Source organism: Emys orbicularis, chromosome 6 (genome assembly GCF_028017835.1).
Source record: "Emys orbicularis isolate rEmyOrb1 chromosome 6, rEmyOrb1.hap1, whole genome shotgun sequence".
Taxonomy (NCBI): domain Eukaryota; kingdom Metazoa; phylum Chordata; order Testudines; family Emydidae; genus Emys; species Emys orbicularis.
Window position 1 is genome coordinate 119,449,445 of NC_088688.1, and position 125,970 is coordinate 119,575,414.

At 44.1% G+C, this 125,970-nt stretch overlaps 1 protein-coding gene across 1 annotated transcript; it reads right to left on the reverse strand.

The window, feature by feature from the left end:
* Window positions 1-243: 243 nt before the first annotated feature.
* MUSK (muscle associated receptor tyrosine kinase) lies at window positions 244-80,708 on the reverse strand. Its single transcript, XM_065406635.1, has 17 exons — window positions 80,630-80,708; window positions 75,311-75,437; window positions 67,016-67,167; window positions 64,473-64,600; window positions 63,724-63,865; window positions 42,596-42,720; window positions 33,936-34,095; window positions 32,048-32,054; window positions 28,524-28,790; window positions 23,982-24,157; window positions 22,954-22,977; window positions 14,400-14,488; window positions 13,398-13,557; window positions 11,978-12,161; window positions 9,914-10,105; window positions 3,470-3,618; window positions 244-926 (listed from the first exon to the last, which is right to left on the reverse strand). The coding sequence occupies exons 1-17, from the start codon at window positions 80,706-80,708 to the stop codon at window positions 244-246; spliced, it is 2,844 nt and encodes a 947-aa protein (XP_065262707.1).
* Window positions 80,709-125,970: the final 45,262 nt, after the last annotated feature.

The window sequence follows — 125,970 nt, forward strand, 5'->3', positions numbered from 1 at the left end:
TGAACAAGATGCTTCTGTTCTCAGCAAAACTGCCCTCCTCTAATGTGGCCACCACTCCCAGAGTCCCATCTGGCACGTACAGTTTCTCCCCTTTACCTTTTCGGCTTAGCAGATTAAACATACTGGTCTCGACCCTGCAGCCCTCACTCAGAAAACTCCCCTTGGGTTCAGCTGGGGAGTTGTGACTGAGGAGTGGGCCAGCGGCATGGGATGAGGATGAAATGTCATGCTGCAGTACGCACCTCAGACATGGATAGCAGCCACTGCCCTCTCGTATATACGCTCCAGGATGCGATGGATGCTGGCGAAACTGGGCCTGTCAGAAGGCAGCTTGCTCCAGCAAAGGCGCATCAGGTTGTAGAGCTCCAAAGGGCAGTCGTCGGGGCAAGAGAGGACGTTGCCATCTCTCACGTAATAAATCACCTCCTCGTGAGCCATCCCATAATAGGGTTGCATGCCATAGGAGAAAATCTCCCACAGGACCACGCCGTAGGCCCACACGTCGGACTCGGTGGTGTAGCGGTTGTAGAATATGGATTCGGGGGGCATCCAGCGTATGGGAATGGCATCGTTTTCATTGGCTTTGTAATAGTCTGCTGAATAGATATTCCTGGAGAGGCCAAAGTCAGCGATTTTTACCACCCTATTCTCGCCCACCAAACAATTCCTGGTGGCCAAATCCCGATGCACAAACTTGCGCTCTGAGAGGTACGCCATGCCCGCAGCCACCTGCTTGGCAATGCCGAGCTGATTGGTGCAGCACAGAGCGAGGGGGTTGGGATTGGAGAGCCTGATCCTGGCGTCAAGGTTACTGTGGCTCAGGCTGCAGAGGTTGTGCGGTGAGCGAGTGCGCAGGTACTCATTGAGATCCCCGTAAGCCATGTATTCAAACAGCAGACACATGGGTTTCCCAACAGCACACACCCCTGAAAGCAAAAAAATACACCAAGTCAGTCTTGTCTCTTTTTTGGTATGACAAAACAGAAATAAAACTGAAGAGGAAAATTTTTAAAAAGCACAGATACAAATTAGGCCCTCAAATCCCCCTGGCTTTCATTGACTTTTTGTGCCTTTGTTAATCTTCTAACGTTGAACTCCAAGGGGAGGGAAAAAATGTAGTGTGCTTGGCTGATTTACTCTGATACCCCAAAATAAAAAAAATTGGATGCCTTCATTTGATTAAGAACCAAATCTTGGTCAAAGTCATGTTAATAGGAGTTTCGCCATGGACCCCATTGTGCTATAGGCCCTGTACAAAGGCAAAAATAAACAGACAGTCCCTCCCCCTAAGAGCTTACAATCTAATATAGTGGAAGTTTCCTAAACCAAGCTTCTGTGCTCCTTCCAAAAATTCTAAGTTTTCCTTGACATTTCTTTATAAAAGACTATATTTTTGCCCAACTCAGGTACACACAACCAATGTCTGCTGTTTCACCAAATATCTTATGATGTGTATCCTGGAATAAAAGCAAGTTTCCCGTGTTAAGACAAATATCTGTGAAACATTTAATATCTTAATTTTGTGTTTTCCTTTGGGAGTTATAACTATTCTTTCAAACAAATTCATAACCAGCTGAGTGAAATAGAGACAAGTATACTATCAAAATGTACTGGGTATCTTTTGTGTCTTAAAGAGAAAAGCATTGTAATTATGAGAAGAGCTAGGTGTCAGATGCAAGAAATGATCAGCAAATATTCCTTTGAATTTGAAAGGGAATTATTATTTATGGAGGGCAAGGTTTTGCTATTATTACAATAAACAGCTATTATTCTCAATGGTCACTACCGGATGCTGGGCATTTTTGAAGATCTGTCTCTAGATTCTTTATTCTGTGTTTTTGTTTTTTCAACATTAAATGAATGAACCAATTATTCAATTAATAGATTTCCAAATTATTCACACAGTTTTACTCAATAAATAACAATATTAAACCAATTTTAAAGCTGGCCAAAAAGACACGAGCATTACCAGTATTCTGCTGCTTGCCAGCCACTGAAAACCAGTGCAACCAGCCAGTGTTCAAATCGTACACAAATTGCTTTCTTATGACTGCCATTCAGAACAGTCAATGATATGGCTTATTGTGAAATATGAAATTCTTGCCAATGACAGAGAAAGAACAGACATTTCCCAACGTGATAACATCTGGTTCTGGCGAGAAAAGCAATGTGAAAGGTTTATAGGTCAAATAGTGTTCATTTCCTCACACCCTTGCAATATAAAACCGGTTAATTCCTGTATCTTTGGCCTTTCCAAATTTATCCAATGTGTTAACAATAAACAAAAAGTTGATTCTAATTTAGGGCACTTCCTGTTCCTCTTTTCTGTTGCTCAAGTACATATTGTCAGGTCAGCTTTCATGAAACCAGATTGCCTAACAGAATTCCTGCACTATGGATAACTTTCCCTGAAAATGTTCCTATTGATATGAATGGAGATTTGATTACTACATGACAAAGGCCAAATCTACCTTCAGGGAGTTTACAGAAGAACCATCTGATGGCATTGGTTAATGACCTCTACCACAGCTGAAAGATGACGTTTGCAAGGATAAAATTCTTGTGGTCAGATTTCTTCATGAAAGAATGACACGGGACCCCCCCATTAGTCCACCATGGAGGTGGTTCCCTCTAAGAAACTCAATAAATTTATCAAGCTATTTTCAGACAGTCTGCCAAGGGGGAGGAGGAGAGAGACACTATTCTTGTTGTTTCTATTTTTAAAGACTCAATGAGGTATTCAGGCAACACAATCATGGGAGCCATATGAGTAACAGACAATCTGTGCACTCAAAATTAGCACCCACCGTTTTGCGCCCGCAAAATGAATAGCAATTCTGAGTAAATGCATCTCTAGCCAGTTCATTTGTACATACAGCCAAGGTGTAAGCAATCAGATTGTCACCCACATCTTTCAACTGCAGGCAGAAAAATGTGTATGTACTGGCCTGTAGTCTCCCTGTGCCCAACAGTGAGTTTCACCCTGAGTGAATTGACTCAGTGGTTTGAGTCCAGTTCTTAGCATCATATCCATATTGCAAAAATCACCATAATTTGGAACTAACTGGTGTCTGTGTTAAGAGTCTTAACAAAGAGATACAGAGACTAACGTAAGTGATGATGCTTGAATCCCACTGCAGGATTTGGTTCTTATTTAGATGGCCATATATGAAAATTAGTCTGCCTCAGTGTAACAAAAATGGCATTAGAGCTAAATATTCAAACGTGTGCCAATAGAGAATGCAAAAAACATGCAATGGCATGTACCAAAAAACAAACAAAAAAACCTAGGGCCTTGCCAAAAGCAAATTTCAGTTGCCCATTGCTTAATTTGCAATTTCCATATAACTGCAAATCCTGTGCGTGCAACTTTAGGTGCATGACGTTTTTGAAAATTTAGACCCAAAATGACGACAAATGGATTCCTGGAAAAATCATACCCCAAGAGCGTAGCATTTTGTTTTTGTACCTAACAGTTTGACGATATTTGGGTGATCAAATTCTGCCATGAGAGCCGCCTCCCTCTGGAAATCAGCCTGCATGTCTGCTGAAGCTTCTTCCTTTAGCATTTTCACTGCCACCATTGTGAATGGCTCAGAAGAAAGCAATCCAGGAGCCCTAGGAGAAAGAGAACATTTCTAAATAGGACGAGCGGTATTGCACTTGCGCAAACGTGCGCGCACACGCACGCGCACGTGCGCGCGCACACACACACACACACAATGTTAGCCCCATTTCCCATTAGAAATCCCAGACAAAAAAAAGCCGGGATTGGGGAAGGGGTCTCAAAACAGTGACCCACAAGTGGAATTATTTTGCAGCCTTGTTGGGCAATCTCAGGAGAGGGCAAGGACTGAAGGAGCATGAAAATCAAACCCACCTCACCTTTAGAGGTGACTCCTCCTTCGCAGGAGTGTAAGACACATGGTCAGTGTGTGGGAAAGGTGGTGCTATTGCTGCCTTTGTTGTGTCTGTTCTGTGGGTATCTGAGGACTTTAAACCCCCTTTAGTCAGTCCTGCACATTTTGCCAGCTCTACCTTTTGAGAGGACAGTAGCATTTGCTGAGCTTTGCTTGCTTACAAGCCTGCCCAGGAACAGCTGTTGTAACATGCTATAAATGGAAGATTTCTACAGCTTGGGAGGCTGCATGGCTTAGGAGAAAGATCATGAGGCTGGGAGTCAGGAGAGTTGGGCTCCATTTCCAGTTCTGTCACTGACCTGCTTTGGCACTTAGGGAAAATCACTGTCTTGTCACTTAGTGCAGCATCAGTAACAATATTGTTACATAGCCCTTTTCATCTTCAGATCTCAAAGCACTTTACAAAGGAGGCCGGTATCCCCATTTCACAGATAGAGGAAACTGAGGCACATGGTGGTGCTGTAACTTGCCTGGCAGACTAATAGCAGAACCTGGGATTCCTAAGTCCCAGTCCAGTGCCCAATCCACTAGGCTACAGGGCCTCTCGTTGAGGCCTTTTTCTGAGTCGGAGCCTCTAGCCACCACTGTGATATAAATATTTTTCTTATCCATGGGGCACTCTTCCCTTAACACTTTTAATTACAGATGCTGGGTCCTGAGCTTGCCAAAGACTTAGGGATGTCAAACCTATGGGAACGGTGTACATTTTGTTACTCTAGGTAATTCCTACCCATGGAGATATGGAAGCCATGCCTTCAGCATTATAACACAGTTCCTGGATGTAGCCATCTAATGCCTATAAAAGGTAGCATCCATTTGTGAATTCTGTTACTACGCCTGACCTGCTGATCCTCCACTGCTTAAGTGTCAGGTTATTTTACCGTTCAGTAGCCATGAGAGGTTCTAGTTTCCAAAGCAAACTTCCAGTTTCCTTGTCACCTACTGCAGACTGATGGCATTGCAACAGATGCACTTGGCTACTGTAAATGTCACATCATTGTCAAATGTCACAGAAGGGCAAAATGCCCATCTAAAAAGAAATCTCCCAAGGCAAGCCAGTATTACAGCTGAAAAGTTTGTCTGTTGAGATCCAGAACCTAGGAGCAATAAAACTGATTCTTCATTTTCTCTACAATTGCCGCCTTTAAAGCAAAATGCCATTTGTGCCTTCTGGTGGGTATCGGAACTTCTACTGTGCTATTAGGGACAATACTCTTTTCATGTACCAGTCAGTGGCACATGTTTCGGTGCTTGAGAAAGTGATCTGTAGTTATTGATAGATAATGTGAGTGTAAGAAAGATCAGGGGGCTCACCTCTTCTGATTAGTATCCAGGGTTCATTACACCTGATCAAAAGCCTAGAAGGGTTTATAGGGAACAGAAATAAGAGGCAACACAGGTTTCACATGGTGTTCTTTTGAGTGAGAAATTCACCCCGGTGCAGAGGCTGGCAATAAGCCTAGGTACCTCTTAAATCCTGAAAGTGTAAATTAAGTGGGACCTAAGCAGTGCATGAGCTTTGTAGGAGGGTTAGGAGGAAGGATAGCTCAGTGGTTTGAGCATTGGCCTACTAAACCCAAGATTATGAGTTCAATCCTTGAGGGGGGCCATTTGGGGATTGGTCCTGCTTTGAGCAGTGGGTTAGACTAGATGACCTCCTGAGGTCCCTTCCAACCCTGATATTCTATGAATTTCATGCTGAGCAAGTTCTTAGCAGACAAGTATCTATATTGCAAAAATCACCATGATTTGGAACTAATTGGTGTCTTTGTTAACAGTTTTAGCAGAGAGGTATAGCAACCGAGCCCTTTAATCCACAGAGTGCTCTTTCCAGGGCAGTATTCGGAAATGACTTGTTTTAATATTAAACAAAGGAGTTCAGTTTCCAGGGCTGAAAATTGCAGGCCTCCTAACCAATAGATTATTTCCTCCTGGGACCAGGTTGCATCATCTGATGTTTTTGCTAGTACATGTCTCTCCAGTGCTTGGATTAAATGTTATGCTGCCAGTGCACGACAGTGTATGGGGTGGAGGAAGCTGTCTATGCCTTCTGCCCACTATGCATCTGAGCAGCACAGGATAGGATGTGGTTCATAGCTGAAGAATTTAGCTCATAGTTGACAACCAGCACAAAGAACTGACCAGTAATGGAAACAGAGTTACCCACACAGACGGACTCAGGAGCTACGTCTGCCCTTATGGTAGCAAGGTCTATTGTGCCTGAGGAGTGCAGTTGTTGACCATGGTCTTAATCCCAGAGTTTTAGATGATCTGTTAAATATGCTGGGCCATGGCCGCTGAGCTCAAACTGAAGGAGGCAGCTGCATGCTGATCTATGTAGAATCATGTGGTTTGAGAGCTATAAGAGGAGTGTCAACGATGCATAAAATAATGCTCAAAACTACTTTTATTAGGAGGTCTTGAGCTGGCCCCAGCTTTGCTTATGTGAGCCTGGCTACTGATCTTGATCTTAAGACAGATGTGACGGTAACTTGTTACATCCTCAATTCCCACTGCAGGAGACAGGCTGCCATTTGTATTAAGAACGTTCAGAGGGAGCCAGTAAATAACAGCCAGTCACTTCCTGTCCTGACATGCTGCTTCACCCAAGAATAAGTAAACAGTGAATCAGAATTTTAAGGAAGCCAACTGGCAAAGAGGTTATTGGCACGGTGTGTAGAATTATGTTTACAGGGATGAAATATTATACAAGGAGAAATAAGAGGCTTACTAAATTTACTCTGAGGCATCCATTAACATACATAGGCCAGTGAATCTAATTTTCTTTCTGAGAACGGAAAGATTATTTCTCATGTGGTAGCTTGAGTGCTCCATCCTGGCAGTATTGGAAGCTAACAGAACCATCTTTTTTTTTTTTTATTCACCAACCCTGTGCAGCAATGCCAACTGCGAACCTTTGCCCAGGAAATGCTCGGCTTCTGAGGCTTTCTTGATGAAGCTGCGAGGTGAGCGGATAACACCAACAATATGGAGGAAACCCATTCAGAAATCAGGATGGCTGGAGCTTCTCCATCAAGCCAAGGCCAACAGTAGTTCCCAAAGCACAGTACCTTTCTATTTTGTGTTCATACACATCACGCTCTTTTCTGGTTCTCTTTAAGCATCGCTTAAAAACTTTCTATTTAAAGGAATTGCAAAATGCAGTGAAAATTACAGGTGGGAATCTGGTGGGATGAGGATTATTCTGAGGAAATTCACCATGGATAGAATTCACCCAAGTCAATAGGGCCTACGTAAAGATCTATATACCATTTAAGGCTCACTTAACACACAGCTTAAGTAGGGTTTGAATTGCCTTGTATAGGTGCCTTTCTGTTTGGGTCAACTTCACCCCTGTGCAGAGGGATAGCCTATACCAGGGATCGGCAACCTGGCAGGCCGGGCCGGTTTGTTTACCTGCCGCGTCCGCAGATTCAGCTGATCGCGGCTCCCACTGGCCGCGGTTCGCTGTCCCAGGCCAATGGGGGTTGTGGGAAGCGGCGTAGGCCGAGGGATGTGCTGGCTGCCGCTTCCTGCCACCCCCATTGGCGTGGAGCAGCGAACCGCGGCCAGTGGGAGCCGCGATCAGCCAAACCTGCCGATGTGACAGGTAAACAAACCAGCCCGGCCTGCCAGGGGGCTTACCCTGGCGGGCCATGGGCCAAAGGTTGCCGATCCCTGGCCTATACCCTCAAAATAGAGCTCAAGTGGTCTTAAGTGGGGCATAGTCCTTGTGCTGCCTGTCTGCATAGATGTGAATTTTACCCAGTATGAAATAAAATGATGGGCTATATTCACCAGTGTGTTCGGTTTAGCTAGCCAGATACACTGCATGTAGGGCTGCTTTGCCTCATCAGAGTGGCACTTGGCATCCGGCGTACAGTTTTTAATCTGGTCCCATGTGCTTTGTTGTTGCTTCAAACTCAACTCATCTAGTTTAGCCATCAAAGCTAACAGTCAATCATAAGCTAAGCATCTGTGATTTTGCTGCTGTGTGCCCTTTAAACTGTTATTTTTAACACTGTCTGTATAAATAAATGTGCACTTCCTTCATATCCCTTCGGGGGGGACAAAAAATGTCTCGCATCCAGTAGAAGTATTTCCTTACTCTAACAAATTTAACCTACTACATAATTCATTTCCTAATAAAGTTGTCAGTGGTATAACTGACTATGTCAGTGCAAAGTATTATCATACTATTACCTTTAAAATGTCTGCTCTTGCAAGAGGACTCCTTTGACTTACCAATCAATGAGACTAGTCCCATAAGTAAGGTTTGTGGGCGCATGTCCATGCTGAGGAGCAGGTACATTGTTTATGTTCATTTTGTTTCTCTCTCTCTCATACAATTCCACATATAACCTCATTAGCCAGTCATGTTCCATCCTGCAGAGGCGTCCCAAGTAACAAGCACATCACTGAAATTAACCGTGAAAAGAGGAAAGGGAGCCAAAACACACTGCAGCCTTTCCACTTCCTTTCGGCAATTCTGGGGTGGGATTTTCAAAACTGCTCATCACTGGCCTAATCTTACTCCACTGATGGCAAAGCAGGTGTACCACAAGCTCCGCTGCAGCCAATGGAGGTTTAATTGAGCAAATTTGGAATTCTTTTGAAAATCCTGACTGTAAATTGTTGAAAACATTTAGAGAAACTAATACTGGAAAACATTTCAGAGTAATTCATATCCATGAGAACTAGCACTGGGATACGATTTCTATCCTTTTATCTTCCCTGCTTCACTCATAACGTACGTGAGCCTTTTCCTCACTGCTCATGATTTATGGTCTTTCACCTGCAAAGTAGTGACTGCCCTCTGCTCCCACGGCAGTCAATAGGAACAGGATTGGTTCTTAATTCCTTGAATTCAGAATAGTGCCAGGAGTAAGGCCCCGCAACTGTGCCTGCTCAGTGTTCCTGACACCCTGACGAGCCAGCTAGAATGCCTGACGGACAGCCCAGCCTGCCTGGCTGAGGAAGCCAGCAGGCCAGTTCTTAAGCCCAGCAGCAGCAGTAGCTTGCTGGCTGCTCAATGCACATGCTCAGGGACTCTCTGCCTCCCTCTGCTTGTGTCTCACCAAGCCCTGCTCTTGCTCTACTCTTCCACGGCTCCAGTCCAGATCCTACGCACCCAGCCTTGTTTTCATCCTGTCCCAGCCTTACTCCTGCCTCAGAACCAGCCCTGCTCCTGCTTTCCCTGATTCCTGGTAACCCATTTCTGAGCCTCGGCTCTGATTCCTGACTCCAGTTCTGTCTTGATCCTTGGCCCTGGCATTCAGACTCTGATTCTGGTTCTGACCCTCAGCTCTGATTCCTGACTCTGACTCTGACTCTCTTGGGCATGTGGACTCTGATCACTAGGCCTGACTCCTGCTCTGACCACTAGGACTGCCTATGACCCGGTCTCCTGGCAAATAGGAAAAACTGTTGTCAATTTCAGGAATAAGGACCCGCTAAGCAAGTAAGGGTATTTTTGCAGGATCAGGGCCTAACTGCAGGATCACAGATAGCAGTAGGGGGGTAACTACTAGCAAATGTTGATTTTTTTTTTAAATGCTGGCTACCATGTACCAACATCTTAAACAAACATGAAATCCTGGGAAAATTTGAAAAATTCACAATGGACTAGTCGCAGTAAAAACAAGCAAAATTCTTATTTTCCTGAATGCATCATAAACTTAGCTGCCACATTCAGCTGGATTAACAGGAATAAGCAAGACACTCTGTCTAATATACAGAAGACGACTATGAACGTTTGTGACAATGTTTTACCAAATAACAATCGAAAGTGGGAAACAGGAGTAAATTAGCCTAGTTTTTATAATTAGTTTTGTCACGCTTTCACACATATATTTCATTCTGGTTAGAACAATTAATTTCTCCATGTCAGTTGGATTAAACGAACAAACATTTTCCTGCTACCAGAACTCTAGCCAGATGTTAATGTCTTCCGGGTATCAGTATTAAGGAGCACTTGCTAGCAGGACACTTACCTTGCTTGAAAGACCCTTCCAAACGCTCCTTCTCCAATATCTCTCACGTATTCAATATTGTTTCTTGGGTATTCCAGGCTGAGTAATTTAGGATTCAGGAGAAGGGGTATGCGCTGATACATGGGGTTAGGATGAAGTCTGTCCAGTAGGAGCTCTGATGGAAGAGTGGTTAGCGCTGGTGCCTGTGACTCCCTGAAATGATGGATAAGGAAATGATCAGTGGGTTAGAGCATAGTAGGGTACTATGTCAGGAGTGAACATTTTGTTCATCTCATTTGTGGCTTGACTCTGCAAGGCTGGAAAAGGGAGGTGCAGAAAGACTGTCCACAGGGCCTCTTCATACCATACAGAGTGGCTTGCCAGCCTTGCCCAGACAGCCCACCTGCCCTGCTGCTGGAGTAGTGATTATCTATGAAAATAGCTGCCAGGCCATAGCATGCCCTGAATACATGTTCTGCCTCTTTGCTCCCACCATGCCAACATCCTCATTTTCAGCCCCGTATGCCCTTGTGGAACTACGTGTGGGAAGTGTCCCAGATGGGTGAGCGTGGTGCCCCTTAACACGGGGATATGTGCCTGTCAAGTGTACAATGTGCCAGCCTGGGCATTTTGCGACCTGCCCCCTTCTTACCAGTTGTGCACTACTGTGTGTCTCATGACATTGTATTGTTGTTTCTGGGACATTTCCAGTTTGCCTGTTATTTCCAGGGATCTAGGCTAAGTAGGTTGGTCTGCCAGGTCGGGGGCCATTGGGTACAAGAGTAGTGCTTCCATGAGCAGTTGCAACGGAACTACCCATGTGAACCAGGATTACTCATGTGATTAAGAGTTTGCAGGGCCTCAGTCAGTAATCTGGGGCAACAATATAGAGAAAGGAGATCTAACACATGAGGACCTATAGCAAAAAGTAGTGATACCCTGCAAACATTATTCTCACCCCTCAGCAGAGCACTCTGCAAAGTTACACTTTTCAAAAAACAGCGTCCTTTCAGTTTTTGACAATTGAAGGAATCTAGTGGCTGGAAAAATTCTTTTCTGGCCTGTTCCACACACAGTGCAGGCTGTTAACCACAAACAGTAGGGTTGGGGCTAAGGAATTTGCTTTAAGGGCATGAGGGTTTTGAGGAGGGAGAAAACCCTCAAATATTATTTTCAACCATATTCTTGTCCAGATAACTTTTTATATTTTGACTAAAGTCTCGCCATTAAGAGTTTGTAGCATAATGCTTGGGAACAGAAGAAATTTCATTAAGAGTCTCCTTTTGTTTTGTTTTTGTTTTATTGGAAGGGGATAGGGCTGGAGTTGCTCCTTTTTAATTCCCTTTGACCATTCAGTTCTTAACAATGTCTAAATATCTACTGAATACTTCACATCTAATCTCCCCAAGGAGGAAAGTTTCCTACATCTAGATTGTCTAGGAATGGCCTAGGATAGTATGTCCTTACATTCTAAGCTAAACTTGAACTCATTCTCGAATCTGTTAATTGCCTGAGAAACCAGAACAATTGTTTGCTATTCAGAATGTTAATCGCACACACATGTTTCCAGATGTCTTTGTCAAGTGATCCCTCAGGTTACATGAGGTCCTATGTAGTTATGAACTTTGCTACTGTTCATGTGATTTTCTTAGTCGTACGGGATATAAGTCACCAGTTTCTTGGTTTAGTGTGATGAGAATTCAAAATGAAACATTGCTATCCTCAACGGGAAAAGTGATGGAAAGCTGAAGCACTAGACATGCACCAACCTTTTGTCCTGATTTCGAGGTCTCATGGAAGAACATGAGAATTTTTGGCCTGCATTATTTGTTGTTATTAATGTATTAATAGTGCCCAGAGGGTCCAGTTAGGATTGGAGCCCCAGGGTGCTAAATAATGAACAGACGTATAAAGACACATCCCTGTCCCAAAGAGTTTCCAATCTAATATTTCCCTTTGCCCTATCGACCTTAAGAGTTGAAACAGACATTTGAATTTAGCGAGTACTGGAATGTCCATTCCAAGCCCCATATCAAAGCTGTATTTGCTGGAACAAATCTTTATTTATAGATCTCTAGGGCTTACCTCTTTTTGTTTTTCCATTGTTTTCGCCTTCGGCAGCAAACAAGAGCAATGATAATGAGAATCACTATCAATGCAAAGCTGGAGATGATGGCAATGATGACAGTCATGGAGTAGGTAGGGGAGAAAGAAGAAGGGAGATTGGGAGTTTCTACACTTGGTTTTTTTGTTCCTGATGGTATGGACACTGCAATGAAAACAAAAACAATGATTCCATCCCTCTTAAATTCTACGGAACTTATAAGAACGGCCGCCCTGGGTCAGACCAAAGGTCCATCTAGCTCAGTATCCTGTCTACCGACAGTGGCCAATGCCAGGTGCCCCAGAGGGAGTGAACCTAACAGGTAATGATCAAGTGATCTCTCTCCTGCCATCCATCTCCACCCTCTGACAAACAGAGGCTAGGGACACCATTCCTTACCCGTCCTGGCTAATAGCCATTAATGGACTTAACCTCCATGAATTTATCCAGTTCTCTTTTAAACCCTGTTATAGTCCTAGCCTTCACAACCTCCTCAGGCAAGGAGTTCCACAAGTTGACTGTTTTTGTTAAAGGATACTTCTGACGTCCAGTAGTCATGGTAATTATTGTGATGTCTACAAATTCAGCAGTATGACTTCACAGCTGGATCATACAGGAGAAGGCCGTTTGGAAGGAAGAAGCCCCCTTTTTATGCCAATAACTTTGGTAAGAATCAAAGTAATAAAAGTGGTGGGGAAAAAATCTGATAGGTACAAATGTATTTAAACTTCTTTTTAGTTTAAGTATATCTTTCAAAAAGCATCATGAATATAAATATAAGCATTGGTTTAGCTCTTTCAGGGCTATGCTAGCAATCTGTTGGTTTTACGTGTAATGGCCAAGACTAAAAGTAAAGCTAAGTCAGGCTGTTCCCTTCATTCCTTTTCAAGTGCAGCTATAGTGACATAGCTTTGGTTCACTAGAGCCTTACAATGCATCTGATCTCTGCTTAGTGAAAATGGAAGTAGTGAAAATGGCCTTTGCTGAGGTATATTTTGATCAATACACTTATTTTTGTGATGGTCATTTAAAATCCGGACAGCTGTGAATAAGAGAAATGTGTGCCTGGGCACCAAACTGGGAGGCAGGAACTCCTAAATTTTAATCCTGCTTCTGACCTGGATTTCCCATGGCCCTGGGCAAGAAGTCACTTTGCTTCTTTTCTATCTTCATCTCCCCTTCTCTACCAATCAGGCTGTTATGAGAATGTGCTAGTTTGTAAAGCACTCTGAACATTAAGGCCAAATCCTGTTCCCACTGAAGTCCAAAGAAACCGGCATGACTGTCAGAACTATCATGGTAACTATTGGGATATGACGGTCCTGAACAGTTTTGTGGATCAATGTTTAATGTTCTAAAACTAACAGCTACTATGAGAAGTTGTCAGCTGCTGTCCCTTACCCTCGCCACAAAGAGGCACACTGCAGTATTCCCAGTTTACAGAATGGTCCTTTGTGTAACACCAGGGACGTTCGTTTTCCCCTCCTGGATTACGGCAAGAGTTCTCTGCATTTGACAGCTCTGGGAAAACCTGAGGGGTCCTTCTGTGCAAATGGGGTACCTGGTGGGAAGGAGTAAGTTAGCTTTAGTATTTTTAGAGTGCACTTCTTCCTGATGTCTTTAGAAACAGCTGATGGCTGCAAGTCTGCAACAGCTTGCCAAGAAACATGTGACATCTGCATCTTGCGAGGGGGCGGCCATGAGGGTGAAATGCTAACACACTTGACCTTTTAACCACACTTTCCCTGGCTTTCTGTCTCTGAGGCCCCGATCCTCCAAGATATTTAGGCACTTAGCTCCTCTTGATTTCCATGAGAATTAAGCGTCTAAACAGGGCCTAAGTAATTTGCTGGCCATCTCGGTATTGTTTTCAATAGGTGGGATTTTATTCCAATTACTAGCACATATTACAGGAAAATAAAATTGCTTAAATAGATGGGCTCCTGTATCGTGTGTCTATTGTGCTTCTGGGGGATTCCTCCACTAAGCCTGAGGGGCCAGCCAGGGAATGATTGCCCCAGTGAAGGCAGATTCTTCAGCAGCACGCAGCTAGCTTGTGGCTTCTGTGCCACCATCCTCCCTTTCTTGATGCTGGTCGAGGGACCGAGGAAGAGCTGCCCAGTTGATCTGCAACTGCCATAATACCCCTTTGGGTAAGCCAGTTCAGGTTGCTCTAATGCAGGGGAGATGCCTAGCACATGGCTGGCTCCTCAGATGCCATCTTTGCCCCCACTCCCCTGTGGACTTGTAGACCCAAGGTAGTATACTTAGGCTGGGATTTTCAGAGGATTTTCTAGAGCAGCGGCCCAACTTCCACTGAGTTGCTGTTAGACTCCTTTGGATATCCCAGCATTAGACTATAAATCCAACCCCGACTGTAGCTCTGAATAAAGTGATGCTCACCTGTTCACTCCACTTCTGGCAAGGAATGCCCGAGGTGGTGACATTGACAGAACCCTGGTAGAACCTGCCATTGCCTTTGTAGCAAGTTGCTGTGGGAAAAGGCCATTTAAACAAGTGAAGTGAGACAATGGACTGCGGCACAGTGAATCAAAAATGGAAAAACTATTTCATAAAATAGGAGTAAATGACCACACCAGCAGATTAGAAGCAAAAAAACACCCTTGAGAACATTAAGGTGTCCAGACAGCTAGTCTGCAATCAAGAGACTATCTAGACTTCTGTTCACACCATTGAATAGATTTTGAACTCAGCTCCACAAAGGTAAATCTGGTGGAAAGGAGCTAGTGGAGCTGAGTTCAAAATCTATTCAATGGTGTGAACAGAAGTCTAGATAGCTCCAAAGGAGCTAGTGGAGTTATTCCAGGTTTACACCATTGTGACGTGAGTTCAGATTCCAGTCTAGCCATCCTGTCCATCATCTATCCAATTCACTCCTCCTGTTACAGAAAATGCAGCACAGAACCCCTCTAAACAGCCTAAGAGTATCTTTCTAGTTGTTTCATATGCAGATCTAGTAACCAAAGCTGCACGGAAGATAAAATTAGTTATTCCTTGTTTCCTGTAAAATTGAGAATAAAAAGAGGGACAGCTTTTAGAACTGTACAATTAAATACTGTCCTGTACATCAAAAGGTTTGCTGATCTGATTAGAATGAGTTGGTTCTAAGGAACGAAGGGGAAAATTTTCAAAAATACGTAAGGGATTAAGGTGCACAAGCCCCCCTAATAGTCACTGGGGCCTGGTCTACACTACGAGTTTAGGTCGACTTTAGCCGCGTTAAATCGAATTAAGCCTGGACACGTTCACACGACGAAGCCCTTTCTTTCGACTTAAAGGGCCCTTTAAACCGGTTTCTTTACTCCACCTCCGACGAGGGGATTAGCGATAAAATCGGCCTTAGTGGGTCGGAATTGGGTTAGTGTGGACGGAATTCGACGTTATTGGCCTCCGGGAGCTATCCCACAGTGCTTCATTGTGACTGCTCTGGACAGCACTCTCAACTCAGATGCTCTGGCCAGGTAGACAGGAAAAGCCCAGCGAACTTTTGAATTTCATTTCCTGTTTGCCCAGCATGGAGAGCACAGGTGACCACGCAGAGCTCATCAGCACAGGTAACCGTGATGGAGTCCCAGGATCGCAAAAGAGCTCCAGCATGGACAGAACGGGAGGTACGAGATCTGCTCGCCATATGGGGAGATGAATCAGTGCTGGCCGAACTCCGAAGCAGTAAACGAAATGGCAAAATATTAGAAAAGGTCTCCAAGGCCATGAAGGACAGAGGCCATAACAGGGACGCACAGCAGTGCCGCGTGAAAATTAAGGAGCTAAGGCAAGCCTACCACAAAGCCAGAGAAGCAAACGGAACGTCCGGGGCTGAGCCGCAAACATGCCGCTTCTACGCGGAGCTGCATGCCATGCTAGGGGGTGCAGCCACCAGTAGCCCAACCGTGTGCTATGAGTCCCTCACTGGAGAAACACACAGGGAAGCGGGTTCGGGTACGAGGAAGATGAGGATGAAGACAATGTAGATAGTTCACAGCAGCAAGGAAGCGGAGAAACCGGTTTCCCCAACAGCCAGGATATGTTTATCACCCTGGACCTGGAACCAGTAACCCCCGAACTCACCCAAGACCCTGGGGGCACACAGGGGACCTCTGGTGAGTGTACCTTTGTAAATATTACACATGGTTTAAAAGCAAGCGTGTTTAATGATTAATGATTAATGTGCCCTGGCAATCGCGGCCAGTACAGCTACTGGAAAAGTCTGTTAACGTGTATGGGGATGGAGCGGAAATCCTCCAGGGACATCTCCAGAAAGCTCTCCTTCATGTACTCCCAAAGCCTTTGCAAAAGGTTTCTGGGGAGGGCTGCCTTATCCCGTCCGCCATGGTAAGACACTTTACCACGCCAGGCCAGTAGCACGTAGTCTGGAATCATTGCATAACAAAGCATGGCAGCGTATGGTCCCGGTGTTTGCTGGCATGCAGACAACATCCATTCCTTATCGCTCTTTGTTATCCTCAGGAGAGTGATATCATTCACGGTCACCTGGTTGAAATGGGGCAATTTTATTAAGGGGACATTCAGAGGTGCCCCTTCCTGCTCTGCTGAATAGAAATATTCCCTGCTGTTAGTCACGCGGTGGGGGGGGGGGAGGGGTGAAGTGATCATCCCAGAGAATTGGGTGTGTGGGGGAGGGGAATTAGTTGGGTTTGTGCTGCATGTTAACCCTGAAACCGCAGCCCCTCCTTTTACATTGCAAACCCATTTTAAATGGCCAACCCAACGGGTGCTTGGTATGGTTAATGAGAGCAGTACTGTTTGAAACCATCCCCACATGTTAAGAAGGTTAAAAAAGCCAAAAGACTGTGTCTTACCATGGCTGCCTGCAAGCTGAAATCTGTGGCCTGGCAGTGCGTGAGTTATCTCTCACACCAAACCGGCAGGCCCTCAATATAAGAGGAAAAATGCGACCTTGTAACGAAAGCACATGTGCTGTGTAATGTGAACAGCAAAATTTAACGTGAAAGAGTGTACCCATTGTTCTCTAAAATGTGTCTTTTTTAACCACCTCTCCCTTCTCCTCCACCAGCTGCAAATCTTTCTCCTTCTCAGAGGCCAGTGAATATTCGAAAGCGAAAGCGAAGGACGCGTGATGAAATGTTTACAGAACTACAGACTGCCTCCCACGCTGACAGAGCACAGCAGAATGCGTGGAGGCAGTCAATGACTGATTATAGAAAAGCCCAATATGAGCGAGAGGAGAGGTGGCGTGCTGAATCGCGGGCTGAAGATGAGAGGTGGCGTCAGCTTGCACACAGAAAGCAAGAGTCGATGCTCCGGCTGCTGGAGCATCAAACTGATATGCTCCAGCGTATGGTTGAGCTGCAGGAAAGGCAGCAGGAGCAGAGACCGCCGCTACAGCCCCTGTGTAACCAACAGCCCTCCTCCCCAAGTCCCATTGCCTCCTCACCCAGATGCCCAAGAACACGGTGGGGGGGCCTCCGGCCACCCAGTCACTCCACCCCAGATGATTTCCCGAGCAATAAGTGTTAAAGTTTTAAAGTTTTAAACTGCAGTGTGTCCTTTTCCTTCCCTCCTCCCCCACCCATTCCGGGCTACCTTTGCAATTATCCCCCTAGTTGTGTGATGAATTAATAAAGAATGCATGAATGTGAAGTAACAATGACTTTATTGCCTCTGCAAGTGGTGCTTGAAGGGGGGAGGGTGGGGTGGTTGGTTTACAGGGAAGTAGAGTTAACCGGGTGGGGGGGGGCGGAGATTTCATCGAGGAGAAACAAACAGAAGTTTCACACCGTAGCCTGGCCAGTCACAAAACTCGTTTTCAAAGCTTCTCTGATGCGCACCGCGCCATGCTGTGCTCCTCTAACCGCCCTGGTGTCTGGTTGCGCGTAATCAGCGGCCAGGCGATTTGCCTCAACCTCCCACCCCGCCATAAATGTCTCCCCCTTACTCTCACAGATATTGTGGAGCGCACAGCAAGCAGCAATAACAATGGGGATATTCTTTTCGCTAAGGTCTGAGCGAGTCAGTAAGCTGCGCCAGCGCGCTTTTAAACGTCCAAATGCACATTCTACCACCATTCGGCACTTGCTCAGCCTGTAGTTGAACAGGTCCTGACTCCTGTCCAGGCTGCCTGTGTACGGCTTCATGAGCCATGGCATTAAGGAGTAGGCTGGGTCCCCAAGGATCACGATAGGCATTTCAACATCCCCAACGGTTATTTTCTGGTCCGGGAAGAAAGTCCCTTCCTCCAGCTTTCGAAACAGAGCAGAGTGCCTGAAGACGCGAGCATCATGTACCCTTCCTGGCCAGCCCATGTTGATGTTGGTGAAACGTCCCTTGTGATCCACCAGGGCTTGCAGCAGCATTGAAAAGTACCCCTTGCGGTTTATGTACTCGGTGGCTTGGTGCTCCGGTGCCAAGATAGGGATATGGGTTCTGTCTATCGCCCCACCACAGTTTGGGAATCCCATTGCAGCAAAGCCATCCACTATGGCCTGCACGTTTCCCAGAGTCACTACCCTTGATATCACCAGGTCTCTCATTGCCCTGGCAACTTGGATCACAGCAGCCCCCACAGTAGATTTGCCCACTCCAAATTGATTCCCGACTGACCGGTAGCTGTCTGGCGTTGCAAGCTTCCACAGGGCTATCGCCACTCGCTTCTCAACTGTGAGGGCTGCTCTCATCCTGGTATTCTGGCGCTTCAGGGCAGGGGAAAGCAAGTCACAAAGTTCCATGAAAGTGCCCTTACGCATGCGAAAGTTTTGCAGCCACTGGGAATCGTCCCACACCTGCAGCACGATGCGGTCCCACCAGTCTGTGCTTGTTTCCCGGGCCCAGAATCGGCGTTCCACGGCATCAACCTGCCCCAGGAACACCATGATTTCCACATTGCTGGGGCCTGTGCCTTGTGAGAGGTCTAGGTCCATGTCCATTTCCTCATCACTCTCGTCGCCGCGCTGCAATCGCCTCCTCCTCTGCTGGTCCTGGTTTTGCTTTGGCATGTCCTGGCTCTGCATATACTCCAGGACAATGCGCGTGGTGTTCATAGTGCTCATAATTGCCGCGGTGATCTGAGCGGGCTCCATGATCCCAGTGCTAGCTATGGCGTGTGGTCTGAAAAAAGGCACGAAACTAGTATCTGACGGACCAGGGGAAGGAGGGAGGGAGGGAGGGGCGAGTGACGACATGGCATACAGGTACAGGGAATTAAAATCAAGAAAGGTGGCTGTGCATCAGGGAGAAACACAAACAACTGTCACACAGAATGGCCCCCCCCCAGAGATTTAACTCAAAAGCCTGGGTTTAGCAGGCCGTTGATTTGACGGAGGGAGGGAGGAAGGAAATGAATACAGAACAAATCTATTTTTTACATCTTAAGACGACGGTGCAGCATGACTGATAGCCCTCGGCATTTTCTGGGTGCTTGGCAGCAAATACTGGGCGCTTGGCAGTTAGCCTTCAGGCCTATTGCACGATCTGCTGCTCAGGGAAGACTCTGCTAACGTGCAATGAGCCAACAGGGCGCTTGGCAGAAAATGGCATACTACGACTGATAACCATCATCATCAAGACAGTTCCATAGGACTGAGCATGACTGTCCAGGTGCCCACGATCGACAGCCACTGCTGTACAACGAGGACGGTTACCAGTCGTAATAAACCATCTACTGCCAAAAGGCAAAAGGCAAGGGGCTGGTGCAATGCAGCCCCACAGCTGCCAGCCCCACGGCTGCCGGCACCCAGATTGCCAACGAAGGCTACCAGTCATGCTGCACCATCTACCGCCAAAAGGCAGTTAGCTGCTGCTGCTGTGTAGCAATGCAGTCCCACGTCTGCCGGCACCCAGATGACATATGGTGACGGTGAGCTGAGCTGAGCGGGCTCCATGCTTGCCGTGGTATGTTGTCTGCACAGGTAACCCAGGTAAAAAGGCGCGAATCTATTGTCTGCCGTTGCTCTGACGGAGGGGGAGGGGCCTGACGACATGTATCCAGAACCCCCCGCGACACTGTTTTGCACCATTCGGGCATTGGGATCTCAACCCAGAATTCCAATGGGCGGCGGAGACTGCGGGAACTGTGGGATAGCTACCCATAGTGCAATGCTCCGGAAGTCGACGCTAGCCTCGGTACTGTGGACGCGGTCCGCCGACTAGAGCACTTAGAGCATTTTATGTGGGGACACACAAAATCGGCTGTATACAACCAATTTCTATAAAACCGGCTTCTATTAATTCGATCTAATTTCGTAGTGTAGACATATCCTGGGACTATTCTAAATTCCAGGGCCAGATCATGCCAATCGGAGACCAAAACACAGGACCCCTGTGGATCAGCCTCACACCCCCTTAGACAGGCAGTGACCTAGGGCAGTCTTCTCCCCTCGGGACTAGCAACAGAGGTCCCCACAAGCTCCTGGAGAGGCAGGGTGGCAGCAGAGTGTCCACTGGCTTCAGAGGGGAGAATCGGGCTCTGTGACTGTGTCCCTCTTCTCCAACCTACATGTGGTGCTTGTCTTATGAGAGTGTAAGCTCTTCAGGGTATAGTGTGTGTGCACAGTGCCTAGACACTGTAGGTGGTACCTGCACACAATGATACTAAGAATAAAGAATGAATACAGTTCAGATAGATATGCAAAGCTTATTCACGCTGGAGAAAAACTGAGCAGGAAATCTTGTGAGAATAGGCTTAAGTGCAAGGTTTCCTAATCTAGCTGCTTCTGGGACGGCTGGAAGTGCCACAAGGATTACCTCTCACACTATTTCAGCACCATTTCTTCCATTGCTGGCCAGACACCAGAAGTGCCAAGAAGGGACAACATTAGGAAACAGGGTGACAAGTTACATTAACAGTTTTGAACTTCAGGAAAGATTTGTTTGGAGTTCGGGGCAAAAGGTTTGGCCTCTTATTTTGTCTGAACAGATTTTACCCATTCCTCGTCTGTAGGGTACAGACCTAGGTTGCAGGTGTAAATATTTAGGGTGGACATTTACAGTACAAGTTCAAAAGAACCAATGGAAGTAGTGCTACTAGAGTAAATCAAACACATCGTAGATGATCACGTATTCCTTAATCTCTTGCATTCCACGCCTCAATTACTATAATAATTTCTTTTCTATAGTCCCTGAACACTTCATACAGGGATCCCTGCATTACACACTTGGCAGAGGAAAGAAAAGGAAAGACCCTACAACGACAATGTCCTGGCAGCACAGAATGAATATTTTAGGAGTTTCCCTTTCAAAGGCAAGGTGAATAATATCTGAAACTTGTTTAATGACTGATCTGGCACCCAGATGCCACTAAAGCATTAGCCTGTTTCTTGACAAAAATAAAAGCCGTGCACAGTGACCCATGCTCTCTGATTTGGTACTCACACCACATGTCTGAAATAAACATCCATATAATGGCTGTGAGACACTTTCTAGTGACCTTTTGGAGTTGGAAACAATTACCAAAAAAGTAGCCCCTGCTTTCTGTCTAAGGGTGATGAGAAACTGGGAAACAAAGATGCCACTCACATGGCAGGCCTTCCATAGGAAGGAGCAAGGAGTAACAGAGATTCTGTATTTGGGATTTAGTTAATAGTAGCTCTGTTGATTATGCGTGAGTTGGAATACAATCCAGCTCACTCTCCCATAGCTGTATGGATTGGCAATGATATTGTAATAAAAAAGCACTAAAATCTTACTTTTGTCCCGAAAGCCAGCAGATATGACTGAATGGACATGGGGGGGGGGGGGCGGAGGGAGGGCGGGATAGCAGCTGAATAAGGTGTCCTTTGGTAAAATGCCATTGATACTAGACAGAAAGGTAGCATTTTTACACAGTCTCTCTTCTGACCTGCCACAGCATTTAAAACCTCTGACCCAAAAATGATCAGGAAAGGGTTAATGCTCTCTCTCTCTCACACACACACACACACCCTTCCTCTCTGAGCAGGGCAAGGACTACAGCTCTATGCCTTAAATGCAAGGATTTGTGTCAAAGCAGCACAAGTGGAGCAGCTGTAATGAATTAAGCTATTTCTCACAGCACACTATGATAGGGAAGTGCTCTGGGGATTTGGATGGCTGCTTCTGGAAGCCAAACCTTGAGAGAAGCTGTGGGGAGAGAGAGAATGTTATCTGGAAAAGCCTATTTTTGCCTCCCAAATTTTTCTTCTATTTGCATTAGGTGCCCAGCACTATAGTATCTGAGCACCTCCCAAGGGTGGAAGCAAAAGTACAAGAGATTAGGCCTCTGGGTTTGGTTTTGTTTTCTTTTATTTTCTCTCTCTCTCCCCACCCTTCTACAGCTCCTCTCTTCTCCCTTCCTCTCCTTTGCCCTTCCACATTCATTCTTCCTCCTGGCTCTGTTTAGTTTGTCTGTGGGAATGCTAAACAGTCAAAGCAGTGAGGTTAACTCGCAGTCTTTATGAAGAGCTTTTGGCATCACACTGAGGAGTCGCATACACACATTTCAACCTATGCAAACGCCAGACCATCACAATTTATCAAATCAAAAGCTCCACAGAAGGGATGAACAGTCAAAGAGTCATCATGCTGCAAAAATCTTGCCTCATCATAAAGAAAAAAGTATATTGCAAATATTTTAAACGTGAAACATCTTTGGATTTACCAACCCCCCCCCCCAAGTGTTCAAAAACCATGAGTCAAAGCCCCCCAAAATCATGAGATTGGCTTTTAAAAAATCACAAGATTTAAAAATGAATTATTTGTTGGTTCTTTTTATTTGCCTCCTGAAGTTGAAAAGTTTGGGGATCACATTTTCTCCCCAAGCCTGAGAGCTATTTTTTTTAAATGAAAACTGAGATTTTCAGGTAATAACCTGATTCCAGTAGGTAGTTGGGGCTGAAAGAACCCCCCTCTGCTCCCAAATACCATGAGAGTTGGCAACATGGCATCTTAAACAACTAGACCAAGTCAAGGACTCTAGTTCTAAACTCCAAGGGAATCTACTTACTGGTTGTATTTTCTGTCTCAAAATCTGGAGGAAAAAAAGACAAACAACAAGTAAGCAACAGATGTTCTAACTGAAATCTTTGTTCAATGGTGCAGCTACTATCAGTTCTCTCACATGTTGTGGGAAAACATTCTTTCCCAGAAGCGCTCTGGGGAGTTTCTCTGTGAATACACCAGTTCTTCAAAGTGGCAACACTATCATTAACGAAACTGGTTTTAGCAACTGGATTGGTTTTGAGACTAGTGGTTCTAAAATAAAGTGGTTGTTTTTTGGGTGGGTTGTACATTGGAATCAGACCAAATAAACAAACTGTTGTTCCTTTCGTTCTTTAATGCACCGAATTTGGCATTTCAAACACAGGGTAAAGTAGAACTAAAGATGTTACAAGGCTACAATTTACTTCAAGAGCCTCTTCCAACTACATAGACTGATACCTAGGAAGCTGATTTCCTACCAGTTCTTATTTTATTTGTAAATTTTATATTTTACAATTGTCTTCTTCCTTGTCAGAGGGCATTTGACATGCCACAGTCTAATAAATACTTAAAGGTACCATGGGCCAAATCCAGTGTACCCGATGTGTCTCCAGTGATGAGTGGGATTCTTTTAGCCGGCCCCTCTCCCTTGGAGTCACACTGCCAAGGACTCCCCAGCCTCCTCCTGCCCCTGGTATCCCTCTTTAAAGGGGCTCCCCTGCAGAGAGGGTTTTCTTAGGAAAGCTATTACAGCCCCTGGGTGTATTTGGGTTTACTGCTGGGTGCAAGGGAGATGCACTCTCCCTCATCCATCCAATCCACAGATCCCCAAAACTCTGGAGAATCCACCATGGAGCCCAAGGAAAGGGGGCAGGATTGACATGTCTGATAATCCCCCTTTCCCTGGTGAAGAAGAGAGCTACATTCTTAGGGCATAATCTGGCCCACACTTTGGTCCTGGTCACTCACTGGCCTCAGGCCTTCCCCTCTTCCCCAAACGCTTGCTAAGCCTTGACTCCATTTAGCACAGCAGCAAGCAGAATTCTCAGTTACCGAAATATGAAATCCTGGTGCAGGCCTTGGGGTCCTGGTGCAGGCTGGGAAGTCTGTTGCATTCAGGTAGAGCGAGCAGCATTAATCCTGGTTTGTAAATCCCTTTCTGGGAGTTCTCCTCCATTGAGAGCCATTCCTTAAAGCAGTAGAGATCCTTTACCGCAAGGCAATGCTCTCTACATTATTTTACAAAGAACAGTGAAATACACAGTCAATGGCTTGCTGACAAACACTGCATTAACAATGGTGTGCAAAAGTTATGCAGACAGATCCTTAGCTGGAAATCGGCGTGGCTCCACTGATTTCCATGGGGCCATGCTGATTTATACGAGCTGTGAATCCAGCTCATAAACTGTAACGGAAACATTGCATGAAATATAATAATTTGCTCTAGAGAAATCCTTGAAGCTGCACTCTGTTCAAAGCATGTCATTCTGTATCATGGGTTCACACCTGTGGGTCACCTTAACCTCCTCCTGTCCTGCCTCAAAACTCACCTCTCTGCCGTAATGCAGACAGAAAGCTGCAATCTGACACCAGGTGTTCAGCTGCCATTACTACTCCTGATTGGCTGAGAATTGTGCACATCCTTTTTTTTTTTTTTTTTTTTTAATCTTATCTCCCCGCTCTGGTCTCCTTGATTGTCTCCTCCACCTACTATGTCTTGTCTTTTTCACTGTAATCTCTTTGGGACAGAGACCTTTTTATAGCACCTAGTCCAATGAAATGCCAACATGGATGAGATCTCTAGGTGCTAAGTCAATAGAAATGTTAAATAATAGATTAAAAGGGGACTGTCTGATGTTTTTCATCCCAGGTGACTCTTTGAAAGTGATTGATAAATTATTGAAATTCATTGACATTTTAAATAATGCTTATGGTTTTTCAGTTGTTTCAGGAATAGCGTGCCGTCAGTTTGGGTTTTCTTATAAAGCAGACAGTTTTTCCTGTCATACCCAGAATATTGGGAAAGATTTGGGGGGTGGTAATTAGTTAATTATCAGCCATTCATTTTTTTTTTTTTTGGAAACCTGGGCTGGAATACTAGCTTTGCGGTTACAAGTGGAGATGATTTTGGCAGACTCAGCCAAGTCTGTGGCACAGGCTTGCCTACTATTCAAAACCAGCACCGGCGTTGGCATCATTAGGAGTTGAGCAGTTGGCACATGATGATAGTAACTGAATCAGTCACCCCTAGAAATGTGTAACCTAAAGCACCACATTGCAATTTTATCCATTTTGTTGCCACCAGTTTCCCTACTACCCAGTGAGGATTAATGTTAATAATAGCTGGGGACATTGCGAATCTTTATAAAACGTTCTGCCCCTGTGGAGTCGCAACTGTTCAGTGATAGCACAGCTGAGGTGGAGTATATTTTACCAAGGGATGGGGCAGCTGCTCTTCTGCAGCTGCAATGAGTGCGCTATCAAGGCTCTATTTAGGGGCAGAGCTGTGTAAGAAGAATGCACAGAGCCTGCCTGCATCGTGCTTGCCTTTAGCCAGTGCTGTCTCCTTGCTAACTCCCATAAGCACCAAGTTCAGCCAGACATATCCATTTTAATTGAACAGCACATTCCACAGGAGTGAGATACGCACCCTGAACTGGGGAAGATTGATGATCTTGGGGAACTGGGCAGGGATTTGGGAGACGCAGGTTCAAGATCTGCCGCTACCACAAACCTCTCGCGTGTCCCTGAGCAAGTTGATTAAGCTCTTTGTGCCTGTGAAATGGGGATGAACATCCCTGTTGAGGGGTATTGTGAGGCTAAAATCGTTCATGTTTCTGAAGTTCTCTGATGCTATGGTGACGGGGCCATGTAAGCAGTCCTTTGTACATAACCTAATTCTGAGGAGCATGAGCTTGATGAGATCATATATAAAGATAGATGACTTCAGACCATTGTTAGAATCCTTATGTAATGTAAATGGGAGATACACAAAATCAGCAGAAGGACAGGTGGGCCAGTAACCTCTTACTGACCATTTGGACTAGGGAAAACAGAACCTTATTTAAGAGAAGAAGCAGAGATGCCACCTGGTCATTCCAGATTATTTTTTAACATACAAATGTTACTTGCTGCCTGATCCACCAAGTACTAAGAGCAGCAGTATCTCAAAAGGAATTAACTCATTCTTCTCCTGCCTGAGCTATTGTCATACCCAGCCAGCAATACAGGGAGAAGGATGGAGCCAATCAATAACTACATAAGATGAGAAGTTACTTTTCCTCAAAATATGGCAATTCACCATTTCTCCCAGTGCTTCTTATCCAGGGACTCTGGAGTCAATTGGAAAGAATGTGAGATTCCCTGTGATTCATGGTGTTCACTGGCTTTTTTTGCAATAAGTCATCCCTTTTGTAAACTACAAGATAAGTACCTGTACCTGGTAAACAGACGTTAAACCAAGACTACCTACTTGTTCTGAACGGGTATCAGTGATGATCATATAGTCCCAAGGGAACCTAATCCTATGAAAATATACTGTATAATGGATTTGGGGTTTATGGTTTTAGAATGACCTATGAGTCAGCACAGAAGCATGACAACTGCCAACATTCATGACAAAGAGGATGACCAGAACAGTAAGGGTGAGATTTTCCAAGCAGTCTAAACGAGTCAGCTAATGCTCACCAAAAAGAGTAAAGGGAATAAGAAAGGTATTTTTAAAAAAAATTGGTAAAAAAATACTAGAGAGAAAGTGGTCTCTTAATAAAAGAGTAGGCTGGTGAAATCTGTTTGAAAATGTCTGAGCTACTGAATTTCTTATTTAAAACTGGAATTTAACAAGATTTGAAAAGTGGTGAGGTCTGGCCAATTGCTATAGAAAGATAAAAAGCTGCTGATAAAGAGCAGATAATATAACTGGAAAAATTAATATATACAAATCAACAAGACCATCTGAAATGCATCCAAGGGCTCGGAACCATTGACAATTACATTTCAGAAATCAAAGACTGCAGAAGTAGTATTGGTATTGCAGTTCTGGAGAAAATCATTGTGGTACTGCTCTTTGATCTTTAAAACAGGAAGAGGGAGTAGTCTCAGGAATTGTCATTGTCTGACTTCAATCCATATTAAAATAATGGAACATATATATAAATTGTGCGTGTATCTACAGAGTGATAATGAAACCATTGGCAATAAACAGCTGGGGGGTTTAAATAGATCATTCCAGACAAATCTATTAATCTCGAATTCTCTTGCAAACCCTTAGGCCCACTGGGCCAGAGCCTCAGTTGGTGCAGGAACTAGGTTGGTTTACACAGCTTAGGCTGTGGCCCATAATTTTTCAAGCCCTCTAGGCATAGAACTTCCATTGAGTCACTAGGAGTTCTGTCCATGGAGGGCCACTTGTGAACGGTGGGGGAAGGGAACGCCGTAGGTGTAATATTTAATACAGCACCTTGGAAAGCCTTGCTTGACAAATACATTGTGACTGGCTTGGATATAAATACTGTCACATAAACTGAAAATAGGCTGAGAGACTACTGTGTGGATTGGCAAATCTAGTATACAGTATATTCACCAAATTTAATGCACACTACATCATCATAATTCATACAGGGACTTCCCCTAAATGACTTGTTTTTAGAGATGCTGAGGGAGTTGCCCTGAAAGAGGTGAATGATTTTGGTAAGATGTCTCATTGACTGGGATAGTGCCCCCTATATAACAATAGCGGTAATAGTGATTAGAGAGACCACTTGACTCTGTTTGGTTTGAGTTCAGTGGATCCAGTCCTGACCTCTCTACTTGCCATTTCTGCCAATCAGAGATTTGGTTGAGGCAAGACTTCAGGATTGGCACACAGCTCTGATAAAGGTTCATTTGAACCACCTGGGAGTCATTATCACCTTTCCCCAAACAACCTATATGAACAAACAGGTACATCTGCATTAGCACGGATGCACCAATGGGCACTTATGCATGGTTATCCATCAGAGCATGCAAATACTTATGTTGGCATTTGTGTCGTCATACCTGTTCTGTGTTTTGACCTTTTTCTTTTACATGGTTAAAATAATTATTTATTGTGTTTATTTTACTGGGTTGGCCAAATCCTGCAGCCCATACTCTGTCCTTACTTTGAATAATGACTTTATGATGTGACCCAATACTAATAAAATACTTAGCATTTACATAATATAGCACGATTCTTCTTCAGATCACTTTACAGACGTTAACTCATTCATTCATTAAACCTCTTGTGCACTTCAGATGGAAAACCAATGGGATATTTTTGAAAGTGCTTTTGCTCTTTAATGCTGCCTTCCCTTCATGTTACAAAGAGGTCTGGGCCTGATCCTACCCTCACTGCAGTCTAAGTAAGCTTTGTGATTGTGTTCAGTGGGGTGGGTTCGGAACCTCCATGAGCAGATGAACAAAGCTGAAACTGGGGCAAAGAAAAATGCCATACACGTATACCGTTTTAAACATTAAAAGGTAATTTTCTTGTTCTTCCTTACCATCCCCACTTCTTGTCTGGACAAACTCCCCCCGCCCTCACTGAAATCCACCCAGCTGGTCAGTGTTTTTTACCTGCACACGGGCTTTGGAGCCGGTCCAACTCCTGAGGGATTGCACTCCTGGAAGATGTAGTTACACAGCAGAGACTCAGCAGCCGGGTGGCAGAATGAACTCACCGTTTTCAGTTCAGTCCAGGCAGTGTGAACAAGCAGCTCTTGGGTCTCCTCTGGGTCAGCATAGGAGGAGTTGAAGAAAACAAGAGCATCCTTCACCAAGATAGCACTACACACCTCACCTCTGTACGTGCTGCAGTAGCCTGTATCACCCTTGTACAGTTTGCTGGTGGGGGGAATGTACACAGGAGTAAGTGTACAGCGGTAATCTGTGCTGAAGTGCATAGTTTCATCAGTAAGACGGTATTTATAAGGCTAATTAGACAGTGAAGAAGCAGCAGCACAAATATAACCATTAAAACAATCAGGTGCTATCCAAACATGGAACCAGGTGCAACTTACACAAGATTTCCGCTCTGTCTGGAGCATGAGTGCAATGTACTGCAGGAGACAGCTGTGCATGTGTAACCCATATGCCTAATTGGGAGATATCTCTTTAAGAGACCCACTGGTGGGGGAGGTAGGAGTGAGTTGTGTCTGGGTCATTGTTGCTAGGGCACCTCCAATTCCAGAAGCTTCTGGATGTGGAGTGCTTAATCTGCCTAGCAACAATGACCCAGACACAACTCACTCCTACCTTCCCCCCCAATGGGTCTCAAAGAGATATCTCCCTATTAGGCACATGGGTTACACATGGAAGCCCTAGTACAGAAGTTCCAATTAGGCATGAGCAAAGTGATTTGGGTATGGTAAGAACCAATCTCAACCATAGCCCAACATTCAAACCGAACCCTGGTCCAATATTTTCTCAGGTCAGGAAAAAAATGTTTAGAGGGAACTAATTGAGCAGCTGCCGGCTAGGCTGGGATTGCTGTCCGGGACTGCAAACATGTGGAGTTTTGTTTTTACGTGAAGACATCCACACCCCCATGAGTCATCCAGTGAAGAGTGGTTACACCGCAGGAGGAGTGTATGAGCACACACCTGGGAGCGTCTGCCTTGACTTTAACCAGAGAGTGTTCAAAATGCAGAGGGATGGGGCCTGGCTGCAGCTGTCCTGGTTGCTCATTCAGTCAGTTTAACAGAGGTCAATGCGGTTCAATTTGCAACATGCAAACCATTTGGAAAAGCCAGTGGAGCTATTTGTATATTTTCCTTTTATTTCTTTCCCCTCCACAAATTACCCATTGTCAGAACAGCTTCAATTTCCTCAAGGGAAAAAAAAAAAGCATGCTGACAAGGGAATAAACAAGACAAATGCATAAGCCTTTCCCAACCCTAATTTGCTATGAAAATATCATCTGAAAATCATTGAATCTAATGACATATTCTGGCTGTGTTACATTTCTAATTGCCCAGCTTTGGGGTCAATATCAAGCTTTTAAAAACAAAAAAATATTTGCTTAAAAAAAAAGTAAGGAAGGAATGATGGCAGCACTGAACGTTGCCACCACAGCATTCCTATGCACGCTCCATGGGCTGACCAGGAGACTTCTGCTTGTGTCAGTCAGCCTCAGCCCATGAATACGCCGCCTGCTGGTAAGTTGTTGCCCATCCAAGAAAGATGTTATGGAGGATAGGTTTCCTAACCAGCGCTGTGATGTTAGCAGCTATACTGAAGCAATGTTTGTCATAATGAGAAACATGGCAGGGTCAGCTCCTTCTTGGAGTACTTGTATTAATTTTTATAAAAAGTTATTATTTTACTGTTCAGTGGGTGAGGGATGTCCTCCACACCCTTAGCCAGAGAAAGTTGGAAGCAATAAGTGCATGCATAGGATTGCACTGGTCAGCTGTGAAACCAGCTACTACTATGGCAGGCGGCCCACAGGAATAGCTTGATAGCAACAATCAGTGCTACCCTCATGCTTTCCTTGTGTTCAGAGACCTCAGAAGAATGTGTATGTGCAATCATCTTAAAACTAAAGTGAATTCTGAACAGCAAATGCTGAAAGGAACAGTTGCTGCAAAGAATTTTTGTGGAGACACGGACTAAAAGATGCACACCTAAAATCTGCGTCAAATGGCACTGAATGACAAATGCTAAAAACTAAACTCTGCTCATAGATTACTAGTGAAGAGAATACGAGGGCTGAATTCACAGAGTAAATGATCAGCTATGAATAACTTGCCCAATTCTGTGGTCAGTGACAGAGGAACCTAAATAGGTTTCAGTCAAATGTGATGAAGGAATTTAAAAAGGCTCAACCAAATATATTCAAAAAAATCTTCATTCTGGAAATCAGAGGGGAAATCTCAAATGAGGTTCTCCTATTACTTTCTATACTCCTTGGTTTCAACTGGGATGAGTATACCACAGCAATTTCAGTCACTTTATATTAAGGTTCCATTTATGAATAGCTTATAAAGGTTTACTGAATGGTTTAATAGATGGTTTAATAACTAGATATTTTAATAAATGGTAAATTAATTGTGATAGTCCAAGAGGTCAATAGTTTGCACATAACTATAGCTTGTCATCCCCATTTTACAGATGGGGCGACTGAGACAGCACAGACATGTTAAGCGTCTTGCTCAAGATCACTAAGGCTACGCCTACACTTCACACCACTGGTGGCGGCAACATGTAGGATGCATGTAGCTGCACGTCGCCGTGTAAAGCAAGCTGCATCCACACTGCAGTGAAAGACTGTGGCAGGCAGGCAAGCAGCGGGGAAAGGCTCCGGCAGTGCGAGAGCTGCCAGAGCCTTTTCCCAAGGCCTCCCCCGGTCAAGGTCTTTCCCCGCTGCTCGAGTCTTTCTTTAGAAGCTACTGGAGCCTTCCCCACTGTTCTTCCCTGCTGGAGCCTTTCCCTGTGTCAGGGAAAGACTCCATCAGCGGGACACTAAAATAGCAGTGTAGACAGAGGAGGACGTCTAGAGAGTCATCAGGTGTGGCTTTACTCTATTCACTTATGCATGCCTCACCATCCACACTACTATTTATACCCATGCTAGAGGGGGCATGAAATGTATGTACTCTACATGCTGCCATAAGGAGTGTGCAGTGTAAACGTACCCTAAGTAAGTAGGGTGACCAGATGTCCTGATTTTATAGGGACAGTCCCGATTTTGGGGTCTTTTTCTTATATAGGTTCCTATTACCGCTCCATCCCCTGTCCCGATTTTTCAGACTTGCTGTCTGGTCACCCTATAAGTAAGACAGTGGCAAGCCAGGACCAGCATCCAAATTTCATGAGCCACAGTGTGTAACTAAGAACAGAATTTGGTTCAGAGTATATTTGCTCTATTAGAAACAGTTTAATTTGTTTAGAAGCCAATTCCCAGTAACTACCTGTATAGTAAGAACAGTGTTACACATACGAGAACCTCTTTAAGATGCTGTTCTTACTTCTTGCTGTCAATACACTTCATCCATTAGTTTTGGTAATATATAACAAAACTCTCTTTGTTCATAATTCATCTCCTCTCCCAGCCACCTTGGCCCAAACAAACACCTCAACAGACAAGAAAACATACTTACCTCCATTCTATTGGGAAGGCACATGAGCCAGCCGCAACAGGAGCCAGGTTTGGGAGAGAAAGGGAAAAGTTTGTCAGTGACCTTTTACCCGTTCTTCTTGAACGCAAAACTTAAAGGTTCATACAGGAAATGTTCTGCCATTCTCTTTTGTCATTGATTTGTATTTTCTAAGGGAGAGGGAGGCCAAGACTTTGCTTCCTGGATGTGTTTTGGGAAGAAAGGAAGGAGAATGAATTAGGAACAGGAAGGCATTTTCTGTGAAATTCTTGCTGAAATGGATGGTGGTGATCCAAGTGCCAACGGCACTGGTTCTAGCAGGCCAGCAGATCAGCAGTTGGTGGCCACATAATGTAGGACCTTGAACAGAGGCACCGACTTTCTAATTTCCTGGGGGATGCTTGACCGCTGCTCTGTCCCGGGTCCCACCCCCACTCCACCCCTTCCCCCAAGGCCCTGCCCCACCTCTTCCCACTCCCCTTCCTGCTCCCCGCTCCATCCTCGCCCCACATCTTCCCACCCCATTCCTCCCCAAAGTGCACCATACCCTCACTCCACCCCCTCCCCCCAGCTCCTCCTGCACACCGCTGAACAGCATCTGTGGCGGTTGCTGGGAGGGAGGGGGAGCACCCACTATTTTTTTCCCATGGGTGCTGCAGCCCTGGAGCACCCACAGAGTCAGCACCTATGGCCTTGAAGATTAAATTGTGGCTCACCCTACATGCCTGTGCAGGATACCAGCACAGCACGTGGGGAAGAGCATCCACAGCTGGGCAGAGAGTTAACAGGCGGGGGTCAGGAATGACTGGAGCACTATCTTTACCCCCCACAATATGCCAGCAAGCGCAGCTGAGCTGGCAGAGAAAGAAGTAATTTGCTCCCGATAAGGGACTGACACAGATTACTTCCCTCCTGGAACCAGGGGGAACCGTGGAGTGAATTGGAACTGGCTTTTATCTTGGGCAGTACAGCTACAAACTGCCCTTTACTCAGGACTTATGGTAATTCTGCCATCAAGCCTGAAGTGTTCTCTTGTAAGAAGCTCTAGGTCTTTTGTGGGTGATGGGAAAACAAACCAACTCCTTAGTTTGCCCCTCCCCTATTATCTTCTTTTGGTCACTAACTGCTAGTGCAGGAATGAATTGGGCCCTCAGTTTATCCTGCAATAATCAACAGTCCCTCCCTGCTTTATCATACCAGTTCACAGCACAGGAGGACCCCCACCAAAGCACAGTTCAGTTAACAAACAGAGAAGTCACCTAAGGACCAGTAGCTGCACGGCCCTGCAATCTCGCTCTGTGAGGAGGGGAACCCGTTCTGCCACCAAGCTCCATGGTTTCTTTGATATAACAAGATGCTAGTAGCTCATTGAGGTTATTTTCACTTTGCCGTTAGGTGATATTAATACTGTGACTTCCTCCACAAGGATGAGCTTACACAGCACTTCTGGGACCGAGCATGCAAGACAACAGCAAGTAAGCAGGAAATGACAGCTGTGCCAATCTCTGAAGCATAATGATATACACCGCTACCTCGATATAACGCGACCCGATATAACACAAATTCGGATATAACGCGGTAAAGCAGTGCTCCGGGGGGGCGGGGCTGCGCACTCCGGTGGATCAAAGCAAGTTCAATATAACGCGGTTTCACCTATAACGCGGTAAGATTTTTTGGCTCCCGAGGACAGCGTTTTATCGAGGTAGAGGTGTATAAGGAAATAGCCCAGCAGGGGGTTGCACTTGTGGTCAAATTTAACCCACTGTAAATTATTATTAAGTAGAGCCCCTCACATCCTCCAAAGCTTCTTCCCCTACTCCTTCCTCCTGACAGGAGAAAGTTAATGCTGGGTGGCAAGATGCTTAGTAAAAGCCTTTTCTTTTCAGCATACCTGACACAGTGATAGTCGCTGCAGCTTTTGCAGTGCCAAAGGTTTTGCTGTGTTTGTTGGTGGCAATGCATGTGAACAAGCCCGGCCTGGTGACGTATGCTTGCAGTCGGGAGTCGATCACTCTGTCTTTCACACTTTCGACTATAGATCCTGCAGAAACCTAAAAGATCAAAGAACAGAACAATGGGTTGGGGGTTGGTTGAGGTTTTTTTTTAAAGACAATTTTAAAAATAAATAAACAAACAAAGCTGAACCAGGTGGATTAAAGTGGCAGTGAGTTAAAGCACGGCACGGTCAGAAAAGGGACTGCATAAAAATGGCACCTTTGTAACAGCTGACTTTACGGACAAAAGCAAGTTTTAATAGTCTGGATTTTCAAATCACTGGTGATTTTGGGTGCTCCAATTTTGGGATGCCCAATGTGAGACATCTTTAATGAGTCTCTTTTTCAGAAGATGGGTGTTCCACACTTCCTAAAAACAGAGCCTAGCATGTTTTATCCCTGTTAGCAGTGCAAAGCCAACACAGTGGGGCGTCTGATTCCTTTCTGTTTCATGCTACATCAATAACTATTAACTAAACTGCAACTTCACAGGGTAATACAGAGTTTTGTAATTGAGTTGAGGATCTGGTCCAGGATCTGTCTTTATTGGTGATGATACACGAGCCACAAAGAACATTGCATGGCTTTGAGATTGCAGGGCTCCCTGGTAGGGAAAAAAATCTTGTTACTTGTAAACTGAGCAAATTTCCCTTTGAATTCACTGCATTTCATTAAATATGGCAGCCAAGGATTAGGGATGGATGGAAAATGGTTCAAATTTTAGAGATTTTGAAAATTGTCCTGTCCCAAATTAGGACAAAAAGTCAAGATCTCAAATTTTCACAAATCATTTTTACACTTTTCAGGGTAGACCCAGGCTTTAAGGCAGTGTTTGAACAGAACAAGTGCTCTGGCTCCAATGTTATGAAAGGCCTGATAGACTTTTTGACTTTGCACCGCCCAGTAACATGTGAAAGAGTTCAGATTTGGTGCTTCTCTTTGCCCATTTCAGAAATCCATGAGTGAGCTGGGAGCTATGTGATTTTAGGCGGGGATAATTTTATGCTCTGTCTTTTCTTGTTGGTACAGCACTGACACTCACTGCAATTATAGATGACGGTCCATAATAGCTCCTGCAGAGTCACATCACAAAGTTAATGCTGAGCAGTTAGCCTACTCCACCACTGAGAGCCAGAGACAGTGTCAAACCATCACGAATAATTCAAGTGAGTCTCATTTCTGGATCCTAGTCGTGCTACCTGACAATGGGAATTAGGGCTAGTGATCTGGAACATCTTTTCGTGGGCCCCAATTCAGCAAGGTACTTAAGCACACGTCTAACATGAAAGACGGGAGTAGTCCTACTGAAGACAATGGGAAAATGCCCATGCTTAGAATAACAAGTACCACACAGTGGAATATATGCTAATAATTCCTGACTCTCAAGAGTTTGTGTATTCTAGTGTAAATGTTTATTCAAAGCTAAGTTATACTGTCTGAACACTTCTGTCTGCAAAATTATGATCCATTACCCTCAACTCCCATTGAACTTTACTCTTCAACTGGATATCCCATGAGAAGAGACTTACTTGGGAGATTCCCAATACCTCCCAATTGCAGTCAGGATGGAAACCTTGTGGGTCCCATTGAAACTATTGGGAAATTTGCCATCAACATCAATGACACCGGGATTTCTCCCATCCTTGTGCTTTGTGAGCCCTTGCACGTCTAGAGTTGGCCTGACGAATTAAATGACTCTTTAAAGGTTGAGGTGTTTGGGTTAGGATTTTGAGTTGGCGCTTCTTTTATCAGAATCTGCCCACCCTCCCTAATCTGTGCTGGTTTCTGAGGTCTGTAGATCAGCACTGGATCATCAGGAAAATCCCTTCTTTACAGTTAGCATTTTGAAGCAGATTCATGATCAGGCTCCGGATACTTTGTGATACTCCAGTGCCAAAAAGCAGCCGTAAACTCACTTTAGCTGGGTGGTTAAGACAGGCTTATGGCTTCTTTTTATTGCTTGTGGATCTAGTCTGTCAGATTTTGTACCATATTATTTTTAAATCAAGTGGAAAAATAACAATAAACTTCAAACCGAGTTTGGATCCATTTTGATTCAGGGTGTGCAGCATCCATGTTTTTAGGATTCATTGGCTAATGGCTAGTGGCTCTCAGTTTCTGGTGTATACCCATATATGCACAGGTACTGAAAGCCACTATGGGGAGGGAGTCAGGAAGCAGGAAGGAGCAAGTGAGGAGGTCTCTGGAGCCAGAATCAAACTGGAGAGAGGCAACGGGGCCAGGGAAGGAGTTGGGCCATATTTAGAATGGCTACTGCCACACGGCAGGAATAATTTTTAGTATCAGTTATCCAGTGTGATGTTAGGAGTGAGATTTCTATTAACAGGAATCAGTTCTGGTTCAAGAATTCCTGTCATCCCAGTCGGAGGTCTTACCTGTAGAAAATATCTGGCAACAGTTTTAACTAAATGTGTGTCTTCCAAATAGCACAATACTATCGAAACTCAGTTGGGTCACACATATTCAGTTTGGTTGCGCATTGTACCAGCGTTTGAAATCGGCAGAGTAGAGGACTGTGGCAGGATTTACTCACCCCCAGAGTGCAGGATTTAGCTGCTATCTTTGGCTCTAGCGCCTCCTGCTGGTCACCTGCCTCTGGCCCCAGTCTTGTGTGTCTCAGCCCTTCGTCCAAGTCACCTAAGTTCCGACCCCTTCTGGGGTGTTATAAACAAGCCCAAACGAAACTGAATAGTTCTTCTGCCCTCTTGGGCTACTCAAGTCTTCTCTACTTACAGACACCATCTCAGGGCTTCCCTTGCTACCTGTGCTACCTCTGTACTGTGCTGTCCCTGTTGTCTCTGTCTGTGCACCCTAGCCGATGGCTTCTCTCAGTCCGAGAGACCTGTCTCATCTGCCATCTCTTCCTCCTCCCCCAACCAAACTCCTTCAGTTTATTTATTAGGGCTTATCTCGGCCCCCTTTGGCCATGAGCCAATTAGCTGCTCACCTCCCCAGGAGCAAAGATGACTAATAAGGTGCATTGCTAGCCTTGCAGATGATGGGTGTTAAGCCCTATCACACAGATGCATAGTATTATCATTATCATCTATGTTTACTGCGGTAATGGCTAGGGGCCCAAATTCTGGACCAGGACCCCATTGTGCTAGGAGATGAACAAACACAGAACCAAAAGACATCCCCGCCCCTTACATCCATGAAGTCAACTTCGGAGGAAAGGAATGCATTCTTTCTTAAACATTTACCTTTGTTCATGATTAGATAATTGAGCAAGGAGAGTTTTTGTCCTGCCCCCACTTCTTTGGATACAAAACTGCAATCCATTCTTGCTGGTATGGAAAAGGAATTTCTTCAGGATTTCAACCAGGTGTAATAATAGTCGAGCTAGTATGCCAGGCTGACTGGGCTTTAATAAGTTTCTTCCTTGAAATGCTTCTCTTACATCCTTAGACCGTTCTGTTAGCTTCTCTGCAAGCATGGAGCCTGTCAGTCATTTTATTTTTCACCGAAACTCCTGATCCATGGATCACTGTCTCATATGTCTCGATATAAGCCTCCCTCCCTTCCTCTGCACTCTTCTTCCTGTGTATCCAATGAGTGCCAAAACATTAAAGGGTCTGAGTCAAGTCTGGGATCTTCTGTGGAGTTTTACTCAGCGGAATGGGCCTCAGAAAGGAAATCTGAGAACAGTGAGTCAGGACTGTTCCTTCTCAGCCTGGATCACACAATGCAAACTGCTTTGCTTGCCAGGTCAGTTGATAGAACTTTCAGGAACAGGGGGAAATAATCCAATGGCCAATTTCAGCTCAAGGCCTCTTTGTGTGAAAACGATCCCTTTTTGACTTTGCTTGCAAACAGCAAGAGCATAACGAACTGTCATTTGCATTATGTAAAACAGCCTGAGAAAGCCTGGGGTAGCTTTTGCTGTGTTGTTGTAGCCATGTTGGTCCCAGGATAGTAGAGAGACCAGGTGGGTGAGGTAATATCTTTTATTGGACCAAAGTCTGTGGCCCAGATCTGAAGAAGCGCTCTGTGTAAGCTTGAACGCTTGACTCTCTTGCCAACAAAAGTTGGTCCAAAAAAAGATATTACCTCGCCCACCTTGGCTTTCTGATGTAGCTCTTGAAAATTTCAGGTAATTGTATTTTTAGACCTTACAAATTGGCTGTTAATTTTTCTACTTGGAACCTGAGATTGTCTTCATTAAATGTATTGATTCCCTTTACTAGTTAAAGAAATTGCTTACGTTTTTCCCCCCCCCGTAGGATTTTCTTTAACTTTTTAAAATTCCATTTTGGAATCTAAGAAAGAAGAGGCTCTTACCATATCTTTGTGTTTAGCTTAATTCTCCCTTGCAGTACAACAGAGAGCTATAGTTCAGTCCCGTGATGTCTTGCAATGACTAACGAGGGGAAACAGAATTGGAACAGTATTTTTGTTTGTTCATTGGGAAGTCAAGACAGCTGTTTAGAGAAACTTTCATCTTTCTGTTCCATGGCAGTTTAATGACTACAGTACAGTCCTTTCATCCTCTTTAAACTTCAGGACAATTACAGGTCAGCATTCAGAGACTATAACAACACAGACACTGCAGGGATCACATCCTCAAATTACTCGCTGTTGCTTGCTTGCAAGTCAGTCTTTAAATACATGTGCTCGATTCCACCTGTTTCCTGGTTTAACTTTACTAGAGGCAGGCACTCATTAAAGAAAGGTCTCCTTACCATATTTAAAGCTATGTGGTCGCGAAGGCATTCCTCTTGGGACTGATTTTGCCTTGGAGGCATAGAGGCTGGAGCGGATCTGACCCCAGCCCAAACAATGCCCAGTTAAGAAATGGATTGAGTATACAAAGTTCAGCCCTTGGCTGGAGGTCAGGTGTGTTGGTCAGACCCTCCTTTCTCTGGGATAAGTTTGTAGTGACTGGATCTACACAGAACAAAGGCACTAGTAAATCACCAGGTCAAGAAAAGGAGCTGGCAGTTGAGGTGGAAGAAGATACTGAGGCCTGGTCTACACTGGGTGGGGGGGATCGATCTAAGATACGCAACTTCAGCTACGAGAATAGCGTAGCTGAAGTCGACGTATCTTAGATCGACTTATTTTGCATCCTCGCGGCACGGGATTGACGGCCGCCACTCCCCCGTTGACTCCGCTTCCGTCTCTCGCAGCGGTGGAGTTCCGGAGTCGACGGGGAGTGCGTTCAGGGATCGATGTATCGTGTCGAGATGAGATGCGATACATCGATCCCCGATAGATCGATCACTACCCGCCGATCCGGCGGGTAGTGTAGACGTACCCTGATACTATAGATAACAGGCATTTAGGATCCTGTGCTGAGAGCTCCTTTGATATATTGAGGCCTATTTAGTGATAAAGGGAGGAGGGATCTTGCTTTTCAGAAGGCTTTTTCAAAGAAGGCAGAGAATTCTGTGGTTCTACTGTTTTCTCAGCTGTTCTGCCGCTCCTCCATAGGAGCGTGATCTCAGACATAAGAGCAGCAGAAAGTGGCTATGAAAGAATATAAGAACACACATTGCCCAGCACCCAGGAGAACACAACACAGAAATCTGGAGAGTGTATGTGAATGAGGGGGACTGCATGTGATTCATACTGAATGCATGACCCACAAGGCAAGCACATGGGAGTATAATGCCCCAAAGATGCCACAACTAGAACGATAATGTAGGAGTCATCAGTTAGTGCTGTTACACATGGTCTTGCAAGATCTTTTTCTTAGCATGTGGTCCCTGTTCAGTCTTGGACGCATTGTTGCTAGTTTTGTGATATTAGTACCTTTTGGTGGAGCGGTTGCAAGCAGCAGGAGAGTTTACTCTCTGTCTTAATCTCTGTAACTCTTGTTAATCCTTGGGACAAATTTTCTTCCTAGGAACCAGGGCTTGGCATTTGAGCTGCGATTCCTGAAAGAGGAGATTTCCTTGTCTGGTGTTTGTGACCGCCTGTTTTCAAGGGCTGTTGTATACAGTGTAAAATTAACAAGTTGCACTAAAAAATACCCAGACTCCACCTTATTGATTTCTCCTCCAACGGAAAACTGATCTGCAAGGCCCAGCATCTGCTAGCATTCCACAGAAGGACGAAGATGCTGCCTACCTTTCTAGGTCATTACACAGTACTCACTCCCCAAGAGCTTACGCCACCAGAAAGATATACTGTTGGAAATAGGTCCCAATAACATTTGTCCCTGCAAAATGGTGTTAAACCCAGCTATAAAAAACAGTTGTGCTATATGGTCCAAAAACTGAATGCGGAAAGAGTCTGATTTTCATTAGGACCTCAAGCAAGCTTCCTTGTGTGCTATGCTCATCCACTTTGGGTACTCTAACATGTGCCCCTGCAGATGACAAAATCTGCACATACCGAACCCAAATGGATAGAGGGTATCAATAGAAAAGAATATGAGGGTGAAAAGTAAAGTGTCCCTAAAGATCTTTTTTCAGGGCTACTAAAGATGAATTAAAGGAATTGAGGATGTATAGAAAAGGCCATTTGACTACTGGTAAGATGATATACAAGTAGCCAACTGACAAAGCAGTTAAGGCAATATTCTGCCCTTGCATCCTTAAGCAGTGGGGTAATGGAGAGCAGACGGTTCCTTAGCCTCTCTGCCTGGGGACAGCAAGTTCAGTAGCATTCCTTGTGCATCAGAGGTCTTGGGACATCACCCATAAACCAGCAGAATATGCTTCCTGGGAGTCATGTCTAACACACAATGGAGCTGCTGGACCATTGCTTGTTTTAATTTTCACAGTAGAGGACATTGCTCCCCATGCCCTCATCCTGCTGTGTGCAGCCACTCTGGCAGGCAAAAATGTTGTCCTTAATGCAGAACATGAGTGGGGACAGTTCACAAATTCAGAGAGCATTTTAGGCAGGGTTTTTTGCAGGTTCTAGCAGTACCTGCATTAATACTGACAGATCATAAAAAGTCATCGTCAATGGGGAATCATCAAATGGGGCTGTTTCAAAAGGGATCAGTACTGGGTCTGATGCTATTCAACATTTTTATCAGTGATCTGAAATTAACTATTAAATCACTGCAGATCAAATTTGCAGATGACACAAAGATTGGTAGGGTGGTAAATAATGATGAGGACAGGGCGGTCATGCAGAATGATCTGGATTGCTTGATAAGCTGGGCCCATTCAAACAAAATGCGTTTTAATACATCCAAAGGTCATTCATCGACAGACAAAGAATGTAGGTCGTGCCTACAAAGTGGGGGACTGTGTCCTGGAAAGCAGTGACTCTAAAAAGGATTTAGGGGGTATAGTGGATAAGTAACTCAACGTGTGTGATGCTATGGCAAAAGAAGGGCTGATGAGATCCTTGGATGTATAAACAGGAGGGCCGTGAGTAGGTTTAGGGAGGTGATTTTACCTCTGTATATGGCATTGGTGAGATTGGTAATAGAATCACGTCTTCTGATGTCCACATTTTAAAAAGTATGTTGAAAATTGCACAGGATGCAGAGAAACAAAATGATTTGAGGGCTGAAGACAACGCCTTACAGTGAGAGACTTAGAGCTCAAACTGTTTAGTTCAGCAGAAAGAACATTGAGAGCAGACTTGATTATGGTGCATAAGTACTTTCATAGAGAGTAAATACCAGACACTAAAAGGCTTCTCAATCAATGTAGAAAGGCAGAACAAGAAACAAGGGATAGACGTTAAAATCAGACAAATTCAAATTAGAAATAAGGCACGCTTTTTTAACAGTGACGGAGATTAAGCATTGGACCATATTACTAAGGGAAGTGGTGGATTCTCCAACTCTGAATGTTTTCAGATCAAGATTGGGTGCCTTTCCGGAAGATATGCTTTAGCCAAACACAAGTTATTGGGCTTATTACAGGGGTAACTGGGTGAAATTTAAGGTCCTGTGTTATACAGGAGGTCAAATTACATGATCCAATGATTCTTTCTGGCCTTAAAGTCAGTGAACCTATAAATATTCTGTGTGGGCAGATTGTTTACAGAGAGAACCATGCCATGGGACTGCTGTGAGATGTTAGTACCAGGTTGATGTTCTTGTAGCTACAGTCTGGGGGGAGGGGATAAGCCAGGATATATTAACGCTAGATATCTTTATAACAGAGTCAGCATGTCATCTTTTCGCCCTATTATTATTGATATATTTGGCTACCAATCAAAGGGATCATTAAAAGGAAAGTCAGAAAAGATGGCAAGAAAAGCCCCATAAAACACTAAATCAGACATGCAGACCTGCTGATGTAGAGCACTACTAATAATAACCATATTGCACACTTCTATAATGCTTTGCACCTAAGGATTACCAAGCACTTTGCAATCATTAACAGGTCACTCAACACGACACCTCAATGAAGCAGGTAAGCACTGTACAATTATCCACAGTTTACAGAGGAGGAAATGAGACTCAGAGAGGTTCAATGATTTGTCCAAGGTGGCACGCCACATCATTTCAGACAGGAATAGAACCCAACTTCCTGGCTCCCACTTCTGCGTTTTATTCATTAGATCATGCTTCTTCCTGATGCCAGCGCTCATTAGTCAGAGGTATCAAAGGGGCACTTACAGCTTTTCCATTTTCAAGCCACGTGACAGTGGGAACGGGAATGCCCGTTGCCGTGCACCGCAGAGTCACCACAGACCCAAAGGTGACATTGTGGGATTCAGGAGCCTTCAGGATTCTGGCAAAAACTGTTAAGACGAAAAAAGGTACTAGTTAAGTGACTATTTAAAGATGAAGCTCAGATACTCTTCCTCTTCAGTAAATCTTGAAAGAGGTGGCAGTCCAAGCCCTGCAGTGAATAAAAACATTGCATAGATTCACTAGTAAATGAGAGACCTTTTTTTCCCCAAGACTGTCATCTTTATGTACATTACACAATACTAGCCAAATTTTGCTTTCAGATTTTTGTGGGCAACTCCAACAAACTGCAGAGGCGAGTGCATGTGCAAGAATTTGGAGGACAGAGTTTGGTGTACTGGGATAAACCCACGTACAGTGCATTGATGTGGGACAATTTACAATAAATGCACAACAAGCTATGTTTCTGCACGGCATAACCTGATCGCTCATCTACAAATAGTGAAAACTATTTTAAGCTATCGCCCAAGGGACCAGCAGAAATCAGTCATGCACACCATTAACAAGGCGTGGGGGAGGTGCCTTTCATTAAAGTTCAGACAGAATTGTACTGGGAACCTCCGAGATAAGGTTTTAGCACAGAAGATCCCGCGACTCCTGAAATTCTCCACTCCCATCATATCATCCACCAAGGGAGGAGTGGCTAGCATTGCACTGAGAGGCAGAACTTGCGGAGGTCAAGGGAAAGCAGGGTCCAACCAGATGGATCCAAAGGCAGCCATGAGCTGTGTCTCTGGCCCCACACTGCTCCATACCCCGTCCACACCCAGTGCTGGCAGCATGTCAGCTAGTGGTCACAAAATAGGAATTTTTCTGCAATAATTTTTTACCTTTTTTGGCAAAAAAATCAAAACTGAAATATTTAGATTCTGAAATGCCGCCACATTGCCTCATGATCCCATTCTCCTTGATTGGCCAGGCTCCCTCGTCAGACGAGTCTCCCCTGATGCACCATGGGCACCTCTCTTGGCGAGGGGAGGCAGTGCATCATGGGAGTCCCTGAGCCTGGTGCATAATGGGAGAGGGAGAGCTGGAATGGCCAGATTGCTATTTTTAGCGCACTAGCTTGAGCCTGGCTTGTACAAGTCTAACTACCTGGACAGGGAGACTCGCTCCCAGCTGTCGTGTAGACATACCCCAACAGTTTGGGCCTTTACTATAGAGTCATTAGTGTGTCTCCATCGTCTACAAACTCTCTTCAGTGAGTGATGTAGGCGTCTTTTCTTCTGAAAGACCACATACATACAAGACTAGCATTGGCATGAAAAGAATTTCCTTATTCATTGTCTTGGGAAGGTAATTTTAACACATTATCTTCCTATATCCTTGAACCTGGTGTTTGCGCTGTATATAGAAATGAACACTTGTACTACACAGGTTTCATCTAGTTTTACAGGACCTAAGTTAGCTATTTACATTTTGCTCTGGTTATGCAGGCTTGGCAGAATTCGATTTTATATATATATATATATATATATAATTTTTATGGATAATATTGATGTTTATTTTTAAGTATTTGTTAAGATTTCTGTCAATTTAAATTTTCACAGTTGTGCAAAATAATAGTTTTTTAAGTACTTTTTTTACATTTTTATTGATTTAAATTTTCACAGTTGTGGGAAATTATGAGGGGGGTGTCAGACAATTATTTAATGACAGTGTATCCACAGAGATTAAAGAAGTTAGCTTTATAATTTTTAGGACTGTCGATTATTTCAGTTAACTCACGTGATTAACTCAAAAAAATTAATTGCAATTAATTGCAGTTTTAATCGCACTATTAAACAACAGAATACCAATTGAAATATATTAAATATTTTTGGATGTTTTTCTACATTTTCAAACATATTGATTTCAGTTACAACGCAGAATACAAAGTGTATAGTGCTCACTTTATATTACTTTGATTACAAATATTTGCATTTTTTAAATGACAAACGAAAGAAATAGTATTTTTCAATTCACCTCATACAGATACTGTACTGCAATCTTTTTATCGTGACTTTTTATCGTAACTTACAAATGTAGATTTTTTTTGGTTACATGACTGCACTCAAAACCAAAACAATGTAAAACTTTAGCGCCTACAAGTCCACTTAGTCCTACTTCTTGTTCAGTCAATTGCTAAGACAAACAAGTTTGTTTACATTTACGGGAGAGAATGCTGCCCACTTCTTATTTACAATGTCATCTGAAAGTGAGAAAAGGCATTCACATGGCACTTTTGTAGCCAGCATTGCAAGGTATTTATGTGCCAGATATGCTAAACATTTATATGCCTCTTCATGCTTCGACCACCATTCCAGAGAACATGCTTCCATGCTGATGACGCTTGTTTAAAAAAATGCGTTAATTAAATTGTTACTGAACTCCTTGGAGGAGAATTGTATGTCTTCTGCTCCATGGTTTTACCTGCATTCTACCATATATTTTGTGTTATGGTAGTCTAGGATGATGACCCCGGACCTCCCGCAGGTGCGCCGCCAAAAGCCGCCTGACTGCCGCCCCCCGCGGTTTGCCGCCCCAGGCACGCGCTTGGTGCGCTGGTGCCGCCCCTGGCTACATCACTCGACCCAAGGTTTAAGAAAATGAAGTGCCATCCAAAATCTGAGAGGGACGAGGTGTGGAGCATGCTTTCAGAAGTCTTAAAAGAGCAACACTCTGATGCAGAAACTACAGAACCCGAACCACCAAAAAAGAAAACCAACCTTCTGCTGGTGGGATCTGACTCAGATGATGAAAATGAACATGCACTGGTCTGCACTGCTTTGGATCGTTATCGAGCAGAACCCATCATCAGCATGGACGCATGTCTCTGGAAGGGTGGTTGAAGCATGAAGGGACATAAGAATCTTTAGCACATCTGGCACGTAAATATCTTGTGATGCTGGCTACAACAATGCCATGTGAATATCTGTTCTCACTTTCAGGTGACATTATAAACAAGAAGCGGGTAGCATTATCTCCTGAAAATGTAACCAAACTTGTTTGTCTGAGTGATTGATTGAACAAGAAGTAGGACTGAATGGACTTGTAGAGCCTAAAGTTTTACATTGTTTTTTTTTGTGAATGCAGTTATATTTGTACATAATTCTCCATTTGTAAGTTCAACTTTCATGATAAAGAGATTGCACTACAGTATTTGTATTAGATGAATTGAAAAATACTATTTCTTTTGTTTTTTACAGTGCAAATATTTGTAATAAAAAATGAGTATAAAGTGAGCACTGTACACTTTGTATTCTGTGTTTAAATTGAAATCAATATATTTCAAAATGTAGAAAACATCCAAAATATTTAAATAAATGCTATTCTATTATTGTTTAACAGCGCAATTGTGTGATTAATCCTGATTAACTTTTTTAATCATGTGATTAATCACGATTAATTTTTTTAATCGCTTTACATACCTAATAATCGTTAAAACATCACATGTCAAAATATACAGTGTAAATATCCTTAAATCAATCTCGAATAAGTTCTCAAGCAGCATTTTTCTTACTTTGCCTATCTGTAAGAGTAGATTATCATCTATGGATATATTTTTTGTCGGTTTGTGTGTGTATGGTATGAAATTGGCATTTATCGACATTGACCTATAAAAATCGAATCCTCCCAAGGCTATGGTAATTGCAGCTTTATATATCAGCAGTCTTTTTTTAGGATTCCATGGCAATCTATATGGGATACAAAAGTCTCTTCACAGTGGAGAAATTCCTTTGCACGCTGGAGCATTTAACATGCAGTCAGACATTCCACTGATGCAGTTTGTCCTACTATCCATAAATCTTGGAGCTCTCCCTAGAATACGGTTATTTTGAAAAGCTATTACCTTGCTAAGAAAAAACATGCTTTGATATTAGATTCTAGCTTAGAAGCTGAATGCTTATTCCTCTTATTCCTGTGGTTTTATCCATTCTTCCTGCACAGAAATGGAATTGTCTGCTATTCATCTCAGAGGGATGCTGTACTGCTACTGACACCAGACTGTATCCATACACAATGCCACACATCCTGATTGACTCAGGGGGGGGTCCAATTTGCATAATGACAGTACAGTCAACACTACCGCCAACCCTAAATGTTCATAAACCATGAGGTCAGGAGCCACAAAATCATGAGATCAATCTTTAAAAGTGTGAGATTTTTAATAAAAATAATACATTTGGATTCTTTTTATTTCCTGTCTAGTTTCTGAACCTTTCAGGTGTGCTTGTGTCACATTTTCAAGCTTTGCTTTGCAATCGGGAAGGCTTACTTTAAAAAGTAAGAAACTTACTTTTTAAATAAATGAAAGCTGAGATTCTCATATATTCTCACACAGTCACTTGCCTCCAGGAGCTGAGACTGTAGGAAAAACACCAAATATCACAAGACGCATGATAAAATCGTGAGAGCTGGCAACACTGATTAATAAAACCCTATACTCTGACTGGCTGCATGACATTATTGGTGGTGGGGTGTGTGTAAGAGAGAGAAAGATCAAGCAAATTCCATATGGAATCCATATGATTCATGTTAAATCAGAGTCCACCTCTGCTGCTGCGAGTCACTGATCACGCTTTACTGAAAAATCCATTTGGACTGTGAGTGGGATCTACTCCCCTAGTGTCAGCTGTAGAAATTGTGCTTCACTTGACTAGTTCTGGGGATTGGCATGAGATTAATGACTACATGCGTGGCAGTTGTGGTGATGCATGCCGATGCAGTATAATGTATGATGTTTATTCAGACATGGTATTTGGAGAATTATTGGGATTTCATGCAGATTAATTGGAAATGTCAGAGGGTAAAAATGTCATAGTTTACATAGCTGACCTTTCAAGAAAAATCTAACCCCAGGTCTCATTGTCCCTGACCCGTCTCAGTTTAAATTCCTCAGAAAGAATTAATGAATGTGATAGATTGGGATCTAGATGACTGTACTTCTTATTGTCACGAAGAGTGACTGACTTTGCACAATATTTGTATGCTTTTATGAAGCATCTTGTGTGGCAAGCACAAACAAAACCAAAATCTGGAAAAGTCCTCAGTGGAAAGGAGGTGATTTCAATCTATTTATTGCACTTTGGGTATAAAAAGACTGGTGGAAAATATGTGGACATAGGCCAAGATTTTAAAAAAATCAGTGCCTAAAGTTAGGCTCCTAAATCTTTAGTTAGTCATCCAAATAAATAGCCCCCATGTTGCCACCTCTTGTGATTTTATCCTGAGTCTCATGATTGTTGATGTTTTTTCTTAAAGCCCCAGCTGCTGGAGTCAAGTGATTTCATAAAACTCTCAGCTTTCATTTTTTGTAAAAAAAGTAAATGTTTAGCCCTCATGGTTGCAGACTGAAACCTGAAACCAATCGAGCCCTATATCAGCAAAGGGCCAGATCCTGTAGCCCTTGCTCACGCAAAACTCCAATTTGTGACAGTAGGACCGTTCTGTTTTAAAGGACTGAGGGATCAGATGTCCCACTTGAAAACAATCAGAACTAATTAAAAGGAAAAGGAAAGTCACCTGCAAGGAGTTTAGTCATTCAAATTTGGGAGAATGTGTTTTAGTCATTTCATGACATAAAAAGTTTTGTGGCTGAATTAAAATCCTACTGTTCAGACTGGATGATGTTACTTCAGTCTCAGAAATGAGAGCAGCTGGCCTAAGAACAGATGTCTCCTAGTAAGCCTGCAGTGATACAGTACTTCATTTAGCAGGGCAGTAAAATAAAGGCGGACATTTATTAGGGGGCTTGGGATGAAGTTTAGTGTGCTGGCCTGGTTTATGACCGGCCAGATTTCATTTCTAGTTAATACAAGTAAGGAATTCAGTATTTTCCATTTTTTAAATAAATATGAAAAGTCCTCAAATTAGCACCCCCAGCTTGGCAAATCTCTTAATGTAGATCCCATTTCTTAGAACATGGGGTCCCAACTGGAGGTTGTGTCTTTTCAGTGGTGGTGGCAAATGTTTTCTTTCCTATTAATGAAGACCTTTTTGGTGGAGGGAGGTGTGTGTATGCGTGTGTGCGCGAGCGAGAGGATTAACAGCCTTGGAGATTGAATTCCCCTCTATTTAACTACAGACCTGGTACAGCATGGGGACAAGCAGTGCCAGATTCTCCACCAATACAATAGGAAAAATTCATCCCAGCTGCCAACCGGGGTGCCAGTTACTTCCAATAGCAGTGATGTGTCCACTGTGATCTGGACTGAGATAGATCTAAGAGTGTTCATTATTTATTACGCTAGATTTTCACAACAGCTCCCACTTAGACACTCAAGTGAAGATGCTCTGTGCTGAGCTCTTCTTGAAAATCTGGCTTCTTCCTTTGGCTGCCTAAATGGAAGCTGAGCCCTTTTGAAAATCTGTCCTAGTCTGTGTATTTCAGTCGTGCTCAGAGACCCCAATCAGGATCTTCAGGCGCTGAAGAAATATAGACACAGCCCCTGCCCCAAGGCGCTTACAGGTTAAGAAATATAAAGATTTTCTCCCTCAATCCATCTCCTGCTTTGCCCTGGAATTAAGTCATATTCTTCTGGTTATATTCTATTATAACTCCCTAGTTTATTGCCATGGAAATAGTTTTGCTCCCACCACTGTGGGCCTTATTTTGAACTATACCTCAGGTTTCGTGCTCCCAGTTTTGTGTCTGTACATAATTAAAGGAAACGTTTTATGGTTATAAATAATTCAGGTGCATTCTTTGGCATGGAGACGTCGAGGGCAAAATTTTCACACCTGGCACCTAAATCCATACATCGGTTGAAAAATAAGTGGCCTAATTTTCAAAGGAATACTCTCCCACCCATTACAGCCCTTGAAATTAGTGTGAGCTGGGTGCAGAGCACTTCTGGAAATCAGGCTACTTATTTAGATGCCTAGGTATGGATTTAGTTGCCTAACTTCAGGCACCTTCTTTTGAAAACTTGCCCATAACTACCTTGTTGCTAGAAAATGTACTTGTAAGTTTTTGCACGCACAAAATTGGAGGCAGAAAAAAAAAACCTTTGCTGAAGGAACACTAAGAGGAGAAACTATTGGGAGGGAAAATCCTTCTTTAAACAGGAATATATCTGATTTGTTCTAACAGAAATAAGGCTAGTATGAAAGATATGTAACTGTTTATGAAATGTGTTTATTTGTGGTATATTTTTAAAGCTCTCTCTATTTTGGTAGCTTGTCTTTAAGGGCCTGCTTCCCTGCCATTCCATACACAGTCAAAACTGTTATGAAAGCCAATGTAAGATTCTGGTGGAAGTTTGGGCAGAGCTAGTGCTTTGGTGAGGGTATAGATTGGGAATCAGGAGATCTGGGTTCAGTTTCCACGGACTTCACACATGATCTTAAGCAAATCACTTACTCTTTCCCTACCTCCGTTCCTCATCTGTACAATGGAGATAATAATACTTTCTCCTTTCCTTTCTCTGTCTTGGTTGTCTTTTTTTAAAAACATTCCCTTGCTCAAAAATAATTTATGGGTTTGATGCAGAAATTATTGGGTAAGGTTCTCTGATCTGTGTCATACAGGATGTCAGACTTGATCTTAATGGTTCCTTCTGGCCTTAAAATCTATGAATCTTGTCTATTTACATTGTGAGGTCTTTAGGGCATAGATTGCATCTTACTATGTGTTTGTACAGTGTGACAGATGTGAGTCCTGGGAAGTGTAAGGAGTTCAGAAGACTATATTGAAATGTGTCAGAGAGGCATGGAGTTTCGGGACAATAAGTGTTAAGTCGGGGGAATCCCTGAGGAACAGTTAATTCAAATTCCATAACTGTGATTATACAAAAGCACAGCCTCTTTTGTATCTAGGGCTTGAGGAGAGCGCCATCAACTGGAGCGATTGATTATCTGGCCCTGGAGACTGGAGATAAAAGGCCCAAACTGTATTAAGAAACAGCTGAACTGTCCAGTCAGGGTTCTGTTTCCTGATCTAAAAACTGACATGAACTTGTAACCAAGTGGGCAAACCCAGCTGTGGGATTGGAAAGAGTGACACCTACCACCTCTCAGTTGAAGCTGAGGTGGGCTCTGGTAAGCTTTTAGCATGCGTGTAGGCTCTTTTATTGTTTTTAATATGTTTTCTCTGTGATGCTTTTACCTTAAGACTCAATGTGCTTGCTAAGAACAAGCTGTGTGGTAACTTTTAACTGCTGCAATACACTGGTCAGAGCCCTCAGAGAGAAAGCAAGGCACTGTTGGCCTTCAATCGGACTGGCTTGCTGGGGATATCACAGTGCTAGGCAGCCTTAAAACCTGTCAGGAGGGAGAAAGACGTGGGTCTCCATACAAGAGAGGTGATGGCTGAGGAGCCAGAAACCATAAGTGGATGCCCTTCAGGGACCACAGAGGAGAAATACAAGTGCAATTACCCTGAAACTGAGACATACAATTTCTAGTACAACGGGGCAGTGCCTATAGCCACTATGCAATACAAATACATAATAATCAAATGTCATAAGAGAAGGTGAATTGGGCCTTTATAATCCTTCTACAAAGATAAAAAATGTTTTTCCTGAACTTTAAGTCTTTTCTATCATCTCCAGTGCATTTGACCAAAGAAAGAGGGTAAAGGAAGTAAAATAAGATCATTATTTCGTGAGAAAGCGCTTCTTGCCTTACTTTTGGGGTCTGATCTCTTATTGAATGTCCCTTTGGAACATAGGTAGTTCTTTTTCTTTTCGGCAACAGTCAAAAAGTGAACCTGTGCAAGATACAGGTGGTATTTGTGCTGACATGATCAGTTTATTTAGCACAATACACTCCCATTAACTTTATCTGTCCTTCTGATTAAAAATTAGTTCTTCCTCTTGCCACCATCTCCCCTTTGAGAAGTGGATAATTCCTGAACGCTGTCTTTTTTTCCTAGCTGGAAGCACTTTGCAGACTATGGGAAAATAAAAGGTACAAAGGAATGAACATATGCTTGTAGTGGGTGCTGTTGATGGGATGCTATTAATTCATTGCTTGAGTACTAAATGAGCTGTAAAGGCCCAGATCAGCAGAAATACCATTCAAGCGCAGTCCCAGTGGCACACTGAAAAAATAACAGCAACATGAGAAACACACTGAGATCCATAGTCTGGCTTTGGAAGTGAACGTGCAGCCCTGTATTGGCTTTAGTGGGAGACATATGTGCACATTCAGAGCCAGTGTATAACCCTGTCAGTTTAGTATTTCTCTGAAGAAACTATAAAAGCAATTCTTAGCTTGGCCCACTGTAGTTTGTGGGGGATTCATAAAGGGCTGGTGTTAATGGCCTGAAATAAGGTCCAGGGCAGCAGCTGGACTTTTCTAAGCTAGTCTTTATCCTTTAGAAAGTGCCTTGGGCTACAACGATGATGGTTTCTCCAGTTAACGGCTGTGGCATGTACCAGCTATGTTTATAAGAAGTGCACCATGTGTGTAGCTGAACATGCCATACCTGGCCCATCCTGATACTCGCTTGTTTCCTATTTTAATAAATATCACTGTCGTACAACACTGAGGGAGGGCCTGGAGTGGGTCCAGGAGTGAAGGGATGCTCCTATCCTTTTTATTGCCATGTTTATACTTCATACATAGGGCTTGCCGAGGGGCCGAGGGAGTAGCTGTGCTCTAGGGACGACAGCTTTCTCAACTGAAATGTATTTCAATTGTTACCTTTTAATGACTGGTGATGATTGGTCATTCATTATGATGATGCTTGATTCACAGTTTGGTGTCTCAGGCCAGCAGGGGTTAGGAGCACTGGGTGGAGAATGTACCTTTTGGCCCAGACAACATTATCGGGACAAAGCTTCTAAGCAGCCAGAAAGGGATGACCCAGAGATTAGGGCACTAGCCTGGGATGTGGGAGACCTATGTTCACTTCCTTGCTCTGCCACTGGTTTCCTGTGTGACCTTGGGCAGGTCACTTAGCCTCTCTGTGCCTCAGTTCCCCGTCTGTAAAACAGGGATAATAGCAGTTCCCTGCCTCACAGGGGAGTTGTGAGGATAAACACATTAAAGATTGTGAGGTGCTCAGATACTACAGTGATGGGGCCCATATAAATATGTAAAGAAAGACAGATAGCTAGGCTAAGAACCCTTAATGAGAACCCCCAATAGAAGCCTCATCCATACTGCCTCTAGTAGAAAATTCCTCTTCCTAGTCACTATGGTCCCCACTGCTGTGTGGCACTGAAGAGAACAGAATGTAGTGATCACACAGAAACTGGGCAAAGGAAGAGTGTCATGGGCTGCACTTTATGCCCCCAATGCAGACTTGCAGGTGGCCCTCTGAACCACTCCCATCTGAAAATCCCGTCATGCATTCTGCTCCTGCAACCATATTGTACACACACAATTATCTGGTTTCAGAGTAGCAGCCGTGTTAGTCTGTATCCGCAAAAAGAACAGGAGTACTTGTGGCACCTTAGAGACTAACAAATTTATTTGAGCATAAGCTCTCATGGACTACAGCCCACTTCTTCGGATGCATAGAATGGAACCTATATTGAGGAGATATATATACACATACAGAGAGCATGAACAGGTGGGAGTTGTCTTACCAACTCTGAGAGGCCAATTAAGTAAGAGAAAAAACGTTTGAAGTGATAATCAAGATAGCCCAGTACAGACAGTTTGATAAGAAGTGTGAGAATACTTACATGGGGAGATAGATTCAATGTATTGAATACATTGAATCTATCTCCCCATGTAAGTATTCTCACACTTCTTATCAAATACATTGAATCTATCTTGATTATCACTTCAAAAGTTTTTTCTCATACTTAATTGGCCTCTCAGAGTTGGTAAGAAAACTCCCACCTTTTCATGCTCTCTGTATGTGTATAGATATCTCCTCAATTTATGTTCCATTCTATATGCATCCGAAGAAGTGGGCTGTAGCCCACGAAAGCTTATGCTCTAATAAATTTGTTAGTCTCTAAGGTGCCACAAGTACTCCTGTTCTTTTTACACAATTATCTGCACTCCCAACATGCATCTTTTTCACGCTTATTTTTGACCGTAATTTCTTGTCAGCCAATTTATCTATAATGCAAATTTGTAAACTACACAAGACTCTCAGCTTTTCTGAGACCAGAAAGTAAAGGACGCAAACTAACATTGTTACGTGTGTCCTCAACCTGTTTGTCAAATTGAAAAGTGACTTTCTGTTGTATCTGCAAGTTCTCAGCTCCCTTGGTTAATGAAGGGGGGGAATTCTCTGCAGATATAGAAATAGCATTTTTGGGGGTTTTTTTAATCTACATTTCAGCTTCTTGCTGATCATCCTCCCTGAAGGAATGATTCGCATAGCAAGCCCTTCCTATTTTTAAGGGCAATGCAGGTCTCACAAGTGGCTTGTGGGGGAACATTTCTGTGGGCTGTGGCAGAGCACTATTTTAGTAGCTATAAATAAGCAATAAATTGCGGGCAGCAAAGGGCTTCTGTCTACAAGGGATGGAACTTTAAAACAAATATCCTCCAAGTAACAGAATGTGAGGCATACTGCTCCTCCTGGTGTGTTGATTGGTTTGCCTTTTGTCATATCAAATAGCAGCAGAGCAAGAAAAGGATTAGGACCATTCTGAATTAGGGATGAATGAATCTGCTTGGATCATGTCTGAGTGGACCTGAACTTTGCCCATCCATCAAAATGAAACATTTTCAGCCTGACCGGAAATAGCCTGTTCTCATGAGATTTTCAGCCCAATCCTTCAGGATCAAAGAAATTCAGGTACACAGCTAGAGCCTGATACCTATTAATAGTATTAATTATTTGTATTATCGTAGCACCTACGAACCCAGGACCCCATTGTGCTAGATGCTGTACAAACACAGCCCCTGCCCTGAAGAGCTTTACAATCTAAGACACAAAGTCCTACTGAAGTCTCCACTGGGTTTTCAGTCTGGCCCCTGGACCTTTGAGTGCTTGTTCCAGCTGAACCACACCTCTGATCCTAGCGAGTTCTGCTGATCACCGAGGCCTGGTCTATACTAGGAAATTAGGTCAGTATAACTACGTTGCTCAGGGGTGTGAAAAATCCACACCCCATAGCAACTCAATTGAACCAACCTAACCCTTGGTGTAGACAGTGTGAGGTCGATGGGAGAATTCTCCTGTCGACCCAGCTACTGCCTTTCAGGGAGGTGGATTACCTACACCGATGGGAGAAGCCGTCTCGTCAGCGTAGTTAGCGTCTTCACTGAAGCACTACCGTGGCGCCACTGCAGCATTTTATAAGCGTAGACAAGCCCTGATTAACACAGGCAAGCCCGCCATGTCATGCCACCATATGAACAATGGTTCTAGAACTGTAACCACAGCCCCACGTGCTCTATGGCAACCCTGAAATAATTCTGTGGCAAGGCCCCTGGATTCTGCAGCACTGTGGTCCCACAGACGGGAGATTCTGTCTGATAAATGGAAAAAAATGGAGGCTTTTATTGAATTAAATACAAATGTGAATAACAGAATTGGCACCGTGTTCCTTTTGCTATTTCATGTGATATTAAATTCCGTTTACGTGAGCTTTCCCTATAATTTTAATATTCAGTGTGTTGTACTGAAACCGCACAGCTGTGCTGTATGTGAAGGGGGAACGCTGGAGGTTTTGGCAGATAGATGTTAGACAGGTAGGGCTTTTGGCACCCGAGAAAATATGGGAAGCAGTTTGGATAAGCACGGATATGTCTTTCAGGGATTTTACACATTAATTTGTTTTCAAGGAAATACTCTCTTCACAGGCAGTGCTCAGTATATACTTTAAAAATAAATTGGCCCAATATAAAAATACAACAGCAGGTTTGATAGATCGATAGATACTTCTATAAACAGTTACTTCAACACTGTATTGAGTCCTTAGGCTTTTGTTTTTTTCATGTTGGAAAATTGTTTTTAGAGTGAGAGAGATACAGCACAAGGGGCAGAGTACTCTTTATACCTTCTCCGTGTGTCTAAAGAGGATTTTGAATCTGTACAGAAAGCGATACTCAAAAAATGTAACTGCCGCCACACCAAATGCAAGTATGGCTGTTCTGAATGTGTAATTAGCAGACGCACTAGCTAAATGGCTATATCTATCATTCTAGATTTACTTCCGTAATGCATTAGGTTCAAATTCTGCAGCTCTGTGGATGACTCATCTTTTTTAAAGATTAAAATGACCAAGAGTTGGTTTTTTTTTAATTTGTTGAATTTATTTGAACATGTGACTGCACCTTTAATTCCAGAAATATGGGACTAAAATGGCTTTGCAGCCAGGAATGGATTAAACCCAAATGAGGCCTGGATCAACTCAAATAGCCTGGCCTAAAACATCCTTGCAAAAATATAAAGAAGGTTCCTGTGGCTCTTTCTGTCTACCTCTCCCTACATTGTGTGGGACCAAGGGAGTTCTTCCTCTCCATCCATGGCCTGGGAAAGAAAAAAAGTCCAACAGCCCCTACAACTCTGTGATCCTGATCCTTTGGTCCACGTGGCATGGAACCCAGGGTGAGGGAAGGAAAAGAGGATATTCACCACCATAGCGCCCCCTGATACCCAGGGCAGATGGAGCTAGTTTGGTTTCTGGTGTAAATTAAAGCAGCCTTTGGGTTACCCAACTGTATTCTGGCTTGCTGCAATCTCTGGGGACCATTAGATCAGATGGGAATTGTTGAAATGTAGCATACTCTGACATACGTAGGATGACTATGCCACTCTGCACCAGCCGGAGATCTTCTGTGCTGCGCTGTATTGGCAGCTTTAAGGTTTCTTTTGTGGCCCCAGGGCAGAGCAAAACAATCTCATCAGAGGCCACAGTCTGTCCCTGGGTCTTTTGGGCTGAGAACCAATGATGAAAAGTCTCTGAGACACACAGATCAGACAGAGCAGGGAGCATGAGTGGCAGCAGATCCTGTGGTCTACTGAAAGCAGAAGATGGCAACAATTTCGGAGCAGGAGGCTCTGTCAAAACATGGGGCCCACATCATGTGATAAGCTGGCCCTAGCCTGAATCCACCAAAGTAACTGCACTGTTCCATTTTGGTGTTGCCACATCTGCTATTATTTACCGCAGATGTCATGTATTCTATGAATATCAACTATCAGCATCTTGTTTTAAAACATAAACAGAACATAAGGTGGAAAGTCTTTAGAGGGATTTATTTTTCATAAAAATATTTTTGCTGGCAAACTTCAATTCTTGCTTTTCATAGAAAGGGTTACATTCATCCTTGGTGGATCCCCATTGATTTCAATGGGCTTGCACCAGGCATGAATTTGGCCCCTGGCTTTTAGCTGATCCTGCCTATCTAATACATTTGGTACATCCCAGCTGTGGTGAATATCATTGTTACAATCACCTTCTTAAGAACATGCATCCTGTTAAACAATGCAAAATGCATGCTCGCAAGATCAGCCTTTAGGACTGCAGAAGGTGTGTGCAGCTGTTTTCAGCTGTCTGCAACAATATGGGCCGGCAGTGTGCTCTACCATCACGTTTTTTTCTGGACCAACCCTATTAGCTGCATCAGCAAAGTAGGACTGATGCTTGGAAAAGTATCACTGCAAATATTAACAGTGCAGTCATTGAGAATACAGCACACACAGTCTGCAAATACTTCTGTTGCATTTGTCACATCCAGGCTGCACAGCAAGTAAAGGAAAAGGCAGATGAATGTTGCCAATTTTTTTTTTCTTTTTTTTTCTTTTTGCCTATGCAAGCTCCACATTTATGCAATTCTCAGAAAAGGGTGAAGGATTGTGTTCTTGACCAAGGTCCATGCCCTGCCCTCGATCTGCACTGATATATATGAGAGAGCCATGCACGCCAGGACACAATGCCTGCGTATGCATGTAGAGCCCCTCAAAGTTTTGGGCTGTTTGAAACTGAGATTCTCCTTTGGAACCATCTCTACTGTCCCTGGAATGAAACAATAAAAATAAGCTCCAGTGTGCCATGATGTCTCTAAAGAGAGAGACAACCACATTCCAGTTCCCTTGCAGTGTTATTTTATTACTACTGGCCATGCTCGAATTGTAAAAATAGTTTGTGCCCTTCTAGTTACTATTTCAGCTTATCTAGCATTGTTACTTCCAACGCTCTCCTAACAAATGCTTGCCACTTGTGTTCCTTCCCCCCCGGTGAAGATCAATTCCTGTATCTCCTTTGTTCAAACCCATCCATGCAGTTTTTGCTGCATTTAGATGTTTTCCTTCAAGGTGGGAGGGGGGACATTTGAATTCTGCAAGCCCTACTTTAGTGAACTGATTTGCATGCCTGTACTGAGCATTCCAGCGGTAGCCTTTGGATCTGAATGTGATCATTCATTGTATCAGCATGAGTCACAATTAAAATCCTGCGTGTTCTTGTGGATGTACCATGCAGTTCCATGGGAATTCCATCATTGCTTATCATTAGTCAATCTCCAACTATTATGAAAGCTGCTGAATTGTGTTATGATGAACTGGATGTATGGCTGTACACTAATATTGATGGCACAACATCCACAGGAATATCAGAGCCAGTAGAATAATGTTTGTGGAATTACTTATTTGTCCAATTTCATGGTATTTTTCAAACAAATTACAGTGGACCCTCGCTAGAACGTGTGTCTATATAGCGCGAATTCAAATTTTGTGAAATTCTTCAAATAAAATCAGCACAATTAATTTCATCTAAAGCCAAATTCTGCTTTCAGTTGCATAAATGTAAATCTGGAATATCTCCATTTATTTCAATGGAACTAGTTTGGATTTATGCTAGTGTAAATCACTGCAGAATCTGGCCCAATGAAATAAATTGTAATCAGTGCCTGAATCAGGGTTTTCAAGCTATGTGCAGGAAATGTAACATGTTATATTGTATTATATATACATTAGTTTATTCTGCTGCTGAAAGCAATGCATTCATTATATATCGAAATATATTTATACTGTAGTCGGAGGAGAAGCAAGAGCTATTGTTAAGGTTCCATAAGCATTTCCATTCTAACGCTCTGTATTTAGTGGTGCAATAACTTAATGAAAGCTTGATCCTCGGGGGGCTTGGATTCAAAAGGCAGGTGAATTTTTTTCAAAAGTTTGAGTGAAAACTGTACAGCCAGTTTTGAAAATAAGAAAAATAAATTTAAAAAACACAGACTTTTTATCTTGTAAAAAAAAAAAAATCTTCTTCAAACATTTTTTGAATATGTCTAGTGCTGAAATGTCTGGGGGAAGAAAGCTGAGATTTGACAGCAAGCTAGTCCTTAGAAAGTAAAAATACCTTTGTGTGTTCTAGTGAAAACTGGTTTTGACTTGCCTTTGATTTTGGGGTGGGGAGTTCTTGCAAGCACAGTGCAAAAGATCTGTGTTTTTTAGTCCTTTTTTATAAAAAAAATATGGGTGAAATGCTGGCCCCATTGAAATGAATGGCAAAACTATTGACTTCAAGAGGGAGGTATTTCACCTGCAAAATAAAAGTTGGTTGCACTGACCATGCACAGGCTACGCAGTAAGGCACAGACGGAATGAGGAAGGGCTCCAGAGGAACTCTACCTCATCTAGGCCCGTATCCTACTCTAGAGCTGGTTGACATTTTTCACTGAAATGTTTTTGATGGAAATAGGCAAAAAAATTAACGTGGGGGGGGGCATTATTTTGGGAGAGGGAGGCTGACAAAAAACTAGAAACCAAAACTGGGTGTGGGGTTGAGGTTCAGGTTTTTGTCAAGAAACAGAAAAACGTCCATAGGTTATTTTAAAAAAGAAGGGGTTTTTTTACATTTCTTGCAAAAAATGATCGGTATTTTTTGGACCAACTCTATCCTGGACTATTGCAGTCAATGAGACTTTGTCATTGTCATTCATTCCAATGGGGGCAGAATCCAGCTCTAAATTCACATCAGCTCATGCCCCCGAAGTGCAAAGAACATAGTGTTTTCAGTTAACTTTAATTCTTTAGCCATCAAGCACTAAAATTTTTCTGCAACTTTGAAAACCTGATGTTCCTTGGTGCTGATTCAGTGGGGTACTTAAGGATGTGCCTAACTTTAAGCAATGAATATTCCCATTGAATTCAATGGGCATGAGATTAATCCCTCAAGCAATTAGAAATTTATATTTTGCGAGTTGTGCCTGAAACTAATTGCAAGCCCAAGACTGAACCCATAAAATTAGAAGCTCAAGAGGAGCCTCTTTTCAAAATCAGGATCTACATGATCTATATTTAGCATGGTATTAAACATATTTGTATTACTTTCGGAATGTGCATTTGCTCTGGGATTAAATGTTGATAGTATTCCAATCATTCTCGGTAACTACATTTTAATATTAATGAATAATAATATACAGTCCAGTAATTTCAGTGAATGGTTGTATCAAGATATCAGCTAAGAAAAACTATTTTATTTCTTTTAAGGAAAGGTAATATAGAAGAAGTATTTTCATCAGTTTTCTTACATAAGCTCCAATGGACTGTAGTGAATACACCCAAATGACCGAGTTGAGGACTGATTGCCTGCACATGCCATTTTAGATTATTATTCACCTGGAGCTATTTTAAAATTGTGACATCTGGGGAAAATATTAAAAATAGTGACAACTAGTGTGTGTGCCAGGCCATAAATCAGTCTACTGAATGCTTGAGGGGGTGTGGTCTATGCACACACAAGTCTTGTTAATGTTTGCTGGAGTTACACCCAAACACTGGAAGGAGAAACAGACTCTTATGCACTGCAGGATTTTTACTTTCAGATTTTGGAAGCTGAAAAGTAAAACAAAACTGAAGCCTGAAATAGGGTTGCCAGGTGTTCGGTTTTCGACCAGAATGCCCAGTCTAAAAGGGACCCTGGCGGCCAGTGCTGACTGGGCCGGTAAAAGTCCGGTCAGCAGCGCAGCAGGGCTAAGGCAGGCTCCCTGCCTACCTTGGCTCCGCGCAGCTCACAGAAGCAGTGGCATGTCTGCCCTCTGGCTCCTATGCGTAGGGGCAGTCAGGGGGCTACGCACGCTGCCCCTGCCCCAAGCGCCAGCTCTGCAGCTCCCATTGGGTGGGAACCACGGCCACTGGGAGCTTTGGGGGCGGCGCCCGCAGACAGGGCAGAGCACAAAGCCCCCTGGACCACACCTCTGCCTAGGAGCCAGAGTAGGGACATGCCGCTGCTTCCGGGAGCTGCTTGAGGTAAGTGCTGCCCGAAGCCTACACCTCTGAGGCCCTCCCGTGCCCCAACCCCCTTCACCAGCCCTGTTCCCCCTCCTGCCCTCTGAATCCCTCATCCCTAGACCGGAGCCCCCTCCTGCACCCGAAACCCCTCATCCCCAGCCCCAGCCCAGAGCCCGCACCCACAGCCAGAGCCCTCACACCTCCCGTGCCCCAACCCCCTTCCCCAGCCCTGATCCCCCTCACGGACCCTGAACCCCTCAGTCCCAGCCCAGAGCACTCTCCTGCACTCCAAAGCTCTCATCCCCAGCTCTACCCCAGAGCCCACACCCCCAGCCAGAGCCTCCACCCCCTCCGCACCCCACCCCCTGCCCCAGCCCTGATCCCCCTCCCTCCCTCCAAACCCCTTGGTCCCAGCCCGGAGCCCCCTCCTGCACCCGAAACCCCTCATCCCCAGCCCCAGCCCAGAGCCCGCACCCACAGCCAGAGCCCTCACACCTCCCGTGCCCCAACCCCCTTCCCCAGCCCTGATCCCCCTCACGGACCCTGAACCCCTCAGTCCCAGCCCAGAGCACTCTCCTGCACCCCAAATCCCTCATTCTCGGCCCCACACCAGAGCCCGCATCCCCAGCCAGAGCGCTCACACCCCTGCCCCAGCCCAGAGTCCCCTCCTGCACTCTGAATCCCTCAGCCCCAGCCCCTCCTGCACCCCAAATCCCTCATTCCCAGCCCCACCCCAGAGGCCACACACCCCCAACCAGAGCCCTCACCCCCCCCCCCCCACACACACACACACCAAACCCCTGCCACAGCCCGGTGAAAATGAGCGAGTGAATGAGGGTGGGGAGAGTGAGTGACTGGTGGGGGGGACGGAGTGAGCAGGGGCGTGGTCTTGGAGAAGAGGCGGGGCAGGGGCAGGACCTCGGAGGAGGGGCGAGGCACGGGTGTTTGGTTTTGTCCGAGTAGTAAGCTGGCAACCCTGGACTGAAATGAGGTGTATTATATGGGTACCTAGTCAGAAGAACCAAAGCAAGAATAGTGAACAGTATTACTTTGCTTAATATAACATACATTAATGGAATATGAAGGAATAGTTTGTGCATGAGCACTGAGCTTTCATTAATTAATTAAGCACTCATTTTTCTTGTTTTAGAGAATGGATGCATGCAGAGTTCTTTGCAATGTGATTTTGCTGATTAATTCTCCACTGGTTGAATTAACAGGCACAAAACGAACTACAAATCCAAGCCCCCCCAAATTTTGGTGCAGTTCCAACCGAGATTCAGACTCTGCAGTTGGCTCTTATGGTCCTGGAGCTTTAAAATTTAAAACAGTCCGGTCCTGCCCTGTAGGGGAAGTTCCACTGAATGGCACTGTGTTCCTGGAATCAATTAATTCTTCATAGGACCTCATAGACTTTATCTCTACAATGGGCGCAAACCAAACAGACCCAAACACTAGAGAAATTTAGACCTAGATCCAAACATGTTGGGTGGCCACATGTCTGTAATGTATCCGAGGGGTAGCCGTGTTAGTCTGGATCTGTAAAAAGCAACAGAGAGTCCTGAGGCATATTTAAGACTAACAGATGTATTGGAGCATAAGCTTTCGTGGGTGAATACCCATTTCGTCAGACGCATGTCTGTAGTGGTTTCAGACCAAAACCCCAGATGTGAACCCTGCAGCAGTCTGGATCTCTAGTTATAACAAAACATTTTAATCTCTGATTCTGTGTACTGCGTCATCTTCTGATATACAAGCAACTTGTCCGGTGAAATATTAAAGGGACTGAAAAATCACGATATTGCAAATGTGTTTGCTAAGCAAACAACAAACCTACATTAACTTGTAATTCAGTGCAATGGACCACATCCTGCTCCCAATGAAGTCAGTGGGAGTTTGGGAGTAGGATTGCACCCTATATATGGAAAAATGTCATCATAAGGCTAAATATAGCCTGCCCTGATGAAAACCATGATATAGCCTGCACTGATCAAAGCCATGCAGCACCAAAACTAGAGTTACTGGGAAAATGGACAGCCCCTTTGCAGCATGGGGGTTCCATTCAGAATGGGAAATGCAGATTGGCTCATCCACTGGATTAATCCTTCCTCCACCACTAACTACCATAAAGCACTGCTTGACCTAACTTTCGTTATAGTATCCAAGAAATCAGAATATTTGCTCTCGGCACACTGAAATTGGTGATAATTTATACCAGAGGGAAAACACCCTGTATATGAGTAACTAAACACCACAAACAAAATCAATCCAGTGTCCAATTGAGCAGGAGGAAAATATACAAAGAACTGTTCCTTGAAGAGAACTGTTCTGTATTCCTGAAGACTCGACCAATTCAAATAAAAAACAGGAGAAAAGGATGGAAATGGCAGTAATAATAATCATGCTGCAATCCTTTATAGTAAGTTCAGAAGCAATGCTGCAACATTTTGAACTAACGACAGCTCTGAGTGAGCACTTTCCAGCAGCCTGCTTTCTGGAATCAATCTGGAGCTCCAACATTCCCCACTCTGGCCAAGCTCGAAAGATATAGGGTAGAACCACAGTGAGGCTTTACAAACCAACACATGGGAATGGCTAGACAAAGAAAAGGGAGATGCATCAATTACTTATTTCTCTGTAAGGCAAATCCTGTAGTCTTTACATAGCCAAAATTCCCACTGAAGTCAAAGGGTCTGCAGGAGTCGGCCCTCATAAATCATCACTTTCACCATCAGCAAGCAACGGAAAAACATACTTGCTGGTTTGCGTTTCCTTTGCTTTTCCTTCACTCATGGACACAGAGCCAATGCTCTCAACCTGAGTTTTTCTTTGCTTGCCCTTCTGTAGGCTTTTGCACCCCCTTTAACATACGCTTTTGAATAACATGTAGGTCCCATTTATTTAACTGGAAATTGGATCGTGTATGTCTGAAAGATCTTTAAATGCTGATAGTCTGGGTCTGAGGGTCACTCACCTTCCACATCCATTGTGACAGGTTTCGAATAGGCTGCGCCCAGGCTGTTCTTGGCTACACAGCGATAATGTCCTGCATCTTCTCTTTGAACATTATGGATCCTTAGACTCCCTGATTCCAGAACAGCAATCCGAGCATTTTCCTGCCAGAGATGGGAAGGTGGGAGTTGGGAAATGGAAAAATGAATATACTTTAACTTGTTGCGTCAAACAATTAGAAACTTTTATTTACAAACGTGGAACCTCCTACAGGATTTGTTAAGTGAATTCCAAAATACCTTTTAACGGTGCTAGAAGTAAATGTTCACCTTTGAACAAGACTTATTTGTACAGACCTATGAGTTAAGGAATTTAGAGCTGGAGCCTCCAGTCCAATACGTTCCGTTCGTACTGTTCAAGCCATTCACACACCCAATTTTTTACAAATAAGTGAATAATAACTTCAAAAGCCTTGTGAATGAATATCTGCAAAGCAGATCAGTATGTTTTATTCACAATTAGATTCACAAACTCTTTTTGGGCTATATTAGTTCAGATCTACTATTAATTAAAAAAGGAGAGAGAGAAATTCAGAAAAAAAAATTCTATACCGGTGGAATTACCCCTAAACAAAAATCTTGTTTTGACATTTTCTACATGACCTCTGTGTCTCTCTAAATGCTTCTCTGATAGAATTTACAAATACTTGGACTGATTATGTCATCATATTTTTAGCATGCAAGTGATATTTTAATTTCATTCTCTACTCACCTTTAGAACAGTTTCTCCCTTGATCCAAGAGACAGAAGGTTTGGGATTCCCCATTGTAGTGCAAGGAAGAACAGCCTTTAATCCTTCTATTATTTTTACATTTACAGGAAGACGAGTTATTTTAGGTTCTAAAACAAAAAAAGGCCAAAATTAAATCTGAACAGCAGACAAGAGACACGGTTCAGATACATTCAATACTATTCTTTATAATCAAAAATCCCCTGTCTGCATCTCTGTACAAATAGTCTGTATTGCTGTCACCAAGGCCCAGGCCTCAAAGGTATTTAGGTGCTTAAAGTCTTGGAAGATCTGGGCCTAAATGACAGAAGAACCAAGAGAGTTCTTGATAAGCCATGTAATTCCATTGAAAGAAATAATTATAAACTATATCTACACCCTAAAATGTTAAATTCAGGTAAATGACACCAAATCATTTTCAGTAAGAGTGAAATTTGACACTGATCTGAATTAGTTGGATCTTGGGCAGAGATCCAGATAACAATCTCTCCCATGCTCAAGAATATTTGTCTTCAGGGTTTTTGCTTTGTCCATTGTAAAGAGAGCATTTACTGTGAAAGTTTGGATCTAGATTCAGACTTCCTCAGTGAGTCCAAATGCAGTTTTAGATCAGGTCCATCTGTAATCCAAGAAGAAGGGTGTGTGACAGGAGTATTAACATTGGGATAATCTGAGCAGGCCCACCGATGGGGGGGGCAAAGGGGGCAATTGCCCGCCCTCACTCCGCGCTGATCCCGGAAGCAGCTGGAACGGCCCTATAGCCCCTGGAGTGGGCAGGGGGTCTCCGTTGCGCTGCCCCCACCCTGAGCGCCGACTCCGCTGCTCCCATTGGCCAGGAACTGCAGCTAATGGGAGCTGCGGGGGCGGTGCCTGCGGACAGCAGCGTGTGGAGACCCCCTGGGCCCCCTGCCTAGGAGCCGCTGTCAGAGGGGTGTACCGGTCACTTTCGGGAGTCGCCTGAGGTAGGCACCCTGACCCCCTCCCACACCCAAACTCCCTCCCAGATCCTACACCCTGCACCCCCTCCCATACCCAAACTCCCTCCCAGAGCCCAACCCCTCACCCCCACACACACCAAAACTCCCTCCCAGAGCCCGCACCCCCTCCTGCACCCAAACTCCCTCCCTGGTTTGCATCTAACCAACATATTTTTTTCAAAACTAAAAAATAGTGACTTTGACTGAAACTCCTTTGGGCAATATTCGATACATATTTCAATGCCTCCAAACCTTGTTTGGTCGGTTTGGCTGTATTCTGCTTAGAAAAGTCACCAAATTCATCTAACTTGGGGACTGGAATAGTTCCTGGTGGTGGACATGACTAACTGTAGCAAGACTCTATGATCTCACAGCAAACACTGCCTCATGCATACAGACTCTTCCTTCCAATCTCTTTTCTCCTCTAAGCTGCCGGTTTCCCACCCCAACTCTCAAATAGACTCTTCCTCTCTACTTCCCCTTTACACTAGCTGAAGATTTGGTCCATGACTTTTTTTTTATCTGATATTGTCCCTTCAGACTAGAACATTGCAGGCACAATCTTTCCATGAGTACAATATATTTCAGGTATTTACTGTAATAAGCTGCTTCAGGTTTTTTTGTCAATGGGATGTGGCAAAATGTGAATTCACATGCCAGTATGAAGGGAAATGATAAACAAGGCCCAGCCTATTGATTAACACAAAAGTTGCTGAAATGGGGGCAGCTGCTTGGATTTCTTTGAAGTCAGTTTTTAAAAAAATCTAACCTGCCGCCGTGGGGGCTGGGGAATGGTGGGTTACACCATTCAGTGTGGAATAGGGGCACTCCTGTCCCCATCTGTAGTGGGTGGAAGGACTGTCATCACATGGCTGTTGTGTTAGGGAGATGCACCAAAGTGGTAGGGGCATCATTCCCTCCACTGGGGATGGATCTTAAGACTAATAGTCCTCTGCAAGTTCCTAGATGAGCTCCACAGTGAAAATGTCAGCCGGGGGGAACAGCCTTTTTGATCTGTGAAACAGTAGAACAGTCTTCCATGGTTGTCAGTCAGGAAAGATAAACCTACCCTACCTCACGGTTCTGAGAGTCACAGGGAACATAGCATGGAAATTTCCTTTGGTGCATGAAGCTTGAGCAGCTAATTGTTTTTCTCTCACATTTTCTGTCCAGGTACTCTAAGGATTTCTTTTATTTTCTGTCAAGAAATAGCTGGGGAACTCATTAGGGATTGGATGGTCAGAACAAAGAACATGGTCAACTCATATGCATAAGCAAAGACCCAAACGTGGTCACTTGTATGCAAGAAACACTGATTACATTTGCCAGATGTAGAAGCCCCATGCAAAACCAGAGGTGTGGTACAGATATGCAAAAATAGAAAGGGCATCATGTGTAAATTGTCTGCATTGTGCAAAGAAAAGTTTGTTTGTTTTTCAAATAGCAGCAGAATGGAGTCTTAAGTGTCTGCTAGATTAATTCAAAAGGAGAGATCAGCTTTTATCATCCACTCAGTTTAATTGCTTTGAAAGGGCTCCTCCCACTTACTCATTTTCACCTGTAAAGCCCCACAGCTTCTTGCAGGCACTCCAACTCCATTGTCAGCTGAGCAGCAGTATACTCCATCATCGCTGTCCTCTACGCTGCGAATGGTCAGAAGCTGCCCATTTTCTTGTATGCTGTATCGTGTATCAAACAGCCTGCAGGGTACAGTGACATGCTGGTAAGAGCACAAGGTGTACAGTATAAATCTGAACTCATTCTAAGGTCTTCACTACAGAGGGGGGTCGATTTAAGATACGCAAATTCAGCTACGCGAATAGCGTAGCTGAATTCGACATATCGGAGCCGACTTACCCCGCTGTGAGGACGGCGGCAAAATCGACCTCTGCGGCTCCCCGTCGACGGCGCTTACTCCTACCTCCGCTGGTGGAGTAAGAGCGTCGATTCGGGGATCGATTGTCGCGTCCTGACGAGACGCGATAATTCGATCCCCGAGAGATCGATTTCTACCCGCCGATTCAGGCGGGTAGTGTAGACCTAGCCTAAGTCATCAAACCCACTTCAAGTTTAGCTTTGTCTCGTGGGTCCTAAAATGGTGAAACTTCTAAATGTAATGATACCAATTTAGTGGCAGTTCTGAACACTCTTCTGTCTAATCTGTGGTATTTATATAACATCAATCACTGTGAAATATAGGTGTTGAGTATCTAGGACTATTATCCTGAAAAGGGATATACAAGCACAGAACCTTGCATCCACCTGAATCTCCAGTAGTCTTCACCAAACGGAGACATATTTTGAGTGCAGTTGAGGTGCATTTGACTTCGATGAGGATTTGTCTGTATAAGACCTACACCTGGTTGAAAATTTTTCATCACACCTTTTTTGGACAAACAATGTCTTTTCAAATAAATGGAAATTTTTGTGAAAAGATGTTTGTTTTTTATCAAAAATGTTCAGGTTTTGAGCAAGAAAAAGCCAAGCAACCAAACTGTTTCTGGCATCCAAAACAGTTTTTATTTTGTTTTGAACCAGAAAAAAAAAATTATGATAATTTTTCATGAGAAATTTTTTTTACCATCCATCTCTAATAAGGACTACAATACCTGAATGTGGTTATAACTTAAATGACAGCAGGATCTGGCCCACCGACCTAAGAGAAGGAAAGAAAATTCCTAAGGCCACCACAAAGCTGTGAAGATTTCCATGTTTTGGAAGGACAAAGTGGCCTGCTAGATTAAGTATTGTGTAGCAATGAAAAATTCCTAGGGGAGAGGAAGGGGCTGTTTTGTGGTTTTTCTTGCAAAACTGGAAAATATAACAAACTTTGCAGTCATTTTCATGGTGCAAGATTTCTCCGGCTTGCATCCAATATCCCATATCCATCAGTTTGAGTTTTACATCTTTCTGTGACCTTTTACAGCTGCGTTAATGAAAATAGCCTTTTGCTTCTGACAAATGTTACTGAAATGAGGAGTTCTTCTGCCAAGCAGGTCCAAACCCCCAAAGCCTTATTTGCCCTGTTTTCTTTTAGTGGTAAAACATTTTGCATCATGTCTAAATTCACCATTTATGATTCTATAGGCTCAGCTTTCCAAAGTGAAGTTAGATACCTCTAAACCAGGGATGGGCAAACTACGGCCCGTGGGCCGGATCCAGCCCCTCAGGGTTTTGGATCTGGCCTGCAGGATTCCCCACACCCCTCCTGCACCCCAACCCCTGCCCTGAGCCCCCTCGTACACCCCGCACCCCTCCTGCACCCCAATCCCCTGCCCTGAGCCCCCTGCCGCACCCCGCAACCCTCCTGCCCCGATCCCTTGCCCTGAGCCCCTTCCTGCACACCGCACCCCCTCCCACACCCCAACCTCCTGCCCCGGCCCTGCATACAATTTCCCCACCAGATGTGGCCCTCGGCCCAAAAAGTTTGCCCACCCCTGCTCTAAACCCACCTTTATGCATAAGGAGCCATATCTGCTCTCAATTGCACCTGTGTAAATCCAGACTAACTCTGTTGAAGTGAATGAAGCCCAGGAGTGAACTTTGGACCCCACTGAAGGCAGTGGGAGCTTTACTATAGATTTCAAAGGGATCAAGGTTTGATCCTCAGTCTGTAGCTGTGTAAGAGCCTGATCTTACTGATGTCACTGTAAGCTTTGCCATTTATTTCAACAGGTTCAGGATAAGAATCTAAATGGGAGCAAAATATAAACCAAGATTACCAGTAGCATGCAGGAGACACAATTGGGATGGTTGTCACTGCATATATAATATAATATAATAATAATTAATTAATTAGGGCTGTCAAGCAACTAAAAAAATTAAACACTATTAGTCATGCGATTAAAAAAATTAATCGTGATTAATTGCACTGTTAATAATAGAATACCATTTATTTAGATATTTTTGGATGTTTTCTACATTTTCAAATATATTGATTTCAGTTACAACACAGAATACAAAGTGTACAGTGCTCACTTTATATTTATTTTTATTACAAATATTTGCACTGTAAAAAACAAAAGAAATAGAATATTTCAATTCACCTAATACAAGCACTGTAGTGCAATCTCTTTATCATGAAAGTTGAACTTACAAATGTAGAATTATGTACAAAAAATAACTGCATTCAAAATAAAACAATGTAAAACTTTAGAACCTACAAGTCCACTCTGTCCTACTTCAGCCAATCGCTCAGACAAACAAGTTTGGTTACAATTTGCAGGAGATAATGCTGCCCACGTCTTGTTTACAATGTCACTTGAAAGTGAGAACAGGCGTTCGCATGGCACTGTTGTAGCCGGCGTCAGAAGATATTTACGTGCCAGATGTGCTAAAGATTCATATGTCACTTTATGCTTCAACCACCATTCCAAAATATATGTGTCCGTGCTGATGATGGGTTCTGCTCGATAATGAGCCAAAGCAGAGCGGACCGATGCATATTCATTTTCATCATCTGAGTCAGATGCCACCAGCAGAAGGTTGATTTTCTTTTTTGGTGGTTCATGTTCTGCAGTTTCCGCATCAGAGTGTTGCTCTTTTAAGACATCCGAAAGACACCTTGTCCCTCTCAGATTTTGGAAGGCACTTTAGATTCTTAAACCTTGAGTCGAGTGCTGTAGCTATCTTTAGAAATCTCACATTGGTACTTTCTTTGTGTTTTATCAAATCTGCAGTGAAAGTGTTCTTAAAACGAACATGTGTTGGGTCATCATCTGAGACTGCTATAACATGAAATATATGCAGAATTTGCTTAAAACTGAACAGGAGACATACAATCCTCCCCCAAGGAGTTCAGTCACAAATTTAATTAACGCATCAACATAGAAACATGTCCTCTGGAATGGTGGCTGAAGCATGAAGGGGCAAATGAATGTTTAGCACATCTGGCACGTAAATATCTTGCAACGCCGGCTACAAAAGTGCCATGCGAATGCCTGTTCTCACTTTCAGGTGACATTGTAAATAAGCAGTCAGCAGTATCTCCCATAAATGTAAACAAATTTGTTTGTCTTAGCAATTGACTGAACAAGAAGTAGGACTGAGTGGACTTGTAGGCTCGAAAGTTTTACATTGTTTTGTTTTCGAGTGCAGTTATGTAACAAAAAAATCTACATTTGTAAGTTACACTTCCACGATAAAGAGATGGCACTACAGTACTTGTATGAGGTGAATTGAAAAATACTCTTTCTTTTGTTTATCATTTTTACAGTGCAAATATTTGTAATAAAAATAATAATATAAAGTGAGCACTGTACACTTTGTAGTCTGTGTTGTAATAGAAATAAATATATTTGAAAATGTAGAAAAACATCCACAAATATTTAATAAATGTCAATTGGTGTTCTATTGTTTAACAGTGCGATTAATCGCGATTAATTTTTAATCGCAGTTAATTTTTTTGAGTTAATCACGTGAGTTAACTGCAGTTAATCGACAGCCCTAAATATAATATAATATATAATATTATATGAATAAATAATATATGAATAATTTATTTTTGATATTTTTTCCTTTTACTGCATCCCTTATGGCTGTCACAGAACAATGGTACATCACAGATTTTTTTACTTATTTTTATTAATCACTCACACAGTGCCATTAGTTCACGTGATGCAGTACATGTGCTGTATTGAGCAAGTAATCAAAACCTTATCGCGAGGGCTTAAAATCAGTGGGCACAAGCTGCCCCCGTATGGGATGGTACAGTACAAAGCAGAAAAAGAACTGTATTGATGCAGTCAATACAGATGCATTGTAGAATAGGTGTGTGATTTAGTGTATATGTTTTGGAGACTGTGCCAGCCATAGTGGAAGATGTTGTTAGACTAAAGCAGTATTTTTCAAGGATAGCAATTTCATCAAACTAAGCTTTGCAGTATGATCTGTATGCTGGCCAGACACATGTCGTGAGTAGCTACACTTCAGTGGGTTTACCGAGAATTAGACATGTTACCAGAACTGCCCTGGCAGTGTTATAAAACTATCTTGGCTGTCTGAGTACTAGGAAACTTCCACACTGCTGCTTAGGTTGGACAATGAAGCAGGAGGAGAGCAAATGGAAAGTTTTTATGCTCAGCTGTTCTGTGTAACCACAATTTAAATAAACCCATCTAGCACACGCTGACATGTCATAACTGCCAATACATGGTCTCAGGATGTCGATTAGTTGCCTTTCCTAGTTCTCCCTAGGAAAATGTAGGAGTTTACGAAGTAGGGTGAAACCCTAACTGGTGCTCAGGAAGGATGGTTTTATGGCTAAAGCAAGAGACCTGGTTCTGTATGCCAGTTACTGACTTCCTATGTGACTTTAGCAGGGCCGGCTCTAGGTTTTTTGCCGCCCCAAGCAAAAAAATTTTTGGCTGCCCCCCACCCCAACCTTGGGCTCTCCCCCCCCCACCAGTGCCCTCCCCCACCCGCACCCCCTGCCGCCCCAGCCCTGGGCTCCCCCCCCAAACGTGACCACCTCGTTCACCACAGCAATCCCCGTTTACACTTGCCGTGGGGATCAAACCATTTCTATTTTTATTTCAATTTAGTATAAATCTCGCCCCCACCCGTCCCCCGCAACCCCATCTTTAGTGCTCTAAATGCACATGGAAGGCATAGGGACTTACCCCCTCTCCTCCTTCACCCTCCTCCGTGAGTACATCACACCCAGCTTCTCTGCCAGTGTAGAGCCCCCAAGCACCCCCACACCTGCTCCTCTGCCTGACCCCTCTTTACTAGATCCCCATCCCTTTCCGGGTACAAGGTTTGAGGGTTATCAGGAGGGTTGCGGGAGAAGAGGTGCAGGGGCAGGGGGAGGTGTGGGAGGAGATGGCTGGGGGAGGGTACAAGGGGAGAGGTGCGGGTGAAGGGAGAGTACAAGGGGAAGGGGTGCAGTGATGGGGGGAGGTACAAGTGAAGAGGCTGCGAGCGGGATAGGGGGTGCAAGGGCTGAGAGCTGACAGCTGCTTCCCCAGCCCCGTGCAGGCAGAGCCGAGAGGATGGACACTGACCCCCAGGTGCCCAAGCCGCGGGGTTCCCCCGGTGGGGCAGTATCCCCCGCTGCCCCGCTCGGAGCCGGGCTCTCCCTGCCCCTGGCGCTGTGGGGGCCCAGGGCAAGCAGCGCAGGGCTGAGGCGGGGGAGGTGCGCGGCGGGCTGGGTCCAGGGGCAGGAGGGGGCAGCTCCCTGGCAGCTCGGGCTGCCCAGCCACTCGCCCTATCAGCACATGAGCCGGGATCCGCGCCCCCTGCCCAGCCCGGTGGCGCCCTGCACAGCCCACTCAGGCGGGAAAACGCCGCGCCGCCCTGGGGAGACTCAAAGCAGCAGCGGTGGCGGCAGCAGGACCCCTCCTCCCTCCTCGCATCCCGGGCCCCGCTTCCCTCCCTCCTCACATCCCGGGCCCCGCTTCCCTCCCTCCTCACATCCCGGGCCCCGCTTCCCTCCCTCCCCGGCTCCTCACACACTCCGGGAGCCCCTCTCACCGCCGCAGCCCGGGCTCGGCTCCAGGGGAAGATGCTCTGGCTCTCCAGCGGCAGGGCTCTGGCCAGGGCCGGCTCCCGGCTTTTTGCCACCCCAAGCAAAAAAAAAAAAAAAAAAGAGGGCCAGAATGCCGCCCCTTGGAAAGTGCCGCCCCAAGCACATGCTTGGAGTGCTGGTGCTTAGAGCCGGCCCTGGACTTTAGCCTCTGATAATTAAAGCAATGTCTTTCGAAAACTTAACCTTACCAGCTCAGTGCTTCACCTTCCTTACGTATAGAAAGGAAATAATGCCACTTCCTTACCTCACGGGGTTCTTGTGAGACTTAATTCAGTGCAGTTTGTAAAGCACATCCTGATTCTTGGAGTGAAAGTGCTCTAGAAGCCCGGGGCATAGCTCTCCGCTGCTTTGCACCCTGTATCAGCATTTACACATGAGCAAGGGGAGCGGGAAAATACTACAAAATCAGAATGGGAGCATTCTGCACTCACACAGGTGTAAACAACCACACGGGGTGCAAAGCAGTGGATTCCTGTTATTCAGGATTCCAACCTATGACCTAGTCTGTGGAGTTTTCTGTTGGAAATGATACCCCAAGTAATGTTGAAGTTGATACTGCAGGTCCTAAAGCAAACATTTGTGGCTTTACACTGTGCTTTACAAATGTATTAGCTATCTTGAGTTAATCGACCAGCAGCTAACTAAAGGTAGAAAACTCTACTATATATGTCATATGTTCGGTGACTCTAGAAAACAAGGAATACATAAGGAGCTGCATGCAATCTAATCTCATCAGTCCTTATTCTGGCATTGTTCCCGTTGAATTCAATTGTTTACATATTGTTTTGTTTTGAAGTTATCTGTGTCTCTAGTGTCCTTGAGCCCTGGCAAGGGAAGAAGATTTCAAAAATAAAATAATTAATATTTATTGCCTGTACCAATTAGACTCTGTGACATTTGATTTTTTTAAAATCCATTGATTTGGTTCTTTTCCATTTAGCAAATATTTCTCCCTCCATGTGTTTGGAATCTAGTTGAAATAGTTTCAGTTTATATAATGCCCTGTCTTCATGCCAAAACTTTGTATCCACAAGCACCGACCATGAATGTCAGGACTGCTCTGGGGAAAGCTATTTTGTTTCTGCTGCAGAAACACCATGAGAAGAACAAAGCAACCGATGTGCTTGGTCCCACAAAAATAGGCTTTTAGAGGTTTTTTTGGCAGTGGTGTAAAACAGGCATGCTCTGTCTAATGGGGAGCTAATATTTAATATCAAAGTGATACACCTTTTGGGAAGGTGATTTGGGTTATTGGAGAAGGAGATAGTGTATCACTTAGTGGGCTTGAAATGGGTCTGCTTTTCTGCATACTCTCAGAGAAGGCATGTGGACCTGTAAGAATTGGGGGTGATGTGACCCCAGTCCTGATGTATAAATGGCATCCCCCAGGCTGTTTCTCCCTTCAATGCTAGTTTTATTGATGGAGAAGGAACTAGAAGACAGGTGGTTTGATCTGGAGATTCCATCCATGAGGGTTTAGGCCCTTGTTCTGCAAGCTGCTTGGCACAGAGTTTGGGGGCTTTAGTACAGTTCTTGGAGGATTGAGATTTGGGCTAAAGAGGACAGTTCTCCTACAGTCACTGAAGCATGAATTCTAAAATCTTTTGTGTGGATATACATACGAAGTTTTAAACAAATTGATGGGGCTTTATTTAATATTCTAAAATGGTCGCAGTAGTAGTCAAATCTGCCTGCAGTAATGACCTGTCTGGAGTCTCATGAGTGTTTCTCAGAAGTCATCCTCAAGCAGACCCTGAGTAATGTACAAATCACACAATTAAAACAGGTCTCACTTGTTATACACAGATTCTTTTTAAACAAAATGAATTTTCCCATCGCTGAAAGAGAAGCAAGGGAGGATCAAGAATGTGAAACAGAGAATGTAAAGGAATTTGCCTGATCCAAGGTTAAAAGTGGATGAACTATTTTTTACCTTTGCAAGAGATTGTCTGCAAAATGTAACCGTAGCAACAACAGTAATATTCCCTACCCTCCTGAAATGAACAGTTTCCAAAGCACAGCACAGCAGTACTTCTTTAGATGATGCTTTGGCAGGTAGTGAATAATGTGTGACAGTGTACAATACAAAGAAACCTTGTTTTAATCTATTGCTGTGTTCACAAGGCAAGAATAATAATACTTTGCTATTACAGGACATTTTCCATGCAAGGTTCACAAAGTACTTTGCAAAACGGAAATGAATAAAGTCTTGCAACACTCACTTTCATCAGAGAAATGTCATCCCTGTTCTGTAAATGGGTTTGATTCTAGATTAATCTGCATCCCCTTGAGCTGTCGTAGTATTTCATACTTACCTGATGGGAATGTTGTTACGTGTCCAGGTAATCTCTGGCTCGGGGTAGGAGTCCACTACACACATGAATTTAGCAACCTCTTCTACTAATGCGTCCACGGTTTCCAGAGGAGTGTTGATAAGGGGAGCTACAGAAAGAAGGGGAGAAAACATGCGATTTCAATCCTGGGTTTCTTCTGAGCAATGACTGCTAATTCATCAAACCGCCTGTTGACTTCACAGGCACAAACCAATGGGACACTGCTGTGAAGGGCCAATGTAAGTGAGGTCACCTCCCAACCCCTTCCCTGGAATTCAGTAATTCTCCGACACGGAACTAGGCCACTCATAACCGGCCAGTGGGGTTGGCAATTCTCTGCACCCCCAGCACTCGCAAGTCTGCACACTCTTCCAATACACACTGGGCCTCCTGCACTAGCTCAGTTGAACTGAGGTTCCCATAGGCATTTATTTCCTAGTTTCTTTGTCATGTTTTTTTCTTAAACTCTCTAAGGGATAGACAGTGAAGTTACCCCAAATCTGGTGTGATTCAGAGAGTCACGGTTCAGTCCCTGCTTCCCCCTCCATGCCCGCTCAGCAGCAGTGGTTGGCATGTTGGGGAGCGGGGTCAGATCCTGGGCTTTGCCCACTACCTTCCTACACAAGGGGACCTAGTGGCTCCAGCAGCAACTGCTCATCTTTGCATGGACCAGCAATGCTGGATCTATCCGTGGGAATAAGAGGGCTCCTTGACACCCCGTGTGAGTGTGATGCGCCACTGATGCCAAAAAATGTGAGCTTCTGGAATCCTTGTCATTAATGCAGACTGTTTCAGTTCTACTGTATTTCTTTATTTTTTTAAAAATGTGTAATACTATTACTGGCATAGGGATAATTTATAAATGCCTGTAGCGGGGTGGTTACCCTGCTCCTGCCCGGAGAGGTTAAAAGCAGCCTGGGAGAGGGCTGTGGCAAGCAGCTCCAATGCTGACTGGGGAGGCAGCCTCAGCTGGGGCCACGCCCCAATCAGGGCCCAGCTGGCCCTTATAAGAGTGCAGTGGGCCAGGAGCAGTCAGTCTCTCTCTGCCTGCAGAGAGGGAAGGGCCTGGTTGCTTAGGAGCTCACAGGGTACCTAGAGTGGAGCAGGGCTGGGGGAAGGCCAGAGGAGCTGGGGAGCTCCGGCCTGGAAAGCCCCCAGGCTGCAGGCCTTGTTAAAGGCCCAGGAGGGTACTGGGGTTGCAGAGGGCAGCCCAGGGGTAGGCCAAGGCAGCTGATCCAAACCCCTCCTTGCCAATGATGAGTGGCCTTTACAGACTGCAGTCTGCCCCAGTGAACAGGGGCTAGATGGTGACTGGCAGTAGCCACTGAGGCGAGGTGGGGATAGGGGGTTGGGGGTTCCCCTGAGTGGGGGTTGCTGCAGTGGGCAGACCCCCTGGGTTAAGGGCACCGGGGTCCGGGAGGGACACGGGGGCCAGCAGCAAGCGGGACACCGGCTTGCAGAGGGTGCTCTGGAGCTGGAAAAAGAGCTAATTCCCAGGAAACCAGCAGGAGGCGCCGCAGGGGTAAGTCTTGCCCCGTTACAATGCCCATGAGGTACGGCAATACCACAGCCTGACTGACACACAACCTCTTGTTTCTTTTTCCTTAATAAGCTAGTGCCAAGTGTGATGCAGATAATAAATAACTATACCTTACATTTATTATTGGGCACTCATGAACTGAAATGCTGCTTTATCTTTGGAAAGGTATTTTCCAAGCCCCTTGGTAAAAGCTGAAGCATAGTCGGTAGAGATCAAAAGGCACCTCTCATAATTATTTTCCCTCCCCATGGTGATCCCAACAACCAAAGATACACAACCGGTAACTCTTAATGTATGACTGGTAGAGACACACATCCAGTACTTGGTACACTGGATTTCATTGACAGCTGTGCATACATTTGAACTAGCCGTCTGCTTCTCTGTGAAATACTGCAGTGAACATGAAGAAGCAACAAAAGAAATCCCAGTGACCTTTAAACAGTACAAAGAAAATTATCTTGCCCGTACATAAATTACTAAATAGACATACTGTGTTTACTGCAGAGATGTCTGGTACATTTTGATGTCTCTTGGTGGAAAAAAATCTTGTCTGCTTCCTCTCTAGCCAATACAATCAATCTTAAATATTCCTGAGCACTAAAATGCACCAAAAACATATGGCAATGTGAGGCACTCCAGTATAAATGAGACAGACTATTTAGATGGTATAGTACAGAATTTGTGCCCGATTCTTTTCTCACTTACCTGGGTGTAACTTAGGCCTCCATTGGCGTTATGGAGTCCAACTGGAGTAAAATTGAGGAGAATCAGGCCCTTCATGCTAACTATACCTTTCAAGTTCACATTATTGTACAGTATTTTTGAAAATTGCTACCAAAACATGTTTATGCTAATAAAATTTCTTTTCAATACGACTGCAAACTGCTCATAGTGATCAGTAATTACAGTTATGTGAAAAACAAATCATAATTCTGCAGCTAAAAGAAACAAGATAGTTGCATCAGGTTATCACTGCTTTAAAGGATGCAGGGTGTTTGTTTATTACTGCGTAAGAAGTTTCTTCCTCATTGTTCGCAAGTGTTACAGCTGGGGTAAAATCCTGGCCCCATTGAGGTCAATGGGAGTTTTATCACTGACTTCAGTGAAGCCAGGATTTCACTCCAGGTCCTATTGAAAAAGACGTCAAGAAAATAATTGTATTGAAATGTTAGAAAACATACACCCAGAGGCACTTTTTGAAGTCATTTACTGTTGCTAGTACGTTTTCTGCCCTAAATCTGTTCATTTTAAAGAGGACTTAATTATTTTGTGAATCATATTTTTATGGCTGGGTTCTATTATGGGATGGATTGGTTGCAATGGCTTTCTTGTGTGTGATATTTTAAATAATATTGGCATGCCTAGAACTGTGGAAAGGTGCATTTTGATCTCAAGCTACTTTAATTAATGAATTAGCTAAAATGCATTCTGTATACTGATTGTATTCATGAGATAAATGTAGCTATGTTGAGGGAGAATGCAGTAACAGCTGATATACTGGATGTATTAGTGATAGTACTTTGCTCATCAGGCAAAACAAGATCCCCTAAGAGTTAGGTAGTAAACAGATAGAATGGACACAATTAAAGAGTTTTATTTTACCTTTTTACTGGTAGATAAGTTACCATTGGCACTAGCACTATTCTGCTTTATGGGCCTAATCCAGCTCCCATTCAAATTAATGGCATAACTCTCAGGGCAAGATTAACCACTAAATGTATAGGGAATGGCCTCCAAACAACTAATATTTTACCTATCAGAAAAACAGTTAAAAGAAAACTTGTTAACAGTGCCCTCTGTTGCTTTCTAAGCCTTTATAACAATAATGTTAATAACTGGGGATATCCTGAACTTACCTTCCTATCTTTTTATTTTCCCATATTAAAATTTAATATTGGGATAATAGAGAAGATTGAGAAAGTATTATTTTACTAGGATGAGAGAAAAGAAGGACACAGGTCCAAGCAGTACTTGGTGTGTTTGTGTGACACAGTAATTTGTGGGCTGTGCCACCATTTTGTTTCTGTCCAGGGAGAGATCCCCAAAATGGCAGTGACCGATGCTTATTTAGAGATTGACATCAAAAAACTCCTGGTGTCGATGAGAACCAGTGCTTTCCCAGCCAGAAAATCACATAAAATCAAATGGTGTCCATATTGCCAATGTTTAAATTAATTGAGAAAAATGCACATGCCTAGGTTTGAGAAACCGGCCAAGACTTTTGCGTGCTGCAGCACACAGGTCAGTCAGGACTATGCCTCTGACATTTTTAGATATCATTATAACTTTAAATAGCATCATAAGACATATAACTTCTCCATCCTTAAGGCCATTCAGGTGCCATTTTCCTGGGCATCAACTGTAAGTTTAGGAAGTAGTAAAAGGATTCACGGTCAATATTAAAAGTTTCTAGTGTTCATTACTTACAGTGAGAAGATAGTGGACCCTGTTCTAAGTTCAGTCCATCAGTGAGTACTGGGTTGTTTTTTATTTTGAAATTAACCTTTTTTAAGTGAACAAATGAAACAGAAAAATAAAATTTACCCCCATTCCAGCATTGTAGACTCTTGGAAATAGTGAAACTTCTGTAACTATGACCTGCTCTTGTGTGCATTTCTGACCATTGCTGGTCCAGCTTTGCTGCAAAACCTATCAAAGATATTATTTTGTGGTCTTTTCAGCACACTTGGTTGCATTCACATGTTCAGATTCGCTCATGAAACACGCCAATTGATATGAACATGACGTTTAGCTTTCTTAAAAAGAAAATCCAGTGCAAATGTTTCATGAAAGGGCAGATGTCTCTTCATTGCATGATGGTATCAGAAAAATCATTTCTATCTTGTTTTGTTTTCTTGTCTCCACAGTCTTGCTACTATCTACCATGCTCTTCCCAAGCCTTATCTAGTGTTGCTGCCTTAATACAAAACCTTGGGGCCAATTTCCATGTCAACAACTTTGGAAAGCAAACAAAACAGTCTGATCACTGGTTATAAGTATTCATCTTGACTTGGGCAGAGCTATTGGCATAATAGATGACTAGCAGCTTCCTCTTGGGTTAAATTTCTTTTTCCAGAGACAGTGTAGTTTATGGTATATTTTGATCCGGTCCAAATAATCAATATGAAAAATAAAAAAGTTACATTCGCCTAGCTGACAGTTGGGTTCCCTTATGGTTAATCTTCAGTTCCCATTTCAATAAAGTTGCATTTGCATCTCTCAGAATTTTCTGAACCGATTTTTAGAATCTCATATTGGCTACTTATTGTGTGTGTGTGTGTGTGTGTGTGTGTGTATATGTGTGTGTGTGTATAGGCATTTTATATATACACATGTATATGCATTATATATACAAATATGATTTATACATCTACATACATAGATGCACCAGAATATCATAAATCTTTTGATCCTAACACATAGTATACCCATCAGCAGCTAAGTCTTAGTAGCTTCCTTTGACATGACAAACACCCATCCTATGCAAACTGGATCCAAAGAACATCCTTGCCCTTTACAGTGACACTAAGTGATATCTGTAAATAAACACCCTTCAGCTTTAGGTAGAAATGCAGGATTATTTCATCATTATCCTCTAAAGACAATAAAGAAATGACCAGACTAGTGAAACTGAAAGCAGTGCATTTATACAGTTTTCAGTAATGACACCAGGGTCCCGACTTACAAGCCTCGCCTGTCCTTATAAAAACTCCTTAACCAGTCACAAAAGCTAAGAGAAGATGAAGGCTGTTTAAACAAACCTTTTGGAAGTTTTTCAGCTAAACTGAAGGCCGCCAGGGTGAAGATATGTACGAGTGGAATGTTCATTAAGTCTTTCATGGTTAATCCAGAATCATACAACGCTCCTTTAGGCAAAGTGCACTGAGTTCCCTGCCGGTTTCATTTTAAACCATGGTTTGTTACAAAGTGCCTCAGTTAATGACCGTCTCTGCTGCGGAGTGTATGGGATCTAACTATAATCAGGAATTCTCAGACGTGGCTGCAGTGATGGACAGGGCCAGCTGGTGTGCGTCCACTTAGGTCAGTACGAAAATGTGGGGCTCATGAAACAAGAGAAAGCAAATCCCTTTAGAATTCCTTTTGAGCAAAGAGAGTGGAATACAATGGCTGAATGCCTTTCCAAAACAATAACCTGACCCAGTACAGCACAAATTGCCAGGCCTTTACCCCAGCCCAAGGTAAATACACTAGTAATACATATGTTTGTCGTTGACACTGGATTTTCTTTCAATTTGGTCCTCTTTCTTTTTCTCCTTCTCTCTCTCTTTTGTCATAATCCCTGGTGAGTAGCTGAAATAGACCACCTGTTCTACTTCAGAGAGCACTTTTCTTTTGCTTCGTATGTACATCTGCTAGAGCACGAGATGTTTGAACCTGTGAACTGAAAGCTGGTCTTGTTTATCAAGGAGACTGTCAGTTCTCCAGATTGGTTGCAGCAAACTGAGAAAGCAGTGTCATATCCTGCAAATAGACTCTTGAACCCATACAAGCTTTGGGAAACTGAAAGATTAATAGCTATCAGGGGAAGTTGCTCAATTTGTGCTCTGGAGGACCAAGTGTATTTCATTATAATCCCAGCAACAGCATGGTGAATTCAGGCAACAGTTGATGTATTCATTTTATGAAATATACATGTTAAATCTAGGCATGATTATCTCAGTGATTTCTTATTATTAGCCAAATCTATATTGAAAAACAAAGCACATTTTCAAGGGAACCTCAATACAACACCTACATATGCACCCAATTTTTATTTATTGTATATTTTTGTGTGTGTGCAGATGCCCAGCATTTGCATGTGTCCCAACCATGCCAGCAGTGCAGATTGGCATGTTAGTCTCCAAATTTTCAAAAGTGGTCACTAATTTTAGGTGCCTCCCTTTTTTTTAATTTACTTCATTGTATCTTCACTTCCTGAAGATGGGCCCTGAAAAATTGAGGACCCCAAGATTAGTGAAAACTTTTGAAAGTATAGGCCTAAAGAACTATTTGAATTACAACTACCGAATATCTGGGCTTTTCCCACATCCCCCACCTTGTGTGCCTGCTGTAGACAGGGAGTCACTTGTAGTGAATGTGCTAAAGCGCTGGTCAAGGAAGGAAGGAAGAAAAGTCCTACCTATCCACGGAGAACTAGCAGGGGCAGTAGCAGTCCTGAAACACGCCTGAAACATCTTATAGAGTGAAGAGCTCAAAGGGGCTAGAGGGAGGAGTAGGGGTGAGAAGGGGGATACATGAGGTTTGGATTCAGAGCACAGATCCTGGAAAAACCTGAGCAAAAGCAGGGGACCGCCTTTTTGTTGTGATTGTACTGCCCCTAGCCCAATGGGGTCCTGGTCCATGACTGGGGCTCCTTTGGTGCTACTATGGCAATAATAATAATATAGAATAAAGAATGGGAAAATCTGAAGGGAGGGAAACAGAGCGCTAGGGTTCTAGACAAATTGCTCTAAGCATTATAGATGTCAATGCGTCTGACGAAGTGGGTATTCACCAACGAAAGCTTATGCTCCAATATGTCTGTTAGTCTATAAGGTGCCATAGGACTCTTTGTCACTTTTTACAGATCCAGACTAACACGGCTACCCCTCTGAGATTTCAATAGTGAATGTGGTCCTTTTTATACATGTTTTTAGCCATCCTATTAAATATTTTTAAACTCTAAGTATGGTTTGAAAACCTATAGAAAGGTCACTGTTTTCTTGTTAGTTCTATAGCATTTTACCATAAAGGTAGACAGTAGGGGGTAAGGGTGAAACCTAAGGCATAGGAGAAAGCAGAGGTAAAGGGAAGGAAGAGAGAAACAAGGGGAAATTTGGGGGAGGATGCAGGATCTCAGGAAAGGACAAGAAAGGTCTTTATGAGGAGTCAGGATTGCAATGTATACAAATAGAGTAGTATCCCTTTAAATAGTTTGTGAGACATCTAGTGGTGCTCACTGTGTTCTTTAGTTTTGGAGCTAGCAGAAGCCAGTCAGAGCAGAAGTGTGTAAGTGTGTGTGTAAATAAAAAAAACAACATGGTTATTTAGGAGCCACTGTGCCTCAAGTAGGGTTGGCATCTCCAAGATTGTCCTGGAGTCTCCAGGAATTAAAGATTAATCTCTAAGTAAAGAATATGTCGTGCTGAAACTTCCAGGAATACATCCATCCAAAACTGGCAACCCTATGAGTCTGTGTAGTTTCTTCATATTGTTTTTGTTGCAAAAAAGCAAAAGACACAACTGGGAGGCTCAGGAACTTGGCGAGGAGAAGAAAGGTGTTGGGGGGAGACAAAGACACAGAAGTATTAGATTCAGAAGGGGAAGCTGCCCCCGGAAGATAAATGAGTAAAGGAAGAAGAGAGGAATCTTCCTTTTCCAGGCCACCACGCATTCCTTAGGAGAGGCAATAATTATGTTTTCTTATTTTTTAAAAAAAAAGGGGTGGGTGTTGTTCTGCATGTGAGTTTTGTGGTCCGTAGTCAGTAAAACAGGGCAACAGCACCACACACTTACTGCTGCCACCTTTACTCCAGGAGCTTTCAGTCACCAAGGATTCTACTGTAGACTGTCACAGTAGCACCACAATGTTTGGTTAGTTTTCCCTCACAGATCACTAAGAAGCCGGGGAGCAGCCAAGGGATGTGCAATAATATTGGGTCTAAGTTAATGTTGTGCGGAGATCTTTGGAATTTCCAGGCTTTTGCATACTTGGTTTCTCAACTTCAGTTATGCATTGACAGTAGTTCTTGCAATAAACATATGGAATTCAGTGGAATTTTCCCAGACAGGGAAGTGGAGTTAAAGCGGCCAGAACTTCGTACGTGTGTTTGTGAGAGACAGAAAGAGATACAAGATGGTGTGTGGTATTACAACAATGTTGTTGGCACTTGTTTGGCGTTGCAACATTACTTAGGAGTGAAATTCTTCAGATGAAGCACTTTTTTAAGTGGGGGTTAAAGTTGAAAGTACATATCAGTGAACTGAATATTAAAGTTATTTAAACTAAAACAAACCTTGGGGAACTAAGAAATTCAGAGTTAAGGCAGAATTTACAAAAAAAGAAACACAAATGCCCGGAGAGTCCGCATCACTATATACATCACTGACATCCTACTCCAGCTCTATTTTGAGGACTTTAGTGTTGCACCTTTATGTTAACCCAGGACTGAATTTCATCCTCAGGACCTGCTCAATCAGTTGAGTTTGGTTTTGTAGCCAAGATTTTTATAGGGGCTTGAAGTCCACTGGCATAGGCTGCAGAAATGTGTTATTTGGTGAAGCCTTTATATTTTTAGAGTGACCATATTACTCCTAACCTCTCATGTGACCCTTCTTTTTTTTTAATTGAGGCTTTTAACTTTTCCTTAAAATGAAAGAAGATAATATATTTGTTAAATTTGAATGGAAAGTAGTGCACATGTGAACCAAAGACTATTGGTTTTATAGATTTTTCCAGACACATAGATCAGATTACTATTATTGTTTTACAATGGTACCTAGAGGTCCCAGCCAAGATTGGGATCCCATTGTACTAGATATTATACACAAACATAGTAGACAGTCCCTGTTCTGAGGAACTTACAGTTCCAATAAAGACTTACTGGAAGTCAGTTGGAGTACTTACAGTGCACTAAGTTAAGCATATGCAGAATCTTTTGCAGAATCGGTGCCTATAAAAACAAGATTGGGAAAGGGTTGGCGAGGATACTTCATCACTACTGGAGCATGCTGAATTAGACATTGGCTATAATAATTTAACCCTTTTTTTCTATTCATGAATCATTTACAAATTGATCTTGATTTCTGTAAAGAAATTCGCTAGACAAATATCGACTTTGTCAGGAGCCTAGAGGAAGAATCTAAGACTTCCATTATTCTTGTAACACTCTCTCGCTATATATTGTACTGGATTTTTTAAGTTACAGGATCTGCCATAGTGGATGTGGTCATTGACCAATCTAATCCAGTATTTTATGTTTGACCGTGGTCATTACCTGACACCTTAATGAAATATTCAACCCCCTTGTAAGGAATCTAGCTAGCTACTATGATGTGTGCAGGGGGCAGAGTAAAGCATGAGATTTAGTTGCCCTTATAGTCTTAACTCATACAGCTACAAATGTTTTTAATGATCATAAAATTATCCAACTTTTAAACGCAGCCCCATGGTATTACTATTAAGGCTCAACAACCTCCTGCAGCACTGAATTCCACTCTCAGCTGTGTAAACAAGTATTTCCATTAAATTTATTCTAAACTTGCTTCCCTTTAGTTCAATCAAGCATCCCACTTGTTCTTTAATGACATGAAGGGATGAAAAGGAGTGATAAATTCATTTTCACTCTGCCATTCATAATGCTGAATAATTCTGTCAAGTCCTTCTTAATCTTCTCATTTTGAGACTAAATTATCTCAGACTTTGAATTATTTCATTATATTTAGTGGTACCATAGGTCAGGTGCCTCAGGCCCCCAGTCTCTCTTGTGGCCTGGGCTCTCTGGCCAGACTACATCTCCCATGCTACAATGCAGTCTCCCCTCTGACTGGCATGTGGCGGCTCATTGGAGTCCCAATTGGGGGTGTATCATGGGAGTTGTAGCCCAGCCAGAGAGACTGGCCCATATGGAAAAATAGGGGCATCAGTCACCCAAACTACAACCGCCCAATCTCTTTCCTCCTATTGTGGAAGTGCCGAGAAAGGAGCAGCTATTTCAGCCCTATGGCCTGCATGTGGCTTTGGGGGGGGGGGGGGGAGAGGGAATGTTCCCTACACAAAAGTCCAATAACTTAGGCTTTACACGTATATGGTGAGACTTGGTCTCAGAGAATGCAATTCTGCTGTAAGAGAATCCCTTCAAAGCTAAAGTCAGTTCAGTCCCTACAGAGCCCCCTACCCTGAAACATTTCCCCTTAATTGGTATAATTTGGGAGAGAGATCCATCTTTCATTTACTTCCACACTTTCTCCATCCCCCACGTTCACACAGACATGCAAGCTGACACCGAGCCATGCACTGCCTTCTGTTACACAGGTCACTGGAGTTACAGGATGTAATTGAGTTTGCATAGGGATATCTGAGGGAAGAAGATTCACACATTACTTTTGAGTTTTGCTAGCAGTGCCCTTTTTCTACAAAGAATACAGCTAAGATAGTCATGTAGCTATCTTTGTTCCCTAGCAGATCACTACAGATTAATCCTTTACTATACATGGACCTCCCTCAACTGGGAGACCTCACATTTCTTCTCCGTGAAGTACCAGCTTGCCTGTGCTTAACCTCACTCTGCTGAAAATCTTACAGCCTAGTTAACCTCAGCAACAGTGCCACAAGAAAGCTGTTGCTGTGTTTCTGAGCCAGCTGGTGGTGGTTTTGATTTCTCTACAGAATGACACCCCAAGCAGGTGCATAAAGTCTTGGTGTTCACTGTTCTCTAGTTTCAGCCCTTCTGACTCTAAATGTAGTAAGAGGACTGTAAACTCCTGGGCCACTATGTCCACTGATTTATGAAACCCTCACTCTATCACATGGTGCAACAGCTCAATGAGTGAGAAATCAGAGACACATTTAGAAACATTTAGCAGAGCCTGCATGGAAATCAGATAAGTACCCCTTTCACTTTTGGTGGGGATAGAGAACTTCCCAGTACATTCCCATTTGGCAACATTGGCCGTTATACAGAAATGCACAGTTACATGGTCCCTTACAAAGCGATGTAGAGTGCATTTTATTATACGGAATCTTAGACTAGAAGATGGAATCTGATGCATGTGATTCCAAGGCATAAAAAGAAAATCACTTATTAAAGCTTGAAGTAAGATTTACAATGACAGATTTTATGTGAATTTTCAAGCAGAATGCTCTTGTGTCTAAAGCATCGTATGGGAAGATAGACCATCTAGATTCCATTCCCAGCTCCACTACAGACTTCCCCTGTGACTTAGGCCAAACTTCTCAAATTTGGGTGCCTAAAGTTGGATACCCAAATCTACTTTTAGCTATTTAAACAGGGGATCTGATTTTTCAGATGTGCTGAATGCTCGCAGCTTCCATAGACTTCAATGGTAATTGGGGGTGATCTATGCAAAATGTAATAAAGGCTATGATGGGGTGTTTAATGGACTGGGATTCATTAAGGCTATACATCATGTTGAGAGAGATCCCAGTGTAGTGCAAAATACATGCACCATGTAGCATTGAGAAATAAAGTAAACCTGAACTTGACCAAATGGTGACGGTAGATGGTATTGAGTGAATACCGCACCAACAGACAGCAGCCAGGAAATAAAGTCCCATTGTCTCTTCCCAGAACTCCTGAGTCACTGTTTAATTACTCTCAGCACCTCTGATAATTCCCCCCACTCTTACGTAGGTGCCTCAGTATGGATTCATGTGTCTAACATTAGGCAGCAAGTTTAAAATGTTGCTCTGTTTCAGTTACTATTTTTAATAGACCTTATTTGTATTGTGGTAGTGCCTGGGGACCCCACAGCGCTAGGCATTGTGTGAACAAATAAGTGCCTCAGTTTCATATGTGTTTGAACGGCACATAGCATAGAGGATCCTGGCCTATGATAGTGGTCCTTAGGCACTATTGCAACACGAAAATAATAGTAATTAGTTTCTTTGCTAGTCAGTATTCAGAAACATATTCGCCTTTCAGCAGGAAAGCACCCAGAAACACTGATGTGTCATCACTGAAATATTGTAATATCACTATGGAATCAAATGGGACCTGGGAGCTGTTGCAACATTTTAACATCATGTGAGGAAACTCTATAGCTTGAAAAGTACCATCACCAATATGGTAGTTTCCTGCTCTATCTGGCTGCAGGTGAAGGGTAATGGAAATGGAACAAGAAATGCTACACCTGAACTGTGGCTGCCCTGTGCTATCATGCTGTCACCTTTGCCATGTTACGTCTATCAGGTTGCAGGTGACATATCTCAAACCCAAATCAGGGGTATCCCCTCCCTCTCTTTTCACTTCACCGATATGGATGTAAATTGCCACACAATGCTACAGCTGTAAGGCATTCTGCTAGTGACGGTAAGCACGCCTTGATGGCACCCCAGCACACGAGCAACAGTGCAGTCCTTCTGGGCTATGCGCGGCATTTTTAAAAAACGTCAGCGGAGCTAAGGATACTTGAATTAAAACAGATGCTCTAAGTTACCCCTGTGCAACCCCTTGGCATCAATGGTCTTGTGCAAGTGTAACGGAGAGCAGAATATAACCTGTGATCTTTATTCCTTAATAATTCATCTGCTTCTCATTTGAAGCCAGAATCCTTTGTGACATCCCAATCATTTCCACTAGAGAGGGGCTTGTGCTGTGAAGTTTAGATCCAGCTCTGACCTTCACTAGAGTGTAGGGGTTCTTGGCTCTGGGGTTTTGGTTTAGCTTCATCTCTAATTTCTACAGCAGTCATGTTCTGTATCACAGAGGGGGTGCACAGGAAGGCTTATGCACAGCCACTCTGTCTGCACAGTCCCTGTGTGAGCAGTAAGTGGGGAGGAGAACCCTGGGCTGGCTCTGCATCCTGGGTGAATTTCAGTCCCTCGGAAGAAGCAGTCTGAGTGCAGAAGCACTGGCAGCTGAACACCAATGGCACACAACTGGAGGAGCCTTGCATAATAACACTTTTCATATTGAAAAACTGAGCTAGGCTGTGCATAAGCAATGGAAGAACAGCACCCGAGGACAGGAAAACAGTGAGTTAGGATGAGGTCTGCTAGATCTTTTTTTTTTTTTTAATGATATCCTGTATTTGGAGCCTACTGTCTCTGGTCCTGCATCAAGGCTTTATAGAATCCTCTTTGCCATGTCTTTTCAGCAATAACCATGCAAAGGAAAATACATTGACCCAAATGTATGATTTTCTGCACTGTGAATAAAACATTATGCACTCCTGTCCCTTATTCATAAACTTTGTCCTGGCTTTTCCATTCATTACTTGTTTTTTTTTTCCTTAAGATGCTCACTCTTAGGTAAGATACTTCATTTTCAACAGTTTCATTCCATGTAGCTGTCAATTAGGTTTCCTACACACCTGTACAGCATGTAGGACCTGATCTAAACCCCAGTGAAGTCAATAGGAGCCTTTCTATTAATGTCAGTGGGTTTTGCATAAGGCCTTTGTAGCTTGGCTATTGTAAACTAACTTCACTTAATTGACTTTAATGCAGCTAAGCCTCTTTACATCAGTGGTGGATCTGGCCCTGCAAGGTCCATTGTCTCTTGTGAGAGTGTCATGCTTCAGACCTTTAAGTGTGATGGGTGTACAAACCCCACAGTAGACAGGAAGGGGATTACTGCCACCCCTGCACATTATGTCAGGAGTGGAGGAAGAGTTCAAAAGGGGAGTAGTCAGTAGGAGACCGCTCTGAGAGCAGGACAGAGTGTTTATCTTCCCAGTGCCTAGGGGGCAGGCCTGGTGAAAGGCAGCAGAGCCTGCTTCCTTTCCTCTGGATGGTCCAAGTTCCCTGAAATGAAGGCAGGCTCTTTGTGAACATTGAGCTGGATTGTGGCTTGATCGGGGCCCCTCGGAAGGAAGAGAGGCCAGTGGCTTGTCTGTCTGGGACTGGCTATTTGTTTCCTTTTCTTTTTTCCAGTGTCTTTGCTCTTTTCTTTCTTTCCTCATACCCTAGAAGGGGTAAACTCCAGAGGAACTCAGCCAGAGGGCTCATATTCAGTTCCTGGGTGACCAACTGCCCCAGTTTGAGTGACCAGAAACCAAGTGAGTGCATAACCTGTGACACCTCCAGGGGGTGCTGCAGAGGAACTAGGATGGTGACATTAAAGGTATTGTGAATGTTTAAGTGACGTATCCAACAGAGCTGGTTGGAAAATAGGCTTTTTCGTGGAAAGTTTTGACAATGAAATTGTCTTTTCTGTAAATTTTCCATGGAAAACATCTGTTTGCTAAAAATTTCATATAGCCAAAAAAAAAAAAAAAAAAAACCCAGCTGAAAACCAAAATATTTTGGCCAAAAAGCAATAATATTTTGATTTGGAAAAACTGCTATGGTGCCTCGGGGAGTTGTAGTTCAGATGCCTGATGCTCCTGTTCTGCCAGATAGGCCGACCAGGAAGTCCGGCCTATGTCCCATGAGACACCATAATCTCCCCTCTTGGAGTGGGGAGGCAATTTATCATGGGAATCCCTGGCCATGTGCATCATGGCAGATGTAGTCTGTCACAAGAGCCTAGCCCATAGAAGAAAATGGAGACACAAGGCAACTGAACTACAACTCCCATGAGACACTGCAACTGCATGTCCAAATTGAAATATTTCCGTTTTCAGATGTTTGTGGGGGAGGGGAGGTTTGACAAAAAAAATCTAAATTTTCTGTTGAAAGCAGACACTTTTCACGAACATTTTAGTTTAACTGAAATCACAGTTTTGATGGCAAATTTTCAACTAGCCCTAGTAAACTATATAATAAAAGCAAAACATAGCTCCTTTTGTATTTACTGTACTGTTTTGCATGTCAAATTTAGCTCCAGCACAGGAAAATGCAACTGACCTGAATGGGCTGAGTTTCGCCCTGAAAGTTTGTCCTGTTTGATGTATTGATAGTGTGAATGACAGCCACCAGAACTGTGCAAAATATTCACAGCTCAGCATGAAAGCTCGTATAAGTCACAGGTTTCAGGGTTTGCTACAACCTGTAAATCCAGACCAGGTTTTTCAAAAAGTTACCTGACGCACACATGGCTAGTTTTTTTTAATGTATTTTGGTGCCTAAAGAGGCAGATAGGTGTAGTGGGATTTTCTAAAGTGCCAATCTCCCACAATGAGAGTTAGGCAACTAAGCACTTCTTTGTAAACTCCCTTAGGCATCTATCTGCATATTTATGAGCCAAGTATCTTAAAAATCTGGCCCTTTGGAGGAAGATTGTGCACAGTTTTGAGAGAACATGGGCTGATTTATGGGGGTGCATCAAAATCTGGTGAAATTTGCAAGTTTCTCGAGGTGAAATGCTCTAATTTTGACTGAGTTTCACTTTGAGATTTTGAGTTAATCCAAACTCAAACCAAAACATGGGCTATGTGAATCCTCAAGGAACAAAACCAGAGGAAAAAAATGGACACAGACCCCTGTAAAGGGAAACCACCAGGATTTGCACAGCTCTGCTGTTAGTGTGTATAATGGTATTTTTCAGTGTGTAGCCAAGAGCTTTTTCTTGTCTAAATTATGTTTATTCTTGGAGATGAAGTAGTAATGCCACACTCTCAATAACAGAAAGTGAAGTACAAATATGAAAGCATTGCTGTGACTTGAAAAGGAGAGCTCTCTTTGTAGGAGTCCTTCCTGAACAATGTGGTAAGGGTCGGCAGACTTCTAGACTCGCCCACTATGGCTAACAGATGTTTCTCGCTTCTGTAGCAACTCTTCTGTAGCAACGCTTCAAAGGGAGTCAGGGACTGAGGCGCACGTATTGTTAATCCAGAGGAGAGTGCTTGTAGCTAACAGGCTGGTGGTGTTAAGGAGCTAACCAGGGCCGGCTCCAGCTTTTTTGCTGCCCCAAGCGATGGGGGAAAAAAAGAGAGAAAAAAGAAAAACCCGATTGAGGTGCCTGAAGGACCCGCCGCCGAATTGCCGCCGCAGACCCGGACGTGCCGCCCCTTTCTATTGGCCGCCCTGGGCACCTGCTTCCTTCGCTGGTGCCTGGAGCTGGCCCTGGAGCTAACATCTAGTTACCACCAGCAAAACTCCCTCATGGTGGAGGCAGGGGGTAACAAGGTGACTTACTAACTAGGTACCCCAAGACCCATCAAACAGACCAACGCCTTTAAGCAAAATGAACCTTCTTGAGGAGCCATGTAACAACCCACATATCTTTGTGATGACAAGGGCAGCAGCACCTTGTCCCAGCAGCCACATGATGAGTGAGTAATGCTGGGTTTCATTTCCCAAAATAGTTTAATATGAACTCGTAGTAAACTGTGCTGCTAAGCGATTCTCCTGCTGCAAGCCTTCGGCTGAGGATTTATCATAATATTTGCCTCTTCTGTGACAGCTTTGCAGTGTCTTGGCATATAAAAAAGCATTGGGCCAAATTCATCCCTGGTGTAACTCCATTGACTCCAGTGGAATTACACCAGGGTTGAGTTTTTTCCCCTCCAGCTTTTAATATGCTCCAGCTGGTGAGCATGGTGCGTGCATGTGTGTATTTAGCAGGAGGAGGATTTCCTAGTAGCAGATTGATAATTTATATGTCCTCTGGCGCATAAGCCACTTCTGTCAAACTGAAATCTCATGTGTCCCTTGCTGGACATCTGTTATCTGTAAGCATGCGGCCCAGCCTCTGAGAGAGGCCCTTCCAGGGAGCGTGCAACCGAGGGCCAAGTCAGCTATGGTGACATTTTGGTGAACAGTGACGGGATCAGTGAGATTTTCTGCATGAGCATTGAGGAATCCTACCAGTCAGTAATAGCCATCAATGTAGGAATGACTCGTATAGGTCTTAAGGAACCATGGATGCCACTTGAACAACACAGTCGCTATCACAACGTAACAAGAATTAGGCTTGGTCTACACTAACCCCCCAAATCGAACTAAGGTACGCAACTTCAGCTACGTGAATAACAGATTCACGGCAGGCAGGCTCCCCCGTCGATTCCGCGGTACTCCTCTCGCCGAGCAGGAGTACCGCAGTCGACGGCGAGCACTTCCGGGTTCAACTTATCGCGTCCAGACAAGACGCGATAAGTCGAACCCAGAAGTTCGATTGCCAGCCGCCGAACTAGCGGCTGGGTATAGACGTACCCTCAGTCTCACGGCTAGTAAAAGGTTCTGTTCTTATTCAGTGGACGAGGCTATACAAAAGGGTGCACTTGAGTAAAAGACACCCTTTCTCTCCATCTGTAAATGAACTTCTGGGTTGAAATCCTGGCCACATTGAAGTCAATGGCAAAACTCTCAGTGACTTCAGTGGGGCCAGGATTTCACCCGTGTAATGTCTAACAGCTCAATAAAACATGCAGGTAACAGGCGCATACAAGGTGTAAGGGACATCTTGTTTCATTTCATGCTCCGTGGAGGTCTTTGAATGTCAAGGCTGAGACCTTGAACTGTACGCTGGATTCAGCAGGGCACATACATCTGAGCACTAGGGTGATAGGTTTGCGATGACCTGGGAGGGGCTGCTGCAAGTTGTAGTAGCTGGAGCCCTTTCAGGGGGTGTGGCCTCTGTCCTAGATCTAGTGAGCTGTAATGATCAAGGCTGGAGGCCGTGAGTACATGAATCGCTATAGCTAGATCTAGTTTCCAATAGTTGGGGAGGGGGGAAATTCTTGGCCATTCAAAGATAGTAGTGGGACTTTTTGGATATCCACTAGCATACAGGAGTCCAGAATGTTCACAGCTTTTGGGTCTATGAGAGCAGATCTCTTTCAGAGTTTCTAATTAGTAACCTGATTTAGGTACTCAGTCTGGATTTAGCTGCCAGAGTTAAGACACCCACATTTGAAAATGTTGATCTGTGTTAAAGATCGAAGATGTAGATGATGACCAAATTCACTTTAAGCAAAAATTAAAATTTGATGCAGGTATCTCAGAAGACGTAACTATTGCTATAGCCGCTATTCCAACAGGAGTCTCTTCTGAACAGGATGAGCTGGGGCATGTGATTTCTCTAAGGGTTTATCTACATGGGGAAGGTATTGTGAAATGAGCCAGGGTGTCAATTTCCAAGCGCAATAGCTATTCTGCACTAACTCCCTGTATGGGCACTCTTATTCCACACTGAGTGCCTTGGTGTGGCTTAGCTTAATCCACTTCCAAAGTACTGGATAGCTGTTCCAGGATATTTCCCCATGGAGACAAGTCTTAAATCATGACAGCAATATATTTCTTCCAAACTCCTTGAATATGTTTCATGAGGGAAAAGGAAAGAGATGCAGATGGTTGGAAATCTAATCAGCCAGTACCTCTAAATACTAGCAGCTAAGAAGGCCTCAAACCAAGATATTAGACGTATCCTGGATCAAGAGCAATAGAACAAAACTATAAAACTTATTATATCCAGTTAAAGCTACAACTGATTGACATTAAAAACATGTGTGAAGGAAGCTGTAAATGAAATCACTGTTCACTTTTGAGATTCATATCACTGAGGCTAAGTACTCCTTCAGGGGACCTTCAGTGCATATATTGGCCTCACCATAAGCAGACTACAAACTGTGGGCCAAATTCTGCCCTCGCTGTGTATTTGAAGCTCTCACTGAAGTCAGGAATCATTGAAATGCAACCATCTCGAAGGTGCAATGTGACAACTGTTTTAACCGTTCCTAGTCATGTAGGACAGAATGAGAGGCAGAATATAACGTGCCACTGAAATCACAAGGGGGGTCTACTATGGCCAGAACAACATAGCACCTGAGCTTTTCAAAAAGCCCCTGGGATGCAACAGGTCACAAGTGGTCATGCTCCTTTCCTGTATGTCTAGCCCCCAGAGCTGGTCTGCTCATTCATTACAAACTCTATCCAGCAAATGAGTGTCAAATCCTATTCTACACCCAGCAGAGACAGGGGGACTGGGTTCAGTTCCCTGATTCTCTTCACAGCTCCACCCTAGCCCCAGCCCTGGGGCTATTCCAGCCTATGTCAGTTGAGTAGGTAGAGGGCCACAGGATACTTCCCCCTCCCCCGCATGCTCTATGTCCCATTGTTGTCTCCTTCTCCCTCTCTCCACCCATGTTCTGTGTCCCCCAGTGGACCCCTCCAGCACTGTGTCCCCTCCCCGCATGGCAGCATCAAGGCTAGGGTGAATGTGGGAGACCGAATTGTTTGTTGCATGGGGCCATAGAATGGAGATCTCCAGTAGGAGGATGTTATGCTTACAGAGAGACTTTCTTTCCTTCCCAGCCACGAGGCAAGCAAATTATTGTGAGTGAGGAGGGGAAGCAGGGAATGAATGTTCCCTCCCTTTTCCCCCCCTTCCCTCCACCATGGTTGTGCCTATGATCCCAGACACTGGGAAAGGAAACATTATTTCGCTAATAGCTGTATTGCAGCCTAACCAAGGACACTTCATAGAAAACTAGTTAAAACTGACCTTTCTAGCAGTGTGTTTTCTTGTGAAAGAGTGATGTTTTGAAACCAAAAAAGCACTTTAGGAAATGTGTTCATTAAGAAACTTCGCCTGATGGGTGACTCAGGCTTTTGGGGGGGGGGGGGGGGGGGAGGAGTGGTTGTTTTGGGAATATAAGAAGACACTGTATGAAACATTAGAGAAGAAATCCCTGAATTAAGCAATGGCACCAGTCCTAAAAAACTAATCTAGAAACTGAAATAAATTTTTAACTAACTAAATAAATTTTTTGAGCATTCTTGGTCAAAATGTATGGTTAACCACAGTATTACTAACCCCAAATATTCAAACATCGCAAGCCAGGATTTGGAAAAAATACAATAAGTTGAGGTCTTTTTATTTTCCTTCTGGTGTTTGAGCCTTTAAGGTCGCATTTTCAAGCTTTTCTCCACAACCATAAGGGCTAGAAACTTATTTAATTATATTTTAAGTAAAGCTGAGATGCCCTCCTAATCACATGGCTCCAGGAGCTGGGGCATTAAGCAAAACACCAAATATCACAAGACTCACAATGAAATCACAAGAGTTGGCAACACTCCTGCAATCCTCATTCACACAAGTGGTCATTACTCATGTTAGTCATCTCATTAATTTCAGTGGAGGTACTTGTGTGATTAATTATTGCAGGATAGTGATCTTAGGTGGTGGATTCACTTAAAATTACCTAGCAACTGATCGCCAGGTCCAATCACTGGAACAACTTCCCTTGAATTTAATGGGAATTTGATATAACTCTACAATGAAAAAGTTAACACAACTTAAGGGACAGATTTTCAAAAGTGCCTAAGGGGTTTAGGAGCATGAGTTCCATTGGTGTTCAAAGGGACTTGTGCTCCTAAATCTCTTAGGTATGTCATTCCCTTCAGATGGTCATGTTATGATATTTATGTGTGGGGTGACAGTCAGATTAGTCATGTGTGTATATATGGAAACAACTTGGCTTTTAACGTAACAAAATTCATTATATAAGTAAGAGAAGGGGCCAGTTGTCCTGTTTCTGATACTAATAGTTACAGCCACTAGTACTATCCCTGGTGTGGATTTGAGCTACTACTACCTCCAGCTAATTGACACTGAGGTCTTCTGGGGCTCTGTGATTTAACTTTCAGGTCCGCTTCTCTAACCACAGTGCTGAACTTGAGAGGGCTCCTGGAGGCCATAGAATCTCCCCACCAAAGTGAAGAGAGGGTTATGATGAGTTCCCAGCCTTTGAGGGAGTTACCCCCTCTCTAGATACTGATAAATTATCCAGCCTGAGACAAGCTTTCGTCATTGAAGCTCATACACAGACTTCTAATGAGCAAATGGTTTAGCCTCTGGGAAGCGCCGGATCGCACCAAGTATCACGTCCTCCCAAAGTATTTTCCTGGGGAAGGATAAATATGCATGATCCCCTGCAAAATCTCCTCTCCCCACACGCCAGGTTAGACACCACAAGTTGCACACCACACCACGCTGTCAATATATACAGTGCGTTTTTCAGAAAGCAAGCATCAACATTTCCAGCAAGTGCACTTCATAGTGGTTTCTTTGCCAAGTGTTGCTGCTTCTAGCCTGGGATATATTATGGGAAAGAGTGAATAGATTCCAGATTCCTTCAACATTCCAGATTGTTTTTGACCCCCCCTTTTAATGAAATATTGGTAGACCCTCACTGTAGAGCCTGTGTCCAATGTTGTCATCTAAGAGCTTATATGTGTGACAGAATGTACCCGTGTTCACACCCTAGAGGCTGTTGTAATAATTTTTGTACAAGGCATGTCTTGTAAATTATCCTTTGAAAACTCATAATTTGTTGGTCAGTATCGTCCTGATAAAATATGTGGCAACATCATAACATTTCCCTCCCACAGCCCTGCCCAAACTGAGGTTGGCAAATAAAGGAATGTGTGCTCTGCTTAAATTGCATTTAAGCAATAAACAGAGTAATCAAGCAGGAAGGGAAACAAAGGAAACTCAAACAGGTGAGAAAAGCCGGCAGGGAACATCCTTCCACACAGACTCTTTGTCTCCTAGTGCCCAGCTGGCAATCTTTTTCAAGAGAGGGACTGAAACTATAAAAAGGAGGGACAAACACCCCACAGCACCCGTCTCTCTCTCTCTCTCTCGTTGCCTATTGCATTCACTGTACCTGAAGTGACAAAGGAAGCATGCGTTGGACTCTGGGGGAGGGGTCCTGACCTACAGGTTTGGTCAGTAAGACTGCTGAAAACATGTGGTGAGAAATTTGGCTTGAATCTGATATCATTCGTTAAATTAGGCACTAGCAAATGTCTTATCTTTATTTTTCCTGTAACCATTTCTGAATTTTATGCCTCATTACTTGTACTCACTTAAAATCTCTCTCTTTGTAGTTAATTAACTTGTTTTGCTGTTTTATCTAATCCAGTGTGTTTAAATTGAAGTATTTGAATAACTATTTGAAATGATTAGCTGGCATATTATTCCTTTAAAGAAATAACAGACTTAAAATATTTTGTGCTGTCCAAGAGAGATCGGGGCAGTACAGGACATACATTTCTGGGGGGAAATCTGGGACTGGAGGAGTGCTGGGGTCACCCTGCAGTATAACCAAGGCTGGTGAGAACCAGAGTGTAAGCCAAGTGTGGCTGGCAGGTTGCCGTTACACACAGATACTCAGGGTTGACTTGCATGTTGGAAGGTTGTTTGTGAGTGGGCCAGGTGGGAGCTACTTCAGCAAGGCATTGTAAGGCACCCAAGGTTGCAGGTCAGGGGTGACACAGCTGCTCATTAGTCTGGATTATACCCTGATATGTCACAATATGAAATTGTATTAGCCTTGAGTGCTGGCTGAGTGATATGTTAGGATTTTACACCCAGGGGCCTACACTTGCCGGGTAAGCACAGCCATGAGTGATGTCTGGTGTAGAGCTGCACTGCCCCAGCAGGGAGCTTGGGGAGGGATTGTGCCACTTCAATCTGAAGGAGGGTTGCATGCAGCACCATCTTCCCTGTGTTCCCCGTCTGCTCTGGAGGGCTGATATACAGGTGGGCAGAACTTTGGCCCTACATATTCTCTTTGGGGAGCCTGATGGCAGTACTTCCTGTGCGCTCTCAAGGCCAGAGACTGCCACCGTGGCTGATCCTAGTGTGAGGTAACAAGGTGGGAAAGACTTCTTGTATCCATCCTACCTTGCACCCATGCAGGGGCCAGTCACAATCTGGCATCAAATTAGTGTTCAAATGAGGACCGGATAGCTCCTGGGTTTGGGAGGATGTTACACTATCTTTTGTCATTACTCCACGCATTCTAATCCAGCCCAGATTGGTAGTCACCAGAAGCCATTACTACATATTGTCTGTCCAGTGCCCTATGTGAAAAGAATTAGCTGTTTCTCAGTCCTATTCCTCCTGGTAAAATGGTCAGAGGAAGTTGGAAATACCTACTCTTTTCATGTAATAAAGATTTGGTTTGAAAGGCAGAGGAGCTGGAATGAATTGATAAATTAGGGTCTTAGAACTGTATTTTGACTTTTCTACAATTACAGCCAAGAGGTTTCCTAATGTAGATTTAAAGTCCATGTAAGGCTGTTTAATTTTTAATCTACAAAGGTGTATCAGTCAGTAATCAATACTTGCAAAATGATTTGATCCAAAGTGCACGAATTGTATGTGTTTTTTTTTTTTAAGCAGATGTTCCATAAGTTTTGCTGCAAGTAGACATGTTAGCTCAGGGGTGGGCAAACTTTTTGGCCCGAGGGCCACATCGGCAATGCGAAACTGTATGGAGGGCCGGGTAGGAAAGGCTCTGCCTCCCCAAACAGCCTGGCCCTCGCCCCCATTCAACCCCCTCCTACGTCCCACCCCCTGACTGCCCCCTCAGAACTCCTGACCCATCCAACCCCCCCTGCTCCTTGTCCCCTGACTGCCCCCTCCTGGGACTCCCCCCGCCCCTAACCGCCCCCTGGGACCCACCCCCCATTCCCTGACTGCCCCGACCCCTATCCACACCCCTGCCCCTAACCGCATCCCGGGACCCTACCCCCTATCCAATCCCCCCTGCTCCTTGTCCCCTGACTGCCCCGACCCCTATCCACACCCCTGCCCCCTGCCAGCCACACACACCCCGGGATTCCCACGCCTATCCAACGCCCCCTGCTCCCTGTCCCCTGACTGCCCCCCGGATCCTCCTGCCCCTTATCCAACACATACACACCCTGCCGCCGCCCCCCTTACCATGCTGCTCAGAGCAGCAGGAGCTCGCCACCCAGCTGGAGCCAGCCACACCGCCTGCGCTGCCCGGCAGGAACAGCGGGCCAGAGTGCTGGTGGCGTGACACGCTGAGGCTGTGGGGGAGGGGGCACCGTGGGGAAGGGGCCGGGGGTAGCCTCCCCGGCCGGGAGCTCAAGGGCCGGGCAGGACGGTCCTGCGGGCCGGATGTGGCCCGTGGGCCGTAGTTTACCCACCTCTGTGTTAGTACTAGATGGATAGAGTTCATAGCATAAGTGATATGGTCAAGCAAATCTGACTGGTTTTGGCATTCAAACACTGGAGTATATCAATGTATGTCTCTGTGCTGTGTAATTTAACAACACAGACATGCATAGTAACACAAGCAGTGGCATGTTAATTTATGGACCGTATGGCCCAAGACCCAAAGCAACAGTAACTGAGAGGGAACATCCATCCGCTAAAACAGAGTGTTTGCCCCAGTGTTCTTCCCCAAAATTTCCCTATTGCGCAGTAGGCGGTGCAAGAGTTCATTGTCACCCTCCACTCCAGAGGTAGCTGCATTTCAGTGATGCTGTGCCTATAGTTTGTACTGTAGTTTGGCCTTCTAAGATGTAATGTATTATTATTAATGGCACACAAGGAACCACGTGTCACACATTCAAATCCACAGCAAATGAAATGTGAAAAGAAAAGCCCAGAACATGGTATAAACCTCGCTGCTTTGAAAAAGAAGAGGGATGCACCGAAATAGTTTCCTTAGGCACTTTTTTCACATCTCTGAAGCTGTCTCCCATTTAGATCTTGAGCAAAGAGGAAGGAGAAAACTACAAAAATTGAAATGCAGTCACCATCTGGAAGCTCCTACGATGCTTTTGCATTTACAGATTTCTTTGGGATGACTGAATGGTTTTAAATTTGCCAGTATGACTCCAAGATCTCCATATAGTCAGATAGATTGGTTCCACAGCTTTCAGTTATTACATGTGTGAAAATGTGTTTTAAAAATAAAGCAACAGTTGAATGATAAAATGCCCGAAAGGGTCACTTATTCAAGAGTGGTCTCTAAGGTCCTGATCCAAAGCCCATAGAAGTCAATGCAAAAACTCCCATTCACCTTGGTGGGCTCTGGATCAATCCCAAAAGTTTTGGGAATGCTTTTCTGTGTGCAAGTTTTTGTGCATGCAAAATACAGTGCACCTCGGACTCCTGAAACAAGAAAATGCAAGCATCATGGACAGAAATGCAGGCAAGCCTCTTCTGGTTCCTGGTTTCAGTTCAAACTCAATCCTAAAATGATTTTGAATACTTTTGTGGTTCAAGTTGAATAGTTCACAGACAATTAGGAATCATATATTGAAGAGCAATGGGGATTTTCAGGCTAAATATTAGAGAAACTTGCCTAAAAGATTAGAAAAATATTCAGAGACCTAAAGAAAAGAAATCCTACTAAGGGACATAAAAATCTTATATACTAAAAAGCCCCAGAGCATTTTTGGTGTACACAGCAGCAATATATATTTATCTATAGTTTATCACTCTCTGGGGTGTCTAATATGGATAATCTTCATTTATGATTTAATCCAAGTCTGACTGATTTCAAATTACTAATATGAGCTAAAAATAGCCTTGACTTTATTTAATGGTTTTAGAACACCCTCTAAGAGAACACAACAAAATGGTAACTGCACATACAAAATGTGCATTGTGATGGTCAGAATTCTGTGGTGTGTCTTTCACTTTGCTGACATGAGTGCCACTGGTACATGCCACAAAATACTGCAGTCCTCATGGCTTTGTTTTGAAATGTAACTGTAGACGTCCAGGGTGGGGCTCGTCCCTCGCAGGGACGAGCCGGTAGCCAAGTCGCCTCACGGCACGAGGCTGGGCGACAGTTCAGTCTCACAAGTCCAAGCCCTCGGTCGGGGTGGGGCAGCAAGCAACCAGTACTTTAGGGCTCAGGCCCTCAGGCAGGGGCTGAGCAAACAAACAGTACTTCAGGGCTCCTACACCGGAGCGTTGACGTGAAGGCGCGGGGGGGGGGGGGGAGAGACTGCCACGTGGGGTGGCAGGGGGGGACACAGGCCCACCCACTCCACTGTGTCCCAGCCCAGGGCCCTAACAGCAGCAGTTCGTCTGCTGCTGGATCAGTTGGGATCCTGACCGCAACACACTGACATGGTCTCGGGGTCTGCTATCCCCGGGCCACCTCCAATCTCCCCCTCCATGGGTACCTGCACGTCCTCAGCCTCCTCCACCGTGTCCCAGACCATGGGCTCCTCAGGGCACCGAGCGCTGGGTAGGTTGGGCGGCTCCTCCGGACCCTTGGCGAGGGGAGGCTCAGGCCGCTCCTCTGGATGCCGGGCTCGGGGCAGGCTCGGCCAGCCCTCCTCAGGATGCCGGTCTCGGGGCAGGCTTGGCCAGCCCTCCTCAGGATATCGGGCTCGGGGTAGGCTCGGCCCAACAGGAGCTCGGGCACCAGCGTCTGTCCTCTCCCGGGACCGGTGCCCAACTGAACGCTGGGGCCGGGCCTTTATACTTCCTGTCCCGCCCCTTGGCTTCTGGGGGCGGGGCCAGGCGGCGGTGACTCCGCCCACTCTGGCGGCTGTTCTGGCTCGTCCCTCGCAGGGACGGCTGGTAGCCAAGTTGCCTCATTACAGTAACCTTATGGTGATAGTAAGTGTGAGTCGACAGAGTGCAGCACAGAAGCTACTTCACTGGGTTTAGTGTGACATGAGACATTTTCACACACATCTGGAATGATCCATCAGAGAATATATCCGATTATCCCATGGAGGCCCTGCTTTTTCATCACAGATATAACGGTGCTTCAGACAATGGAATTGCAGCTTGCAGAGAGATGGGCAGGGTTGGCACCCGAGGCAGATGAGAGAGTGAATCCAGGTCAATACATTGGAGAAGTACAAGGCATATTGTATCGAAAACGTAAAGGCAAGCCGAGAGGGGTTGACGGGAGGCAGGGGCATTGTATAAGGGAAAAGAAGGTGAGAACACTAGTCGTGCTGGTTGGACTGCAGAAAAATCCTCCCACAGCTGCATATACAGCATCTGCTCTCCCCCAGCCACCTCATTCAGAAACGTGTCCAGAAAAGGCCAGGATACAGTATATAAATCTCCCCCACCCTAACAACAGACAGAGATACTGCAAAATGTTTCCCTTGTGCCCTCAAAAAGACAAGATTAGGGCCCTGGTAATTACATTGTTAATAAACAGACTAACTCCCGGCCACAGGAACATCTCTTCTCTGACTGAAGGCCCTTCACAGGGACAGGCAGTTGGAGTTGGCTCTGCAGGCCACGTCTTTAATCCGGTGACGGATGTAGCTTCCTGATCCAATGGGTGCACTTGGCAGCACCCTGTGCCCCAGTACCAAAACCCTAATCCCAGTCTGTGGAGGCGGAGGCCACCCCAGTGGGGGGGTGGGGGTGGACTGGAGAGCGAGCTTGCCACACACTCACCCTGCAGTGGTGGCTCCTGTCCCACAGGTGTGGGCTCAGCTCCCAGCTCCAGGCTTTGTGACCTGATGCGCAGGGTCACAGCACCTCCTAGGTTTGGCCCGGCCACTCCTCTATCATGACAGAGGGGTGACTGGGCCAAACCTGAGTGGCACTGCAACCCCTTGCACCAGGGCCTGGAGCAGAGAGCTGGGCCCCACAGAACAGGAGCCGCTGTGGGTGCAATTGTGCCCATGAACCCCTACTGAACCCCTCCCCCCCCCCCCCGCTTTATTCTTAAACTTCATCTTAAGTATTCGTCATGGTTGCATAACTCAAGTTTTTGTATTGACTTCTGATAACTGGTTTCCATTCCTGTAAAGGCTTCAGCAATTGTTGCTGACTTTACCTTTGGCAAGACTCTTAGAATGATGATCTCATCCTTTTCCTTTTTAATGCAGCATTGAAATATTTTTTTCTAATTTTCTCTGAGATCTCAGCAAAGCCAAACACATTATGGTCATATTCATTTTGCAGAGCTCTGTGCTTGCGGTGTTTCTAGCTGGGTATATGTCTAACGAATTAGAGATTAGGTCTAGAGAGGTGCTGAGATACTATTGCACAAGTGCCAGAGAAGTGCCTATAAGGAAATGATACAAACACAACTTTATCTGTATCTATAAATATTATTAGGGTCAGGATTGTGACCTGGCCATACAACGCTGCACAGCGGAGGTGCTCCCTTACTCCATTGTGTGGGATAGCAACAGTGAGTCACAGAACAGGGTATATCTTCACTGTAGAGTTAACTCGAGTGAGAGCAGCTACACTGTGAAATGAACTCAAGCTGCGGTGTCCACACTGCACTCATTCCTGTCTGACACTTAGATGTCTGGGGGCCAAGCCTATGGCTCTTTGCACTGCGCTGAGCTGAGCGACTGTATGAATTCTCTCCCAGTGAATTGTGGGAGACCTTGCCTGTCCTTTCTGGGGACATGGGGGGAAGGCGGGAAGGCACTGGAGGACTAGTAGCATGGACACAGGCTAACTGCATTTTAATGCTACAAGTGGCCGCGTTAGCAGCTGAGGAGTTGTACTAACTCAAGCTGTAGCCTAGACCCCCTGACAGGCCAGCCAACGTGAGCGAAAAGCACTGCCACACTTGAGTTAAAGGCTTTTGTTGGACAGGACTCTAGTTAAGGACAACACTCAAGTTAACTTTGCTGTGAACACAAGACTACCGAGTGGGAAGCAGCCCCTGAGACCGTGCCAGTACACTTCCCTATGAAGGAGAGCACAGAATGGAAGGGTAATGGGTGGGGCATTGGCTCTTCAACCCTTCCTTCCCCCCTCTTCCCCCCCCCCTTCACTGCACTGGCCAGCACAGCTGAGCTGGTTTGGGGGGGGTAGGGGGGATGTAACCTGCTACTGGTATAGACGAATAGCTCATTACTTTTCATTTGGAGCCAGGAGGAACCAGGGAATTTAATTGTGACTCTCTGAGTCACATTTTATTCTCTGCTCCACTCCTAGGGCAATATGCCCACACCTTGCCCTGTATAGAGGGCAGATTGTAATGTCACCGCATGGCCCTGTAACAGAGTGGCTTTCCCCCATGGGCCACCCTGCTTACAGAAGGAGCCCCACCTGAGGGGAACCAGGCACTTCCCCAGAGAGAGCCAGGCTAAAGTGGTGATAAAGCCCAGCTGGGAAGGAGATAGAGTTGGCAGGTGGGAAAGTTCTCTAGGCAGGGAGGCCTAGGAGAGATCCTGAATAAGCAGGAAAGTTACTGGAAGACCAAAGGGCTGGGACTATAAGGAGAGGTAGCAAGCGCCCTGGGAAAAACAAAGCCAAAGTAAAGGAGTAGGGCTAGCTGCTTGGTGTAAGGCTCTAGGCCAGAGCCTAGAGTTGAGGTTGGGACTGGGTTCCTCTACCTGCCCCAAGGAAGGGGGCCTACAAGCCCACTGTAAGGGTTCTGAAGCCTAGCAAGGGGACTGTAGGCTAAGCCAAAGGCAGGCTGAGGAAGAGCCCCAGAGAGGGTGGTGGAATTTCTTTTCTGTTAAAGACATCTTTGGACTCTTAGTTTGGACAATTGTGACCCTTGAAGGGGTGGAGGGCTGACAGAAAAAGCAAGTGAGCACCTGTGGGCAGGCGACTCTCGCCTAATGAGAGAATTGTGATGCCACAAGGGGTCGCGTAGTGGTTCACTCTGTTACAAGCCCTAAGTTATTGATCAATCTGGAAGGTGTTTTAAAATAGTGTTTTAATCGCATAGTTTGTGTTGTCAACAAGCTTATCAATTACATGTAGCATCTAAGGTTTTTGCTGTACAGCTGAATTACTGTAATTAATCATTACCATTGTAAAACTTCATCAAAAATCAGTTTTGTCTGGGACAATCTCTGTCAGGATATGTCCTGTTTTAATTGACTCACTGAATTATTATAAATGCTCTGGTTTGAAACTACACAAAAATCCATCTGCATTCTGATTGGAAAAATATGTTCTTCCCAGGGGTAGGAGAGAACCTTCCTTGGTGAAGTACAGTATCACTAGCAGTGGTGCACTTTTGAGTATTGGATTGTAAAAAATAATTAGGTGCTTAGGCACCCAATTCTCTTTGTGCCCCTGGTCCCCAACTCTAACCACTAGACAATATTGCATCTCATAGGAAAATAAAGGGGCTGATCCTCAGCTGGTATAATTAATTTTGGTGGCATTATGTTGATTTATACCACATGAGGTTCTGATCCATTTTTTAAAAAGCCTTTTGTTTTCTGTAAGTCTTGTTTTCTAAATGAAGGACTAAGGGGAAAGGACTGTCTTTTACAGTGCCTAGCACACTGGGACCCAAGTTTGACCCAGCCACCCCTCCTTAGCTAGGAGCAGCTAAGCCAAACCCAAGTGTCACTGTGATTCAATATTCCAGGTTGCAATGAGGTGCTGCTGGAATAATAAGTTTGCATGTACCACAGCAAGAATTTTTTGCAAATTGATTTGGAAGTCTGGTATAATTCTGACTTTCTTCACTGGACATCCTGACATCTCACGTGCAAAGATAGGAAAAAAATCCATTTTGTTTTCTAAACAGAGAAGGGTCTGCTTATATTGGTAAACTAGCCATGTTTATTTCCCTGCAGTGTTTGTTTTACGGCAACTTAACAAAACCTGTAAACGTTGTTGAGCCAGAACCATTAGCGATGGAAATAATGACTACTACTTCAATGGCCTTTTTCTGTGCAATGTTGCCAGCACGCTGTCTCGTGAGTCATAGTGGCCGGATGGAAATTAATTTGTGTCCTTGCTGTAGGTCTTTTTTTTCTTAATATAATCCAGTTTTCCTTTTTTTACATTTATCTCCTCAAGTGTCTGCAGCGTAATAAGCCAGAGTCACATTTGAAAATTCTCCTATATGCCTTTCCTGTGACCAACCTATTTGGATGTACAGTGTAATGCAAATTAGTGTGCTAACAGAATGAAACAGAAATATACAAACTGAGGGCCTGATCCAAAGCCCATTGCAGTCAATGGAAAGATTTCCATAGACTTGAGTCGGCTTTGGAAGAGGTATAGTGCTTGTAGTGAAATTCATCTCTGCACAATACTATCAAAAGGCCTTTGTGAGTTCCATTAAGCACTATTTTGAGGACTTCATAATGCATAAATCTTGTGCTGGTCCTCTGCGCAGGGATGAATTTCTTTCTGTAAGTAAAAGAAAACTCTTGGGTGTGTGATTAGTGAAAAGATGAAACTGCTGCTTTTTAGATAAGGTGGTTTGACAGTGTGGCCTAGTGGTTATATCACAGGACTTGGGTGATCTGGGCTCTATTCCCAGCTATGCCACTGGCCAGCTGGGTGACTGTGGGCAAGTCACTCTGCTGCTCTGTGCCTCAGTTTCTCCATCTGCAAAGTGGGGAAAATGATACCTCCTTTGTAAAGTGCTTTGAGATTGGCTCATGAAAAGTACTGTATAAGAGCTAGGTATTATTACTACTTTCTCTGGCATTGCTGAAGGAGCAGCATTAAGGTTGGAAGTTCAGTTAACCCACCCAAACATAGTTTCCAATGTGTGAGTGTCTTGTAAAAAATGGATTTCTTAGTTATGTAATGGGTTTTTTCCAATAAATATAAACTAGAATGTTATTTTAAGGGTTTTTACTCTTAAACTACCACCATGTACTTCTAGCCCTAGCCTCTACTTAACACTCTTCATCTGGAAATCTGCTTTCATTTTTACACCTGCATGTCCCCTTAAGATGAAGGCAGAATTTGGCCTGTTGTATTTTTTCCATGCTCCTATTGCCCTCACTTGTTGCTCAAATTGTGATTTTCATCATGGCTGTGAATGAACCCAACCCATCATGCGATGCATCCAAAAATCCATAAATTCCAGCTACAGACAGTTGGTGGTCCCACTGTTAATCCTAAAACAGCTCAGAGATCTGCATTTTTCAGTGGTGCATATTAAAGTCAGCCAGCCCCAAATCTAACGTATATCTTCTGACAATTTCCTGCCCTGGCTTGTGAGACTACTTTTCACGCTCTTTCACAACAGGGATAACTAGCAGAGCTAATCACAAGCTTTTTATATATATGAGAGAGAGATTTCAAAGCTGTTCCCATTTTGCATGGCTTGCAATGGGCTCATTTTCCACTTATGAAATCAATTTCTTTAGATAAGACCTGCCAAACCATGATTGAAATAATTATCAAGATGTTTCATTTACTGAAACCTGGGATTTTGGTAAACAAAAAGTTGATGATTACACCTCTACCTCGATATAACGCTGTCCTTGGGAGCCAAAAAAATCTTACCGCGTTATAGGTGAAACCGCGTTATATTGAACTTGCTTTGATCCGCCAGAGTGCGCAGCCCCGCCCCCCCGGAGCACTGCTTTACCGCGTTCTATCCGAATTCGTGTTATATCGGGCTGCGTTATATCGAGGTAGAGGTGTATTTTGATGTTTGTAACATTTTTTGATGGAAATTTCTGTAAATTTTTTGAGTCTCACACACACACACACATCCTCTTTGAAAGTCAATTTTTTGTGTGTGAAATGTTTCATTTTTTAAAAAGGCCATTTTCAACTTTTTTTTTTTAATTTTAAAAAAAGTCAGCAAGCTCTAATAGTTAGGTCAAAGGATGCCTTACTGAATGTAAGGGAATCTACCCAAACGTACAGGAATCTAACTTGCACCATGCAGGGCTGCCCAGAGCGGGGGGCAAGTGAGGCAATTTGTCCCAGGCCCGGCCGCGGCCAAGAATCCCTTCCCTGGCTACTCACCTGGCGGCAGTCCAGGTCTTCGGCGGCACTTCGGCAGCGGGCCCTTCAGTGCTGCCGAAGACGCGGAGCGAGTGAAGGACCCGCCGCCGCAGACTCGGAGCACCGCCCGGTGAGTACAAGTGCCGCAGCGGGTGGCGCCTTTTTTTATGTCCGCTCCCCCGCTTTGCCCCAGACCCCCTGAATCCTCTGGGCGGCCCTGGCACCATGAGGACAACTCTGCTGCATCAGAGCCTGGTCCTTCTCCTTTGAAGTCAATGGGAGTCTTGTCATGGATTTTAAGGGAACAGGACTGGGGCCTCTGTGCACTGGATCATCTGATCCCTTCAGACTGGCTTCAAACTACTTAAACCCGGGAAAGGGGGGGTGAAGTGCATCTGAGATGAGTAAATATGCCAGAAGCTTTTTTTCATTGCTCAGACCACAACTTAATGTGCAAAGGCTTCATGCCAGGATGTAGCACATTGCTGAAGCGCCTGGGTAGAGGAAATGACAATGAGTTATACCCCTCTGCATTTTTAGGGGAAATTTTAGCTCTTGAAATTAGACCCTACCGTGTGACCATGTGCGAAGGGCTTCATAGGAGCCTGATGCATATTCTGTAAGTAATTTCTTCCTAACCCATTCAATACCCCCTCACAACACTGTTAAAGTGACACCATTCTACATATCTATCTTTGAAAGTCTGGCTTTAATTAAGCACTGCTGTAATACAGACACCTAAGACCCTTTAATGTACTGCACTCTTAACAATATTGAGTTGGGTAGGACAGTAAAACTTTCTTATTACCAGATGAAGCAATTTCAGCAGAGATGGGCCCAAGCATAATGTGGGCTGGAACACACTGAAAGTTTGAGGGTGTTTGCAGCTGGGTTTATGGTTTGGGCCACTGCAAAGATGATAGCTACCAATTTCAGGACCCTGTCTGAGCTTCCCTGAAGACTGAGGATGTTTGGGTCTGGGGTTTTGGTTCAGGTTCATTGCTGCTCTTAGATATCACCAATAAAACAATGATAGTTTTTGTTTTTCTAGACAATCACACATGTGGAGCAGTGTGTATCCCACTTTCCCTAGCCAGGAGAACAGTTCCATGATCCCACTGTCAATGTACATCCCATGGCAGTTACATTGGCCACTAGCACATGGTGGGACCACAGGCAATATTTATACGATACAGATCTGGTCAATCAGATGCTAACCATCAAAAGTAGACTTGAAAATAGCATGTTTTTCATAAGCCTTTAGCTGAGTATATTTGAAGTATTGAATGCCACAATTTTGAACAATGTTTATATTTTATTTACATATTATTATATAAAAATAAAGGAAGCAACCAAAGCTGATCCAATGGATATTTCATATGCCTTGGCATGTGGACACATGTGTATGCACTCAAATAGTCCAGTGGTAGAGGCCATGTAAGTACCTGCTCAGGTGGATGTGCTCATATACATAAGAGCCAAATTCTGTCCTCAGCTCTAGATATGATTTTGACTATAACTTGTCTGTGAATTGCAAGTACATGCCTAAAGGCAGGGTTTGGCCCTAAAGAAATGCACCAAGGAACATAAACTACATACTGTGCTTCCTGCCTCTGCCAGACCCACAGGAAGTTTCTCATTAATAAAGATACAAGCAAGGAATTCCAAACACTTGGAGTCCTAGAGAATTCCTGAAGCCTTCCTTTCTAATGACTTCACTCTGGCTCCCACTTGGATGCTTGCTTGCATTCCAAACAATAAGTGCTTATTGAATTGGGTAGGGAAAGCTTTCTGGGGGTTGATCCTACCCCATACAAGTTAATGGGAAATTGCCCATACACTGGAATAGGGGCAGGACCAAGCCTTGGCTGCCTAACTTGTTCTGATCACTACCAAATCTGCTTGCAACTTGTGAGATTTGCTGAATTGACAACTTTGAAAAATAGAGTACAGTCTGTGCAAGTATCAGAGGGGTAGCCGTGTTAGTCTGGATCTGTAAAAAGCTACAAAGAGTCCTGTGGCACCTTATAGACTAACAGACGTATTGGAGCATAAGCTTTCGTGGGTGAATACCCACTTCGTCAGATGTATGCACGAAAGCTTATGCTCCAATACATCTGTTAGTCTATAAGGTGCCACAGGACTCTTTGTAGCTTTTTACAGCCTGTGCAAGTTTCCCAAACTGCCCCATCAGCGTGCCTGTACCCTGACCTCAAGGGGCAATCTCTAGGGGTAAGAGAACAGTTCATTCTCCATTAACACCTTGGCATCATTGCTGACACTGTCCATGAAGATGCCAGTTCTTGAGCTGGTTTATGTGCTGGGGACATCAGTCCACTAGCAAGAGAACTGAGATCACTAATGCAGGAAGGCCACAAATCAGCTGTCAAATGCTAACCACTTTCAGTCATAAAACTTAGGCCAGATCAGAGCCAGGGACCTAGAAGTGAAAAGCATCAGATCTCATCATTATCCAGTCTGTCTTTTGGCTTGTCGTAAATATTTTCATACAGTCATTTGAATGGATGTTTGCTGTAATACTGAACTGACTGTTTATTTGGAAAATGCAGCAGTAATTTTGGCCTTATCCATAGAGTAAAACACAGATGCAGGAGTCCTCCCAGTGTTTTCCCCAGCAAACATTGAACTATTTTAATTCTTCAGCAAACTTTTCCTTGCTATGTCATGTAACAGGCACATGTGATGTCATCCAATGTATTAGCCTCTAAGGCAGGGGTTCTCAAACTTTTGTACTGGTGACCCCTTTCACACAGCAAGCCTCTGAGTGCGACCCCCCCCCCCTTATAAATTAAAAACACTTTTTTATATATTTAATACCATTATAAATGCTGGAGGCAAAGCAGGGTTTGGGGTGGAGGCTGACAGCTCGCGATCCCCCCCCCCCATGTAATAACCTTGTGACCCCCTGAGGGATCCCGACCCCCAGTTTGAGAACCCCTGTTCTAAGGTAAGGCTAAATGTCTTAGTGTGTCATCTGCTCTGTTTTTTAAAAACTCCAGCACTGTTGTTTGTGTCAACACTGACATCTTCTGGTTGCATATGAAACTTTACTGAAGAAATATTTTTTTCTTAAACAAGGCCAGTATCCCAGATGTAGAAGACAACATAATTTTGAATAGTAAGAAACTATAATTATATAAGCCTTCCAGTGTCCCAGTGTCTCGTGTTATTCCAGGAAAATAGAGCTTTGAGTTGAAGAGATTAGTTGGTTTGAAATACTTTATTCACTGCTCAAAAGATATTCTCTAGATTTTTAAGGCCCGAGGGGACCATTTAGGATCATCTAGTCTGACCACCTGTATAACGCAGGCCACAAAACTTCACCAGTTACCCCTGTATTGACCTCTGTAACTTGTCTGACTAAAGCATGTCATCTAGAAAGACATGTTCATACCACAAGCATTTCCACAGAATATGATAAAACAGGCCTGGTAGTAGAGCTGGGCAGAGGATGGAAATTCACTTTGCAAAGGGAGTTGGGGATTTTAAAAATTTTGACTTCATTTCAAATTGGAACAAAACCTGAAAATTTTAGAATTCTCCCAGATGGAAAACTCAAATTGTTTTGATTTTTAACTTTTTAATTCTATTATACTATATTACAAAATAAAAACCATTCAAAATGAAACATCACTTCCAAATGAAAAATTGAAACATTTTTCATTCTGAAAATGTCAACACAGGAGGCTTTGTCATTGTCAGGACTTTTTTTTTTTTTCTTTCTCCAAAACTGAATTTCTGAGAAACTGACCAATTTCGAGAAGCATGTCAATTTCAATGGAACTGTCCCTTTTCTGCCAGAAAATAGTTCCATCTAGGTTTTTTCTGTCCAGCTCTACCTAGCTACTTCATAATACTCAATATATTTAGCTGAGATCTTGCTCACAGATCAGTCTGTGTCTTGTAGCAAAATGAAGCTCAGGACTAAAACTTCAAAAAAGAAATAGTTAAGGAAGAAGCTACAGGTTTCTAGAGTTACACAAGGACACACAACTGGAGAGGAGACATGGGTAGCCATTGGAGAGGGGGTTCTGTCAGAAAATAGAAGGGGGAAAAATTACTCTGTTCACACCCGGCATTTATAATATATTGCAGCTTGACACACTTAGAGACATGTCAGCCCCTCCTGTGTTCTTACTCCCATCTAGTTACTGTAGAGCAGTGCCCACACATGGGAGGGATTGGCAGGTCACCAGGCCACCCACAGCTCAGATGGCCTCATTGGGTGGGCTCTTTTGATCTGGATGATGGGGAGCAGACGACGAGATGTGCTGAGAGGGGTGGAAGCAATGCAGGCAAACTTCAAATGCTGCTGTCAACAGCTCTGACTGTAAAGAAACATTGTGGGGAGAGGATTGATAATGCTGCATCGAGGATATGCTGCCAAATTTAACCCTTTCAGACTTCGAAAGTGGGCGTTTGGGATTCTGAACTCTCTTCCCGCTCGGTAATATAGCCTATAATCATTCCTTTCACTGTAGCATCTTATCTTCATGGAGTTAAATTACTGTCTTTGCTTTGTTTGAAACCACAAAGTTCATGCAAAGGTGAAACGAAGTGGTTTGAGCATTGGCCTGCTAAACCCAGGGTTGTGAGTTCAATCCTTGAGGGGGCCACTTAGGGATCTGGGGCAAAATCAGTACTTGGTCCTGCTAGTGAAAGCAGGGGGCTGGACTCGATGATCTTTCAAGGTCCCTTCCAGTTCTAGGAGATGGGATATCTCCGTTAATTTATTTTTTATTTATTTAAATATTTTAGGTAGCACAAAATTAGGGCTTGATCTAAAGCCTATCAAAGTAAATGGAAATGTTCCCATCAACTTCAGTGGGCTTTAGATTGACTCTCTAAAGAGCAAGGAGGATCAGGATAGAAATCCTATAGCACTGTTCTCTTTGAAAGCGACTTGTTTCTTAATTTAAAAAAAAAATGTTCAAACTGGGTGCCACAAGTTAGGCTCCAAACTTCCGATTTAGGTGCTTGAAAAGTGACCTGATTTTCTAACGCACTGAGCAGCAACCAGTGACTTCGGTGAGAGCTGCTTAATGCTTTTGAAAGTCAGGTCATTTATTTAGGCACCTAAGTTGGAAAATCTTATCCAGTATAGATAGACTAGTATTTTCTTTTTTCTGAACCATCACTCCTCCAGAAACCATGTTACAGCCTACCCCTTAGCAAGTCTAGAGCAGTTTCTTACCACCATTGTAAGACATACATTCCTTGCCCCCCCTAAACTTCCACTGCCATCAATGGCAATTATGGACATGCAAGGAATGCAGGATTGGGGCGCACGCACTTCTGTGCACGGCTGCATACGGTGCTAAAACTGGCTTGTAACTGTTTTCAGTCATTGTTACAACCATACTGTGAATATGGCCTAAAGTCATCGACATCATTTTATGAATCAATACACTCTGTGCAAATGCTAATTCATTGAACATTGCAACAAGTTGTAACGCGATTATAGTAACACTGCTACTCCTTCCCATCACCAACTCCCCTTCAGAGCACACTTATTGGTAGCAACAAGTGACTCATGCTTTGGATGTACACTACCCGTTGCCGGTACATTAGCACTTTGAATTGCCATAGTAATGATAGCTTGTAAAGTCTCTCTAGCTGCGCCCCAAGTTACCAGGCAGTCTTTCAGTAAAGAATGAAGAAAATTGACGTTTGTCGCTCAACAATATTTATAGTGTGAACAAAACAAGATATGACATAATAAATAAAACTCTTACCTTACCAGAATGAGGTATGCAGCCTGAGAGAGATTAACATAGAGAACACCCCCCAGTCAAACAAGTTCATTGCAGCAGTGGATTCACTAAGTGGTACAAAGCTTACACCAGGCTACAAATTATTTACTGAGGCCCCAATCCACCAAAACACTGATGCTTAAAGTTAAGCACCTGCTTGTGAATAGGCCCATAGGAATCAGTTAAGCACATACTTAAGTGCTTTGCTGGATCAAGCCTCTAACTTACAGCAAAGGATGGAATTTCCAAAGAAGCCTATGGGAGTTGGGAGCCTAACTCCCTTATTTTCCTTTGAAAAGCCCAGTCCAGATTATTTTTGCACATTGCAGGGAAATGTGTTTATCTTCTCTCTTAAAACCACACCACGTGAATGGGCATACAGACTAAACCTTTTTTCTGTTCTTAGACTCATGACTTGCAACATTCCATATCGCATGGGCTGAGACCGGTAGCTCTTTAAGGAGCGGTATTTTAATATAGGAATGCATTAGCTATTCAATGTAGGGTTCTTGGGTTTTGGTTTTTCAAGCCTACTAGCATGCTTATGTGGAGTATCGACAGCTTCTGTGTCTTGAGCTTGTACTTCTCTGGCCAGATGCTGACCTCTGTTACACCAGTGTAAATCCAGAATAGGTCCACTTAAGACAATGTAGGTATCCTGGATTTACACCAGTGTAAATGAAGTGGAAATCTGGCCCCTCATTCTTAAATCTCAGAGGCTGGGCCTTCACTAAGAGGAAAAAGTGTGCTCTTAACGCGAGTTAACTAATTCAAGGCAGAAATCCTAGTGAAGACAAAGCAGTTTGAGGTAGAGACTATAGGGAACCATGTTAACACATGTGAAAATTACCTTGTCTTCGCTAGGATTTTACCTTAAGTTAGCTAACTGGAGTTAAAGACACACCTTTTTTCTTTCCTCGCCTAGTGAAGACAAGGCCTAAGGGCTGGTCTACACTTAAGTTTTCTGGCATAACTGTATTAGGCTGTGTCTACACATCTCACCTTACAATGGCGCAGCTGTGCCGCTGTAGCCGCTCCACTGTAAGGCGCGCAGTGTAGTCGCTGTTTGTTGCCGGGAGAGAGCTCTCCAGCAACAAAATAAAACCAACCCCTACGAGGGGCAGTAGCTTCATCGACGGACGAGCAGCTCCTGCCAATGGAGCGCTGTCCGCACCGGCTCTTTTAGTCATTAAAATGTTTGTCGTTCGGGGGCGGGGGAGGGTGTTTCCACACCCCTCAGCGACAAAAGTTTTAACAGTGAAAGTACAGTGTGGACAATCCTTAGTTAGGATGTGTGGGTTTGGTTTGGCTTATTTTTGTGTGTTGTTTTTTCCTGACAAAGTTTTAGTGGTAAAAGCCCTACTGTAGACACAGTTATACTGGTGTTCATTATGTGGAATAAGCTATGAGCACTCTGATACTGGTGTGACTGCATCCACAATAGGGTTGTTGTAATTGTGTTGGTTCCAGGATATTAGAGAGACAAGGCGGGTGAGGTAATATCTTTTACTGGTCCAATAAAAGATATTACCTCACCCATCTTGTCTCTCCACAATAGGGGACTTTTTGCTGCTTCACTACATTGGTATAATTAAAGCTGCACTACTTTTTATAAGATAAGCCTTAGGTGTTTCAACAGTAGATAACAGTGTTACATATAAATGAGTTTCTCTTTTCTCTTACTAACATGGATTTTAAAAATCCATTAGCTCTTACACAACAGACCAGCATAGCACTTAAACAAGCCATCAGGGTTTAGTGTTAGTTGTGATACATATTGATATCTTCCCTCTCTAACTACCCTTTAGAAACAAAATGCCTAGAGCAGATAAACACAAATAACTGTTTACCTGTCACCTGAGTGACGCAAGCTGACAGATAAAGGTTGTCACTTACAGCTGAGATTTTTTCAAAGCCTCATACAGGATTTGGTTGCTCAGGCCCCATTAATTTTAATGGGAGTTGGTTATTGAAATTTCTTAGACTGAGATATTCAGACTATGTTGCTGTTTGAATAGCTCTTGTCTGCTAAGCTTACCATAACCACCTCTGACTTCTCTAGTTTTCAGCTTGTTTCCTTTGTACGTTTTGATAATACATGGTGTATAGTCAAGGGCTGTGCTGTGGGGAGGATAGGGAAAGCCAGGGCATCTGTGAGGTGGACACAGTCAGATTCAGCCTCGTGTCCTTCCCTTCAAGGCTCCTGACGACTATGCCCTTCGCTACTTATCTACCCATGTTGCTTACTGCATCATGCCCTGAATTCTCAGCTCTATCAGTGCTGCTAACCTTGAATGCCCACTTGTCTGCTTTTTCCACAGCTGTTTCCACACACACTTCCACTTTCTGGGGATGCCACCCCAAAACTCCTCTATAAAGCCACTCCATCAAACGTCCCTTCTGGTGCAAGTGGTCAACCACCTAATGATGGCCAGACTGAGGAGCAGTCAGAAGTAGGTGACATTTGTTCATGTACCTTTGAAATGACTCGGAGCCATCTAGTTATGCACGTTGCCTTCCTATGTGACAACTTGGTTGATTACCATCTCCTCTTCTCCTGTTGTCACACTGTCTCTTGCTGCATCTTGTTTCAGATAAGCTTGCAAACTCTTTGGGGCACAATCTACAGTGCCAACCAAAGTTGGGCCCTGTCATTGACTGGAACCTCTGGGCACTACTTCAGTACAAGTGATATATAATAATTACAGGAGAGTTATGCTGCACAAATACCCACTAGCCACCCCATTTTCATGACCCCGACTCACTTGCATCCATTATCTGTGGGGGATTTGTAGCACACACGGGGTGTTGAGTCTACCTAGTGGAAGCTCTCTGCTGCTTGGTCTTGATGCAGCAGAAAGCAGCATTTCCACTGCACATTGAGTGTTGGACACCTGCAGAGCATAACCAAGGTTTGCCCCCTTACTTTTGAACAATCCCAGAATGCAGTGTGCTTAAAATGAACAGTTCTTCACTGGATATAGAGGGGTAACTCCATGAAGACTGAGGGGGAAAAACCTCACAGTGAAATGTGCTTCTGGCTTGCAATAATATGTATTTTAAGAGAATGACCGTAGTTGGAAAGTGCTTATAAGAGTGTGCTTGTGCTTATTTTGGGCTTTCTTATGAGTGCCAACAGTTTGTTGTTCATGTGCTCATTTTCCAAAGGAAACTCCTGCAGTTATACCAAAGCACCACTGGAGGGTAGCAAGAATCAGCGTTCTCATTCACATTGGTCAGTTGCGGCAGCTTTTATTGTGCCTAAACATGATCGGTCCAATTCAGATGTCCTTAGGGGGAGGAAATGGACTCCTAATGCTTCATAGGAGATATTGGTCTCTTGAATCAATAAATGACCTTTGAGTCTTTACTCATTCAAAATTCCTGTTAAGATAGTTTTTTCAGTCCCCCTATCAGCACAACCTTTAGCTCTTCAAACATCTCGCTAGTGTTTGGGACAGGCCCTGCATTTCAGAGTTCAAACTGCTGGATCATCTACCTGATGCATGTATTACCATATTTGCAGTAGCAATTGTTGTTAATCTATTTGATTTTCTGTGGGTGCCAAAGCTATGAAAATAATATGAAGAAAATATCTGGGTATGATTCTCCACTGCCATGTATTTTGGAGTCACCTCTGTGCAAAGTGGGAGGTAAAAGGTTGCAATCTTGGCATTTTACAGCCATTTTGTACTCGCATTGTTCAGTGTGCAAGGCTGTGGAGTATAGGAAAGAGATGCAGAACTTCTCAGAAAGCCAGATCAGTTTCCAGAGGCATTGGTCATGGTACACACATGCACATACAGGTAATCCATCTACCTATCTTAGTTACTGTGGTAACTGGGGCTATATAAATATTTGAATGCCTCACAAGTTTTAACATATTTATCCTCACAACATTTCTGTGAGGAAGGGGAGTGCTAAATCCCTATTTTAAAGATGGGGAAACTCCGGCACAAAGAGGATACACAGAAAATCCGTGCGTAGCAGGAAATTGAATCCAGGTCTCCCAATTCCCAAGCTCTAAACCTCTACATATCCCAGCAATAGTTGATCCATAAAAAGATAGACACAGACCCTTCTGCGCTGAGGCACAGTTGCTTCAGCAACCATGGAGCCTCACTGCTTCCCAAACTAGGGCAAAGCTACCAGCGGTAACATTCTTCTAATCTTTCTACAGATTCTTTCTGTACATCTGGTCACTTTTCCACCCTCCTGCAGAGTCAGAACATTAAAGGAGCCCAAAAATCTCTTCACCACAGAGCCAGTAATATGAGTCCCCTCCAAGCAGTGACTTTTGTTTGGTTTCTTTTGTAGCAGCCATTCTCAAATTGTGCTCCGGAGAGCATTGGGTGCTGACCCCACCTTTACTGCTGATTTGACAGGCTCAGAGTCTGAAGAAGCAGTGTATGCGAGGAGAGGAGCAACTTTAGGAGAGATGGAAAGATGGTCTTGCAGTGCCAACACTGGATTGGGTCTTGTGAGGTCTGGGATTGATTCCTGGCTGTGTCACACTTCCGGTGTGCCCTTAGTCTGCTCCAGCTTCCTCCCCTATCAGAAAAGGGAAGAATAGTTCCCTGCCCCACAGGAATGTTGTGAGGATGAATTCATGAATGTCTGAGGCACTTGGATAGCACAGGGATAGGGACCACACAAATAATTGGATAGCATTCACTTAGGTGATGCTGCAGCCATATAAGGTAGAGGAGCCCATACCTGCCAGCAGGAACAGACTAGGGGTTGGGCATTACTGCAGAAGTATTACCCCAACCCCCCTGATCACACAACCCCCCCCCCCAACCCTGGCTTGAGGGTGCTCTGAGCCTGGGTTAGCTGGCAGGGTTGAGGGTATAGGCTTGAGCCTGGGTTTCCTTCAGGCTTATCAAGCCAAAGTGCTGTTAGTCCTTCAAACTTATCCCATATTTCTTGCTGGGCTGTACTTTCTAGCCTGCCTCCTCCCTTCTGCTCTTTTTGCTGCACTTCCACACCATTTGAACAAAGATGCTGCCCAAGAAATCTTTCTATGCTGCCAGTTGGCCAGAAGCTGACACCAGCCTTATGGTAAAACTGTGGTGCGACAACAATAAAACCCATAATGACACCTTTATGTTTAGTGGCCAGGAAAGAAACGGAGAGGCAGGAGTCAGCTGGGTGCGCTACAAATTACTCTGTGGCTGGCAGACTGAATTCTTTCATGACATTCTCATTAAAAGTTCTTGCTGCCAAATGTTGTTTCCTATGATCTTCAGAACTGTCTGCATTAATGGGCATATCTATGCTACCCCCCCCCCCCCCCAAAAGCCACAGTCAGTCTCAGAGCCTTGGTCTCAGCGGGGTGGGGGGAAACTCAGGCTCTGAGACCCTCTTCCCTCACTGGGTTTCAAAGCCTGTTTCCCTCCCTCCCCCCCCCCCCCCAGCGGGGATATCTACACTACTATTTTCAGCTCCGTAGCATGAGCCCCAGTCAGTTCACAGGGGCTCTGACATTTGCTGCCACTGGGGTTTTTTTCTTGGTTGGTTGGTTTTGCAGCGTAGACATATCCAATAATGAGTAACTCCATTGGGGAGATATTTACAAAAAGTCTTGTTCTCATGTCACTGCCACAGATGGCAGCTCCATGCTAGGAGAAGGGGGAGGGAGAGAGCAGAAGAGCGCTCTGTAAATGAATTCCGAGACCAACCCAGTTTAATACACTGCCAAGAACCATGGGATATCCCACCAGAACCCTGTCCTAACATGTGGGCTAATGGAGTATCACTGTGGACACGGGTCTGGCACAGGGAGGGCTTTGCAGTGGAGATGCTCTATGCAGGCTAGGCTAGCCCAGGCTAGCTCTGCAGTGAAGACATACCCTAGATTTTTTTAGTGGAAAACAAGCCCTTAAATTGCTGCTGGGTAGGAGTCAAGAGCGTCCTCGTTAAGGTTGTTTAGGAGGGGGGAAGGGCAAAGAGGAGCAGAGGATGGGCAAAAGAGTTGGGGGAGACTGGGCTAGACAGATGCAAGGGGGTGGCAGCTAAAATAAAGAGAAACAGGAGACAGTGGGATTTGGAAAGGGAAATAATTTGATTTTTAAAGCTTAGTAAGTGTTCACTCACCCATGAGATCAGAGACAGGCTTTGATTTCAATGTTAACCACACGTACAAATTCACTTAGTGCTAAGACTGTCAGAGGGGATGTGAGATCATGGCTGGGATGATGGGTGGGGCAGTGGCCATGGGACGCTCATGCTCTCTAAAGAATCTGCCATCCACACACACACAACCTTGGAGAGGCCTATTTATAGTAAAGAAATGATTTTCAGGGAAGAGGGAAGCTGCCCAATTTCGTTGGGCCTGCAATTCTCAGACTATGATGCTGCTCACCCTCCTCCTCCTGCCCCTGAAAACTTAAGCAGGGTCTCTGCCCAGATGATGGTACTAGCCATTTCCCCAAGCAGCTTCCTAGCATCCAGAGTTGCAGAGGATGTCTCTCTGGTTCCCTCCAAGTGTGTCATTGGTTCTGCTTTAGAAACCTGCATCTCTGTATTTCCCAGTCCTCTTTATTCCCCTCTGACTGCAGAGCTCTTACTAGCTTTGTATCACTAGTGTTTTTATCTTTTAGAGCAATATTCCTTATGGAGTACTGAGGACTCTGTTGGAATTTCAAGCTGTCACTTTAAGAGTGTTGGGAAGGGGGGTACAGCTTCTGATCCTTTTTGCAGGCCGGGGGGCTCTGTGTCAAAGCGTGCAATTACCAGAGTCAGGCTGGAAAGAGCAGGCTTAAAGCAAGGTGGGGTGAGTTGTGCCTCCCTGCCTTATGGAGCAACCTGTTCTTCGAGGAGTGTCCCTGTGGATGCTCCACTTTAGGTGATTATGCGCCCTGCACCGCTAGTCGGAGAATTTTGACAGCAGTACCTGGTCAGGCTGTGCATGCCCTCTCCCCGTCTCGCGCCTGTGTCAGCAGTTGACTAGCCCTGCACGGCCACCCTGCCCCCAGTCTCCATTCTACCGCCCTTGGTCCAAGTCGGAGCTCCAGCAGTTCACTCGCCTGTTTACCTCAGAATTAGTTTAGCTCGATTAGTCATGTAGTTTAGAATAGGTAGGTTAGCTGAGTGAGCCCTTTTACTTTTTCTTCTTTTTCTCCCCCTTAAAAAAAATCCTTTATTTCGTCCCCTTAAGTGATGTTGTTTTCCCTCAAGTATCAGAGGGGTAGCCGTGTTAGTCTGTATCCCCAAATCAATGTGGAGTCCAATGGCACCTTAAAGACTAACAGATTTATTTGGGCATAAGCTTTCGTGGGTAAAAAACCCACTTCTTCAAATGCATGGAGTGAAAATTACAGATACAGGCATAAATATATATTGGCACATGAAGAGAAGGGAGTTGCCCTACAAGTGGAGAACCAGTGTTGACAAGGCCAATTCAGTCAGGGTGGATGTGGTCCACTCCCAATAATTGATGAGGAGGTGTCAATACCAAGAGACGGAAAATTGCTTTCGTAGTGAGCCGGCCACTCCCAGTCCCTATTCAAGCCCAAATTGATGGTGTTAAGTTTGCAAATGAATTGTAGCTCTGCAGTTTCTCTTTGAAGTCTGTTCTTTGAAGTTTTTTTTTGTTGCAGGATGGCTACTTTTAAATCTGTTATTGAATGTCCAGGGAGATTGAAGTGTTCTCCTACTGGCTTTTGCATGTTACCATTCCTGATGTCTGATTTGTGTCCATTTATCCTTTTACATAGAGACTGTCTGGTTTGGCCAATGTACATGGGCAGGAAGTGGAGCATCTCCTACACCTGGGAGCACTAGAGCCAGTTTTGGTACATCACAGAGGGAAGGGTTTCTATTCCCGTTATTTTTTTTAACGCAGAAGAAATCTGGAGGATGGAGACCCATCCTCGATCTCAGGAAGTTAAACAAATTCTTCAGAACGCAATGATTCAGGATGGTTATGTTAGCCACAATCATTCCAGCACTGGAACAGGGGGATTGGTTTGCAGCCCTCGACCTGCAAGATGCATATTTTCACATTACCATACACCCAACGCACAGGAAATTTTTGATTCGTACTGGGACAGGATCATTTCCAATATACAATACTATCTTTTGGCCTTTCCTCAGCCCCCCGCGTATTTTCTAAAGTTCTTGCTGTGGCAGCGGTGGCCCACCTTTTCAAGCATGGGGTCATGATGTGCCCCTACTTAGACAACTGTCTAATCAAGGCTCATATTGGGAAGAAGCCATCGCAGTCATGCAACAGACTACATTGCTTTTCACCAGTCTAGGTCTACAAATACACCTCCAAAAGTCCACATTAACACCAGTCCAGAAACTGGACTTCATCAGCGTGCACCTAGATTCTCTAGAAGCAACAGCATCATTACCTCCTCAGAGATTTACCGTTCTAATGAACCTCATCGATACCTCGGTGCCCAGCCCCAGGATATCTGCCAGGACCTGTCTCCAACTACTAGGTCACATGACGGCGACCACATACGTGGTGAAACATGCCAGGCTGCACATGCATTGCTTGCAGGGTTGGGTCAAGTCGGTGTTCGCACCACACAAGCACAACTTCAACAAACTTCTAAGCATGCCAATGAAGGTCAAGGACTCACTACAATTGTGGACTCACCCATACAACATCTGCGCAGGTTTCCCCTTCCTTCAACCTCTTCCCAAATTGATAATCACAACGGACACCTCTTTACTGGGGTGGGTGGCCCACCTAGGCAACCTCAAAGTACAGGGAAGATGGTATCCTTCCAAATCAACCCTCCACATCAAAGTACTGGAACTACGTGCAGTTCGCAATGCCTGTGCACATTTCATGCCTCTGATCAAAGACAAAAACATACGAATCATGACAAAAAATGTAGCCTGAATGTTCCACATAAGCAAACAGGGAGGATCGAGGTCACACTCCCTATGCATGGAGGCCATAAAACTATGGACATGCTGTATACATCACCATATCAGCCACATGTGTACTGGGGTCTCAGAATGTCACGACTGATGCCCTAAGCTGGAGGTTCTCTAACTATCACTAGTGAGAACTCAATACCTGCATGATCCAGAGCATATTCCACCGATGGAGTTTCCCTGCTATAGACCTTTTGCTCCAGAGCAGGTCTCGGATTGGGATCCAGAGGTGATGCACCCCTCCTTTAACCCTTCTCTCCCACCCCATTGCTGTCCAGGGTCCTGCACAAGATCAGAATCGATCAAGCCAAAGTCATCCTGATAGCACCAGCATGGCCCAGACAAACCAGGTACCCATACCTGAAACAGATGCCATCATGACCCCCGCATCTCCTCCCGCTTTTCCCAAATCTCCTCACTCAAGATACAGGCCAGACTCTGCATCCAAAGCTGGAGTCATCCCACCTCACAGCCTGGCTCCTCGATGGTTCCAGGGTGAGGAGATAACTTGCTCTGATGACGTTAAACACATCCTGCTAAACAGCAGGAGGCCCACTACATAGGCTATGTACCTACATAAATGGAAGAGATTCCATGTGTGGTGCCTAAACAAACAAATCGACACCACCACCTCAAATATAGCAGTGTTCCTGGACTACATGCTCTACCTTAAGAAATCCAGCCTTTCAATGAGTTTACTGCAGGTGCATCTGGCCGCCATTACAACATTCCACGACAAAGTGGATGGCGTTTTGGTCTTTGCTCATCCAATTACCAAAGGTTCCTCCAGGTAGTGCGCAATCTCTACCCAGAGTCCCAATGCCACCGTGGGACCTGACTTTAGTGCTTCGATCTCTCACAACTGCACCATTCGAACATCTGGCCACATGTTCCTTTCTACATCTTTCCATGAAAGTGGCCTTCCTAGTTGCTATCACATCTGCGAGATGCTTGGGAGAAATTGGTGCTCTTATGGCTGGACCCCCTATACAGTTTTGCTCAAAAATAAGGTCACTCTCAGACCTCACCCCAAATTTTTGCCTAAGGTCCCTTCTTCCTTCCACATCAACCAGCCTATCCATCTTCCCATGTTCTTCCCTAAACCTCACCAGGACCGACAAACAATTTTCCACACACTAGATGTCAGAAGGGCGCTAACCTTTTATCTCAAATGGACCAAATTGTTCAGGAAAACTCCTAAATTGTTCCTCTCCACCATGGAACAGTCTAAAGGCAAACCCATCTCTAAACAGAGACTTTCCAGATGGATTTTAGTTTGCACCCAGCTCTGTTACCGACAACATGGCCTGCAACCCCCATCACGGATCTGAACACACTCCACAAAATCTGTAGCCACATCGTTTGCCTTCTTACACAACGTGCCTATTACTGACATATGCAACACGGCTACTTGGACATCACCACATACATTCATTCAACACTACATCACTGGTCAGGTCTCAGCATCTGATGCAAGACTGGGACATATGGTCCTCTCTTCTGTCCAGAATTAACTCAGAACCCCTTCTTCCACAGAGGGACACTTCTAAACAGTCACCTAAAGTGGAGCACCCACAGGGACAACCATCTCAAAGAACCTCAGTCATTGCACAAGGTGAGTAACCTTCTCTCTTTGTTTTTTTCTTCTCATCTTGTAGTCCCATCCTCGTCAGAGTTTCTCTGTTAGGCTCACAGCATACACACAGAAAAATTAGATAAAAAGCATAAATACTCTTGTTGGAAGTTGCAATATAACACTACTTCATTTCTTAGGCTTCAGAACACTAACACACAAGAACCCAAATACAGAGAGACAGAGAAGGAAGGAGGTACAACTCATCCCACTTTGCTTTCTGATGGCTCTTTCCAGACAGAGTCTAATCACATGCTTTGCTACAGAGCCCTCACCTGCAAACAGAATCAGGAACCTGCCCACCCCTGATGTGCCCACCCACTCCTAAAGCGATAGCTTGCAATTCCAGTACAGTCCTCAATATGCCACACTGCATTTTCCTTCTGTCCCCACATCCACGCTTCTCTTTGGGCATCATTTCTGAAATTTACTCCTTTCTCCCCACCCCGCTGTGGAAACCCAGCTGTGTGCCTTGGTTGTCTCAATTGGACTGCTCTGCTCTCCCCAGTCTCCCAGAGAAAGAGACCTCTTCAGCTCTTCTGAATACCCAACATTCGACTTTTGACTAGCCCAGCCCCTGCCACACAGCCCCTCGCTGTTTTCTTTCTGCACACTTTTATATTGTGTTCTCACTTGCGAATTGCTGCACTGCTCCCATTCTTTTAGCAGGGCAAATCCTTCAGCTCTGATTAGTGAATCTAGTCCACTTTTCTGCTTGACTCCCAATCTTGCAAACATGTAAGGGGCCTGGTTAACTTTGCATATGTAATAAGTCCTACTGAAGTCAATGAAGCTTATCAAGTGAGCAAAGTTAAATATATGTTTACATGCATGCCAGATTGGGGTATAGGTGAACAAACATTGAGTCTTGCAGATCTGTACATTCCTAGTCATTCTAGACAATCTAGAAAAACAAATGTCAGCCTTTGGGTTGTTTGTGAAGTGCATTTGTTTTTTGGATTAATTTGTTCACTATAATACTGGGTCAGTGTTGCATAGCAATGTTTCTCCTCCTTGACACATTTTTTTACAATCTCTCCTAACTTAGGCCCTGAGACCACCCGCTTAGTTACAATAAATGGAGAACTTTGATCTGACAAAGGTAAAATTAAACAAAACAGACAAAACCACCCCACTGATACTGCTTCTGCCTTTCTAGCTACGTTCTAAGGGCCTGATCCTATAACATTACTCCATCTAACATCTGACTCTCATGAAATACCTCAGTCCAGTTTCTAATTTTTCTCTTTAAATATCATCCCTCAAAACATTTGATACAGTGTTAAATATGGATATACATTAGTGTGTGGTTTCCAAAAGTTCTCTCCATTGGCCTAAAACTGCCTGTGACCTCAACAGGAGCAGAGTTAAGCCAACACTTAGGGTGGGATTTTCAAAAGCTGAAAGTAATTTATGTAAGAGGATGTGTGGTCTAGTGACTAACGCAAAAGAAGCAGAAGGGATGAAGATCCTGGCTGGCCAGTCCAGCTAAACCACTGATTCATTGAGACCTGGAGCAAGTCACTTGACCTCTTCATGCTTCAGTTAAGACCAGCTGTAAAACTAGATACAATGAAGAAGCTAAGTTGGGATCCAAATGCTTTCTATGAGCTGTGTTTTCTTGGGACAAGTACAAACAAGAGGGCTATAAAAGTTTTGTTTTTCTAAGATCCAGTTGTTTGGCTACTCTTACCTGTGTTGCAATGCTATAGGTGTCATTGTGCGCTATATAATTAATACTAATAAAATACAGTGTTTTAATACTATACTTTTCAAATCTG

What these genes read in the sequence shown, in the direction of transcription:
- MUSK (XM_065406635.1), bottom strand. Translation starts at nt 80,708, where the DNA reads ATGAAAGACTTAATGAACATTCCACTCGTACATATCTTCACCCTGGCG. An exon ending in TGTCACAATGGATGTGGAAG is followed by an intron (nt 42,721 to 63,723) that starts GTGAGTGACCCT and finishes TCGTCTTAACAG; the next exon opens with TTTTTGCCAGAATCCTGAAG. An exon ending in TGAGACAGAAAATACAACCA is followed by an intron (nt 14,489 to 22,953) that starts GTAAGTAGATTC and finishes CTTTTCCCACAG; the next exon opens with CAACTTGCTACAAAGGCAAT.